The 144,179-nt window shown below is 41.4% G+C and overlaps 1 protein-coding gene across 1 annotated transcript; it reads left to right on the top strand.

Annotated features, from left to right (window-relative positions):
• Positions 1–26,229: 26,229 nt before the first annotated feature.
• On the top strand, positions 26,230–132,858 carry CDH17 (cadherin 17). Its single transcript, XM_049700238.1, has 18 exons — positions 26,230–26,623; positions 45,486–45,556; positions 58,136–58,234; positions 73,956–74,090; positions 75,021–75,159; positions 77,314–77,472; positions 77,580–77,779; positions 81,737–81,868; positions 82,183–82,333; positions 87,536–87,751; positions 91,430–91,506; positions 93,615–93,806; positions 116,316–116,560; positions 119,808–119,938; positions 122,119–122,358; positions 128,587–128,703; positions 128,838–128,951; positions 131,956–132,858. The coding sequence occupies exons 2-18, from the start codon at positions 45,512–45,514 to the stop codon at positions 132,054–132,056; spliced, it is 2,493 nt and encodes an 830-aa protein (XP_049556195.1). The 5' UTR covers positions 26,230–26,623; positions 45,486–45,511; the 3' UTR covers positions 132,057–132,858.
• The last annotated feature ends 11,321 nt before the right edge of the window (positions 132,859–144,179 follow it).

Below are 144,179 nucleotides of genomic sequence, written 5' to 3'. Positions count from 1 at the left end.
CCAGGCAGGGTGCAGACAGAGTGGCTGGACCTGCACACACGCCTTTATTAAGATTCCAGGATGGAGGGCTCTGGGGTTCTTGGGGCAAGGCTGGATGGGTCAATTCAAACAAAAGAGCGGGAGTTTTGGTAAGCTCCGCGGCGGTCTTATCTAATGGCTGCGGGGAGACTGTGCTCACAGGGCTACTGGGAAAGCCACATCAGGGACTTACATTTGCTTATGACTCTGTGGGCTATCTAGGGCATGCACTTGCATGAGGGGGGCCGTGCCAGTTTAAGGCCTCCCACAGGTCACTTGGCCAAATAAAATGGGTGCAGAGGCAGCAATACCCTGGAGTAGAGTAGCTTAGCCAAACTCTGGACACGAATGTTTACTGAGCTCTCTTGGTCCCACGGCAGTACACGCAGACCTTTTGCCTCCAAAAGATGACTCCAGGTTAGAGCTTGAGACGGCCTAGGATGGCAGAGGGCCTCCTTTTTGCACAGAGAGAAAATGAGACCCCGATAAGTGCGATTTTCTCGGTGACCCAGTTGGGCCAGCACTCAGGGTCCCTGATCCCAGTTCAATGCTCTTTCCGCAAGAGTAACTGCCCTGCCACCTTAGTTGAAAGACTTAGATAGAGGTCCTGGCTTTGCTGATTATTAGGGAGCCTCAAAATCCTTACATAAAATAAGAAAAATGATACCAACCTCAGTGTTTTTAAGATGACGGAATGAGATAAGTAAAAGTGCTTTGCAATCTCTAAAAGGTCTTCAAATCTCTACAGGGTTATTAAAGTGCTTTGCACGTATGAGGTGGCCTTAGGGCTTGTTTGCCCATCCATGGCTTCAACAGTGTTTGAGGGAAAATCACTGGTGTCAGTCTGACTGGCACGTGGAGAAGATCTTCCAGAGTAGGTGGGTCTCTCGGTGCCCACCCACAGCGGATTGCCCACCCCCGGTGTAGACACTCACCTACTTTGCTGACATATTGGACTGGCCTTGATCACTGTCCCTTGGAATGTCTAAAGCCAGTTAAAAAACATTAGCAGTTGGGGAAATGCCAATGCTATCTCTTCTGGCAGCAAAAGGAGAGAACTTGTAATTTGATTTTCTTTATTGTGTCTTTGAGAGTCTCTGTACAGACTGGGAAATGAGAAATGCTATTTTAGGTGTGGAAGATGAGGACGATTGACTCGTAAAAACAATCAGATTGATAGTGACCTTGTCCATTTACCCACTTTTAGGTGGAACAGTGTTCCACCCAACAGATAATCGAAACCCTAGGGTTTCATAGGTGCTTCGGGTTCTAACTGTGAGTATAGGGAAGAAGACAGAAGTGGACACATGGAATCCACCCCCTTTATGAGAAGGAAGATGCAGACTGTGCAACCGTGTGAGAGGGTGGCTGAAAAGATGAGATGAACCGGGAGGAAGCTGGGTTCTGAGTCCATCTGCCTGGGTTTGAATCCTGGCTCCACCTGTTCCCAGCTCGGTAACTTGGGCAAGTAACAATCTTTCTCAGGTTCAGTTTTGTCATCTGAAGCAAGAAATTGAGTAAATGAATTAAGATTATCTACTTCTCAGGTTTTTGCAGGGAATAGTGGGAAAGTGCATAAAAAGTGCAGCTCCTGACACATGATGAAAGCTTTTAGTGATGTTTAATTATTTTCTTTATTCAAACAAAAACCAAGAGCCTTCAGAGACTAGTCTTAGGAGGGAAGCCTGGAAGTAGGGAGGGGCTGTCTAACAAGAGACTGTCCTACTCTGTTATTGTAAATTCTCATTTTCCCATTGGGCATTCAATACAATTCTGATGGGTAATCTAGCCTGAATGCCCTGCCCAAAAGATGCCAAAAGAGTTCCCCTTAGCAGCTGAGAACAGGCTAAAAATTTCAAAAAGCCTTTAGTAAGTTCTGACGTTGCTAAGTAGCCTGTGTTCTGCATGTAAACAGAGGCGGAGGGAATTAGCTCGCAGTCCCTGAGGATGTATGTGGGGGGCATATTGTCTCAGCCCTCTTGCCTGGATTTCTTGTTTCCAAGCTTCCGATCCTCCAAAAGAGGATTCCCGAAGTTCCCAGACTCAGGAACTACCGCCTAGATATCTTGACATCAAGCTCCGGAGAAGCAGATACCTCCTCTGCTCCCTGCTGTTTAGTGTTTTCTGTCTTAATCCTAGTTTACTGAGTGAGATACAGGCATCTTCCCTCCCTAGATGCCTGGCCCGATGTGTCTCTTCCTCATGTTAGGTGAGATTCTTGCCCTACTGCAATGCGGGGTTTTATCCTTGAAGGTCCAGCCTCCACGCCACATGCCAGCGTTTCCCATAGTGTGATCTCTGGTCCCTTGCACTCTGTGGTATTCAAGTGAGTTACGGTGAAAAGGGAGAATTCCACGGTCAAATGTATTCAGGGAAAATTAAGCTATAGAAAGTAAAATAGGCTTCTTTTTAAAAAATTGTAGTAAAATATACAGACCATACATTTACCATTCTATCCATTTTTAAGTGTAGATTTCAGTGGCATTAAGCACATTCATATTGTTGTGTAACTATCACTGCTATTCATCTCCAGAACTTTTTTATCTTTCCCAATTATCCATTAAACACTAACATCCATTCCCCTTCCCCCAAGCTCCTGGCAACCACCATTCTGCTTTCTGTCTCTATGAATTTGATTATTCCAGGTGCCTCGGATAAGTGGAATCACATAGTATTCATCCTTTTGTGACTGGCTTGTTCCACTTAGCGTAAGGTTTTCAGGATTCATTCACACTGTAGCATGTGTCAGACTCACATTCGTTTTTAAGGCTGAATAATATTCCATTGAATGTATCCACAAATGTATTCCACATTTTTTTATCCATTCATCTATCAAGACACTTGGATTGCTTGTACCTTTTGATTATAATGAAAAATACCATCGTGAACATGGGTGTACAAATATCTGTTAGAGTCTCTGTTTTCAATTCTTTTGAGAATATACCCAGAAATGGAATTGCTCAATCTTTTAGGATTTCTATTTTTAATTTTTTGAGAAATCTCTATACCATTTTCCACAGCGGCTGCACCATTTTACATTCCCACCAGCAATGAATGTACAAGTGTTCTGATTTCTCCACATTCTTCCCAACACTTCCTCTATTCTGTTTTTTTTTTTTTTTGATAACAGTCATCCTACTGGATATGAAGCAATATATCAATGTGGTTTTGATTTGCATTTCCCTAATGATTAGTGATGTTGAGTGTCTTTTCATATGCTTATTGACCACTTATATACTGTCTTTGGAGGAATGTATATTCAAGTCCTTTGCTGATTCTTTTTTTTTTTTTTTTTTTTTTTGCGGTACGCGGACCTCTCACCGCTGTGGCCTCTCCCGTTGCGGAGCACAGGCTCCGGACGCGCAGGTTCAGCGGCCATGGCTCACGGGCCCAGCCGCTCCGCGGCATATGGGATCCTCCCGGACCGGGGCACGAACCTGTGTCCCCTGCATCGGCAGGCGGACTCTCAACCACTGCGCCACCAGGGAAGCCCCTTTGCTGATTTTTTATTGGGTTTTTTTGTTGTTGTTGAGCTGTGGGAGTTCTTTATATATTCTGGGTATTAATCCCTCGTTAGACATATGATTTGCAAATATTTTCTCCCATTCCATGAGTTGTCTTTTTACTTTGCTTATAGTGTCCTTTGATGCACAAACATTTTAAATTTTGATGAAGTCCAATTTACCTATTTTTTCTTTTGCTGCCTGTGCTTTTGGTGTCATATCCAAGAAATTGTTACCAAGCCAGTTTCATTTGCCTGACATGCAGCCAGCCAAATGCTGAAATAGAGAGGTTTGCAACAGAGAAAGGGTTTATTCACAAGGCAGCCAAGTGAGGAGATGGGAGAACAAGTCTCAAATCCACGTCCCCAAAGGTGAGGGCCTTGGGATATTTATGGTGTAAGGAAGTGAGGTGGTCTGAGGAATGGGGAAAGATGATTGGAGGCAAGAAAAAGGTAAAGTAACTGGTGTTCTGTGGCGTATCTGAGTTACATGCTTCTTCATGGGATGCACGTTCAGGAAATGGCAGCATTAGCATGATCTAAGGGTGGAGTTTGGGGCCCTCTAACATCAAAAGTCATCCATCAAACACTCACGCAGTCCCAGCTGGATGGCTGGTCATCAAAATCGGTTTGATCTGGGCAAGACTAGCTCCATGTTCCTGAAAAACAACTTCAACAGCTGTTACTGTTGAGAACCATACATCAGAGGCGTTATTTATAGGGGACAGTTAAAGGAGTCTTGTGATATATTGTCTAAGCTCCATGAAGCTTGGAGGGTATGCAATTTGCAAGAACAGTTAAGGTGAGCTTGATCAGTGAAGGCAGGTTACAGCATATGATTTATTAAGCAAGTTATGGTTTAAGAGTTCTGACGACTGCCTTTGGTTTCAAAATCCTTGCGGAATCCAATGTTATGAAACTTTTCTTCTATGTTTTCTTCTAAGAGTTTTATAGTTTTAACTCTTATGTTTGGGTCTTTGATCTATTTTGAGTTAAGTTTTGTATGTGGTATAAGGTAAGGGTACAACTTCATATATATATATATTTTTGCATGTGGGAAATAGGTTTCTTGCATCATCTAGAATTCATTGGTTGCAAGCAACTGAAACTGAGATAGGCTGATTATTGGTATAATTCTAGAGAGTTCACAGGAATTAAGGGAAGCTCTGAATGGTAAAATCTCTGGAAGTACAGAATATGGCAATGATTTAGGAATCTTAGTAACAGGAACTCATGGACTGTTTCTAATGATGCTGTGATATGAGAGACTTAGCTCCAAAAATCTTGTGTGTGTCATATTTGGCTGGGAGGCCTGTAAGTGGAAGTGTGTGTGTGTGTGTGTGTGTGTGTGTGTGTATTGAGGATGAGGCAGCATTGTTACTGAATTATCTCAACAAACAAGCCCAGATGAAATGCAGGGTTTGGGTGGGTGGAAGGGAGAGAGGGAGTGATTCCCCAAAGGAAAACCAGAATGCGGTTGCAAAAGGAAGCGGGAAGGGGTACTGGCTAGGCCAAACAATAAATACTTGCTACTTTACCTCACTGAAAACTTTCTTAGAAGTTGACTGGTAATGAATACATTGTGAATCTCAAGTAGGCAGGAATAGAATATGGAATGTTTCCCATATCTATTTGTCTAAGATACTCTTAAGTGCATCTTACAGGATTGATGTTCCATAGAACATGTTTTGGGAAATGCTCTCATATGCTAGTAAAAATAGCTCTGTACTTGTACAATAGCCAGTTCAATCCAGGTTGACTCTTTTCTTCAGTGGGTAAATTAGACACAGCTTACATAAAGAGCAAGGACACATTCATGTCACATACATCCAAGCACTGAGCTGAAGTGGGTCTGGACTTCCCAAGTTCGTGCTGGGAAGCTAGGGGTCAGATTCAAGTAATCCCCTTTCATAAACTCACAGATTTAATGATGACTTCACATAAGCCAAGCAGAAAAACAGTTCACAAATTTTTTTTGGTGTACGTATCATCTATGGGATGGAAATACGTTTCTCTGTGACACTGAGATGTGAGAAATGATACGTTTCTTTATTTTTTTAAATAAAATTAAATCTTAGTTCAGTACTTTCTCAGCAGGGCTGGTCTTTTTTGGGAGACCACCACTCCTTTGGCTTATTCATGATACTATGGGACTTATTCAAGACCCAAACAGCTGGTCTCTAGGGAATGGTTATCTTCATCACTGTTCTGCTTTCTGATACACAGTACCTCCACTACGTGTTGATCCCCCATGTATTGGGCACTGACGCTCTAGGTGGGCTCCTGAGATGCCCCCACCACAGTGCTCTTCACCCCGACCTCATACTCGGCATGGGGCTCTCAGTGTGGCTTCCCAAATCTCTTAGCATTGGCTTTTGCAGGCACCCATGAAGCCAAACCCAAACTCAAGTCCTCTTGTGTGTGGAGTGGCACAGTGGAATGCTGGGGTAGACCTGCAGAAGCCCCCTCCCCTCCCCAGGATCTGGGATTCCAATCCCATTTGACACTGAGTCATTTCTCTTTCTTACTTCAGAGCATGAACACCTCCGTCTCCTCCTCCTCTGGCATTTAGTGATCCAGCCCTTGGGGTAAGGGGAGTGCAGCCCAGTAATCAAATTTCAGTCTCCTGGGACTTTTGAAGATCCCAGGGCTCTGTCCCCAGAGGTTCTGATTCAGTTCCAGAGCGGTGGGACCCAGAATAAACTCCCAGGAGAGTCTGATTCAGCAGGTCTTCTGACCATACTTTATGGGCACTGGCCTAGATCTGGAGACAAAAGCCTGACAAGACTCCTGGCGGTGGAAAAAGCTCAGTCTTTTGAGATGCCATAATTGGTCTCCTAGTTTCCAAAAATGGACAGCATGCTTCTAAAGTAGCAACATACAACCAATATGGTTCAATTTCCATATCCTCATTGAATCTGCCATGACTCACCTCTGTAGAGCTGTATTTGAAATCCCTGTGAACAGAGAGAAGAGAGTCTCGCTATTGTGGCCTGGCAGGACCTTGGCCAGGTGCCTGGTTTGCTAACTCTTGATGTCTGACAGGCTGTGGGCTTGAAGTGATAGGAAGCAGATCAACATGGGGGATGGACAGGGGCCTGTGTTCACAGGCATGGCTTGTCTTCCCCAGGGCACAATTGTGAATCCGCCATTAATCTGGGGATCCTTTGTGACTTTCAGAATGGTCAGAATGGGTGCCTTTTTATTTTGTTGCCAGTGCCTCTTCTTCCTGCTTCTCCAAATTCCATGCAGACATCCGTATATCTATTGTTTCACAAATCGTGGTGTTTGAGAAATGAATGGCTGTCCAGCAGGACTGCAGTAACCCCCTCAGCTCAGGGAAGGAGGGACTGATGTTTTCTTTTGGTGTTGTTTGTTTTTTGCATTAGTAGTTTTGTATTTGTTTTCTTTTTTTAAAAATTAGTTATCTATTTTATACATATTAGAGTATACATGTCAATCCCAATATCCCAATTCATCCCACCACCACCCCCCACTTTCTTCCCTTGGAGTCCATACATTTGTTCTCTACATCTGTGTCTCTATTTCTGCCTTGCAAATCAGTTCATCTGTACCATCTTTGTAGATTCCACATATATATGTTAATATATGATATTTGTTTTTCTCTTTCTGACTTACTTCACTCTGTATGACAGTCTCTAGGTCCATCCACGTCTCTACAAATGACCCATTTTCATTCCTTTTTATGGCTGAGTAATAGTCCATTGTATGTATGTACCACATCTTCTTTATCCATTCAACTGTCAATGGGCATTTAGGTTGCTTCCATGACCGTGCTATTGTAAATAGTGCTGCAATGAACAATGGGGTGCATGTGTCTTTTTGAGTTATGGTTTTCTCAGGGTATATGCCCAGTAGTGGGATTGCTGGGTCATATAGTAATTCTATTTTTAGTTTTTTTTTTGTTTTTGTTTTTTGTTTTTGCAGTATGCAGGCCTCTCTGTTGTGGCCTCTTCCGTCGTGGAGCACAGACTCCGGACACGCAGGCTCAGCGGCCATGGCTCACAGGCCCAGCCGCTCTGCGGCATCCTCCTGGACCGGGGCACGAACCCGTGTCCTCTGCATCGGCAGGTGGACCACTGCACCACCAGGGAAGCCCTATTTTTAGTTTTTTAAGGAACCTCTATACTGTTCTCCATAGTGGCTGTATCAATTTACATTCCCACCAACAGTGCAAAAGGGTTCCCTTTTCTCCACACCCACTCCAGCATTTGTTGTTTGTAGATTTTCTGATGATGCCCATTCTAACTGGTGTGAGGTGATACCTCATTGTAGTTTTGATTTATATTTCTTTAATAATTAGCGATCTTTTCATGTGCGTCTTGGCCATCTGTATGTCTTCTTTGGAGAGATGTCTATTTAGGTCTTCTGTCCATTTTTGGATTGGGTTGTTTGTTTTCTTAATATTGAGCTACATGAGCTGTTTATATATGTTGGAGATTAATCCTTTGTCTGTTGATTCTTTTGCAAATTTTTCTCACATTCTGAGGGTTGTCTTTTCGTCTTGTTTATAGTTTCCTTTGCTGTGCAAAAGGTTTTAAGTTTCATGAGGTCCCATTTGTTTAATTTCATTTTTATTACTCTAGGAGGTGGATCAAAAAAGATCTTGCTGTGATTTATGCCAAAGAGTGTTCTTCCTATGTTTTCCTCTAAGAGGTACATAGTGTCTGGTATTACATTATATCTTTAATCCATTTTGAGTTTATTTTTGTGTATGGTGTTAGGGAGTGTTCTAATTTCATTCTTTTACATGTAATTTCATTCCTTTTACATGACCAGGAATGATGTTTGTTAATTCCAAAACTTAAAGCCAGGTGGCAGGTGATTCAGGGCCCTCTGAAGCTGGGTTTCAGAAGGCAACAATCAGGGCTTTGCTGGGAGCCTCTCAAGGCTTGGATCAGCCTTGCTTCTCAGAGGGTCAGATTTGAGGATGAATGACCCGCATGCCGCGTGCAATAAACTGGGATCAATGAGAATGGACAGTGGGAATATTCCTGGTAATGAGGATGGTGTTTTCTAGAATGTGAATCAGGAGGCAGGACACTGGAGGCCTGGGACAAGCTTCAGCTCTTCCACCAATGTCTCATCACCTCTATGCTTCAGGATATTTTCCTCTAGAAAGTAAGGAGGGTTGGGCTAAATCTATTAATTCAAAAGTAAATGTTTACTGAGCTTTGATGATGCACAAGGCTGTGTGCTAGAGGGATGTGACATTAAATAAAGCCTGATGCATGGTCTTGTGATGATGCTTTCCAAGGTCTCCTGACGCTCCTGCATTCTGTGAGTCTATAAATGATGCCTGCTCATGGCAGCCCTTGAACACTGTGTTTTCACATGCATTATCATGACTGTACTGTGAGATGTGTCATCCTTCCCACTGCATGGGGGTCAAGTGTCTTGTCTAAGGAGACACAGCTATGAAGCAGCAGAACTGGATTTGAATCCTGACTTTCCAGTGTGTCCCATTGTCCCCTCTCCCCTTACTGCCACCCTGTGATTTTCCTGACTTAAGGATTCAAAGTAAGGAGGAGTAAACTGGATGTGAGTGAAGACTGGATGGATCCTTATGGTGGGTGGCTGGTGACTGGAGAACTAATTGCCAATTGATAGCTGACCCTCCAGGCCCTGGATTTTAATTATCATGTAAGCAGCCATGATAAGCTTAGACTCATTCATCAGCAAAAGGAAGTGTGTGGGATGTGCAGAGGCTTCAGAGGGACCTTTAAGGTAACCAACAGCTCAAGTGGAGTAAGCAGAACAGCCTAGAGATGAGTCTGCAAGCTGCAGGGCCCTAGGAGAGGGGGCTCTGACAGCCGGTGAAGTCATCATTGCATGACAGATGCTAAATGGACAAAGGTCATGGCCTCCGTGGAGATGGGCATGAGGCATGCTCTGTGAGTCACTCACAGGCTTGCCCAGAAACCCAGGGACCCGAACCAAGCTGTCACCAGAGCCGCCCTCCTATAAAATACATGATTAATTATGATAAAAGCTTCTTAAAAATGTAAGGCTCCAAGCTGGGTTTGCAATTAGCATGAAGAGATGGTGCTTCACGTTCAATTAATTTTTATCTGACCTGCCTGATCTCCTGCAGCAAAGCTTGGCCACTGCTGTAAGGATTACATTCTCTGCCAGGGCCGGGGGAGCTGCAGGTGGGGGTCCTTCCAGACTGAAGAGTGTATTTGTGAGGTGTGCAAACCGATCAGATGGGGGAATAATGAGATTCACTGTCCTCTCCCCTCCACCCCCCCACCCCCTGGAAACCTGGGGAAGTAAAATCGAGCCTGTTCTTTTGGAATTTGAAAGAGAAATTAGGTGGCACAGTTTTTTCAAGAAAGCATATTTTTTCAATAGATGCAGAAAAAGCTTTTGACAAAATTCAACACCCATTTATGATAAAAACTCTCCAGAAAGTGGGCATACAGGGAACCTTCCTCAACATAATAAAGGCCATATACAACAAACCCACAACAAACATCATTCTCAACGGTGAAAAACTGAAAGCATTTCCTCTAAGATCAGGAATGAGACAAGGATGTCCACTCTCACCACTATTATTCAACATAGTTTTGGAATTCCTAGCCACAGCAATCAGAGAAGAAAAAGAAATAAAAGGAATACAAATTGGAAAAGAAGAAGTAAAACTGTCACTGTTTGCAGATGACATGATACTATACATAGAGAATCCTAAAAATCCCACCAGAAAACTATTAGAGCTAATCAATGAATTTGGTAAAGTTGCAGGATACAAAATTAATGCACAGAAATCTCTTGCATTCCTATACACTAATGATGAAAAATCTGAAAGAGAAATTATGGAAACACTCCCATTTACCATTGCAACACAAAGAATAAACTACCTAGGAATAAACCTACCTAGGGAGACAAAAGACCTGTATGCAAAAAACTATAAGACACTGATGAAAGAAATTAAAGATGATACCAACAGATGGAGAGATATACCATGTTCTTGGAGTAGAAGAATCAATACTGTGAAAATGGCTATACTACCCAAAGCAATCTACAGATTCAATGCAATCCCTATCAAATTACCAATGGCATTTTTTACAGAACTAGAACAAAAAATCTTAAAATTTGTATGGAGACACAAAAGACCGCAAGTAGCCAAAGCAATCTTGAGGGAAAAAAACGGAGCTGGAGGAATCAGACTCCCTGACTTCAGATTATATTACAAAACTACAGTAATCAACAATATGGTTCTGGCACAAAAACAGAAATATAGATCAATGCAACAGGATAGAAAGCCCAGAGATAAACCCACACACCTATGGTCAACTAATCTATGACAAAGGAGGCAAAGATATACAATGGAGAAAAGGCAGTCTCTTCAATAAGTGGTGCTGGGAAAACTGGACAGCTACATGTAAAAGAATGAAATTAGAAAAACTCCCTAACACCATACACAAAAATAAACTCAAAATAGATTAGAGACCTAAATGTAAGACCGGATACTATAAAACTCTTAGAGGAAAACATAGGCAGAACACTCTTTGACATAAATCACAGCAAGATCTTTTTGATCCACTTCCTAGAGTAATGGAAATAAAAACAAAAATAAACAAATGGGACCTAATGAAACTTCAAAGCTTTGGCACAGCAATGGAAACCATAAACAAGATGAAAAGACAGCCCTCAGGATGGGAGAAAATATTTGCAAAAGAATCAACAGACAAAGGATTAATCTCTAAAATATATAAACAGCTCATGCAGTTCAATAGTAAGGAAACAAACACCTCAGTCCAAAAATGGGCAGAAGACCTAAATAGACATTTCTTCAAAGAAGACATATAGATGGCCAAGAAGCACATGAAAAGTTGCTCAACATCACTAATTATTAGAGAAATGCAAATCCAAATTACAATGAGGTATCATCTCACACCAGTTAGAATGGGCATCATCAGAAAATCTACAAACAACAAATGCTGGAGAGGGTGTGGAGAAAAGGGAACCCTCTTGCACTGTTGGTGGGAATGTAAATTGATACAGCCACTATGGAGAGCATTATGGAGGTTCCTTAAAAAACTAAAAATAGAATTACCATATGGTCCAGCAATCCCACTACTGGGCATATACCCTGAGAAAACCATAGTTCAAAAAGACACATGCACCCCAATGTTCATTGTAGCACTATTTATAATAGCAAGGTCATGGAAGCAACCTAAACGCCCATTGACAATGAATGGATAAAGAAGATGTGGTACATACATACAGTGGAATATTACTCAGCCCTAAAAGAAACGTAACTGAGTCATTTGTTGAGATGAGGATGGACCTAGAGACTGTCATACAGAGTGAAGAAAGTCAGAAAGAGAAAAACAAATATCGTATATCAACACATGTACGTGGAACCTAGCATAATGGTACAGATGAACCAGTTTGCAGGGCAGAAGTTGAGACACAGATGTAGAGAACAAATGTAGGGACCCCACCAACGTGGGAAACCGCGGTGGGGTGGGGATGGCGGTGTGCTGAATTGGGCGATTGGGATTGACATGTATACACTGATGTGTATAAAATTGATGACTAATAAGAACCTTCAGGATAAAAAAACAAACAAACAAACAAAACAACTAATACTAAACTTTCTTTGGGTTATTTGTATGGAAATATGTTAATATAAATGTTTCGGAGATTACATGAAATTTCTAAAAATCTTATATGTTCTGGTATAATGTTATAAGTCATAATTCTAGTTATTACTTTAAAATGTATATCTCAGAAATAACTAAATTTCCTTGTCAATTGCATTATTATGAACTTTCATCAAATCTTTAACCGTGGTCATTTTTAAGTCTTTTGTCATTTACAGACAGTTCTGGGTGTACTCCGATGCTTTTGCAAAAATGTTCCTACAAAAGGGTTTCATCTTCAAGGAATTCATGGAAAAGACTCTGACAAGTACAGGTTTCTGGTAACTGACTATACTGCTGAACTGAATGAATAAGCATTTTCAGAACTCTAATGGAAAACTGATGAATTCATAAAAGTGCTAACAAAAGATCAAGATAAAAAAATTAATTACATGGGACTGAGTGAACTGATGAGGATGATTATAATTTTTGTGACTTTCTGTTTGAATTAAAAAAAAATCCCACAAGGACTCAGAGGCAAAAAATATACAAATCAATTTTCACTGCAAAGTAAAGGAGCTGTTACAGTGGAGGATTACTGGACTGAATGTCAATATTATGACATAGTATGAGTGTGTTTCATGTTTGGTAATTGCAATCATTGTTGCTTTTGTTGTGGTCATCCATTTACAATGCTTGGTGTCAGTTTATTTATCTCTTGTAAAAATAAAATACAGTGTGTGTGTGAGAAAAACAAACAAACAACAACAAAACAAACAAACAAGAACGCATATTTTTAGGGGAAAACTTCTAGTATCCAGAGATGATGTTGACCCTGCACTGGCAGAGGGAGAGGGGCAGGAACACAAGCCATGGGTTCCTGATGTTTTCTGTGATGCCCCAGTTTTAACTTGCCCATGTCTTGATTTTCCCCTCCCCTGCGCCGCGCAGAGGGTCGGTGCACACGCTGGAGTGGGTGAGGCTTTCTCCGGGCTGCACAGCCAAGCACAGGCTCTGGCGAGAAGTGCCGCATCTTGGGGCAGAATTGGACCACTGGGTTGAGCAGGGAATGCTAATGTGACCCCCGGGCTGGTCTCCTGATCTGAGGGCCCAGTCCTACCACAGCGGGGAGGACGGGGTGGTCACAGGAACCCAAGCACTGACTCTGGTTGAAAGCCGGGCGGATGGGATGGGGGAAGCCACTGGAATTGTTCACCAGAGAGAAAAGTCCGAGGCGGCTGGTTGGGGTGGCACTTGAATGGGATGGGAGGATTTGGATCTCGGGATTTAGGGTCACTTTATTCAACCTTTACATAAGGCTGGGGTACAGTGGAATGCCACATTCTGGGAAGCCCGGAAGTTTTGAGTTTCAGGAAGAAGTGTTCAGAACTCCTACCTCCTCATCAGATTTGCTCAGAAAGCTTGAGTCAGACGCAGTTCCGCCTCCTCCCTGTTGAGTCATCTTCGGGAGGTTATTTAACTTTCTAATCCTTACCTTTATAACATGAGAGTAATAAATATCTCCCTGTTAGGGCTGATGTGAGGGTCAAATGGAATAATACCAGCATACCCATGGGTCAGCTGCTGGGGTGTCCTGAGCCCTCTAGCATGAGAGACTCACCTTTTCCTTGATACCCTGAAAGTCTTACCTGAGGCCTACTCCACACACTGTGGCTTGTCCCATCTCCCCTCCTTCAGGGCTCTCAGAATACTTGGGGTGATTTTGTTTTCCTCCTGATGGTTTCTCACTCTGATTTCCTGCCTCCAAAGAATTTTCAGGTCCCTTCTGCATCTTTCCTGCTGTAACTGCCCTCCTGTGACTCCCTGACCCCTGTCCCTTTTATTTACTAGGAAAAGCATCATTACCATGGTGGTTGTGTTTACTGAAGATCTGGGTCTAGTTGGGGGTGGTTCAAGAGGGTTTACAGCACAGACCAGACAACAACCTAAAGCTGAGTGTTAGGTATTACCCTTCTAATGTGTCTCAGCCATTCCACGGCTGTCTCACTAGTCATCTGTATCAGTTAGCTATTGCTGCATAACAAACTACCCACAATTTTTGGTCACAATTCTGTGCATTAGCAATTGATGATCAGCAATGTGGTTCTTCTGGTTTCAGCTGGTCTCTCATATGGATCGTCAGTTAGCTGTGGTCAGTTTGCTGATCTTGGCTGAACTCTCACATGTCCGGGGGCTTTGTTGGGACAGGTAAGCTCTATTTCATGTGGTCTCTCAACTTGTAGCAGTTAAGCCCAGGTTTGTTCACATGGCAAGTGAATGGAAGCATGCAAGGTCTCTAAGATGTAGGCCTACAATTGGCACTCTAGTACTTTTACTGTATTCTGTTGGTCAAAGCAACTCATAGAATCAGCCCCGATTCAAGAAGAGACAAAAAGGAATCTCCTTTTGGATACAAGGAGCTGCAAAGCCACATGGCAAAGGTGTGGATACAGGGCAGAGTGAAGTACTGTATCTATGTTTTGTAACCTATGGCTCCATCTTTTCCCCTCAGGGTCTCTCCTATTGTCTTATTGTTGGATCTCCAGTGTCTCCTCCTGGACTGTCTGGATCTCTTTCCAAAGAGATCTCTTCTCCCTCTTCTAGGTTCCCCAACTCTTCTTCCTACTTGAAGAAGACTCCAACTTCTTGTAACTTTATTATGCAAAATGTTTATTTTTCTTTGTTGACAATGTTTTCCTTTCCAATCATGTTCTCACCAAAAATAGTCCTAAGTGTGTTGATGAAAGTATACCAGTGGTTCTCAACCTGGGCGTTGGAGTCACCTGCAAAACTTTAACAAATTACTGATGCCTGGATCCCACCCCCAGATGTGGGGTAGGCTTTGATGTTGGTATTTTAAAAAAAATCTCTCCAGGTGGTTCTGATATGTAGCTAAGGTTGAAAACCAGTGAAATAAACAAAAACACCGTGTATCTCTGAGATGAATTTTGCTCCTTTTTAAAAATGTGGACATCTTAGAAGCTGGATTTTTTTTTTTTTTAATGAGCAAATTCCCTTTTCATACTACACTTGTGTAGTGTCCAGTGCATTGCAGATAGCTCACTAAATATGAGCCATCATCAGTGTTACTGTTGCCATCAAGGATAGGACAGTGTGTTGGTGAGGAACATGGGCTCTGAAGTCAGACCATTTCACCTCTCTCTGCCTCAGTTTCCTCATCTATAAAATGTGGATAATTAAAATTCTTACTTCATAAATATCTACTTACCTCATAGGACTGTTGTGGGGATTGTCTTAATGGTTGAACTTAGACACAGAGTAAGTGTTCAATAAATGGTGGGTACTATGTAATTATTGTTTTATTCTTTCAGCACCCCATTTTTTTTTTTAACTGAGCTCAGTTTCCTTTTTCTTTGGACCAGTTTCCAAATCAAATGTGATGACAATGGATGGGGAGAGGTGGTGGTGCAGTTACACTGGAGCGTGCTGGGGCTGGAGGATGCGGAAGAGAGACATTTCCATTGCTTGGGGGAGCCCTCAGCTCTGCCAAGTCTAGATTAGTCACAGCATTAAGAAAATTCTTTCACAAACTTGGGAATTGTCTTTCTTTTCCAAGTTGAAGTTTTCTTCAGCCCAAACATTCATGTTAATGGAGGGAGCTTCAAACTTGTGCAATTACTTGAGTAGTGCATAGTTGGCACATTTAGCTAATTCAGATGTCCTGAAGATAATACATGTGAACTAGGATACGAAAATCTGCCAGGAGCCTGGGCCGGGTCTGAGTGCCCGCCTGGGTGGTGGGGTACAGTCAGCATACTGAGGGGGTGGGTAGGACAGAGGACATCTTGGAATCACAGAGAGAGTCAGCGGGACCCTTTGATGTCTAGACCCACATATAGGGTAACAGAGTCTTAGAAGAATTAAGCATATCCAAATCATAACTGTGACTGGTAGAGCTCAGACTAGGGGAATCATGCGGATGTTAACTGTCATTGTGTCCTTCTTTGTGCCAGGCTTGTGTTGGGCCTCTATCTTTACTACCTCAGTTACATCTCACAATTCCAGGAAGTAGGGATTATTGGCTACATTTTGTAGCTGAGAAAACTGAGGCTTCAAGTTATGATGCAGCAGCAACTAAATGAAGAGTTAGGTCACCACACAGTAAGCCTGTGACACCACAAAGACTGTTTAAAGCATTGGAATGACTTAAAAAAAAACACAAGCTCCTATAAAAATTCTGTTCACCCAGAAACAAATTGCTCACCTATCTGTAGATGCAGAATGGAATTAGCTCCATGGTATGATTATAGGAAGACCATAAGTTAAAAAAAAATCCTTTCCAAAAACTGAAAATCAGAAAACCCAAATCTCACTTCAATTTCCTCTCACCTTACATATTGATATTGGAAAATAAATTAGAGCTCAACTTAAGGCTTTAATTTCTGATACAATGAAATCATTCTTGAAAGAAGCTAAAACTCAGTGTGACCTGAAAGAGGCAACATGGTATAAGGTAATGAGCAGTGTGATCTCATATTTTAAAGAACCAATTTGGGTTAAAACTTGGTCAGCCCAGAACAAGTCACATATATGGAAAATTCTGGAGGAAAGGGCATGGACAAGATCTTATTTGTTGGGAAAAAAGTCCAAATTATAAAATATTTAGAAAATATACAATTTTATTATTATTATTTATAAACAAATGTATGTGGATAAGATGGGGATAAGGAAAAGATATATCTCAACAGCCCTATTAATATCTCACAGGCATAAAAAAATTACAAAATTAGGATGCCGTATAGTAGAGTGGCTAAGTTTTTAGACTTGGGAGTCACACTTCCTGGTTTCATATCCTGCTTGTATCATGTTTCTAGTTATGTTACTTTGTGTAAGTTTACTTAACTTCTTTGGGGTTGGGGACCCCTGAGTTAATGTATTATTATCTTCTTCCCAGTGCAGGATTCTCTTAATAGAAATCCTCTCTGAATTGTTACCTTGTTGCTAGTAATATGTTTTTTTGATTTTAGGCAACCACTTTCCTGGTTTCTGGTCATTATCTTTGCATCGGAATGTCTGGGATTACCTCTTGTCAACTTTAATTTACCACTTGCCCATGGTTTCCTTGGCTTAGACCAGCTGCTCTTGCATTGTTTTTCACATTAGTCATGATTTGCAGAGCTTTGGCAAATGTACACTGGCCCATTGTTTGCAGCAAGAGGCACTGTGGAGGGGAAGGCAGTTTCTCCTGTGTCAGTCCCACCAGAAGGTGGCCATGGCATATCTGCTTGCTCTGGACGTGTCTGTTGGGTGTGTAACTCATGGATGGGTGTGTTATTTTCATGTCTGCACCCAGTGGCTTTGCCAAGCACTCAGCCTGTTACCTACTCCAGGTCCTCCTGGAGATAAGGCACTGCACTAAGGCAGGAATAGGGTTATCTGGGGGCCATACGGAGAAGAAAGAGATAGACTGCTTTCCTAGCCAAAATACCACCACAGACTTTTTATTAAATTAATTTTTTTTGGAGTAGAGTTGATTTACAATGTTGTGTTAGTTTCTGCTGTACAGCAAAGTGAAATCAATTATACATATACATATATCCACTCTTTTTTAGATTCTTTTCCCATATAGGTCATTATAGAGTATTGAGTAGAGTTCTCTGTGCTATACAGTAGGTCCTTATTAGTTATCTATTTTATTTATAGTAGTGTGTATATGTCAATCCCAATCTCCCAATTTATCTCCCTCCCCAATCCCTCTTGGTCCAACACAAACTTTTAAAAGCAAACAGCACAAATTGTCTATTACCATGTTCTTGGATTGGAAGAATCAATACTGTGAAAATGACTATACTACCCAAAGCAATCTACAGATTCAATGCAATCCCTATCAAATTACCAATGGCATTTTTTACAGAACTAGAACAAAAAATCTTAAAATTTGTATGGAGACACAAAAGACCGCAAGTAGCCAAAGCAATCTTGAGGGAAAAAAACGGAGCTGGAGGAATCAGACTCCCTGACTTCAGATTATATTACAAAACTACAGTAATCAACAATATGGTTCTGGCACAAAAACAGAAATATAGATCAATGCAACAGGATAGAAAGCCCAGAGATAAACCCACACACCTATGGTCAACTAATCTATGACAAAGGGGGCAAAGATATACAATGGAGAAAAGGCAGTCTCTTCAATAAGTGGTGCTGGAAAAACTGGACAGCTACATGTAAAAGAATGAAATTAGAACACTCCCTAACACCACACACAAAAATAAACTCAAAATGGATTAAAGACCTAAATGTAAGATTGGACTCTACAAAACTCCTAGAGGAAAACATAGGAAGAACACTCTTTGACATAAATCACAGCAAGATCTTTTTTGACCCACCTCTTAGAGTAATGGAAATAAAAACAAAAATAAACAAATGGGACCTAATTAAACTTTAAAGCTTTTTCACAGCAAGAAAACTATAAATAAGACAAAAAGACAACCCTCAGAATGGGAGAAAATGTTTGCAAATGGATCAGCAGACAAAGGATTAATCTCCAAAATATATAAACAGCTCATGCAGCTCAATATTAAAAAAATGAAAAACCCAATTAAAAAATAGGCAGAAGACCTAAAAAGACATTTCTGCAAAGAAGACATACAGATGGCCAAGAGGCACATGAAAAGATGCTCAACATCACTAATTATTAGAGAAATGCAAATCAAAACTACAATGAGGTATCACCTAACATGGGTCAGAATGGGCATCATCAAAAAATCTACAAACAGTAAATGCCGGAGAGGGTGTAGAGAAAACGGGACCCTCTTGCACTGTTGGTGGGGATGTAAACTGATACAACCACTATGGAGAGCTGTATGGAGGTTCCTTACAAAACTAAAAATAGAATTACCATATGACCCAGCAATCCCATTACTGGCCATATACCCTGAGAAAACCATAATTCAAAAAGACACATGCGCCCCAATGTTCATTGCAGCACTATTTATAATAGCCAGGTCATGGAAGCAACCTAAATGCCCATTGACAGATGAATGGATAAAGAAGATGTGGTACATATATACAATGGAATATTAGGAATGAAAAGGATTCCTTAAAAAGGAATGAAAAGGATTCCTTAAAAAGGAATGAAAGCCATAAAAAGGAATGAAATCGGGTCATTTGTAGAGACGTGGATGGACCTAAAGACTGTCATACAGAGTGAAGTAAGTCAGAAAGAGAAAAACAAATATCATATATTAATGCATATATGTGGAATCTAGAAAAATGGTACAGATGGACTGGTTTGCAAGGCAGAAATAGAGACACAGATATAGAGAACAAACGTATGAACATCAAAGGGGAAAAGCGGGGCGGGGGGTGATGGTGGTGGGATGAATTGGGAGATTGGGATTGACATATATCCACTAATGTGTATAAAATAGATAACTAATAAGAACCTGCTGTATAAAAAATGAATAAATAAGAAAAACAAGTTATGCAAGTGAAAAAAAAAGAAGAAGAAATAAAATAATAGTACCTTGAAATTGATATGATGATGCTCTCATCAGGCAAGTGACCTCTTTGGAGGGCTCCAGAAGACCCCTGGTGCTTGGCATTATGATGTAGATACTTCCTTCCTCACTTTGTAATGAATCTTGATCAAGTGTGTGTGTATGTGTGTGTGTGTGTGTGTGTGTGTGTGTGTGTGTGTGTGTGTGTGTAAAAGAGAGAGAGTGATAGTTAAGGGACAACTTGGCTGGGCCATGCTACCCAGATATATTGTCAAACATATGTGTTTCTGTGAGAGTGTTTTTGGATGTGATTAAAATTTAAATTGGTGGGCTCAAGTAAAGCAGATTGCTCTCCCTAGTGTGGTGAGCCTTACCCAATAAGTTGAAGGCCTGAACAGAACAAGACTGATTTTCCCCTGGGCAAGGATTCTGTCAGTCGATGGCCTTTGGACTTGAACTGCTCTTCCTGGTTCTCCAGCCTGCTGGCCCACCCTGCAGATTTTGGATTTGCCAGCCTCCATAATTGCATGAGCCAATTCCTTAAAAGAAATCTCTTGCTGTTGGTTCTGCTTCCCTGGAGAACCCTGACTAATTCTGGTGAGACAATAGGAGTATCAGTGTTCTCTGCTGCCTTGTATCAGCTGAGGGACTTCACTTGACAACCCTGCTCATAGCACTTTTTTCACAAAGATTCTGCATTTTAGAAATACTGTAGTCTTTTTCTCTTGTGCTTGCTTTTCAGTATTGCCTTACTTGGGATAAATTAAAAGCATAAAACAGGGAATAATATGGTCATTATTAGATTGTACTATGTTCAATGGAATCTTAATTCAAACTAAGACCAAAGACACACACCCACTCTTCTTCTGATGACAAAATAAAAGACAATATAAGCCAGTTTCCATCAACGTAGTTCTATTATAAGGATCTACAAGGCAAGGATCATTTAAATAATTATAATATGATAGTAATAACAATAGCTGCCACTTAGGAGCCCTTACCAATTATTGGGCATATACAGGACTTTACATATATTATTTCCTTAAACATGATAATAGATTTGAGCAGCCTCCCCAAATGTACCGGGGAATCACTGCAGGCTCCCAAGTTGTAGTGTTTAGTATCTCCCTAGGAATGATACATTTTGAAAGGGCTGTCTCCAGATGATTTTCTACCAGATTCTTTCCAGTTTAGTTTTATGTATCTTCAACTCTTCATGTGGTAGAGTAAATATGTACGGTGGAGGTTTTGTTTACCTAGATCCAATGACAGAAAAGCCAGCATCATCAGAGAATATGTTTATTCTGGGTAATCAAGTATTCTGGTTATATAGATTTCACATAACCATATGCAGCTGAACAGTTGTCAGATAAATTTAATTCAATAAGATATATTTAATGCTCTGCCTCTGGAATGTAATTGCATTTTGATGGGTCATAAACCTCTTTAGGATATCTCACTGCCTTTGGGTCATTTTCACAGTCTTCAATTCTCACTGTATTGTACCACTACTTTTTTTTTTTTTTGCAGGGGTATAAACTTTATTCCTAATATTTTATGTCATAAGCTGGGCAATAGTAACATGGGAGTTTAATATATAACTTACATTCTTCATGTCTAAACTGTTTTAAACAAAAAACAAGAACAAAGATTCATGCAGTCTCTGCTTCCAGAGAGACCTGGTTTTGAATCCTGGGTCTGTTACTTACAAGCTGTGCAACGCTGAGTAAATCACTGAACTCCCCTAAATGTTAGTTTGCTTTTCTGTGATTGGGGATAAAAATAGAAGCTCTCACATAGGAATGCTATAGAATATTGAAATAACAGGATACTTAAAGCTCTTAGCATACTGCCCTGTTCTAGAATAAGTGCCAAAGAAGAATAACCTCTGTTTAAACATGCTTTAAATAGTCTCCTTGATTTTTTTTATGCTCTTTATTTTTTTTGACATCTTTATCGGAGTATAATTGCTTTATAATGTTGTGTTAGTTTCTGCTGTATAACAAAGTGAATCAGCTATATGTACACATATATCCCCATATCTCCTCCCTTTTGTGTCTTCCTCCCACCCTCCCTATCCCACCCCTCTAGGTGGTCACAAAGCACCGAGCTGATCTCCCTGTGCTATGTGGCTGCTTCCCACTAGCTATCTATTTTACATTTGGTAGAGTATATATGTCCATGCTACTCTCTCATTTCGTCCCAGCTTACCCTTCCCCCTCCCCACGTTCTCAAGTCCATTCTCTATGTCTACATCTTTATTCCTGTCCTGTCCCTAGGTTCTTCAGAACCATTTTTTTTAGATTCCATGTATATGTGCTAGCATACGGTATTTGTTTTTCTCTTTCTGACTTACTTCACTCTGTATGACAGACTCTAGGTCCATCCACCTCACTACAAATAACTCAATTTCATTTCTTTTTATGGCTGAGTAATATTCCATTGTATATATGTGCCACATCTTCTTTATCCATTCATCTGTCGATGGACACTTAGGTGGCTTCCATGTCCTGGCGACTGTAAATAGACCTGCAATGAACATTGTCATACATGACTCTTTTTGAATTATGGTTTTCTCAGGGTATGTGCCCAGTAGTGGGTTTGCTGGGTCATATAGTAGTTCTATTCTTAGTTTCTTAAGGGACCTCCATACTGTTCTCCATAGTGGCTGTACCAATTTACATTCCCACCAACAGTGCAAGAGGGTTCCCTTTTCTCCACACCCTCTCCAGCATTTATTGTTTCTAGATTTTTTGATGATGGCCATTCTGCCCAGTGTGAGGTGATACCTCACTGTAGTTTTGATTTGCATTTCTCTAATGTGTATCACTACTTTCTAATCAATAGGATGGTAAATAAATGAGCCTTTATTGCATTACTTGCCACAGGGGAAAAGGGGCTGTGTTTGTCTATAAAAATATCATTTGAGGTCTATTTAAAAGTGTTATAAGGTAATGGGAAAAAGGAGCTGTGAAATATACTTTCTCCTTACTCACTGCCCACCAGCACCTGTCGGGCTTTCTGGATGTTTTTGTCCTGGATTTGCTGCCCGGATAGGCGACAGAGGCATACATTGTCTTCTGAACTCACTTAACTTCTGTAACAGGTATTTATCCTTTCCCTGATGGTGCTGTTGCCCTTATTTCAAGGGGTAGGATTTTCACCCAGGAAATGCTGTGTGCATGGTGCCTGCAGGGACACCAATCACTGGTGTCCACAAAGTGCTGCCCAAGGCCTACCAAACCCAGACAGTGGAGGAAGGGTTTTGCAGGCGGACTTCCCTAGGTTTGAGGACAAATGAAGTCACTTGCTGACCCTGAGAGGATAATTCGACCTCTCTGAACCTCCTTTTTCTTATCTGTAAAATTGGGGTGATAATTCCTGTGCCATGGGGGAGGGGAATGACTGTGAAGATTCAGTGAGGTAATTAATATAAAATGCTTAGTACATGGTCTGGAATGATAATTCATGAACGGCAGTGAGTCTAATTGCTTGTAAACCCGCCATCAGCTCAGATTTCCCTGACCATTGGAGACACAGAATCTCAAATTATGCTGTTAAAGGCTAAAGACATCCCCAAGATGTCTGAAAATTCCTGAGGCTTAATCTGAAGTGGACAGTCCGCCCCTTCCCCCTACACCCCCTTTGATTCCAGGTCTCCAGCTCTTCTGTCTACAAGCACTACTTCTGTTTAGACGCTAACAAAGGAGAACAGTTCTTCTGTTTCAATACTAATATTGTAGTACTTTGACCTCCAAATTTACCTTCCAGTTCAGGAATCTTCATTTACTTTTTCTGAAAGGCCAGATTCAGAATGTGAAATTAGAGGAACAGCACATGGGGTGACGGTGGAACCGTCTCTTCTCCGACAGCTTTCCAATGAGAATGTGCTCATCACTGTCTCTAAAGAAATAAATGTCTTGATTGTTTGAACAAAAAAAATCACCACTCACTCATGATTGACCCAGATCCTTTACTCAAAACATGATCAAGAAGGTAGGGAAAGCCAGTGTGTGTGTGTGTGTGTGTGTGTGTGTGTGTAACAAATTTTTTCGTTTTAAAGTTTTCTAATAGAACATGTCAAAATGAACAAAAGTAGAGAGAATAATGTAATAAACTCCCATGCACCATCATTGCCCAGTTGCTTTGGCAATTATCAGCTCACGCCTAGTCTTGTTTCATTTCTGCTGCCCTCTACTATACTACCCTCCCCAACAGCCGGAATGGATTCTTTTGAAGCAAATACAAGATAGCAAACCACTTCATCCATAACTCTTTTTATGTGTATTGCTAAATGAGAACCTTTTAAGAACTGAAACCACGTAACGATTTTCACACCTCAAAATGGACAACAAAAGAATTTCCCTATATATATATTTTTTTTTTTCAAAAAAGAATTGGTTTGGGGAATTTCCTGGCAGTCCAGTGGTTAGGACTCTGTGCTCTCACTGCCGAGGCCCTGGGTTTGATCCCTGGTTGGTGAACTAAAATCCCACAAGCCTCAGGGTGTGGCCAAAAAAAAAAAAAAAAAAAAAGAAAGAATTGGTTTGTTTCAATCAGGTCCAAATAAGGTCCACACCTTCTTTTAAATTTCTTTTAATCTATAATCTTTTAATCTCTTTTTCCTTTTCAATTTATACATAGAAGAAACAGAGTCATCTGTCCTGTAGTTTCTCACATTTTGTATTTTGCAGCCTTGAGTGTCATTTCATCTGTAACTTGTTTCTCTGACCAACATTTCCTATAGAGTAATTCTTTAGACCTACAGTCTAGAATAGAAGGTTTGATCTGATTTAAGTATAATTTTCCATCAAGAATTCGTCATAAGTGGTATTGCATACTTCTTTCAGGAGGCAAACTGGGCGACCCGTTGTCTGTTGTAGTTTATCATCCTTGATTAGATCCGATTTTTGAGTAGGGATTGCAAAACGGTAATATTCTAATTCTATCATTCCTTCATTTATTCACTGGAAGACTTCTAGAAAGAGAAACTTTTCCTTAAAACTATTTGGTTACCCTGAGATACAGTTTGTATGGCAAAGGCAGGTTAAATCCTTGATTCTTAACATGTGTTCAGAATAATGAATTGGTTCTCAGGCATCCTCCAAAGGTGATCAATGAGTTTTGTTGTCAAGTATAATTACAACCTCATGGATTTTAACATTGATGTGTTTCAGTTCCTTGTAGTCATTATTCTTGTTGGTTTTCAAAAATTTCGCCTTTTGCCTCTGAGAACCTCTTTCTGTTTGCTTCTGAATCCCTTGATACAAGCCCAGTATTTTTTGATAACTTCCTTGCTGTCCGTTATGACAAATGTTCTAGGTACATTTTGTACATTTCCTGCTCCAGACCTAGAATCAGCAGTTTCTCCAAGGAGGCTTAGTTCCTTCTGTGAAAAGCAATATTTAAAGAGCACAAGCTGGCTTTAGGGCTGCTCACTGCTTATGAGTTGGTCATTGTTTCTAGGATGTTTCAGTGGGCAGAATGATAAAAAATATTTAGGAGAAAATACATCATGACTTCCTGCTAATATTTTGAATTTGAACTTAGTACTGCAGGACTTTAACTTCTTTGATTTTGTATTTGTATATTTCCACTCTTCTGCCTAAAATCTTGGTTCCAAACAATATTAACATAATTACTTTTGACTTTACTATCTACGTTTCAGAATGATGATATTAATATAATTGCTAGCAGAATGATTTCTGAAAACAGTTCAAGATTTTTAAAGTGATTTTTGTCCTTAGGTTCTAACCCACTAGGGTTCACAGAAATATTACTGTTTGTTTTTTTCTTCCTTTTTTAAAATTTTATTTCATTTTCATTTATTTTTGGTTGTGTTGGGCTGTGCGCGGGCTTTCTCCTGTTGCAGCAAGCTTGGGCCACTCCTTGCTGCGGTGCGTGGGCTTCTCATTGCGGTGTCCTCTCCTATTGTGGAGCACGGACTCCAGGAGCATGGGATTCAGTAGTGGTGGCTCGCAGGCTTCAGTAGTTGTGGCATGTGGGCTCAGCAGTTGTGGCTTGCAGGCTCTAGAGCCCAGGCTTAATAGTTGTAGTGCATGGGCCTAGCCACTCCACAGCATGGGAGATCCTCCCGGACCAGGGCTTGAACCCATATCCCCTGCATTGGCAGGCGGACTCCTAACCATTTCGCGTTCCCGCGGCTCCCACTAGCAGTGTACGAGAGTAGTTCTTTCTCCATAGCCTCTCCAACAGGACTTGTATTTTAGGTTTTTATTAATCTGATAGTTAAGAAATAGTCTTTAACTTACAATTGTTTTTTATTTTTAGTGAGGTACAGTGATTTTCTCATATGTTTTAGGGCTATTTGCATTTCTTTCCTGTAAACTAGTGTTCATATTGCTTGTCCTTTTTTTTTTTTTTTTTTGCGGTACGCGGGCCTCTCACTGTTGTAGCTTCTCCCGTTGCGGAGCACAGGCTCCGGACGCGCAAGCTCAGCGGCCATGGCTCACGGGCCCAGCCGCTCCGCGGCATGTGGGATCTTCCCGGACCGGGTCACGAATCCGTGTCCCCTGCATCGGCAGGTGGACTCTCAACCACTGCGCCACCAGGGAAGCCTAATTCTTTGAACAATATTGGCTGCTAGGCCTGGTCTGAGCTGAGCTCCAGTAAAGCTAACCACTTCCTCATTAGTCCAGAGAGAGGGTGACCTTCCTCCAGACCAGCTGAGAGACAGACTAGATCCAAGTCAGCCAGGTGATGCTCTTGCTGCATGACAAGGGAGGTCAGGGGGACATCTAAGAGGACACAGCTGGGGAAGAGATCTGGGGAGAAAGCGCTCTATGGGATAAAGTGGTTGATGTTATCAGCGCATGGAAATGACACCCGGGCAGGTTTCACAGCCCGGGCAGGATTCCCAGCGAAGTAACTCTCAGGAAAGGTGGAGTGGACGGACAGCTGGTGAGAATGCTCCTAGGGTGGAAGTGTTGACGTTTTGGCTGTGGCTCTGTGAGCTGATGCATCTGCCTAGCGGACTGAGCTGCGCATCTGATTGTCGTGCCTGGTAGGTAAGTAGAGCTGCGTAGGAGACGCATTCTACAGGAGCTCAGCCCAGGGCAGCTGTGAAGTGCTTTGATTTTTTTTTTTTTTTAATTCACACCTGGATTCAAGCCTTGGAGAGTCCATTTTTATCTTCTTTGTTCCTCAGTTTCCTTATTTGTAAAGTAATAAAAATAATGACCTCCCAGTTTCGTTGTGAGGATTAAATGAGATACTATGCTTAGACCAATTAGGAAAGTGCCCGGCAAAGGCCCGCATTAGATCGGTGGGTCTCAACCTGAGCTGTGCCTTTGGTACCAAGAAGAACCTAGAGATGGTTGCTGTCAGGTCATCAAACACCAATCCTATCAGAATCCCTATGATTCCATGTAGCCAGGGCTAAGAACCTCAGTCCTGAAAATTTATTATTTGTCTTCAGAAAATTCTTTCAGGGGTTAGAAAAGAGTGGTGGGTTTTGGTTAACTTTTAGTCAAGTCCTGTGTTGTTAACTGTTATTAGTTTTCTTTTGTATTTGTAACTTAGAGACGGTACAGCCACCTCTGTCTTGTAAGTCTGTTTGGATATAGTCCTGGTTCTAGGCAATCCCCTTTGTTTCTCATGTTTAGGGAGCAGATTTAAAAATAGTCCCTCTGGAGCCCTGCCTCTGTGACACACTGGTCAAGCTTGTCAGGTTTAAATTAGGGGCATGGGGGTGAGTGGGATTCTAGCAGTTTAATTCAAGATGCTCTGCAGGGCCTCCCCCATGCTTTGTGAGGGAGACCTGGCATTTCCTGAGCGTTCATTGGTGACCCCCGAGAATCTCTCCCCAGTGGCCCCCCTCCTCCCCTCCTCTGCACTGTGAGAAGCTCCTGAGGACTGGCAGAGGCAGGGGAACTAAGTGCATCGTAGATGTGAGATTTCAGTTCCTGGATTTTCTCATGTAGCAACTGGGAAATTTCAGGCTTAAGATAACAGAGGTTTTCCAGAAATTCTCCTGGGTTGTTACTGACACTAGGCTTAGTATTACCCTGAGTGGAAAGAGCAAAGGGAGAAAAAAATTTCTCCTTTTTCTTCCGAGTTGCTAGGTGTGGTCATGTAGAAAGAAAATTTTCTTCCCTTTTGGGTGGGCAATGAGTTTAAAGGGTTTCTCTAGTGTTGAACTGCCTGACCTGAAACACTAGGAGAGAGACCGAAGGGCCGGTGGTCGGTCACACTGTCTTCTCCTTCCTTCTTTGCTCAGGGCAAAGATAATCTTCAAGTACTGAAATATTCTTATTCACATTTTTAAAAGTAAAACATGAAAGAGGAGATCAAATAATAAGTAAAGTAAGTAAAACAAGTATATTTAAGTGAAAATAAAATGATTAAAAACCCTCAAAACATCTATGATAATAGAACACAATGAATTTGTTCTGAAATGCCTGGTCTGAGGTAACTGCAAATGTTTAGCCTGTGTCTTGTATTTCATATCAGGGTGGGTTTGGCTGCAGGACCTACCTCTTCCTTTTTTTGTTAACAGCTTTATTGAGATAAAATTAATGCACATAAAATTCACCCATTTAAAGTATAGAATTCAATAGCTTTTAGTATATTTACAGAATTGTGCAACCATCATTACAATGAATTTTAGAACATTTTCACCAGCACAGAAAGAAACCCCAGATCCTTTAACTATAACCCTCCACCCCATCCCCCTACTCCCTGACCTCAGGCAACCATTAATCTACTTTCTAGCTCTATGAACTTCCCTGTCATGGACATTTCACATGAATAGAATCATGCAGTACTTGGCCTTTTTTTGTCTGGCTACTTTTGCTTTATCCATGTTGTAGCATATGCCAGTGTTTCATTCCTCTTTATGGCTGAAAACTATCCTATTATGTGGATATACCACATTTTGTTTACCCATTTGGCAGATGAATGGACATTTGGTTGTTTTTACTTTTGGTTATTATGAATAATGCTGCCAGGAACATTCAGGTACAAGTTTTTGTTTGAACATACGTTTTCATTTTTCTTAGATACATACCTAAGAATGAAATTGCTAGGTCCAATGGTTTAAGTTTTTGAGGAAACTTCCAGATTTTTTTCCCAAAGTGTCTGTATCATTTTACATTCCCACAAGAAGTGTAGGAGGATTCTGATTTCTCTACATCCTCTCCTATACTTGTTATTATATGTGTCCTTTTTATTATAGCTATCTTAATGGGTACAAAGTAGTATCTTATTGCGGTTTTGATTTACATTTTGCTTACGCCTAATCATGTGGACCATCTTTTCATATGTTTGTTAGCTATTTGTGTACCTTCTTTAATAATGTCTATTCTTACCCTTTGTCTATTTTTATTAGATTTTTATGTATTTATTTTTGAATTGTAAGAGTTTTTTTATGTCTTCTAGCTACAATTCCCGTCTCAGATATGTGATTTGCAATATTTTCTCCCATCCTGTGGGTTGTCTTTTCACTTTTTCAATAGTATTCTTTGAAGCACAGATTCTTAATTTTGATGAAGTCCAATTTGTTTTTTCTATTGTTTGTGCGTTTGCTGTTATATCTAAGAAACCATTCCCAAATCCAAGGACGTACAGATTTACCATTGATTTCTTCTAAGGGTTTTACAGGGTTCTTACACTTAAGTCTTTAATCCATTCTGAGTTAATTTTTCTGGATGGTGTGAGGTAGGAGTTTGACTTCATTCCTTTGCATGTGGATATGCAGTTGTTTCAACACCATTTGTCGAAAAGGCTATTTTTTTCCCCAGGAAATACTTCTTAAGGACAACATTTTCAGAGGCAGTCCCAATGTTTTGTTGTCTAGTGAGAGACTCATAAGCAGAGGAGGGAAACCAATGTTTATTGAGCCCCCAATATCCAAGTCACAGAGTCCTCCTAGACAAGGTTGGTGATTTCCAGGCATATCCATTGCCAGTCTCCTATTTGTACCCATGACAGGAATTACTAATCAATCACAGCACACGTGCTACCAGGGCTAGCATGAAGCAGTGGTGTCCCAGGAGGATCTGTTTGGGAGGAATTAAAACCGTGTGGTTAATTTTGGATACGTTGAGTTCGTTGTGCGTTTGGGAAGTGTAGACGGTGCTCTGGCAAAAATTGGTTGGACTAAAAAGACTGAAGCCCAGACCGAGAGAGAGATCTGGGCGGTGAGAGAGACTTGAGACTTTGGTGTACAGATGGGAACAGATCCAACCTCCTAGAATGAGTGATGAGGCCAGACAACTTGGGATTGACCCCAGGAGTCTGGTGAGGCTACAAATAGGACTACCAGGGACTGGCTCGAGAGGTAGAAGAAAAACCAGGACCGAGTACTGGCAAACAGACCAAGGGTAAAGGGCAATTCAGGGAGAGCTGTGGATAGTGTCAGATGTTTTAAGAGGTCTGGTAAGGTGCAGCCCAGAGAGCATCTCTGATTATCATGAGGAGGTGTTATCACCTTGGCGAGGGCAGTTTCAATGGGGTACAGGAGGTGGAAACAACGTGCAATGGTCTGGGCAGTGAACTGGATGTGAGGAATGACCCATGCTGGTGAAATCTGATAAGAGAGACAGAGATAGGTCTCAGAAAACCAACAAGATTATTGTAATTTCTTGGAATTAAGAAAAAAACTGAGGTCAAATAAAACACTCAGTAGACTGTGAAAAAAAAGGTCTGAGGCAAGATGAGCATCTTTGTGTCTGCCAGATTCGGTCTTCATGTACAACATCAAGTCAACTGCAGTGTTGTATGAGACAGATCCTGCAGAAATGGATCCTAAATGATGGGGGGAAATTACTATCAAGCACAGGCCTTGCTAAAGAATATTTACTGGAGGATAAAGCAGAGAATCCTTAAGCTGTGTTTCTCAGAGAAGGGTCCATGTGATTACCCACATAAGGAATCCAGAGGGCTTTAAAAATGGTGATCCCTGGGATGCACCCCAGACCTACTGAACCAGGATCTCATGATACAAGGCCCAGTTTTAATAAACTCTCCAGATTTAGAAAGCTCTAGAAGGCATTTGTCCAATGTAGGGCTGATGTGGATATTTCCTAACCATTCCAGTCACAGGATTCTCTAGCAGTTTCCTGACATGGGTAACTAGCGCCAGATCAAGGACCTTGTCTAATTGCCTGGAGCAACCATCTATAGATGGAGTAAAAATATTTCTGAAATAAACAACTGCAAACCGGATCTACTTCTGTCAGAATAGAGAGCAGGGGAAAAAACCTCTTGATTAGCCTCAAACTGTCTTTTTTGAATATTTTTAGGTTGAACACAGGTGACTCTTAGCTAAGATTTTGCAACTGCATTATGTATGGTTCGGTGTTTCTTGGCATTAGTGATTTATTTTCTTATCTAACTCTTAAATCATTTAATAATGCCTTAAAGTGTCCTGGTTTGGAAAATTGCCCAAAACAACAAAAGAATCCCAAACTCAAACAAACCCACAGACGAGTATAAGAGCTGTAAAAGTAGGGGGTGTATTGCTTATATTTAAACGCACGCTGTCCTGGCCAGTGAAAGGAATTAGGGAAAATTCTGCTTCAGCCTCACACATTCACTAGCAGAAAATTAGTTTCACCTCATCCCACTAAATAAATATGGAACAAAAGATGTAAAATATTGGTTTGAGGGGGTACAAAATCGTTCACTTGTCTGGGTTCCCATCAGCCTTGGTTAAGCCTGCCTGCAATCCTATTTGGAAATATGGAATTAAACAACTGAAAGGAGTTCAATTCTAAGAAGTATTTACTGAGTGCTAATGGAAGACAAAGTTTCTGCCATCATTAAGTTAACCTTAAGAGACAGATATCGAGTAATTTAAAAATATTATTGTTACGTATGTATGTATTATCCAACTTCTGTCAGGTGAGGCTGTATGTTGATAGGCTCATGATAAAATGTTCTCAAGACACATGATATGTAATGCAAATAGAGTCCATGTTAAAGTGCAAGTGCATGAAAAATGGAAAAATTTAGCATTCGTAGACTTCGTTTACCATGAGTTTTAAGTAATAGGAATATTAAAAATGTAACATACTTTGAATTTTAAGAATCATTCCAAATTTCATAAAGTTTTTATCTGGGAGGCTCTCCAAACTTTATTCATTGCTGACTAGCACTGTCCATAAATTAAATATTACTTACATATTTTCTAGGGCTAATGTTTGAGGAATGGTTAAAACATTATAGACAGAAGTGCTAATATGTTTTAATACCATGAAGCTGTTCGTCAGAAGTATTTGCCCAAATCTTTCCAATTGTTCACTTGTTTCCATCATATACATAATTTATGTCTACTTCGCTCTGATACAGGGAATTAGTAATCTTCATCAATTAGATTTTCCTTATTATTCCTATTATTACTGAGTCAGTATTAAACTACTGAACTAGAAATGCCTCATTTTTGTGTGACAATGGGTTCCTAAAATGCAGTGGTGTTCACTCTGAAACACAGGGCAAAACGTGCATGCTCTTAATCTTTGGATTTAATCTAGAATTATAAAATCCAGATAATTTTATAAATTATAAATGCATAATTTAATACATAAACGATGAAACACACAGCTCTGAGCACCATGCTAACCTGTTATCATGGAGAGCACAGGAAAAGCCTTTATAATCCAGAGATGCAATCACCTGTTAATTTCTCTGATGGCTTTTTTAGAGTTTAATCAATCTGATGTCCTGACTTGGAAGCTACAGCCTAGAGGTAGCATAAAATATATAGGAAAGCCCAGTTCAGGAACTTGGCCATCTCCTGTCAGTAACGGCCTCACACAGAGGGATTTCTTCCTGTAGATTTTTTTATTACTTGGAGCCAGAAGGAAAATAATCTGGCAAGTTCAACACTTGTGGTGAAGAGGTTGGGCTTTGACTCAGACAGACGAGGGCTGGAGTCCTGATTCTGTAATCACAGGCTGTGTGACTTGGGCAAGAGGTAAAACCCCTCTGTGCCTTTGTTTTCTGTTTATAAGATGGAATCCACTTCAGGCCATGTTGTAAAGACTAAACAAGAAAACATCTTTTTTAACATATGCTATGAACATAGCTGTATAATATTGCTAAGAAACAAGGATTAAAAATGATACATATATATACATCCTTTTACAGAAAACTTTATAGATTTAAACGTACTTTTTGCATACCTTATTAAAAAGTACAAAAAATTTGCAAAGAAGAAGCAAACTCCTTTCAGAGCAATGCCATGAGATTCTTGTCATTGATACGGGAAGTGAAACATACAAGAGGAAGCTATTTGATTTTGTGGACCCAGGTCATTTCATTCAGCTCAGGGGAGGGCACAGATGTTAAGAATGTGAGAGCTGCTTAGCCGCACTGACCTCATTTCCCTAAATGTAGTTATCTTGGCTGTGAGACAGAGGAAGAAGGATCTTTCCTGGGCCTGCTGGTCCACTGAGTATGCTAACCACTGGCACGCAACTAGATGGTTTCACGTCACGGTCCCCAAGATAAACGAGGCTTAGAGCAATCACTAAGTCTTCTCGAGGGGATCTGGGAAGCAAGAAGCTCATCTAGACAGTGGGCTGTGCTCTTGTGCTTTCATTGTGCTCGATGCCCATCTAGCAGATGGAAAACACAACACAGCTCAGGAGAAGCCCAGAAATGAATATCAGAATGGATATCAAATTTGACACAAAGGTGACCTTGATTCTCATCTTTAGTGTAGATTCCAAGAGTGACTGAGGGGTGGGAATCGGGAATCTGTCTAAAAGAGCCCTTGCCTTAAGAAATCTGGGGCCATGTTGTTTCATCGGAAACCTCATTCTGAGTGAAAAAAGTAGTAACTTGTTCTCAGGCAAATCCATTCTCAGAGTGGTGAGAAAAAGGACTTGGTTTGTGGTTTGGGTGAAGGCTACTGCTGGTTGTTTCATGCAGACTTTGAAGAGGACCCTTGGGTTTCAGAAGCAGGTGCAGCCCGTTTACATCATTGGCTGTACCTTCTGAGTCATTTCCCATGTCTCTCGTGGCTGGTTATCAATGAACTGAGTCACTGCTCAGACATGGCACCCTGTGCTTGTCTGTGTTTAAGACGGAATCTACACAAATATATGTCAGCTGAGTCTTCTGTGCTACGTGGTGGGGGAGCAAAATATGGATGAAACTCTTGGATGTCATGGACCTCGCACTCTACAGATAGTTGAATACACAGAGAGTTTTTCCACTTTAACTTCTTCTTGTCTTCTAATTTATTAAACCTACATTCCAAAATTCAGAAACCTGTTTTGAGATGTATTAGATGTGAATTAACTTCTTTTGGTACAAACGCATTTCTTTCCTGGAGTACAATACCTTTTATGACATCTGATGGTTCCTGAAAATCAATAAAGCCAGTCGACGGTTAATGTTTGACTGAAGGTGAAGGGAGAGGCTGGGGAAGCAGAGCAGAGCAGGAGAGTGTCCTCTGGGGAAGATACTCAAGTCCCAGCAAGAGTCTCAACAGCTGAATGGAAGAAAATAACTTTTAACAACCATTTTGTTACTTACAGAAAGGTAAGCGTTGACATGTCTTAACTATGTCGATAGCGTATTTCTTTACGAATGACAGAATAGATGGTGGAGGGATTACTTAAGTTGCTGGACAAATTGATTCCTTGAGGGGTGCTATGTTATCATTTGCTGGGAAGGAAAGTTTATTCCTAGTGTGATAAGTTTTGTTTACCGAGCATAATTTCTTTCGTGGTTTCTTTTTATTAGTCTATATCTTTTATAAATTCATTGGATGAAGTGGTTTGGCTTGAATCTAGCTTGGTAGTGACATTAAAGAAAAGAATAAACTTTTGGATGTTTAAATGTGGATTACACCCATTCTTTGTAATTAAAATATAAAAAAAGTTCCTAGCCCTGAGATGCCCTGGGGCTCTTATACTCTACAAATCAGGGCTGGAATCTCATTTTCACAAAGTGTCATATCTCAGATGTGGTCTTCAAAAATTAGAGTGAGATTCAATTCAGAATTCTTTTTTTTTTTTTTTTTTTTTTTGCGGTATGCGGGCCTCTCACTGTTGTGGCCTCTCCCGCCGTGGAGCACAGGCTCCAGACGCGCAGGCTCAGCGACCATGGCTCACGGGTCCAGCCGCTCCGCGGCATGTGGGATGTTCCCGGACCGGGGCACGAACCCGTGTCCCCTGCATCGGCAGGCGGACTCTCAACCACTGCGCCACCAGGGAAGCCCCCAGTTTAGGATTCTTAGGACTGACTGCCCAGGACACAGCAGGGAAGGGGAAAGTCATAGGAGGAAAAACGCCCTTTCTTAAAAGAAGCGGAATAAGATTTGAAAACAGACAGATCTGCCTTCCCAATTGGGAAAGCAAGGCTGGTGTGTATGTTGGTCAGATTCTGGTCCTTCTTTTGGCCACATTGGCAGATGTAACATCAACTAATGTGTGATTATTTTGAGATGTCAAAACGTGTACAGCTTATTGGTGTCTTCAAAGGTCCAGCCCCTGCCTCTGTCTCAGTTTTTTTTTCATTGTGAGTGACTTTCTGGGAACAGATGCCCTCTGTGATGGGGGATACCAAACAGGAGATTGGAAGAGCAATGTATTCTCTAATATTTTCTTGTCTTTGTTTTTCTTCAAAAACTTAGATAGCAAGAGAGGAATAATTTGAAAGAAGAAGAAAGCATATGTTTAGGTGACATGGAAAATGGATGGCATTCAGCTCTCACCAGGAAACAAATGAGTCTTACTGAGTGAGGGTTTATCATGGACTGTTGGGTATATAGTTTATGAGTCTTCAGGGTTGGGCAGATGGGTTAGGCCAGTTTCATCATTTACCAGCCAGCAAGCACTGAACAGATTGCTTAAGCTCACTGTACCTTAATTTTTTCATCTACAAAATGGAGATATTTGCCTAACCAAGTGATTGTGAGAGTAAATTAGATCAGCATGTAAAGAACTCATTACCTTATCTGACACCCAACAGACGTTCAATGAATATTATCTCTTCTTTCCATGAGAAAGTTCAAGCAGGTGATGCAGGTCAAACTGAGAAGTTGCTGTTTCATTCTCTAGGGGAAAAAGCCCAGTAATGCTGCAATAACTACATTGTCCATTGTGCAAGGGAGAAACCAATTCTATGCCAAAGAAGTGGGGTCCAATAATATGAGAGGATGAGAAAACACTTGAGTTTTGCTTTTTTTTTTTAATGAGGCATTTTATTTATTTATTTTTGAGGTTTTTTGTTTTTTTTAACATCTTTATTGGAGTATAATTAAGCAATTATAATGGTGCGTTAGTTTCTGCTTTATAACAAAGTGAATCAACTATACATATACATATGTCCCCATATCTCTTCACTCTTGCGTCTCCCTCCCTCCCACCCTCCCTATCCCACCCCTCTAGGTGGTCACAAAGCACCAAGCTGATCTCCCTGTGCTATGCGGCTGCTTCCCACTAGCTAGCTATTTTATCTATTTTGGTAGTGTATATATGTCCATGGCACTCTCTCATTTTGTCCCAGCTTCCCCTTCCCCTTCCCCGTATCCTCAAGTCCATTCTCTAGTAGGTCTGTGTCTTTATTCCCATCTTGCCCCTAGGTTCTTCATGACCATTTTTTTTTTTTTTAGATTCCATATATATGTGCTAGCCTACGGTATTTGTTTTTCTCTTTCTGACTTACTTCACTCTGTATGACAGACTCTAGGTCCATCCACCTCACTACGAATAACCAATTTCGTTTCTTTTTATGACTGAGTAATATTCCATTGTATATATGTGCCACATCTTCTTTATCCATTCATCTGTCGATGGACATTTAGGTGGCTTCCATGTCCTGGCTATTGTAAATAGAGCTGCAATGAACATTATGGTACATGACTCTTTTTGAATTATGGGTTTCTCAGGGTATATGCCCAGTAGTGGGATTGCTGGGTCATATGGTAGTTCTATTTTTAGTTTTTTAAGGAACCTCCATACTGTTCTCCATAGTGGCTGTATCAATTTACATTCCCACCAACAGTGCAAGAGTGTTCCCTTTTCTCCACACCCTCTCCAATATTGGACCTGCCCACCAGAAAGACAAGATCCAGCCTCAGCCACCAGAACACAGGCACTAGTCCCCTCCACCAGGAAGCCTACACAACCCACTGAACCAACCTTAGCCACTGGGGGCAGACACCAAAAACAACGGGAACTATGAAACCTGCAGCCTACGAAAAGGAGACCCCAAACACAGTTAAGTTAAGCAAAATGAGAAGACAGAGAAACACACAGCAGATGAAGGAGCAAGGTAAAAACACACCAGACCTAACAAATGAAGAGGAAATACCTGAAAAAGAATTCAGAATACTGATAGTAAAGATGATCCAAAATCTTGGAAATAGAATGGAGAAAATACAAGAAACGGTTAACAAGGACCTAGAAGAACTAAAGAGCAAACAAACAATGATGAACAACACAGTAAATGAAATTAAAAATTCTCTAGAAGGGATCAATAGCAGAATAACTGAGGCTGAAGAACAGATAAGTGACCTGGAAGATAAAGTAGCGGAAATAACTACTGAAGAGCAGAATAAAGAAAAAAGAATGAAAAAAATTGAGGACAGTCTCAGAGACCTCTGGGACAACATTAATGAGGCATTTTAAAGCCCCTCTGATGTTTCACTATAAGCCTTCTGGTGAGGTGTGGGCGTGGCATCCTTTGAAACTGGCTAAGATGTCCCCTGGGAAAAGTCACTGTCATTCAAGGTGAAGATTGCATTTCTGGTACCTCCTCCATTCTTTTATGAAAGGCAAAATACATCCTGGCAGCAACTCGACTTCCTATTCCTTTGTCAAAGGAACTCTCTGGTGAGTGTGCTCTCGCTTTTCTTCCAGGTCAAGAGAGATGACTCTGAGAAGGAAAGCTGAGCACCACTGTGTCCCTTTCTCCAAAGGCTGACAAATAAGTGCTTTTATGGCTCTTAGTTTACACAGATAGAAATATACATATTTATTTGTTGGCATACAATTGTATTCCTTCGGAAACCTCTGGTGTTGAATTTAGAAGGAGCTAGTTGTTCTGTGGTCTCCCCAATGATTAAACAAGGAAAGAGTACTGACTTTTGTTAGGGGAATATCTATCTATCTATTTGTTACTTGTGAGAACAAACATGAACGTTTATTTAGGTATAAGAAATATTAACTTAATAAAAGCAGACATTCACCTAGTGGTTGAGGTTTTAACCATACTCAAGATGAGTTTTTCACTTATGCATATATGACAGACAAAGCTATCCTTGGCTATTGTGTATGTGACACAAAGAAAACTTAATTTCTCTTAAAATATTCTGTAAGCCTGACACTGAGTTCTCTCATCCATGATATTCTGAATCAATGATTTCTTACCGTATGTTAATTATTTTAAAACATTAGGACTTGTGTTTCTGAGTAAGAGATAAAGAGAAATCAGAAAAGTAGATTTATGCCCTTAAAGAATATTTAAACTAAGGATGAGCACATCTTCCTCACACAGAGGGTCTGTGCTTGGTCTCTGCAGTCAGACTGACACCCTTTCCTCAACCTCGCTGAGCTGTTTCCTGTCCTGTGGGACGACAACAGGACCTGCCTATAGGATTGTTGTGAAACTTAAATGAAATAAGTCTTGCAAAGTACTTAGCTTAGTAAATGTTCATTAAATGCTAGTTTTTTAAACTTTCAATTATTAAAAAAAACTAGCTAATGAGTGAGATTTCATAGTGGTATGGCATCCTTTATGAAGATAGAACTAAATTTATTTCCACCTTACTCTCTTCCCCATCCCAGTTGTCAATTATGATTTAATTACAGAAATCAGAAGGTTAGCCTACTACACTTGAGCATGACTGTGCATTTTTGTCATTAGAGTCCTTGCCTCAAGGTCACCTCATAAATGAGCTAGTATTATAGCAAGTCTTTTGTTTTGTTTTAAATCTCAGTGTTTAAACCATATGGGATGGGATCTAATTGAGATTTACCTCGTACTGAATTTCTAAGGCCAGAATGTGTAGTTTTATTATCTTGACAAAATACTCATCTGTGCACTTTATAATACACAAAGAAATGTTGTATAATGCATGAAGCAACACTTTGTCAAAAATAATTAAGCCACTTTTTTGAGAAATAGTGATTTCTACCCTCCTTTTTAGGCTAGAAAAGACCCTTGTGATGTTGTTCTGCTAGATATGGAAGAAAGAAAGTCCTCCCTCTGTCTCCCTTGTAGAGTTTCTGGGGTGGAAACCTGTGCACCTCAGAGAACTCAACACTGACATCCTTACTGCCAGCCTGCTTAAGATGTCAGAGAAGCACCACGGGGTGGGGGGGTCGCCATCTGTGTCCCCATGTGGGGGGCCTCCCTTCCCTCTGACCTCCTCACCCCTCCTGCCCCTTCCCTTGCTCATGCTGGGGGAGTGCCGGGTGGGACAATAGCCGGCTGGGAGTAAGAGTGAGCACACTTCCTAAAATATCCCTTAGAACTCATTATTATTTTCTTTAATAATTATGCTTGTAATGTGTATTTAAGTCAATCATAGAAATTTAAAATATTTTAAGAGGAGCCATCTATCCTCTCATAAGACTATTTACCTGATCATGAACCTATTGATTAAGTAAGAAATCATCCTCAATTTTGCATATGTGTAAATCCAGATTTTCATATGCTGAAAGATTGGCATACTTATTACGAAGTTTAGGGAGAGGACAAAGTGCTTACATTTATGTGTATGTTGGGTGGGGAGGGGGCAATCCACCCTTCCTTTTCCTTCCTTGGTCCTTCCTTCCTCCCTCCTAATCAGTCTGAAGTGCAAGGCAGCAGCCCAGATTTTATGCCTGCCTGTCTGTTTCTAGCTTTTTGATGGTCACTTTCATTGGGTCCTTAATTTGCCAAGAGTGCAAATTGGTCAGATCCTCCTGTGATTTTTTTCTAAACCTTAAGTGATGTAATTGGTACCAGAGGTTTGTGAGTGAGAACACAAAAGATGGGCATGATTGATCTGAACATTACTTGATGAACAATGGTGTGAGCAGGCTTTTTATCTGATCTTTATTCATATCTGGCCTTGCTGTATAAGTTATGCTGCTCTTAGCAATATACAGTGCAGAGGTAAAGTAAATGGCACACAGGATTATTTGGTGCTGTTTGGTTCTGGTGATGTTATGAATTCTAGTCACATTCTTTCCTGTCCACATCACCTATGATATTTGAAAACAAATTTTGCAGTCCTCTCCTCTGTACCTTCTTTGTTCTTTGGAAATGTGTGGTTTAGCCTTAGAGCATGGTGAAGTGTTTTAATTCAAAGCCCTTAACTTTTTTTTTTTTAACAAAAGGGATGAGCCATGACTGACTCGATTTAAGGTTTGCCTATCTATCACTTAGCTTTCGTAAGGGGGGGGAAAAACTCAATGCTTATGTATTGATTTACTTGCAGAGTTTGAGAACTGGGACCTAGAAATTTCCTGTCCTTACTCAGATAAATGGCAAAATGACAGGAGTGTCTAAAAATGCCTCTTGGAGTCTCTGGAGCCCAGCAGGAGATTCAATCAAGCTTGGAGTGGACCCCCTGGGATGCCGTGGGCACTGCATGTATAATAACTGGATAAAGCCCCATCCGAGGCCACCCTATCCTGGGACGGCAGTGCCTTTATCAGTCAAAACTAGAGTTCCTTGATATATTCGTTTGCTAGGGCTGCTGTAACAAAGTACCACAGACGGAGTGGCTTAAGCAATAGAAATTTATTGTGTCACAGTTCTGGAGGCTCGAAGTCCAAAATGAAGGTGTCTGCAGGGCTGGTTCCTTCTGAGGACCGTAAGAATTGGTCTGGGGCCTTTCTCCTGGGCTCTCAGACGGCTGTCTTCCCCGTGTGTCTTCATGTTGTCTTTCCTCTGTGTGTGTCTCCACACCCAAGTTTTCCCTTTTGATGCGGACGCCAGTCATATGGGATTAGGGCCCACCCTAACGACTTAGTTCTAACTTCATTACCTCTGTAAAGACCCTGTCTCCAAATAAAATCACATTCCGGGGTACTTGGGGGTTAGGCTCCAACATGAATTTTGAGGCAGGGGACACCATTCGACCCATAACACTCAGCTTGGTTGAAAAATGAGAGACTGCGGAGGTGAAGGTCAGAAGGAAAGGAGGAGAGAGGGTACACATCAGAAATAGATGTGCTGTAGGAGCCAAATCTCCTAGACCGACGGCCCTCTGAGAAGGCAGACTGATGTCAGCGTCTGAAGAAGAAGGGCAGCTATGGAGTGAAAAAAAACCTTCTTGAATTTTTGGAAGGATGTGTAATAGATTCAGTGCCGCTAGATGTCTTCTTTATCAGGATGCTTGTGCTTTCATAGAGAGAATAATATAGGAATAGAGTACAGGTGTGCAACTAGCCAGGCAGTGTGATCTTGGACAAGTCTGGTAACTGTTTTGACCCTCACCTCTTGAGTTTTGATCTCTGAGAGAGAAATTTTAACAGTACCTGCTTCGTAGGGTTCTCATGAAAAACCAATAAGATAATTCGTATAAATCTCTCGCATGTGCTGAGACAAAGGGCTTCTAGTAGATGTTAGCTGCCTTTGTGTTGTTATCCTGGCTGGACACAGATTCAGGATGTGGAGGGTTTCAGTGTTTTCTGGGCTACGGTTAATTAAACGAAGGCTTCAGCCCTAATCTGCAAGTCCAGTAGCCCTGATTCTGCATTTGTGAGTGGTCCAAGAGTAAAGCAAGTGGTGGTGGCTTTTTAAAACTCCCCCTAAACCTTTGACCTCTGTTGCTAAGGATGTACTTGCCATCTCAGATAGTTGCCATAGAAACTGTCTGAATTTAGTCTTTGTACCTGAGGAAACCCTGACAAATAGCAAAAATTCCCAGCAGATGGTTGGATCAACTATTTCAGGTAGTTCAGAAGAAATGTCACTGAATTATCTGGAAATCTACTCCAATCCTTTGCCGGGTAGGGTTTGTGAAATAATCCATCAAGTGTGTATGGCTTGGTGATTTTAGGCCATTTGAGTTATAAACCATGGTTTCCCTCCAGCATCATTATGATCCAGGACGTGGTATTCATTAGTGAAATGATGGCTGTAAAAAGAGGAAATATAGGCAAGACTTGTTTGAGACGCTGAAGTCCTCTTCTGGAATCATCCTAGCAGTGGTGTAGTTTGCCTCGGATCATTCAGATGAAGGCTTTGCCTGGCCACTTCATCTGGCTGTGAGGGTGTTGCTGTGAAGGGTACTTCTTGAGTATCCTTATGGCCAGGGCCGTTGAAAGCTGGAAATTGTGATAGGAGCTGTCCTGTGGGACAATATTTAATTTCTGACTAAGCACACTTGGGTGGCAGAAGGAATTTTTATTTGACAAACACTGTTCAAAGTATTAACTTATTGAGTCCCATAACTCTCAAAAGTAGATACTATTATTATCCTTGCTTTACAGTTGAGTAGACATTAGTCAGTGAAGGAGCCAGGATCCAAACCAGACAAACTAACAACCACATGGTATGATAGATTTGTCCACAAAGAAATCACGAGACCCTAGGCATGGGAGCAGAAAGCAATTACTTCTGTTTCCCACCAGAAACCCTTCCGTGAAGGATGAAACTGAATGTAAATGACAAAAGAAAGGATGAGTGTAATGCTATGTTCACTTTTTAGGTTCCATTAAAACACCCCGGATGGTGGCCTGTTTGAGCATCTGACTAAAATAAGGCATTTAATTTATTTTTATTTGCTTTTTATCATTCAACTTACATGTCTTTGGGAGATTGAAAGTGCTAAAAAAATCATTTCAAGTGGAGATGGTATATATATCAACCAGCTCTTAACCTATTTACTGAACAGAAATCTGTTCATGTATTTAAAAGAGAAATAATCCTCTTTGTCAACAATAAAAATTTATTACTTTGCATCAGAATAAATCTTTAGATTCCAAATTAGTTTCCTTTAACATTTTCTGTTTATTCTGAAAGCTCTTATAGATTGGACAAATTCATAGAATACCAATGTTAGACAATCACAAGTGTTTTAGAAGTTAAGAAACATCTGTTGAGAGCTTAGTATGTGCAAGCCATACTATGAAGAGCCATGAGAGGTTCAAAAAATATAATTTTAAAATGAGGCCTCTGTCTTGAAGGACTTTGTATTCTAGTAGTGGCAGCAACACAGACATGTAAATACGTGATAAAAAATAAAACGCAGGCAGGAGGGGCCTTGAGAGGAAGATGCTTCTGGCTGGAAATCAGGGAGATTTCATGAAGGATGTAGGTTCCAGCTCCATGAAGCAGACCTTGTACCCCTTAGTTTGTCATCCCCGTTCTTAGCACAGTATCTGGCACATAATAGAATTATTAAATTCAGTGATTTTAAAATAAATGAATAAGTTGGTCTTAGATGGTAGGGTATGAGAAGTAAAAGTAGAAGTGAGGAAGGATAATCTCAATCCAGCTTGATTCAGAAAATATCAATTGTCATTTACTCCAGGTGGGGCCCTGTGCCGGGTGGGGAGAACAGCCAGTGACAAATTGTGGAGACAGGGAAGCTCGGTGCAAAGTCCGTGGGGTGCTCAGCATTACTGGGTGTGGTGGGTGTGGGAGATAAGGCCAGACGAGTAAAGTGGAAGCAGCATTTAAAGGATCTTGAGGGACTTCCCTGGTGGCTCAGTGGTTGGGAACCTACCTGCCAATGTAGGGGACACGGGTTCGAGCCCTGGTCCGGGAGGATCCCATGTGCCGCGGAGCAACTAAGCCCTTGCGCCACCACTGCTGAGTCTGCGCTCGAGAGCCCGCGAGCCACAACTGCTGAGGCCTGTGCGCCCGGAGCCCGTGCTCCGCAACGGGGGTGGGGGGCCACAGCAGTGAGAAGCCCGCGCGCCGCAATGAAGAGTAGCCCCCGCTCACCGCAACTAGAGAAGACCCACGTGCCAGCGAAGACCCAACGCAGCCAAAAAAATAAAAGTAAATAAAAGTTCTTGAACGCTGAGGGGTTTGAGGAGAAAGATCCTCCAATGTGTCATTATTGTCTGTATTTTTACTTCTCTTAAGCAAATATTGATTGATAGCTGATCATGTTTATTTGGCTAATATAAAAAAAGACCAATTAGACTTAAGAATACCAATTTATTCATTTAGATACATTTCATATTGCAATATGCTAGAACCTGCGATTCTTATTGGTTTCTGTGTGTTTCCAAACCCCGTGAGCAGTCTAAAGCAGCAGAAAAATGTCTTGTTTGTGTTTGACAAGGAGCCAATTCTAAAATGATGTTTGGACACAGCAACCAGACTAATTCTGTTGCAAAAGCTCATTTCTAAACATTCACAAAATTTACAGCTCTAATTGCACTGAAGGGTTGTAGTCCTAGCTCTTCCTTAACACAGCTGTAGATCCTTGGGACAAGTTGCTTCATTTATATAGCATATACAAGCAATATGTACATTTTATACGTCTCTACATCTCTACACCTACAGCTACGTCTGTCCAGCTATCACACTGTGTAGGGTGTAGCAGAAAGACTCGAAAGGCTCTTTGGACTTTGGCATCTGACAGATCTGGTTGGAAACATGGCAATATCACTTCCTAGCTATGTGTCTTTAGGTGAATGGCTTAACTTTGAACCTCAATTTCCTCATGTACAAAATAAGAGTAACATTTCCTAACTCATTATGTCTGTGAGAAACTCATAAGAGCACTCATTTAGTACTGAGCAATTGCTATGTATTTTCCATTTGAGGAAACTGAGGCACAGAGAGATTAAGTAATACACCCATGGCCACACAGCTAATGAAAGGCCAAGCTGGGTTTCTGGTCCAGGCTGATGCAGAGTTTACCTTCTGTACCTCTGACATCCTGTTTGTAAAGGTCCCTCCACTAATCTACCCTATAGAATGATGCTTAATAAATGCTCATTTCTATCTTTATCTCCCAGGGCATTTGTGAAGCTAAAATGTGATAGTACTTTGACCTCTATAAAGTTCAAATATAAGCTATCCAAGAGTAAGGAATTAAACAATTTCAGGGTCTAAATTTTTAGAGTAGTTAGAATTTTATAACCATTTTCCCATGCTGATTATATTGATGATATAAGTTCAATGCAGAAAACTTTAAAAAATAAAGAAAAAATAAAGAAATAAACCAAGATCATCCACAATCCCTAGAGGCAATAAAATAATTGGAATTTTAGTGAAGTGAGTGCATTCTTCACTTCCCTGGTTTTTTGTTTTGTTTTGTTTTAGCAGTCCAATATTATGATAGGCAGCAACCCTGCTTTACAGGACATGTGGAAAATTTATCTCAGATCTTAAAATCAGTTAGTCATGATGTGTCTTAGGGTGAAAATTATAATTTCTGTGAAATGCAAAGGCACGAGGAAAAAGGAAAAATAACATTGAACAGAATAGAAGAGGGGCAGAGTTTGGATTTTTACTGGGTTGCTTTTGAAGTAATAAGAAGTACATTTTTTCCTTAGATGTATGGCATAGTTAACAGCAAGGTTTAGAAGAGCAAAGAGGCAGCTGGTGAGGTCTTTGAATGAAGGGTTGTGAACATTCTTGGGTTCTTCCTGCTTGAAGAAGCTCATCTATTTGCAGGTTTGAGTCAGCACCACAAACATTTTAGTATCTACTTATTGTGGCATTTGCCAAAACATATATCCCCCACGCATATAATGAGTGAAAATTATACTTATTGCCTATCGTTTAAGACTCTTAAATGAAGAAGACTAATAAAGTGAAGCGGTTAGTAAAGATGGAATTAGCACACGCTTGTTTCCGGATGTTGACCTGTGGTTGCTGTGGAGGACAAGGTATCAGGGATGCCTTCTACTAGGTTTATAAATGAATGTGATCCAATGACCCTTTATGCTTGGAGAAACATGGTTTTAACAGGATTGGCAACTAATCAACTTATCTCCGGTTTATTCACAGGAGTTTGAATAAAGAAAACCGTGACGATGCAAGCCCAACTGCACTGCTTGTGTCTCTTTACACTTTACTTGGTAAGAGAAGAGAATGTTCTTTATTTATTTAGTAGAATATTCCCAGTCATCCTTCTACCCCGTACCAGGGAAGCAACGGCTATCATGATTTAAAAAATAGTCTATCAAAATTAACTCATTGTGAGCAAAGGACACTTTGCCCCGATGGACTATTTTTGTTGAAATAGCTACAAGTCATATGTCCAACCTTTAACCAGAGGTGTGCTTTCTCCTCAGCTCTTAAAAGCCAATGCCACTTCACGGGCAAGGTTTAAGCAAATCCGTCTACTTAGCTTTAGACCATTGCATACAGCTCAGGGAATCTGGAAAGAAAAGTATACTGATACATGTGTTAGTCTATGTCCCTTAATCTTGATTTTTTTTTTTTTTTTAACTTTGACCATGAGAAATTACCACCGAAATTAAGAAAAGCATTTTCTCCATTTTTGACCCTGCTCTGCTCTGTACTTTTCTTCCCGTATATGGCTTGGAGTTTTCTGACCAAATTTGTGCTTAGTCACTTGTTGAGCTAACCCTATCGACTCGGGCTTCTAGAAGTTGGAGCTGGATGGAACCTGGGGAGACAAGACCTTAACCTCGGGTAGAGACAGGGATGCTGTCTTCACTTTCCTTATGAAGCCCATAAAGGTTGTACACTTGCCAAATCTGTTGCATTATGAAGCAAGATTATGGGGAAGCTTTTGCTTTCTCCTTAGAAGGAAGCTACTAGATCCTCATACCTCTAATCTTGGTTCCTTTCTTCTAAAACCCAAATATACCATATTGAATTTCAAGTTCCAGAGAGCCCCTGAGAGCCCACACAGTTCAAAATATTTAGAGTGAAATACAGCCAAACTTGTAAACCTACCAGAGCTCTCCCCTTGGGGGGAAAATCTGCAGTTCAAACCTTACGAGCAAGGTGCATCCTCACAGACCAGGGCTTGAAGCGTGTAGCTAAGACTGCCTAAGGACTGGGTCTAACATCCCCACTTGACTTCTCTCCTCTTCCTACCCTCTCAGATGTCCTTTGCTATCTGTATTATCTCAGAATGGTGGTGAAGTCAGTGCCTAGTTCAAACTCGGCACTGCTATTGATTGGTGATGAGAACTTGGGTGAGTTACGAAGCTCTGAACCTCAGTTTTCTGCCCTGTGAAATGGGTCTAATAATAGTACTTGCCTTATGTGGCAATTAAATGAGATAATGCATTTATCAAGCCCTTGAATCAATGACTCGCACAGTCTAAGGACTTGATAAATATTAGCTATTATTATTACTACCATGTTTTAAATATCCAGCATCTACACTCAGATGGACTCTGACCTCCATGAGGTCATGTGCAGCCTCAGCACATAGCACAGTGCCCGGAACAAGTTAGAACTTAAATACATAACTACGGATTTATATTAGGAAACATTAGGAAACAACAGTGAGACCTAAGAGAGAGAGAAGATTCTGTCATGATAATTTGACATTAGCAGGCTCATCAGCTTCTTGTCTGAGAAGGGGACATGCATTTTTCTTCCTAGATAAAGGATGAAAGTAAGTTTTCCTTTTTCCCTACTCTCACCCCAGTGGGATTTTTACCTGGAGTAAGAAATACTGCCCAAACTACTGCTGGCAGCAAGAGCCTTGCCCAGGAGACAGCCACGTGCACAGCTGTCTCTGGGTGAAGGAGGGAGGCTGAGGCCTGTGTGCTGGGATTTCAGGGGCATTGGGATGGAGCCATTTCTCTTCTGCCTTCACCGACCCCTATGCCCAGACCCTCTCCTGTGAAGGCTGGAAGTTCAGTTGGGGCATCTTTCCTTCAGCATAAGGCTTTATTCAGCAGAGGTAGCCATTGAAAGTGATTGCCAGTCATTTACTCTATACTATGAGTGGCTCTCCTGTTCTTTCCTGAGAACTGGTTCTCATAGGGGGTTAGAAACACTGCACGAATATATTGTAAGGGCACTGATGAGAGGGTTTGGGAAAGAGTGCTGAGTAGGGAGGCAGGGAAATCAAGGAGAAGCCAACTGTTTTGGAGTTTTGCCTGGGACTATGCTTCTTCTGGAAGGAAGAAGAGCTGACATACATACTATATAAACAGAGAACTCTTGCTGGAAAGTACAATGACGGTGGCTACTAGGCAGGCAGATCTGATAACAGCATGCGTCCTTTGCTGACCCAGAAGGCAGTGGAGCAACGTGGTGCAGAGTTGGGGCTTGGTGGTCCAACAGAGCTGGTACCATCCCACAGCGGCACCAGTTATATGTGCCTCTGCTGTGGGACTCCTCCAGAGCTTTCCTGATATTGTTGAGGATCAGAAGAAATGACATGTGTGGAGGTTCTAGTTCCATAGCTGCCACACAGGAAACACTCAAAAATATCAGTTCCATTCTCTTCCTACTTTTCACCTCTTTATGCAGGATGGTGGGTTTTATGCTTCCAACTCTTTTCACAAATTTCCACCTTAGCATTCTTCCCAGTTATGGATGTATGGCTTGATGACTCATGACGTGCCCATGCATTTTGAAATCTTTATAGCTCAGATAGCCAGGTTAATGGGCAGGAAGAGAGATTTGTTGCCCTGATACGAGAACCCAACCCAACTTTGAACATTGCAACTGAGACTTATCCTTTATTTCTCATAGGTGAGCCGGCTCGTCTACCTGGGAAAAATGCAGGCTTATTTGTGAGGTTTGCCTGACTAATGTAGTTTTCCTATAGATGCCGTCACTGGTGTGATCAGCTGAAAGATGGGCTGCTTGCTGATGCGAGCAGAAAGTTGATGAAGACATTTGCTGTTAAGCAGTAGCCCCACAAAAAGCACTGCCCTCGTCCTGTACCAACCATGGCACCTACTTCTTGTGTCCTGCCTTGCAGAGGAACTGCTGGAGCTGGAGAAGATGTGGAAAGGAGTGGAAGGGAGGAAGAGCCCCCAGAGGAAAATACACTTTGAGAGGAACTGATGAGCTAGAAGTCTGTATAGTTATTGTGTCAGTTAAGAATGCTTTTAGCTACAAGCAACTTTAGAGTCTTTCCAGTCAATAGGGATTTATTTTTCTCAGACAACGAGAAGCCTGTCGTGGGCAGTCCCGGGCAGGTTTAGCAGTTCTGTGATGTTATCAGAGATTTGGGCTTCTTTCTCTTTGCTCCACCGTTGTTTGAGCTGGTTTATCCCCTTGTGGTTTCATGATGGCGGCCACAGCTACAGACATGAGGTCCATTGCTTGAGCAAGACGAACAGGGCAGAGGCCAGCCACATCTGTCTTTCTTAATCAGGAATACAAAATCTTGACCAGAACCATTCCCTCACCTCCACCCAGGCACAGCAGACTCCACCTTTTGTTTAACAAACCAGAACTGGGTCACTTGGTCACCCTCCTAGCTGCAAGGGAGTCTGGGAAAGAGACCACTTGTCTTCCCAAGGGAGAGAGGCTGGCAATGGCTGGGGACAGCTAACCCAAGGGCCTGACACAACTCTGAGGGAGAGGAGACCAAATTCCAAAGTCCTCAGTGTTCTTTTTGTTTGTTTGTTTGTTTTTTACATCTTTATTGGAGTATAATTGCTTTACAATGGTGTGTTAGTTTCTGCTTTATAACAAAGTGAATCAGTTATACATACACATATGTTCCCATATCTCTTCACTCTTGTGTCTCCCTCCCTCCCACCCTCCCTATCCTAACCCTCTAGGTGGTCACAAAGCACCGAGCTGATCTCCCTGTGCTATGCAGCTGCTTCCCACTAGCTATCTATTTTACGTTTGGTAGTGTATATATGTCCATGCCACTCTCTCACTTTGTCACAGCTTATCCTTCCCCCTCCCCGTATCCTCAAGTCCATTCTCTAGTAGGTCTGTGTCTTTATTCCTGTCTTATCCCTAGGTTCTTCATGACATTTTTTTTCTTAAATTCCATATATATGTGTTAGCATACGCTATATGTCTTTCTCTTTCTGACTTACTTCACTCTGTATGACAGACTCTAGGTCCATCCACCTCATTACAAATAGCTTAATTTCATTTCTTTATATGGCTGAGTAATATTCCATTGTATATATGTGCCACATCTTCTTTATCCATTCAACCGATGATGAACACTTAGGTCCGGGCTATTGTAAATAGAGCTGCAATGAACATTTTGGTACATGACTCTTTTTGAATTATGGGTTTCTCAGGGTATATGCCCAGTAGTGGGATTGCTGGGTCGTATGGCAATTCTATTTTTAGTTTTTTAAGGAACCTCCATACTGTTCTCCATAGTGGCTGTGCCAGTTCACATTCCCACCAGCAGTGCAGGAGTGTTCCCTTTTATCCATACCCTCTCCAGCATTTATTGTTTCTAGATTTTTTGATAATGGCCATTCTGACTGGTGTGAGATGATATCTCATTGTAGTTTTGATTTGCATTTCTCTAATGATTTTTTATGTTGAGCATTCTTTCATGTGTTTGTTGGCAGTCTGTATATCTTCTTTGGGGAAATGTCTATTTAGGTCTTCTGCCCATTTTTGGATTGAGTTGTTTGCTTTTTTGTTATTGAGCCGCATGAGCTGCTTATAAATTTTGGAGATTAATCCTTTGTCATTTGCTTCATTTGCAAATATTTTCTCCCATTCTGAGGGTTGTCTTCTGGTCTTGTTTATGGTTTCCTTTGCTGTGCAAAAGCTTTGAAGTTTCATTAGGTTCCATTTGTTTATTTTTGTTTTTATTTCCATTTCTCTAGGAGGTGGGTCAAAAAGGACCTTGCTGTGATTTATGTCATAGAGTGTTCTGCCTATGTTTTCCTCTAAGAGTTTCATAGTTTCTGGCCTTACATTTAGGTCTTTAATCCATTTTGAGCTTATTTTTGTGTATGGTGTTAGAGAGTGATCTAATCTCATACTTTCACATGTACCTGTCCAGTTTTCCCAGCAGCACTTATTGAAGAGGCCTTCCTTTCTCCACTGTACATTCCTGCCTCCTTTAGCAAAGATAAGGCGACCATAGGTGTGTGGGTTTATCTCTGGGATTTCTACAGCCTTCCATTGATCTATATTTCTGTTTTTGTGCCAGTACCATACTGTCTAGATTACTATAGCTTTGTAGTATAGTATGAAGTCAGGGAGCCTGATTCCTCCAGCTCTATTTTTCGTTCTCAAGATTGCTTTGGCTATTTGGGGTCGTTTGTGTTTTGATACAAATTGTGAATTTTTTCATTCTAGTTCTGTGAAAAAGGCCAGTGGTAGTTTGATAGGGATTGCATTGAATCTGTAGATTGCTTTGGGTAGTAGAGTCATTTTCACAATGTTGATTCTTCCAATCCAAGAACATGGTATATCTCTCCATCTATTTGTATCATCTTTAATTTCTTTCATCAGTGTCTTATAATTTTCTGCACACAGGCCTTTTGTCTCCTTAGGTAGGTTTATTCCTAGATATTTTAGTCTTTTTGTTGCAGTGGTAAATGGGAGTGTTTTCTTGATTTCACTTTCAGATTTTTCATCCTTAGTGTGTAGGAATGCCACAGATTTCTGTGCATTAATTTTGTATCCTGCTACTTTACCAAATTCATTGATTAGCTCTAGTAGTTTTCTGGTAGCATCTTTAGGATTCTCTACGTATAGTATCATGTCATCTGCAAAGAGTGACAGCTTTACTTCTTCTTTTCCAATTTGGATTCCTTTTATTTCCTTTTCTTCTCTGATTGCTGTGGCTAAAACTTCCAAAACTATGTTGAATAATAGTGGTGAGAGTGGGCAACCTCGTCTTTTTCCTGATCTTAGTGGAAATGCTTTCAGTTTTTCACCATTGAGGACGATGTTGGCTGTGGGTTTGTCATATATGGCCTTTATTATGTTGAGGAAGTTCCCTCTATGCCTACTTTCTGCAGGGTTTTTATTATAAATGGGTGTTGAATTTTGTCAAAAGCTTTCTCTGCATCTATTGAGATGATCATATGGTTTTTCTCCTTCAGTTGGGTAATATGGTTTATCACATTGATTGATTTGCATATATTGAAGAATCCTTGCATTCCTGGGATAAACCCCAGTGATCATGGTGTATGATCCTTTTAATGTGCTGTTGGATTCTGTTTGCTAGTATTTTGTTGAGGATATTTGCATCTATGTTCATCAGTGATATTGGCCTGTAATTTTCTTTCTTTGTGACATCCTTGTCTGGTTTTGGAATCAGGTTGATGGTGGCCTCGTAGAATGAGTTTGGGAGTGTTCCTACCTCTGCTATATTTTGGAAGAGTTTGAGAAGGATAGGTGTTAGCTCTTCTCTAAATGTTTGATAGAATTCGCCTGTGAAGCCATCTGGTCCTGGGCTTTTGTTTGTTGGAAGATTTTTAATCACGGTTTCAATTTCAGTGCTTGTGATTGGTCTGTTCATATTTTCTATTTCTTCCTGTTTCAGTCTTGGCAGGTTGTGCCTTTCTAAGAATTTGTCTGTTTCTTCCAGGTTGACCATTTTATTGGCATAGAGTTGCTTGTAGTAATCTCTCATGATCTTTTGTATTTCTGCAGTGTCAGTTGTTACTTCTCCTTTTTCATTTCTAATTCTATGGATTTGAGTCTTCTCCCTTTTTTTGTTGATGAGCCTGGCTAGTGGTTTATCAATTTTGTTTATCTTCTCAAAGAACTTTTAGTTTTAGTTTAAAACTAAACTTTTAGTTTTAGCTTTTAGTTTTATTGATCTTTGCTATCATTTCCTTCATTTCTTTTTCATTTATTTCTGATCTGATCTTTATGATTTCTTTCCTTCTGCTAACTTTGGGTTTTTTTGTTCTTCTTTCTCTAATTGCTTGAGGTGCAAGGTTAGGTTGTTTATTCGAGATGTTTCCTGTTTCTTAAGGTGGGATTGTATTGCTATAAACTTCCCTCTTAGAACTGCTTTTGCTGCATCCCATAGGTTTTGGGTCATTGTGTCTCCATTGTAATTTGTTTCTAGGTATTTTTTGATTTCCTCTTTGATTTCTTCAGTGATCACTTCGTTATTAAGTAGTGTATTGTTTAGCCTCCATGTGTTTGTATTTTTTACAGATCTTTTCCTGTAATTGATATCTAGTCTCATAGTGTTGTGGTTGGAAAAGATACTTGATACAATTTCAATTTTCTAAAATTTACCAAGGCTTGATTTGTGACCCAGGATATGATCTATCCTGGAGAATGTTCCATGAGCACTTGAGAAAAATGTGTATTCTGTTGTTTTTGGATGGAATGTCCTATAAATATCAATTAAGTCCATCTTGTTTAATGTATCATTTAAAGCTTGTGTTTCCTTATTAATTTTCATTTTGGATGATCTGTCCATTGGTGAAAGTGGGGTGTTAAAGTCTCCTACTATGAATATGTTACTGTTGATTTCCCCTTTTATGGCTGTTAGTATTTGCCTTTTGTATTGAGGTGCTCCTATGTTGGGTGCATAAATATTTACAATTGTTATATCTTCTTCTTGGATTGATCCCCTGATCATTATGCAGTGTCCTTCTTTGTCTCTTGTAATAGTCTTTATTTTAAAGTCTATTTTGTCTGATATGAGAATTGCTACTCCAGCTTTCTTTTGGTTTCCATTTGCATGGAATATCTTTTTCTATCCCCTTACTTTCAGTCTGTATGTGTCTCTATGTCTGAAGTGGGTCTTTTGTAGACAGTATATATATGGGTCTTGTTTTTGTATCCATTCATCCAATCTGTGTCTTTTGGTGGGAGCATTTAGTCCTTTTACATTTAAGGTAATTATCGATATGTATGTTCCTATTCCCATTTTCTTAATTGTTTTGTGTTTGTTATTGTAGGTCTTTTCCTTCTCTTGTGTTTCTTGCCTAGAGAAGTTCATTTAGCATTTGTTGTAAAGCTGGTTTGGTGGTGCTGAACTCTCTCAGCTTTTGCTTCTCTGTAAAGGTTTTAATTGCTCCATCAAATCTGAATGAGATCCTTGCTGGGTAGAGTAATCTTGGTTGCAGGTTTTTCTCCTTCATCACTTTAAATATGTCCTGCCAGTCCCTTCTGGCTTGCAGAGTTTCTGCTGAAAGATCAGCTGTTAACCTTATGGGGATTCCCTTGTGTGCTATTTGTTCTGTTTCGCTTGCTGCTTTTAATATGTTTTCTTTGTATTTAATTTTTAACAGTTTGATTAATATGTGTCCTTGCATGTTTCTCCTTGGATTTATCCTGTATGGGACTCTCTGTGCTTCCTGGACTTGATTAACTATGTCCTTTCCCACATTAGGGAAGTTTTCAACTCTAACCACTTCAAATATTTTCTCAGTCCCTTTCTTTTTCTCTTCTTCTTCTGGAACCCCTATAATTCGAATGTTGGTGCATTTCATGTTGTCCCAGAGGTCTCTGAGAATGTCCTCAGTTCTTTTCATTCTTTTATCTTTATTCTGCTCTGCAGTAGTTATTTCCACTATTTTATCTTCCAGGTCACTTATCCATTCTTCTGCCTCAGTTATTTTGCTATTGATCCCATCTAGAGTATTTTTAATTTCATTTTTTGTGTTATTCATCACTGCTTGTTTCATCTTTAGTTCTTCTAGGTCCTTGTTAAATGTTTCTTGCATTTTGTCTATTCTATTTCCAAGATTTTGGATCATCTTTAGTATCATTATTCTGAATTCTTTTTCAGGTAGACTGCCTATTTCCTCTTCATTTGTTAGGTCTGGTGGGTTTTTACCTTGCTCCTTCAACTGCTGTGTGTTTTTCTGTCTTCTCATTTTGCTTATCTTACTGTGTTTGGAGTCTCCTTTTTTGCAGGCTGCAGGTTCGTAGTTCCCGTTGTTTTTGGTGTCTGTCCCCAGTGGCTAAGGTTGGTTCAGTGGGTTGTGTAGGTTTCCTGGTGGAGGGGACTGTTGCCCGTGTTCTGGTGGATGAGACTGGATCTTGTCTTTCTGGTGGGCAGGTCCACGTCTGGTGGTGTGTTTTGGGGAGTCTGTGGATTTATTATGATTTCAGGCAGCCTCTCTACTAGTGGGTGGGGTTGTGTTCCTGTCTTGCTAGTTGTTTGGCATAGGGTGTCCAGCACTGTAGCTTGCTGGTCGTTGAGTGAAGCTGGGTGCTGGTGTTGAGATGGAGCTCTCTGGGAGATTTTCGCCATTTGATAATATGTGGAGCTGGGAGGTCTCTTGTGGACCAGTGTCCTGAAGTTGGCTCTCCCACCTCAGAGGCACAGCACTGACTTCTGGCTGCAGCACCAAGAGCCTTTCATCCACATGGATTCGAATAAAAGCAAGAAAAAGTAGAAAGAAAGAAAGAAAGAAAGAAAGAAAGAAAGAAAGAAAGAAAGAAAGAAAGAAAGAAAGAAAGAAAGAAAGAAAGAAAGAAAGAAAGGAAGGAAGGAAGGAAGGAAGAAAGAAGGAAAGAAGGAAAGAAAGAAAGGAGGGAGGAGGGAGGGAGGGAGGGAGGAAGGAAGGAAGGAGGGAAGGAAGGAAAGGAAGAAAGAAAGAAGATAAAATAAAATAAAGATAAAATAAAATAAAGTTATTAAAATAATTATTATGAAAAAAAATTTTTTTAAAGAAAAAAAAAAGACCAAAAGCAAAAAACCAAGCAAAACCAAAACCAAACCAAAACAAAACAAAAGGACGGATAGAACCCTAGGACAAATGGTGGAAGCAAAGCTATACAGACAAAATCTCACACAGAAGCATAAACTTACACACTCACAAAAGGAGGAAAAGGGGAAAAAATAATAAATCTTCCTCTCAAAGTCCACCTCCTCAAATTGGGATGATTCGTTGTCTATTCATGTATTCCACAGATGCAGGGTACATCAAGTTGATTGTGGAGCTTTAATCCGCTGCTTCTGAGGCTGCTGGGAGAGATTTCCCTTTCTCTTCTTTGTTCTCACAGCTCCCGGGGCTCAGCTTTGGATTTGGCCCCACCTCTGCGTGTAGGTTGCCGGTGGGCGTCTGTTCTCCGCTCAGACAGGACGGGGTTAAAGGAGCAGCTGATTCAGGGGCTCTGGCTCACTCAGGTCGGGGGGAGGCAGGGGCACGGAGTGCGGGGCGAGGCTGTGGTGGCAGAGGCCGGTGTGACTTTGCACCAGCCTGAGGCTCGCCGTGCGTTCTCCCGGGGAAGTTGTCCCTGGATCCCGGGACCCTGGCAGTGGTGGGTTGCACAGGCTCCCCGGAAGTGGGGTGTGGATAGTGACCTGTGCTCGCACACGGGCTTCTTGGTGGCTGCAGCAGCAGCCTTAGCGTCTCATGCCCCTCTCTGGGGTCAGCGCTTTTAGCCATGGCTCGCGCCCATCTCTGGAGTTCCTTTAAGCAGTGCTGTTAATCCCCTCTCCTCGCGCACCAGGAAACAAAGAGGCAAGAAAAAGTCTCTTGCCTCTTCGGGAGGTCCAGACTTTTCCCCGGACTCCCTCCCGGCCAGCCGTGGTGCACTAACCCCTTCAGGCTATGTTCACGCCGCCAACCCCAGTCCTCTCCCTGCGCTCCGACCAAAGCCCGAGCCTCAGCTCGCAGCCCCCGCCCGCCCCGGCGGGTGAGCAGACAAGCCTCTCGGGCTGGTGAGTGCCAGTCGGCACCGATCCTCTGTGCGGGAATCTCTCTGCTTTGCCCTCTGCACCCCTGTGGCTGTGCTCTCCTCCGCGGCTCCGAAGCTCCCCCCTCCGCCACCCGCAGTCTCTGCCCGCGAAGGGGCTTCCTAGTGTGTGGAAACGTTTCCTCCTTCACAGCTCCCTCCCACTGGCGCAGGTCCTGTCCCTATCCTTTTGTCTCTGTTTATTCTTTTTTCTTTTGCCCTACCCAGGTACGTGGGGAGTTTCTTGCCTTTTGGGAGGTCTGAGGTCTTCTGCCAGCGTTCAGTAGGTGTTCTGTACGAGTTGTTCCACGTGTAGATCGTCCTCTGTGTTCTTGTTTGTTACTATTTTTTTGTTGGACAACCCAGATCAACTTAATCAAGATTCAATTAACCAAGGGATATAGTACAAGACCTTTTCCCCCATGATTTCATCCTAATTGTTTTTGGGTTATTCCCAGTGTTTCTATACGATAAGAGCGTACTAGCTCCTCATAAAGAAATGGAAAATAAATTCTCTTCTCACTAGTTCTTCTTTCTTTTTTGGTTTTACCTGTCCAGTTCCCCAAACCATTAACTTTCCATATCGTACTTCTAATTCTAACCTATCCCAGCCCTGATTCCCATAACAAGTAGGAGACCTGAAGAACCACTCGGGAAGGAGGGGGCACTGGCATCGGTGTGGGTGCCAGATCCTTCGTTCCAGAGGGTGCTCTCTGTGGTGGGTTTATGGCTGGCTGCCCCTTCCTGCGTTCCGCCTGCTCTGCTCTGCCTCACGACTCCCGTTAGTGACCATTCCTGGTGGGAGACGAAGGGATGGCAGGAACTACTGCTGAATACACCCTCCTGCACATCCCCAAGCTGCCAGCTTCCCACCCCCTCCCCCCCCCCACCCCAGGCTGTCTCGGCTGCTTCTGCTGTTGTGTAGTGGGGGTAGTGGCTAAGAGGGCCGGGTCTGGAGTTGCAGGTTCGAATCCTGCTTCCTGCACTACCTGGGCAAATTATTTAACCTCTCTGCATCTCAGTCTAATCACCAGTGAAACAGAGCTGGCAATAATAATCTACCCTGTAGGGTTGTTGTCGGGATTCAATGTGTTTAGGACAAAGCTCAGCATATACTAATTTAGCAAGTGTGAGGTCTTCTTGTTGGGTGCCAGGCAAGCATTGTACTCAACACGTCTACATATTTTTTCCCCTTAAAAATTCAATTGTCTTTGAGGTGCCTGAACTCTAGCATGCTGGGAATCTGCCATGGATTTCCTTATAAACTAACAGGAGTGGAATAGAGGGGTTTTAAGAAGCTGGTGTAGGGGCTTCCCTGGTGGTGCAGTGGTTAAGAATCCACCGGCCAATGCAGGGGATAGGGGTTCGAGCCCTGGTCCGGGAAGATCCCACATGTTGCGGAGCAGCTAAGCCCGTGCGCCACAACTACTGAGCCTGCGCTCTAGAGCCCGCAAGCCACAACTACTGAGCCCATGTGCTGCAACTACTGAAGCCCATTTGCCTAGAGCCTGTGCTCTGCAACAAGAGAGCCACTGCAGTGAGAAGCCCTGGCACCACAATGAAGAATAGCCCCTGCTCACTGCAACTAGAGAAAGCCTGTGTGTAGCAACGAAGACTCAATGCAGCCAAAAATAAAAAAGTTAAAAAAAAAAAAAGAAGCTTATGTAAAACCATGTAGAATTTAACAGCATAGTGGCATTGTGGGAAGATCATGAACTTTCCTTCAGTTAGAACCCAGTGTGTGTGCCATGTCCAGTGCTTATGGGTTTTACTCTGGGCAAGTAGCTAACCTGTGTGAGCCTCATGTATAAAACGGGAGTGTTAATTTCTCCCCACAGGGTGATTGCTTGAATGGTTAAATGAGAAAAGCCGTGTTAGGCTCTAAGCAAACCATTTTGACATAGTAGAGCCTCAGCAAATATTAGACCCCTTCCTGCCTGTTTTGACTAGATTTCACATTGTTTTGAGCCAGGTTAGAATCTTAGGTTTCATATATCAGTCCTGGAACCATAAGAAAATCAGCAAGTGACGCATATACATGCATAGTAGATGGTGATGCTAATTCTTTTTTTTGTTTTTGCTAATTTTCTTTTTCTTTCTTTTTTTAACAGACAACTGGATATGGCCAAGAGGGAAAGTTTAGTGGACCCCTGGAGCCCATGACCTTTTCTATTTTTGAAGGCCAAGGACCGAGTCAAATCATATTCCAGGTAACGGCTACTCTTGATCACTGTCATCTTGATTTTGCAGGCTCTCTCTTTTACTCCTTTATCTACTGTACACCCAGAAATAAAATATAGGCATAGTAGATCTCATTATCAAGAATGATTTCAGAAGCTAAGTTAAACACAGAGATGAGTGGCTTCAGTGTTATAAGACGTTGTACCTAACTTCCTCATTCGGACTTCCTCAGTGGTGTCTGGGGCAAGTACTCCCATCTCTGGGGCGGGGATCTTGGTGCCCGTAGACTCTGCCTCTTCCCCCAGGTGGGAAGGGAACCTGTCTCTGGAGTGACATGGCCATCTGAGTATCTGTCTGTTCAATGAGCTGGCTGCTTGAAGCATTTGAAGATGCGGGTTCTCTGGGTTACTGCTGGAATGGCCTGCTTTCCTCACCGCCTCCTCTGAGCCCATCCCTGGGCCCTCACCCATGGGTTAGACAAGGCACAGTGGGAGGCAGTCATCTCATTTAGTTAGTTAACTGAGAAAGCATCGGGTTGAGGAGTGGACTGCAAGAGACTTCAGCTTTAAGGGCCCTGAGATAATCCCGGAAATGTAATGGAGAGAGGGAGAAAAACATACTACTGCATGGACCAGAAATCCCCTGGGGAAGCCTGCTTGGCCTTGGAGTGGCTGAGGGTGCTTTGATGAGCCTCTGGGTGGGCCCATGATCTCCCATCCCATGCACTGGGGGAGCGACAGAGGGTTGCTAAACTACCATCTAAGGTGGATGCCTTCTGTTAACTGTCCAAGCATTTGTTTCGGCAGTTCCCGTCCACAGAGGAGAGACTGAAAGCTGCCTCATGCCACCTTCTGTCATTTGGTACCAAAGTAGTGCAAAGGGGCTCCATAGTACAAGCTGTTGGGGGTGCACGTGTATCTCTGTGCCCCGCTGTGGGTATTTTAGAGGCTTTGACCTCTCCAGTCAGGGAAGCCGGCACTGAGCGACGAGCAAATGCTTTGAGAGCTGGAGGCTAATAAGAGAAGAGTGTTCCAGCAAAGGCACAGCTTGGACACCTGCCCTGTGCTGGGAGAGGGCAGGGCATGCCCCGAGTTTCGGCAGAAGGCCAGCAGAGAGCCTAAAGAAGAAGGTAGGAGAGGAGGCTGCAGGGACAGGAAGGGCCCTGACGTCTAAGGCTCTTAGATTTTCTCCTCAAAGCAGCGGGCCTGAATCAAGTTTCCATTCAGGGCTACAAACTGGAGGGGGGCGGGAAACGGAAGAGGTTGCAAAGGAACTGGTTGGGAGTCTATGGCAGGGCTCACACAAGAGGTGATCTCGTTAACTAACTTTCCCTCCCTTGCCAGGGAGCACTTAGTTATAGATATCTTGTTTATATTTAAAAAATTCTGTTCAAGATGTAGAGAACAAACATATGGGCACCAAGGTGGGAAAGGGGGGATGGGATGAATTGAGAGATTGGGATTGACATATATACACAGATATGTATAAAATAGATAACTGATGAGAACCTACTGTATAGCATAGGGAACTCCACTTCGCTGTACAGTAGAAACTAACACAACATTGTAGAACAACTATACTCCAATAAAAAAACATTCTGTTCATTTGTGTGTTTTTATGCTTCATAAGCTGGTAAGAATGCTGTGGGATAGGCACACGTTCATCTCTTTTTTGGAATTTGATATATTTGTATTTATTTATTTATTTTTATTGGGGTATATTTGCTTTACAATATTGCATTAATTTCTGCTGTACAACAGAGTGAATCAGCTATACGTATACATATATCCCCTCCCTCTTGGACCTCCCCCTCCCATCCCACCCATCTAGGTCACAACAGAGCACCGGGCTGAGCTCCCTGCGCTATATAGCAGGCTCCCCACTAGCTATCTGTTTTACACATGGTAGTGTATATATGTCATTCCCAATCTCCCAATTCATCCCACCCCCTACGCCCCCGCCCCGTGTCCACACGTCAGTTCTCTATGTCTGTGTCTCTATTCCTGTGTTGCGAATAGGTTCATCTGTACCGTTTTTCTAAATTCCACATATATGCGTTAAGATACAATCTTAATTTTTCTCTTTCTGATTTACTTCACTCTGTATAACAGACTCTAGGTCCATCCACGTCTCTACAAATGACCCAATTTCGTTCCTGATGGTGCCTATTGTTATAAGGCACTATGCTGGGTACTGAGGATACAAGATGACCCCAACACCATCCCTGCCCCCGCTGAGCTCATAGGGTAGTAGAAGGAGGCTAACAAGTAAGCAAACAATGTAGTGAAGGGTTCTGATTGGAGTCTGGTGGGCTGCAGAGGGAACCAAGCGAAGATGGAGAAAGAGTGCTCGATTTTAAGTGTGGGCGGTAGTGGTTGAACAGAAAAGGTTTCACTGACCCCTCAGCTGAGTATTTAAAGTTGAACAGGCACTCACACACAGAAAGCAGGCCCTGGATACAGTATGGGAAAAAGCACGGGGGTGTGCAAATCAACAAGAGAATGAAAGATAACAGGTGGTTTAGGGTGTGCAAAGGCGAGGCTGCTGAGGTCGGGTGGTGGGGATGGGTGTCCAGACCGGCCCTTTAACCTGTGGTAGGCTGCAGGGCACCTGTGGAGGGTTAAAGAAGGTGTGACAGAATTAGACTGTGCTTGCACAGACCTACTCTGTGATCACTGTAAGTGTGGGATGAAGGGGGTGAGCCTAGAGGTGGGAAGGCTCTTGGGACAGTTTGCCATAGACCAGTGGCAAGCGGTGGAGGCCTGGTTTAAGTAAGTATAAAGGGGGAATGGAGGGAAGGAGAGGGGTGGGAGCAATGCAAGGAAGTCACACCTTCTGGGGTTGGTGACTGAATGAGTGCAGTGGGAGAGAGGAGGTGTTTAGGGTAACTCTGAGGCCTCTGGCTTGCTTCACTGGCTGGTTAGTGGTGTCATTCAGAGAGAGAGAGAGAGAGAGAGAGAGAGGAAAGGAGAGAGAGAAGGAGGGGAGGGGAGGGAAGATTTATGGGAAAGTCAGTAAATAAGTGTTAGGCCTATTGAATTTAAGGTAATATGTGGGGTTAGCTAGGTGGAGATGTTGAGGAGACAGTGGCCATGTGGGTCTGGAGATACAGACTGGGGAGCCTTCCTCACACAGGTGCTAACCCAGTGCTTGGGTGTGAAAGTCCATCTGTAGTAAGTATCTCAACAGCCCACAAGGGCCAGATAAGTGATGAATGATGCTATCTTGGGATAAGACAGGCAGTGGCAAAAAACAGATGTAGAAAAACCCCCAACTGTGCAAATGTGAAATTAACAGTCTTCTGATACTTGGCTCCAGCATGTGGGACACAGGGAATAGTGGGGACTGTGACAAACTGAGGGTACCTCAAAAAGTATAGCCTTAATTCAATTCCAAATGATTTCACAAGTCAGAATTTGTGTACAGTATTACTGGATTCTATAGTTTTTCCACAAAAGTCAGAAATTTTTATATTTATGTAAAATTTCCCGATCTAAGAATATTGGCACAGTAAAAAAAGTCATCTTATAATCTAAGCAAAATGTACTTGTGGGCCAGAGAGTCTGTGGTTACTTCTGCAACCTCTGTTTGAGGAGACTCTTGAGCAGAAGGGAGTAGATGTTCTGTGAGTACAGGTCCACGTGCCACTGAACAGAATCAGAACTGTACCTAGAGGCAATGTCCAGCTAACAAACGTCACACACCTGGAAACTGCTTCATAGGATCCTTCTGCAGTCTCTCAGGAGCCCAGCCAGTAAAATCATTCCTTGGGTTACTCCACTTCTTTTTCTGTTCTTTTTCCATTAGCCACACTACAAAGCTTGTCTCTTCTTAACAGAAAATGATAGCCCAACTGCCATGGCTGAATGCTTCTTGTTTATCGGTGTGTGTGTTGGAGTGGAGGAGTGTAGGCAACGAAGGGGATTTCCTTCTAGAATCTCAGAGTCTTTGTTCTAGAAAAGACCTTAGAGACTTTTTGTACCAACTGCTTGTTTTACAGATAGGGAAACTGAGGCTTAAATAAGTTAATGGCATAACTGATATTAGAACACTGATATTCTCATTTTCTAGTCAAGCATATCATGCTACTTAACACCATATACAAAAATTAACTCAAGGGCTTCCCTGGTGGCACAGTGGTTGAGAGTCCACCTGCCGATGCAGGGGACACGGGTTCGTGCCCCAGTCCGGGAGGATCCCACATGCCGCGGAGCGGCTGTGCCCGTGAGCCATGGCTGCTGAGCCCGCGCGTCCGGAGCCTGTGCTCCGCAACGGGAGAGGCCACAACAGTGAGAGGCCCGTGTACCGCAAAAAAAAAAAAGAAAAAAGGTAGAAGACCTGAATAGACATTTTTCCAAAGAGGACATGTAAAAGGCCAACGGGCACATGAAAAGATGTTCAACATTGTTAATCATCAGAGAAATGCAAGTTAAAACCACAATGAGATGTCACCTCACACCTGTCAAATGGCTATCACTAAAAAGAACACAAATAATAAACGTTGGTGAGGAGAAAAGGGAACCTTCATGCACTGTTGGTGGGAGTGTAAATTGGTGTAGCCAAGGAAAACAGTGTGGAGCTTTCTCAAAAAACTAGAAATAGAACTACCATATGACCCAGCAATTCCACTCCTGGGGTATATATCTGAAAAAAATGAAAATACTAATTTGAAAAGATACATTCACCCCAATATTCATAGTAGTAGTATTTACAGTTGCCAAGATATGGAAGCAACCTAAGTGTCCATCGGATAAAGAAGATGTAATCTGTCTATCTATCTATCTGTGTATCTATGTGCACACACACACACACACAATGAAATACTACTCAGCATAAAAAAGAGTGAAGTTGTGCCATTTGCAACAACATAGATAGACCTGGAGGGTATTACGCTTAGTGAAATAAGTCAGACAGAGAAAGACAGATACTGCATGACGTCACTTACATGTGGAATCTAAAATAAAACTAACTAGTGAATATAACAAAAAAGAAAAGACAGCTACAGAAAACAAACTGGTTGTTACCAGTGGGGGGAGTGCAGGCGAGAGGGGCAAGTTAGGAGTAGGGGATTAAGAGGTAGAAACCATTATGTATAAAATAAATAAGCTACAAGGACGTCTTGTACAACACAGGGAATACAGCCAGTATTTTGTAGTAACTATTCGTGGAATATAACCTTTAAACATTGTGAATCACTATGTTGTACACCTATAATTTATGTAGTATTGTACATCAACTATATTTCAATTTAAAAAAAGGCCAAAATAAAAGGTAGGTTACATAGCAAAAAAATAAAGTAAAACCTGGCATATACAAAAAAAAAAAAAAAAAAATAGAATACTGTGCTCTCTCCATCTTCTTATGTGGAAATGATGTGGAAAACCCAGCCTTGGTAAGAAGTACTTTGAGTTCTTTATTACAGTGGTGGGAAGGAGTTGTCCCAGTTCCCTCATCTGTATTCCTTGAAATATTCTTACCTGAAGTCAGGGAGGAACAAAGCAAGCTTTCTGCCCCATGAGGTTGATCCTTGGGTTATTAACATGTCCTCCAAAAAAAAAAGAAAGAAAGAAAGAAAGAAAAAAGAACTAAACACCTATAGACCTGTCTCACTGAGGATTTTCAACTATCCCCAGCTCTGTACTCTCAGGGGCTTCTAGATCTAAGGATAGTATGATACATATCTCAGATAGGTAATTACTTTTCTTCTTCTTTTTTTTTTTTTGCTTCAAAGGAGTAATGTTATTTTATAATTCTCCCCATTTATTAGTTGCTTAGTACTTGATTTTTAAAAGTGCACATTAAAAAAAATGAGAGTTGAATGACTTCGGAATAAAGAGGTCAGGAATACCAAATAAATTGAGTCCGTTTTTAGTTTTGTTCATGATAATTAAAGATGATTCAGCAACGATGGCCATTTTACGCAGCTCATTCAGGAGGGCTTCTAGTACATGCAAGTGCATGCACTTGATACAGAGGAGGATTTCATGAAGTTTCAGTGACGACTAGAAATATCATAAGGTGACTATGGACAATCTATAAACACCTGTTGTTGTCACTGGACAGAGAAGGCGTCCAGTTTTCCAATTCACAGCTGGAACCAAGCTCTCGGATCTTCCACTCGTCTTCACTGGCCAAAAGAAAACTTTGTAATGGCTGATATTTTTTCCTTACAATTTCAATGAAGCCTTAGATTGGATCACATGAAAATGCCTCCGCGTATCTTCCAGAACTCCCCAATACCTTCCTTAATAGCATATTCAACACAGTTCTTGCACTCTTGGGGTGTAAATCCAATTAATGCTCTCCCTGTAGTACCAATTCCCTGATCACTTGTCAATGTTTTAATTTGAGCTTCTATGTAATAAGGAGATACATAATAAAAATGGTCCCCAAGGACACTGTAAGCCATGTATTGAGAGCCTTCTGAGGTTTCTGTAACTTCTTGATCTTCAAAACTCTCTACATTGCAAGCTATCTCCATTTTCCTTTCGTGAGGAAAAGCCATCGTTTGGACGCCCTTCAGTCCATTCACATTTGAGCCCCGAATGGCACTAGCGATCTCTTTTCCCAGAGCCAAGTCTTGAGATCATCTTTGGTAACATTGCAGTTCATCACATACGGGCTAGAAAGTTTGCTTCTCAGTTTGCGGTTTCGCTCAGCTCCTGCCTCCCGCAGATTGGCTCTCGTCTGCTCTAGCGGCAGCATGAATCTCCTCACTGCAAAGCTGAAATTCCAATTTTGTTCCAACGCAACTGTCACAACACCCTGAAGCAAGCTGTTAAACCACATCTTCGGGCAGGTGCAGCTCCCAGGTTAGGTTTAAGAACACTGAAATCCCTCCTTGTGAACCAGCCCAGTTGCTTCCTTCTCTGGACAAGAGTGTGCTTCTCAGGCAGGTCAGCCTCACCAAAGAGAAACACACTGCAGCCAGGAACACGTTGGACCAGATTCTCAGCAAGGCTTCTAGCCACAGCTCCACACTCTTCCACTCCAACACCAGAGAGAGGGTAAATGGGAATCGAGTCCATTGCTCCCAGGCAAGGATGGATCCCCTCTTGCACCTTCATATCAATTGACTGGAAGGCCTCCAGGCAGGCAGCCAGAATGGAATTGCGTAACTCAGCAAGAGAAGCTGCTATTGTAATGTCTTATGTATTGCACTTTTTTTTTTTTTTTTTTTTTTTGCGGTACGCGGGCCTCTCACTGTTGTGGCCTCTCCCATTGCGGAGCACAGGCTCCGGACGCGCAGGCTCAGCGGCCATGGCTCACGGGCCCAGCCGCTCCGCGGCATGTGGGATCCTCCCGGACCAGGGCATGAACCCGTGTCCCCTGCATCGGCAGGTGGACTCTCAACCACTGCGCCACCAGGGAAGCCCTGTTGCACTCTTGATCAGAAAATATATTGAGCACTGATACCTCAGGATGTTTCTGTCCATCTTTTTTCAAGAAAAGCTGCTTTCGCTGCGTTCTCAACAATGTATTTTCTTCTGGCTTCTGAAATGTTTCATAAACAGGCAGCCAAACGGAGCCCCAGTCTGTGTCCTGCGCACACACCACCGTTAGCACTTTTAGGGCGGCAGAGGCTCTCCGGGGAGGTCGTAGTGCGAGGTCTGGACAGACACCGGCGCTGGGACCCCCTGCGCGGTCCCGCCCAGGTTCTGGTGTGGAGTGGCCCAGACCCACGTGGGCCGAAGGGTAACCAGAGGGACTCGCTGAGGGCCCCGGGAGACTCCAGCAGGGGGATCAGCGTCCGCGGGCGGCGGGGCCCGAAGCGAGGGGCGGCCGGCGGCGGCGCTGCCCCAGGCCCGCCTCCAGCCTGCGACCACGCCGGCCGCTCCGCGGTTTGGGGGGACGCGCCTGCGGAGGCGGAGGACGTCGCTGTAGAATGGCCTCTGTTTTCTTTGTAATGTGTGAGATATAGCTTATATATCATAAGATCTACCCTTTTGTTTTTGTGTTTTTGTTTGTTTTTGTTTTTGCGTACGCGGGCCTCTCACTGTTGTGGCCTCTCCCATTGCGGAGCACAGGCTCCGGACGCGCAGGCTCAGCGGCCATGGCTCACGGGCCCAGCCGCTCCGCGGCACGTGGGATCTTCCCGCACCGGGGCACGAACCCGTGTCCCCTGCATCGGCAGGCGGACTCTCAACCACTGCGCCACCAGGGAAGCCCTACCCTTTTAAAATGTCCAATTCAGTGGTTTTTAATATGTCACAAAAATGTACAACCACCACCACTATCTGATCCCAGAACACTTTCACCAGCCTCAAAGAAACCCTGTACCAACTAGCAGTCACCCCCTATTCTCCTCTCCTCCCAGCCCCTGGCAAACACTAATCGACTTGCAGTCTCTAGAGATTTCCTTTATAGACATAAATGGAATCATGTAACATGTGACCTTTTGTGTATAATTTCTTTTACTTAGCATAATGTTTTCAAGGTTCATCCATATTGTAGCAGGTATTAGTACTTTTTTCCTTTTTTATGGCTGATTAATATCCCATTGTATGAATATAATACATTTTGAATATCCAGTTATCATTTAATGGACATTTATGGCTATTATAAATAATGCTATTATGGACATTCATGTACAATTTTTGTGAGGATATGTGTTTTCCATTCTCTTGGATATATACCTAGGAGTAAAATTTCTGGGACATAGTTAATTCACTTTTTAACTTTTTAAATAACTGCAAATCTGTTCTGCAAAACAACTGAACCATTTTACATTCCCACCAGCATTGTATAAGTGTTCTGATTTCTCCACATCCTTGCCAACACTTGTTACTTATCTGTTTCTTTATTGTATTGATAGCTATCCTAGTGGAGTAAAGTGATATTTCTCTGTGGTTTGGGTTTGCATTTCCCTAATGACTAATGTTAATATCTTTTAATGTACTTATTGGCTATTTGTATATCTTCTTTGGAGAACTGTCTGTTCAAATCCTTTACCTCTTTTTAAATTGAATTATTTGTCTTTTTATTGTTGTAAGAGCTCTTTATATATTCTGCATAAAGTTCCTTATCATACACATGATTTGCATATATTTTCTCTCATTCTATAGGTTACTTTTCACTTTCTTGATAGTTCATTTGAAGCACAAAAGCTTTTAATTTTGATGAAGTTCAATTTATTTTCTTTTTTGTTTGTGCTTTTGCTATAGCATCTAAAAAACTCTTGCCTCAGCCAGAGTCACAAAGATTTATCTTCTCAGTTTTATAGTATTAACTCTTAACATTTATGCCTTTGGTCTATTTTTAGTTAATTTTTGTGCATGATAGGAGAGGTAGGGATCTAACTTCATTCTTTTGCATGTGGATATCCAGTTGTTCCAGCACCATTTGTTGAAAACACTATTTTTTCCCCATTGAATTATCTTAGCACCTTTGTCAGAAATTAATTTGACCATAAATACAAAAGTTTATTTCTGTACTCCTGATTTTGAATCCATTGATCTATATGTCTCTCCTTATGCCAGTGCCACACTCTCTAGAATACTGTAGCTTTGTAGAAAATTTTGAAATCAGGCAGTGTTAAGTCTCCCACCTTTGTTCTTCTTTTTCAAGATTGTTTTGGTTATTCTGGGCCTTATACATTTTTATATAAACTTTAGGATCATCGTGTCAATTCTACAAACAAGACAAAATAATTTTGATAGGGATTGTGTTGAATTAGTATCTCAACTTGGAGAATAGTACTATCTTAACAATATTAAGTTTTTCAAGTTTTGAGCACGTGATGTTTTTTCCATTTATTTAGATCTTCTTTAATTTCTTTCAACAATGTTTCATAGTTTTCAGTTTACAAATCTTGTATCTCTTTGGTTAAATTTATTCTGAAGTATGTTATTCCTTTTAATCCTACTGTAAATGGAATTGTTTTCTTAACATCATTTTCAGATTTCTTTTTGCTAGTGTATAGAAATACAGTTGATTTTTTTTTTTGTATATTGATCTTTTATCTTGCAACCTTACTGGACTTGTTTATTTGCTGAAAAACTTTTTTATATTCCTTAGGATTTTCCATATGTAAGATCATGTCATCTGTGAATAGAGATACTTTTACTCATTTCTTTCCAATCTGGATGACTTTTATTTCTTTCTCTTGCCTAGGATCTCAAGTACAATGTTATATAGAAGTGACAAGATTGGGCATCATTATCTTGTTCCTGATCACATAGGGAAAGCTTTCAGTCTTTCACCATTATGTATAATATTAGCTGTGGGTTTTCCTTAGATGCCCTTTATTAGGTTGAGGAAGTTACCTTCTATTCCTACTTTGTTGTGTATTCTTTTATCATGAAAGGATGCTGGATTTTGTCAAATGATTTTCTGCCTCTCTAGAGATACTCATCTGGTTTCGTCCTTTATTCTGTTAATATGGGGTATTAAATTAATTGATTTTCATATGTTGAACCAGCCTTGTATTCTAAGATAAATTCCACTTGGTCATGATATATAATTCTTTTTATATGTTGCTGGATTCAGTTTGCTAGTATTCTATTGAAAACTTTTGCATCTATATTTATGAGATATTGCTCTGTAGTTTTATTTTGTTATTTTTTTTTCTGTTTTGCATATAAGGATGACACTAGCCTCATAGAATAAGTTGGGAAGTATTCCATACTCTTCTACTTTTTGGAAGCATTTGTGAAGGTTTGATGTTAATTCTCCCATACTTGTTAGGTAGAATTCACCAGTGAAGTTACCTGGTCCTGGGCTTTACTTTGTGGGAATTTTTTTGATTACTAACTCAAGCTCTTTAGTTGTTATAGTTCTATTCAGACTTTCTACTTATTCTTTGGTCAGTTTTGGTAGTTTTTAATCTAAGAATTCATCCATTTCACTTAGGTTGTCTGATTTGTGGGAAAACAATTGCTTATAGTATTCTATTTCATCCTTTTTATCTCTGTAAGTTTGGTAGTACTGTCCCCTCTTACATTCCTGATTTTAGTTGTTTGATTCTTGTGTTTTTTAAAAAAATATTTATTTGTTTATTTTGGCTGTGCTGGGTCTTAGTTTTGGCATGCGGGATCTTTTTATTTAGTTGCGGTGCGCAGGCTTCTTAGTTGCGGCATGTGGACTTCTTAGTAGTGGTATGCATGCGAGATCTAGTTCCCTGACCAGGGATCAAATCCAGGCCCTCTGCATTGGGAGCAGGGAGTCTTACCCACTGGACCACCAGGGAAGTCCCTCTTGTGTCTATTTTTTTCTTGGTAAATCCAATTGAAGATTTGTCCATTTTGTTGATCTTTTCAAAAGACCAACTTTTGGTTTTGCTGATTTTCTCCTTTGCTTTTGTATTCTCCATTTTATTAATTTCCACTCTAATTTTTATTTCCTTCTGCTTGCTTTGGGTTAGTTTATTCATCTTCTTCTAGTCTCTTAAGGTAGAAGATTATTGATTTGACATTTTCTTCTTTTATAGGCATTTACAGCTATAGATTTGCCTCCATGTACTGCTTAATCTGTATCCCATAAAGTTTGGTATGCTGCGTTTTCATTTTCATTCATCTAAAAGTATGTTCTAATTTCCCTTTTAATTTCCTCTTTGACCTATTGGTTATTAGAGTGTATTGTTATTTCCATATATTTGTGATTTTCCCACATTTCCTGTTATTTGGTTTTAGTTTCTCCATTGTGGTTAGAGAACATATTTTGTATGACTTCAATGATTTAAATTTATTGAAACTTGTTTTGTGATCTATCATATGATCTAGCCTGGAGAATGTTTAATGTATATTTAAGAAGAATGTGTGTTAGGATTTTGTTGGATGGAGTGTTCCATAGATGTCTGTTAGCTTCTGGTTGGTTTACAGTGTTGTTCAAGTCTTCTATTTTCTTGTTGATCGTCTGTCTATTTGTTATATTCATTATTGAAAGTGAAGTTTTCAAGTCACCAACTATTATTGTTGAATTGTATATTTTATCTTCAATTCTGTCAGTTTTTGCTTCATGTATTTTGGGGTCTGTTGGTAGGTGCATATATGTTTATAATTGTTATAGAATCTTGAGGGATTGACCCTTGTATCAGTATAGAATATCCTTCTTTTCTCTAGTAATAATTTTTATCTTAAAGTTTGTTTGTTCTAATAGTAGTATAGCTTAATTTCACCCTCATTTTGAAGGATAGTTTTGTTGCATATACAGTTCTTAGTTGGCAGTCTTTTTCTTTCAGCACTTTGAGTATGTCATTTCACTGTCTTCTGGCCTCCATTAGAAATCAGCTGTTCAGTTTATTGAGGATCCTTTGTATGTGATGAGTCTCTGCACTTCCAAATTCTCTTTTTTTTTTTTTGTGGTACGCGGGCCTCTCACTGTTGTGGCCTCTCCCATTGCAGAGCACAGGCTCGGGTTTTGCAGGTTCAGTGGCCATGGCTCACAGGCCTAGCCGCTCCACGGCTTGTGGGATCTTCCCGGACTGGGACATGAACCCGTGTCCCCTGCATCGGCAGGTGGGCTCTCAACCACTGCACCACCAGGGAAGCCCTTTTTGTTTTTTTTTAATAAATTTATATATTTTTATTTATTTATTTTTGGTTGCATTGGGTCTCCATTGCTGCATGCAGGCTTCCTCTGGTTGCGGCGAGTGGGGGCTACTCTTCGTTGCAGTGTGCAGGCTTCTCATTGCAGTGGCTTCTCTTGTTGTGGAGCATGGGCTCTAGGTGCATGGGCTTCAGTAATTGTGTCACGCAGCTCAGTAGTTGTGGCTCACAGGTTCTAGAGCACAGGCTCAGTAGTTGTGGCACATGGGCTCCACTGCACATGGGATCTTCCTGGACCAAGGATCGAACCCATGTTCCCTGCATTAGCAGGTGGATTCTTAACCACTGCACCACCAGAAAAGTCCCTGTTTGTTTGTTTTGTGTTTTATTATGATGAGTCTAAGTTTGAGTCTCTTTGAATTTATTGTATTTCAAGTTCAGTGAACTTCTTGGAAGCATAGATTAATGTTTTTCTCAAATTTGAGAAGTTTTTGATTAGTATTTCTTCAAATAATCTTTCTGCCCCTTTCACTCTTTCCTTTTCTTCTATGACTCTCATTATGCATGTTTGCTTGATGATGTTCCGTTTGTCTCTAGGGTTCTGTTAATATTTCTTCTTTCTTTCTGTCAGGGTGGATAACCTCAATTGATCTATTATCAAATTCACAAATTCTTCTCCTGCTAGCTAAGACTTACCGTTGGGCCTTTTCTAATGAATTTTTCATTTCAGTTATTATGCTTTTCAACTCTAGAATTCTTATTTGTTTTTTTAAAAAATAATTTCCATGTCTTTATTTATATTCTCTATTTGGTGAGACATTGTTATCATACTTTAGTTCTTTAGAGATAGTTTCCTTTTGTTTTTGAACCTGTTTAAAATAGTTAATTTAAAATCCTATTTAGTAAGTCTAACATCTAGACTTCCTTGGGGACAGTTTCTGTTGACTGCTATTTTCCTTTATATGGGCCTTACTTTTCTTTTATTTGCATGTCTCACAATCATTTGTTGAAAACTGGACTTTATAAATAATATGATGTGGCAACACCAGAAATCATATCCCATTGTCTTCCCAGGATTTGTTGTTGTTGCTGTTTGTTTGTTTAATGACTTTCCTGAATTAATTCTGTAAAGTCTGTATTCTTTGCCATATGTAGCCACTGAAGTCTGTTTGGTTAGCTTAGTGTTCAGCTAATGATTGAATTAAGATTTCCTTACGAGCCTAGAATCAATAAGTCTTCCAACCTTTGCCAGTAGGCTCTGTGTACTTGTTGGGTACATCTTCAAAGATGTGGCAAACAGTTTACAACTCTGCATTAGCCTTTACTTCCTGCTTGCACAGTGCCTCAAGGTCAGTCAGAGGTGAGAGATTAGGGCCTTTTAAGGTTTTTCCTGGGCATGTGCACAGCTCTACTTATGAATGTGGCCTTTTAGACTCCCAGGAATCTATTGGAGATTTTTGATGTTCCCCTGGCCCCTGCAAGGGACATCTCATTCTCAAGCTTTACCTTTTAAGTGTTTTAGTTAAAGTCTTATTTGCATCAACTGCTATCACTGTCTCAGGCAGCTGCAGTGTTAAGCAACTGCTGATGATTATTTTCAACAAATTCCCCAGGAAGAAAATTGTTTGCAGTGAGTGAGCTCTGAGTTGGGTCAAATAAAGACAAGCTGCATGAATAGGTATTTCCAGGGAGCTTCCAGATAGGTTAGATAATATCAGTTCTTTGGGGACAGGACTTCTGGGAAACTCCAAACTCGAAACTCCTTCTACCCCTACATAGTACCATGGTTGTGAGGCTGTTGGTTTTCAAGGCCACTGCATATCCTGAGAAAGGATGATGGAATTAGGGCAAGTCAAAGCAACTACAAAGCTTGCTTCTAACTGATAGTAATTTTCTTAAATAAACAATCCTTGGATTTTGCAAGCCACAGTTCTACCCATGTAACACATCAGCTGTTTGTTTTTTTTTTTAAATTCCATTTCTTGCCAACCGACATGAATACACTTGGTACTGTTACAATCATTATCTAGACTTACTCATGTTCTCCTTTTGTTACTTTACACCATATCATTGTTCTTTTGCTGATTCATAATTTATAGAATGAACATTTTAATGCTTAAAATTCATTAAGTTTATGTGTTATATAATTTTATACCTTTCTTTTTTTGACCATTTAGGAGTTTTCAACTTTACCAGTATTGTAGGCTACTATACTACAAGCATGCAGTTTATTGTTTAAAAAATATTTCCTTAGAATAAATTCTATTTAGTAATATTTGCTATCAAAGGCTACAAACATTTTATGCCTCAAGTTATTTCCAAAAGGATTATACTAATTTATATTTTCATCAATAATATGTGTGTTTATTTACATCCTTTACAACATTGACTATTAGTTTTTATTTTTTAAATATATAAAAATATATTAGGGGCTTCCCTGGTGGCGCAGTGGTTGAGAGTCCGCCTGCCAATGCAGGGGACACGGGTTCGTGCCCCGGTCTGGGAATATCCCACATGCCGTTGAGCGGCTAGGCCCGTGAGCCATGGCCACTGAGCCTGCGTGTCCGGAGCCTGTGCTCCGCAACAGGAGAGGCCACAACAGTGAGAGGCTCGCGTACCGCAAAAAAAAAAAAAAAAAAAAAAATATATATATATATATATATAAAATTATTAATGAGGTTGAACAACTTTTACATCTGCTTTATTTTATGTGAATTTTCTATTCTTGTGGTCTTAAAAGTATTATAGCTATCCAGCTATCCCATGAATAATCATTGGTATTTTCTTTACTTCTGAAAAAGTGAGATTGTCATATAGAACTTTATCAATTAAAGCCACTTTTAAGTTGTTTTCCTTAATATTAAAATGTCTTTTAATCTTTGTCACAATTTGTAGAAGTACTAAATGACATCTTTTTTATCCTAGCAATGAAGCTACCCTTTTTAATGTTACTTAAAAGCTAGTAGTATTATAGCTTTCCGATATTCCCAGAAAAACCTCATCTAACTTTAGCTACAATTTAAAGCATCTATTGGCTTTCGTCAATGTACTGAATTATGTCACATATTGTTTCTTGAGGAAAATGTATTTTGAATGTACATAGCTAACGTTCAAGCAGACTTTTAGAATGTATCACTTTAAAAGCTTAGAATTTCTTATTTTAGTGATTGTACAAATGAAAACGTTACCTGAAATTGGTGACTTACTACAAATTCTACAACATTGTTTTTCCTTACAACCTAATCTAATGTTTGCTTTTCCCCAGTTTAAGGCCAGTCCTCTTGCTGTGACTTTCAAACTAACTGGGGAGACAGATGACATATTTCAGATACAACCAGATGGACTTCTGTATTACAGCAAAGCCCTGGACAGGGAAACAAGAGCTGTTCACAAACTCCAGGTGAACTGAGACCAGACAAAGGACACTAACTCTAATCTCTCTGAGCACTCTTTGTCCTGGAAATATTGCTGGCACCTTCTTTCCTAGCACAGAATCCTGTTTTAGCTCTCCTGACACTAATGACATGCTTTGCAAATCTCATTTGTCTTTTTAAATTTTATTTTATTTTTTAACAACTAGAGAGGCGTGTGGCAAAGGTATCCTCTTTTTTAGGCTTTACGACCAGAGTAACCCAATTTATATTGCTAAGGCTCTTAGATGGCATTACTCATTAAAATGAGTGGAAACCTGGATGGCACATGGATCAAAACTAGCCAGTACTTCTCTGCTATTACACTGGTGTCTGCCTATGGCTGTTGGGTGGTCTCTGGACCCACAAAGAAGGTGGCAGTGGTACTAGATGGAGCTCCTTTGGGCCTTGCAAGAAGCAGAAGTAATCAATGACCAAAGTCAGAGGCTGCCTAGAGAGACTCTTCTCTCTCTCTCTTTCCCCCTTAGTTTTCATGGTTTGTATCTCTATCTGAATGATAGAGAGCTAATTGTGGGGAAAAGAGCAAGCCAAAAGCTTTCTGTTTAAATTTTACTACTGGCTCTGCAGATCAACCACTAAAATGCCTCTGTAACAGGACATATTTTCATACCCTCAAGGGTCAAAGTGTTCTTATTTTACTGATTCCAGCTATTTAGAAAAAAAGCATGTCCAGTGTCCAGCCAACCTCACTGCTGGAAAAACACAGTCATGATTAGATTGATTTAACTGATAGGGCCTCTATTTTAGCAGCTCCCAATCTGGGCTCTTATGGGTGTCTTTCTCCCCTGTAGTGACCAGGTTATTGGTTATTTGGGCTCTAATTTCTTTCAAGTGACTTTTGAGTGTGTGATATGAGGTCCAGACTCACCAAGGAGGTTTCCTTTTCCTGTCAACATCAGGTCTCAGCCCTGGATGCTCACGGCAATACAGTGGAGGGCCCGGTCCCCATCACCATAGAAGTGAAGGACATCAACGACAATCGACCTGTGTTTCTCCAGTCAAAGTATGAAGGCTCAGTAAGGCAGAATTCTCGCCCAGGTAATAGGCAGGAGCCTGGAGATATCTGTGGAAAGATGCAAGTGTAACAGGCAGAGGGGCAGATTTGTGTGGCTAACATGTGTAACTAGCATTCATTAAGGACTTACCATCTTATTTAAATTTTATTTATCTTATTTAAACTTCACAGCAATCCTCTGGGAGTTGTTTTATTATCCCCACTGCTCTAGGACACAACATCTCAACGTTGGCACTATGGACATCTTGGGCCTGATAATTCTTTTTTTGTTAGGGGCTGTTCTGTGCATTATAGGATGTTAGCAGCATCCCTGACATCTATCAATGCAGATGCCAGGAGCAACACTTCCCTTCCAAATTGTGACAGCAAAGATGTCTTCAGACATCGCCAAATGTCCCCTGGGGGGCAAAATCACCCCTAGTTAAGAATCACCATTTTAGGGTGAGAATTTAGAATACCTTACAGCTTTAGAACACTCTAGAACACTCTGGAAAGGTAAGCTTACTCTCCCACATCCTCCCAGAAATCCACATTCTCATGGTCACTGCTGGCTTCCAGTTCTTTTTCTTCTCTGACTTCAGCTCCTAGCTATGACTCATCCCTTCACTCTTTTACTTTTCATTTCTACAAAAGCCCCTCATCAAAGCATAGGTGTGTGTGGCAGGCTTTACTGAAGATTTAGAGGAATGAAGGAGCATCATGTCATAACAGTACACAAAATAAACATGAATATTAGACTGTGAGTTCTCAGAAAGACTTTTGGCCATTTCCATCAACTCACTGTCAAACTTCCCTCTGTGTCACTTAATCACTATCTCTCACTCTTCAATGCCCACTTCCAATAACTCAGGAAGAATATTCCTTCCACTTTATTATGTGGAGCAATTTCACGTGTCTCTGTCCCTGAGGTTACATACCAAAGGCTCACCACTAAACTCTGCCAAGTAATAATCTTCCAGGTCTTATTCTTTACCAATAGGGTTTTCCAATTCAGTGATTCTCAAACTTTTTGGTCTCAGGCCCCTTGTATTCTCATAAAAACTATTGTGGACTCCAAGAAACTTTTGGTTATATCCAGTGGTGTGCTAGTAAATTTTAATAGCTGTCTCTCTGGGGAGAAAAAACCCTGATTTGTAGAATTTGTCAATTTCTGTGGTATAAGTACTCTCACCATAACCTATTTTAAACTACCACTGGTGTTAATAATTGGCTCACAAAATTTCTGAAAATTCAACTAGGTCTCACGAGTTGACTCCAATACGTCACTGGTTATATCTATCAATATTTATCATATTTGAAATTAAAACTGAGAAATTAAAAAATATTTATTTAGTGATTGATTTAAAGTAATAAGCATATTTTAATAAAAATAACTATTTTCAAAGACAAAAGGAATGTTAAGAAGAATGGCATTGTTTTAATCTTTGCACCTCTCTTTAATGTCTGGATTAATTGAGAACAGTTGGATTCTCATTTCTGTTTCTGCATTCATTTTGTTGCCATATGCTGTTTTGGTTGAAACATTTAAAGAAAAACTCTCCTTACACAGTGTTAATAGTGTAATAACGCTTCAGATAATTGTGGATATTCTTTGATACTAGACCAAAACTCAACAAGTGGTGGTTTCTTAAATGTTATTTTCAATGTAGAATCCGAAACCATATTAATGCCTTTTTTGGGATACTTCTTTATGCTAAAATCCATCAAATTATGTTTTTTTTTTTTTTGCGGTGCGCGGGCCTCTCACCGCTGTGGCCTCTCCCGTTGCGGAGCACGGGCTCCGGACGCGCAGGCTCAGCGGCCATGGCTCACGGGCCCAGCCGCTCCACGGCATGTGGGATCTTCCCGGACAGGGGCATGAACCCGCGTCCCCCGCATCGGCAGGCGGACTCTCAACCACTGCACCACCGTGGAAGCCCTTATGTTGTGATTTGAATGGGTCTTTCACACATGTATGACCCTAAAAACAGTCTCAAAGACCTCTAGAAGTCCCTGGACCATACTTTAAGAAACCTCATCCTAGAGGAAAGGGGCAGAATAAAGAATTATTTCACCGCTGATATGAATTATGGCACCTTCCTCCATTCTACTTCTGCCTCTTAGAAGGCAAATGTGTCTGTGGTTGGTTTGGGTTTCAATTAATATCTTTTTTTTTCTGGGTACATTTTGTTAAACAGGAAAGCCCTTTATGTATGTAAATGCTACAGACTTGGATGATCCAACCACACCCAACGGCCAGCTTATTTATAAAATTATCATGCAGCTTCCCAAGGTCAACAATGTCATGTACTTTCAGATCAACAACAAAACGGGGGCAATTTCACTTACTCTAGCAGGTAAGTTAAGTGATGTCCTCATATGACTCTCTGAGGCAGTTAAAAGGACCTAGATCTGTATCACCTTCAGGGACATTTGCTTTTCTTTTCTCTCCTACTTCCCATAGGATCCCAGGACCTGGATCCTTTGAAGAATCCTTCCTACAAGCTGGTGGTCTCAGTGGAGGACATGGGAGGCCAGAATGAGCATTCCTTTAGTGACACCACATCTGTGGATATTATGGTGAAGGAGAATATTTGGAAAACACCAGAACCAGTGGAGATTGAAGAAAATTCAACTAATCCTTACCCCATTAAAATCACTCAGGTAGTGCCCAAGGAATGCCTAGAGCCTACCCAGTCAATCAGCACTCACATTGTAGGGGCCCACCTCATGGTCTTCACTGACATTTCTGCATAGCGTCATTATGAAGCAAACTAAATAGCCAAGGTCTCTGGCCCCAAGTCTCTGGAGTTTGCCATCATGGGTAAACTCTGGACTTTACAACTTGGATTCAGATATTATATATATGAGTTTTAAAAGAGAACTTCACTCACCTTCACCTTCCAAGTAGATAATACTGTTGTTCCCTGTCAAGAGTGTAGGATATGGATGCCCTAGAGTGGGCTGTATGTGGTACATGTACGTGATTCAAATTTGGGGCTGCTAATTATTTTTGAAAGGCTGTTTCTTATTCCTTTGGGAAAAATCTCTATGCGAAAGACTCAACCCATCACAGGCTGAGGAACAGAGATAAGACTGGTCAAGTGTAAAAACTGAGTAGATGACCTTTACCTTTGGAGCCCACCCCTGCCAACTCCATCTCCTGTGGGTACCTCTCCCCTGCATTCAAACCCTCCCCCGGTCCCACCTCTATGGCTGGTGTTCATCCTGAACCCCCTCCTCTTTCTTTAGCTCCTGGAAATCCACTCTGGGGTTCACCCAGATCTGATCTTTTCTGGAAGATCAGGAAGTTTCTTGATGCAAAAGCTGTGAGTTAAGTGGGAGAGCACTGGATTTGGAAGCAGATAAACTCTTATGAGCCCCAACTTCTCACCAATAAAATGGGGATAATAACAGATCTTTGGGTTGTTGTGGAAATTAATTAGTATCTGTGGAAGTGAATAAAAGGTACTAACGTTATGAAGGAGTTGTAGTCTGTAGTAGCCCTAATTGTTTTTAGATGACACTGTTGTTGTTAAGGGGTCCTGGAATGGCCTATCCCACCATATCTATTGTCTAACTTAAAAGGATTTTTATTTATTAAACATTGAATTAATGAATTTCACCTCCAGAGGAAAAAACAAAAAGAATGAATGCAAGAAATATTCTGCTTTACCAGCTAAGAAACTATGTCAGGACTCTTTACCGTGAGAATTTCAGATTGGGTTCCTTTACTAAAGTCTTCCCATTTATTGTTTAGGTTACCTTCATAAGGATTTGTAAATGCTAAAAAGAACACATACACTTGTTTTCACTTAGGGCTGTCAAAGAAAAGAAAATCTAAAGAGCCACACCCAATACCTAGGCCTGGGGAAGGTACTTTGTGTGGCTTGAAACTGAATAAGAGTGGAGGGGGACAGCTCAAGAGAGAACTTAGGCTGAATTTTTAGGACATCAAAGGAGCTCGCTTACAACTAAGAACATGGTTTTTGTCTTGGACAGAGGGTGTGCTTAAATAACTAGAAAGGGATACCCTTCCCAAGCTGGTTTGAGAGAATAGTTTAGTGTGGAAATTTCAAATGGCTGTAAGACTAGAGGCAAGTCACTTAATTTTTGTGCCCTAGTTTCCCCATTTATAAGGTGGGGATAACAATAGTCTCTACCTCATGGGGCTGTTTGAGGATTTAATGAGATAACATATAAAAGTGTTTAGAATTATGTCTGGAATGGGGTAAAACCCTCAGTACGTGTTGTTATTAGTACTAGACTATCAGATAGGCCAGGCTCTGTCTGTAGCAAGTAGACAGGTCTTAGTATTGAGTTTACTGATTTTTTTTTCAAACACCTTTATTGGAGTATAATTGCTTTACAATGTCGTGTTAGTTTCTGCTGTATAACAAAGTGAATCAGCTATATTCACTTATATCCCCATATCCCCTCCCTCTTACACCTCCCTCCCACCCTCCCTATCCCACCCTTCCACAGTGGTCACAGAGCACCGAGCTGATCTCCCTGTGCTATGCGGCTGCTTCCAACTAGCTATCTATTTTACATTTGGTAGTGTATATATGTCCATGCCACTCTCTCACTTCGTCCCAGCTTACCCTTCCCCCTCTCCGTGTCCTCAAGTCCATTCTCTATGTCTGTGTCTTTATTCCTGTCCTGCCCCTAGGTTCATCAGAACCATTTTTTTTCTTAGATTCCATATACATGTGTTAGCGTATGGAATTTGTTTTTCTCTTTCTGACTTACATCATTCTGTATGACAGTCTCTAGGTCTATCCACCTCGCTACAAATAACTCAATTTCATTTCTTTTTATGGCTGAGTAATATTCCATTGTATATATGTGCCACATCTTCTTTATCCATTCATCTATCAATGGACACTTTGGTTGCTTCCATGTCCTGGCTATTGTAAATAGTGCTTCAATGAATATTGTGGTACATGTCTCTTTTTGAATTATGGTTTTCTAAGGGTATATGCCCAGTAGTGGGATTGCTGGGTTATATGGTAGTTCTATTTTTAGTTTTTTAAGGAACCTCCATACTGTTCTCCATAGTGGCTGTATCAATTTACATTCCCACCAACAATGCAGGAGGGTTCCCTTTTCACCACACCCTTTCCAGCATTTATTGTTTCTAGATATTTTGATGATGGCCATTCCGACCGGTGTGATGTGATACCTCATTGTGGTTTTGATTTGCATTTCTCTAATTATTAGTGATGTTGAGCATTCTTTCACGTGTTTGTTGGCAATCTGTATGTCTTCTTTGGAGAAATGTCTATTTAGGTCTTCTGCCCATTTTCAGATTGGGTTGTTTATTGTTTTGATATTGAGCTGCATGAGCTGCTTGTATGTTTTGGAGATTAATCCTTTGTCAGTTGCTTGGTTTGCAATATTTTCTCCCATTCTGAGGGTTGTCTTTTCATCTTGTTTGTGGTTTCCTTTCCCATTTGTTTATTTTTGTTTTTATTTCCATTTCTCTAGGAGGTGGGTCAAAAAGGATCTTGCTGTGATTTATGTCATAGAGTATTCTGCCTATGTTTTCCTCTAAGAGTTTTATAGTGTCTGGCCTTACATTTAGGTCTTTAATCCACTTTGAGTTTATTTTTGTGTATGGTGTTAGGAAGTGTTCTAATTTAATTCTTTTACGTGTAGTAGTCCAGTTTTCCCAGCACCACTTTATTGATTTTTTTTGCCAAGTTGTTTACAAAACAACTCTAGGAGTTGGTAAATATTCTTTGTTTTGAAAAAGTAATTAATGAGTTAATTTATTTCTTTTTGGCTGCATTGGGTCTTCGTTGCTGCACGTGGGCTTTTCTCTAGTTGTGGTGAGTAGGGGCTGCTCTTCGTTGCGGTGCGCGGGCTTCACATTGAGGAGGCTTCTTTTTTTGTGGAGCATGGGCTCTAGGTGCGTGGGCTTCAGTAGTTGTGGCTTGTGGGCTGTAGAGTGCAGGCTCAGTAGTTGTGGTGCGTGGGCTTCGTTGCTCCACAGCATGTGGGATCTTCCCTCATCAGGGATCGAACCCGTGTCACCTGCATTGGCAGGCGGATTCTTAACCACTGTGCACCCAGGGAAGTCTGTTGGCAAATATTCTTATCCCTGAAGTCTTTAAGACTAAAGACTTAAGGGAGGAATGTTCTTTATTTATGTGTCATTTGTCTTGCTTAAATAATAGCATGGTGAAGAACTGAAAGTGTCTCATCATCTTCACTGGTGAGTTCTGGGAGCTTGTTGTCCATCATGGCTTAGTGCTCAGATAACGCCGCTACTAAATACATTTTGTTTCTTAAATTGGTGTTTCATGACATGAAATCTTCACATTCAGACTTCCAAAAGAACAACCCACAAACTCTTTAGAGGGTTCACAAAGAATTGCTTTAGAGAAGAAAAATACCCCTATATGCTTATTTGGAGCAATATAACTTAGTACAAAGGAGAAAAAGGCGGAGGGATTATTTTAAGCTGAAAATGTAATTTAGTAGTTATAAGAAACCACAGACATCTAAACAAGGTTGTCAGAAATTTCAAATCGAGAACCAGAAAATTGTTTATTTCCTTTCCAGTTCTCTCTGTCCGGATGTATCTTTCCTGACAATTCACTTTGGGCCCTGTAGGTGCGGTGGAACGAACCAGGTGCACTATATTCATTAGTGGAAGAGGAGAAGCCATCAAAATTCCCATTTTTAATTGACCCGGAAGGAGATATCTATGTGACTCAGCCCTTGGACCGAGAAGAAAAGGATGCGGTGAGTAAAATTAGTAGGAGTTTCACAGGTGATGAGATCCTGGGCTCATGGATATCTGAGAGCAGAAACAATTTTACTTAACACCCAGCCCCCCACCAATATCCCCCAAACTGTGTTCTGAAGCTCAGTGCATTATTGCTCTCGGAGACATGATAATAGCCTCACAAATTCAGCCCATTTTATATTTTCTCATTTCCCAATGCTAAGCGAATTGATGATAAGGGGATAAATGAAATAGCATTGAAATCGTTGTTTTCTCTGCCTTTTAAAGGGGATGATGAAGGACTCATGTCTTAACTCTGATCTCGTTGTAGTATGTTTTTTATGCGGTTGCAAGGGATGAGCATAGCAAACCACTCGCATTGCCACTGAAAATTCAAGTGAAAGTTAAAGACATAAATGATAATCCACCTATATGTCCATCTACAGTGACTGTACTTGAGGTCCAGGAGAATGAACAAATAGGTAAGAAACTGTGTATCTGTCCTCCCTATGTTAACTCTGTAATCCCTTTCTCCTCTTTGTCTAGTAAACGGTGGGCAGGTAAACCTGATTGAGGATCAGTGGTCCATGCCCGGCACAGCATAGAGGTAGACTAGACTTTGGGACTCACATAGGTACAGTATTTAATTTCAAGCAATATCTGGGAAGAGTTTTTCAAAATTGGACATTTTATAACTACTACTCATACTCCTAGCACCGTTACTGCCACTACTATTACTACTACTACTACCACCCTTACCACTACCACTAGCACTGTAACCATTTACACCAGTATCCTGTATACATGTATAAGGTTATCTCTTTGCAAGGTTTTTTTTTAGATTTTATTTATTTATTTATTTATTTATTTATTGGCTGCGTTGGGTCTTCCATTGCTGTGCGCCGGCTTCCTCTAGTTACAGCGAGCGGCGGCTGGTCTTGGTTGTGGTGTGAGGGCTTTTCATTGCAGTGGCTTTTCTTGTTGTGGAGCACAGGCTCTAGGCACACAGGCTCCAGTAGTTGTGGCACACGGACCTTAGTAGTTGTGACTCATGGGCTCAAGAGCACAGGCTCAGTAGTTGTGGCGCACGGGCTTAGTTGCTCGGCGGCATGTAGGATCTTCCTGGACCAGGGATCGAACCCGTGTCCCCTGCATTGGCAGGCAGATTCTATTTTTTTTTTTTTATAATTCATCTATTTTATTTATTTTTGGCTGCAATGGGTCTCCGTTGGTGCGCGCGGGCCCTCTCCAGTTGTGGAGAGCATGGGCCACTCTTCATTGCGGTGCACATGCCTATTGTGGTGGCTTCTCTTGTTGCGGAGCACAGGCTCCAGGCTCACGGGCTTCAGTAGTTGTGGCACGCGGGCTCAGCAGTCGTGGCACACAGGCTCAGTAGCTCCGCGGCACATGGGATCCTCCCAGACCAGGGCCCGAACCTGCGTCTCCCGCATTGGCGGGCGGATTCTTAACCACTGCGCCACCCGGGAAGCCCCTGCAAGGTTTCTCCATAGATTCTTATTTGCCTTCAACAAACTCAGTGACAGGTAAAATCCCATCAAACTTGCTAAATAATTTAAATAAACATTCACACCCAATGTCAGATATCCTGCAATTGACCCTTGATTGTCCCTCTCTAGGAAGCTGATAATAGCTCATGAGGCTGGAAGATGAAGTTCAAATCCTATCTGTTTTTGACCTTTTGTTCTTGACCTGTTTTGTTTCCTTGTACTGTGCCAGGATAGCTTTAGTTTTGTACAGGGACGACTACTATTACAGCACTGTGATTTCTGGGAGTTTTATGACTTTGCTGGATTTGGGACACCTATTGTCTATTACGCCTTGGTGTTGAGCCCATTGGCTGAGCGGGCTGGCATTGCTTGAAGTGTTTTTGTCTGTTTCGTGTACGTTTCAAGGCTTACAGGGTTAGCAGGCTCTCATGACTACCATTCCCAGGGCTTGGCTGCCCTTGTAGGCAGATCCTCACCTGCCTTATGGGCATTCTCATCATTTTCTTTTGATCTCTTTACTCTTCTTACCACACACTTTTCACACAGTGGGTGCTGTCTTGGTGGACACTGCTCACATGGCCTGCTTGCTCAATGCTCACTTTTTTTCCTTCTTGCTGTCAAGAGTCATATGTAGGCTATCTATTGTCACTGTGTTCTGCTTAGTTCTTCTGTTTTTCATTTATTCCAGTTATTCTTACAATGGGAAGTATTAAACGACAGTTTGAAGGATTTCAGTTAATTTTAAGGAAGAATCTTCTGAAGTGACAGTGGAGTAACAATGAAATGTGTGACAATAGCCAAGAAACACCTATGGCATCACTCTTTTTGAAAATATGGGATGGTCTGTGATGCTGGATGAAGGCAGAAGATCTTTGAAGACCTTTGTAGATGATACCTCAAGTCTCTTTGCACAGGGCCTAACATTTAGTGTATCAGTCACCCATGTTGCATAACAAATTGTCCCAAAATTTAGCAGCTTAAAACAGCAAACATTTATTATCTCACAGTTTCTGGAAGTCAGGAATCTGGATATGGGGTGCATGCCTTTGATTCAGAATCTGGATGTGAGGTGAGTGCCTTTGATTCAGAGACAGAGAGAAAGAGAAAGGGAGAGAGCTCAAAAAATGGCAAGTAAGATGGAAGTCAGGGGCTTCCCTGGTGGCGCAGTGGTTGAGAGTCCACCTGCTGATGCAGGGGACATGGGTTTGTGCCCCAGTCTGGGAGGATCCCACATGCCACGGAGCAGCTGGGCCCGTGAGCCATGGCCGCTGAGCCTGCACGTCCGGAGCCTGTGCTCCACAATGGGAGAGGACACAGTGAGAGGCCCACGTACCTCAAAAAAAAAAAAAAAAAAAAGATGGAAGTCAGTCTTCTTATAACTAATCTTGGAAGTAACATCCCATAACTTTTGCTATATTCATTAGAAATGAGTCACTAGGCCCAGTTCGCGCTCAAAAGGAGGAGGTTACACCAAGGCATCAATATCAGGGCTGGGGGGATTGCTGGGAGCCACCGTAGAGGCTGCCTACCTTATTTGGGAGGAGGACAGTACTAGTTTTCTGAAGCTGCTGAGGATGTCATTGTTGGTAAAACAAATTGTTCAGGGATGCTGCATGCTCTTTGCATCTCCAAAAGTGAGAATTTATTTTGTAACAATATTTCACAAAGTCTTGAATTACGGACTTAATGGACCAGGAATTCTTATAAATCAACACAGATTGAGTCTATTCTCTATATGTAGCCCAAAGGAGTACAAAAAATGTCCCTGCCTTTTGGGGTCTTACTGTCTAGCTCAATAAAATACTCAATTATTCCTTAGTATATTTATATTCTCCTGTTTGGTGTCTTATATTGGCCAGAATCTTGTGGGACTCATGTCCCCAAGTTTCAACAATAACAACATTAATTCTGAAATCCCACCTGCTACCAAGACCTTTGTGTTCATACAGGAACTTCATCCTCTCGTAAAAGCCCCACCTCCCTATTTCTGAGTGCCCCAAGAGTTGCTGTATGTACCTCTGAATCAGTTCGGGCTGCCACTTGTTCCTGGCCTTTGTCACTCAGGGACACTTCTTTGACTCCTGGCTCATTCATAAGTTCTCTGCTCCCACTGAGTGGTGTCTCCTACTGGAATTTCCCTGTCACTGACGTCAACAGTCTTCACGGTGCCTCTGACAGCTGGAGGTTTCCTCCGTGGTGAGAGAAGGACGGTGTCCTCTGTGTTATGCTCACTTGCTGGGGGGAAAGGTCCAGAGCAGGGCTGCTCAGACACCAAACAATCACAGAAGTTAGCAAGACACTCTTTCATTCCAACACACAGATGCTTTTCTCACAAGGGCAGATGCATGTTCCAAAGGTGACTCGGTTGTGTGTGAAAGCGGAAATGGCAGCAGCTGCAACACTAGATACGCGTTCTCTTCTGCTACCCATGTTGCCCCGCCTCCCCAGCCCATGAGACACGTCTGCACGTGCCAGCTCCATTATAGACATAACATAGGTACTTCCATTCCTCCCCTCACAAACGCTCTAAATCTCCCTGTAAATCAGTAGATGCAAAGTAACATGGGGAAGGGGATGAAACCGACCTCCGCAAGTGGGGAATACATATTCAAGTTTTAGCCCTCACATGGGATTCTGGCTGTGTGTAGAGAAACCCACAATTCCCATTTCACAGAGCAAGATGACCCAGCACCTATCAGAACTCAGCCAGACCTGGGTGGAGCACTGAGTCAGAGCCGGACTTCTGGAACTCCCTGGACTGAGACGTCAACAGAAATAAAACTCAGGACCATAAACTGCAGCAAGGCAGAGACGATCCCTGCTCTCCGTCCCGTGCCCGTCTTTATCTTTGGGGTGGAGTCAGTCTCTGCCATTTTTCCAGGAAGTTACTTAGAAGTAACCACGGTTGGCTTGTCCTTGTTAAGTTTTACCATTTGCCTTGTGTATTAGTGTCTGAGGGTGGCCGTAACAAATTACCACAGACTTGGTGACTTAAAACAACAGAAATTTATTTGCTAGGAGTTCTGGAGACTAGAAGTCTGAAATCAAGGTGCCAGCTAGGGGAGAATTCTTCCTTGCCTCTTCTGGCTCCTTGTGGCTCCTTGGCTGCTTGTGGCAGCATCGCTGCGGTCTCTGCGCTCTCTTCACATGGCCTCCTCCTCCGCGGGCATCTCTGTGTCTTCTCTTCCTCTTACAAGAACGCCCATCACTGGATTTAAGGCCCACTCCAAATCCAGGATGAGGGACTTCCCTGGTGGTGTAGTGGTTAAGAATCCGCCTGCCAATGCAGGGGACATAGGTTCGATCCCTGGTCCGGGGAGATCCCACATGTTGCGGAGCCATTAAGCCATGTGCCACAACTACTGAGCTTGTGCTCTAGAGCCCGCGAACCACAACTACTGAGCCTATGTGCCATAATTATTGAAGCCCGTGTGCCTAGAACCTGTGCTCTGCAACAAGAGAAGCCACTGCAATGAGAAGCCCACACACTGCAATGAAGAGTAGCCCCCTCTTGCCACAACTAGAGAAAGCCCGTGCACAGCAAGAAGACCTAACATAGCCAAAAGTAAATTAAAAAGAAAAAAGCAAATCCAGGATGATTTCATCTCAAGATCCTGAACTGTGTCCTCCCAAAATTCATATGGTGAAGTCCTAACCTCCAGCAACTTAAAGGGTGACTATTATTTAGAGATAGGGTCTTTAAAGAGGTAATTAAGTTAAAATGATGTCATTAGTGTGGGTCTTAAGCCAATATGACTGGTGTCCTTCTAAGAAGAAAAAATCTGGATAGATACAAGTACGGGGGAAGACCATGTGAAAACACATGCACCAGACAGCTATCTACAAGCCAAGGAGAAAGGTCTCAGAAGAAATCAACCCTGCTGACACCTTGATCTCAGACCTCTAGTGTCCAGAAACTGTGAGAAAATAAGTTTCTGTTGTTAAAGCCATCCAGTTTTTGGTACTTAGTTATGGTGCCCCTAGCAGACAAAGACACTTCTCCACACACTGTACTACTGAAAGGGTTAGAAGAACCAACATCGATCTAAGAACTTTAGTCTGCTACTCAAAGTTACTTCCAGTGCTTTCTAGGAACCTGATTCTTTGGTGAAATCATTTTTTAACAGAGTAAAAAGAGCCTATAATGGATGGGTTTCCTTCTTTTCTTCTCTACAGGGAACAGTATTGGAACACTTATTGCTCATGACATGGATGAAGAAAACACTATCAACAGTGTTTTAGGATACAGAATTGTGGATCAAACCCCCAAAGTTCCTAGAGATGGACTCTTCCTGGTCCAAGCCTACTCAGGAATGTTCCAGTTAGCCTTGCAGTCCTTGCGGAAGCGAGACACTCCGCAGTACAACTTGACAGTAGAGGTGTCTGACAAAGGTTAGTATCACCTTCCCTGTGTCAAGAGTGATAACACTTGTTTTCTTTCTAGTTGTGATTTGCTAGGCTGCTCTGATGCCTGGGTGTATTACAGAAGGATGCTGTTTAAGGGTTCTTGCTTCCTATGTAAAACACAGCACAGAGGCAGCAGGTCCAAGATGGTAATGGCCAGAGTGGCAGCTTAGGCAACATTATTACGTTGGTTCCCTGAGAAGAAGATGCCCAAGAGGGGATTAAATATATAAGGATTTTATTAGGGGAATTGCCTATGAGAAAAAACGGGGAGGGATACAGAGAAGGCTGGGAGAGCCATCAGACCTCAATACAAGCCGGACGCTGAGTGAAGGAGAGAAGGAAGGACAGTGGTGGGAGCACCATAGACCACTAAGCAGTCAAAGGGAAGCTCAGCAAGGTCATTAGGGGTCCAAAGTTGGCCGTGGAAGGAGTCTGTGATCTCCAAAACAGGCCTACCTTAACCTGCCGGCCTTGCTCTGTCACTGGCTTGGGCCAGCCAATGGGAAGCAAGGCCTTGGTGCAAATGTGGTGATGGGTTTCAGAGCAAGGTGGCATGTTGTCAATTAAGTTGTCAACAACCCCTGGTGTTAGGGGTTGGCAAGGCACGTTGTCATGGCCACCATGGTCACAAACAATAAAATTAGTTGTATTTCCCAAGTCTCCCTTTCAGACTCAAAGGATTCTACTGTATGACAGTGAAGGAAAAATGTATCGTTTGGAAAGTTTTGTCTTCTTATATTAGCTTCTAGGTGGCCATTTGACGATATCTGGAGACATTCTTCCTTAACGCCTTATACAATTTCAAAACAAGTGGTTTTTAATCTTTGTTAAGTCATGAGACCCTTTGAGAATCTGATGGAAACTATGAATTCCTCAACAAATGTACACATTATCAACAAATTGCACAGACACACAAACTTACATGAACTCAGGGACAGGCTTATTTTAAGATCATTAATACTCCTAGGCTAAGAATCGTTCTTTAACTGGCACTGAATCTTAGATTACCAAATAGTTCAGTAATTGTTATGCTACGAGAGAGAGATTATACAGGTGTGCTGAAGTAAAGAGCACCATCTCATACTGTGCTTCACATTTTTTTTTTCATTCCACAGTTGCTTAGATACTGAAGAGAGCTGGGGTTTAGCAGGCCCCCGAAGCAGAATGTTTGAGACGTAGTGATTAGGCAAATATTGAGGGCCTAACATAATGTCTAGCATTATGTTAAGAGGTACAACAGAAGTGGGTATAATAAATCATCCCTGCCCATGATGAGCTGACAACCTCACACCATTAGCCAGCCATTCTTTCAGCAGTTATTGAGCAGTTACCGTGATTGAGGCACCATTCAAGGTACTGGGGATACACAAATGAATAAGACCCCGTGTCTGTCCTCAAGGAGCATTTGTGGTAGGGGAGATGGACATGGGAATAAATAAATTGTAAGAAATATGTACAAGGTAGCCCATGAAGGCAATGAGGGACTCATTGGAGAGGTAGAGAGCTGATAAAGCTTTCTGGAAGAGGTGTCATTGCTCTGAACTTTGATGGATGAATGTGACAAGTTACAAAATAGTGTAAAGGCTTACGGAGGAGAAGAAAGCCCATGTGAAAATGCACGGGGACCTGAAGCAGTTTGAGGCTGCAAGAGCATCAGATTACAAATTGTCTATGTACCTGAGTACATCTATAGACTATATGGACCAGATTATACAGTATATTTATATATAACTATATATGTGTATTGATGGAGTTAAACATCCAGTTGCGTACTGTAGAAAATTAGACTGGTAGGCGGTAATTAACATAGTTTTACCTAAAATCAGGGAAGGTCTGTTAGCCAGGAGGTCCACTGCTGGCCCAAATAAGGTTTGTGCAGAGCAGGGAGCCAGTGAGTTCAGGCCCTGGGACCTCCTGAAATCTTCAGCCATTCTTGCTGTCTACAAATGTTCTGGGGACTGGACCCAACTTGAGTTAACATCCACTTATTTGTAATACTGTTATTATTAGATTACATGCCTGGCTTTGTATCCAGTGCGTCAAGCACAAGCTTTAGAGCTAGGCTGTGTGAGTATATTTGTCAGGATCCCAGCAGGAAACAGACAGCCCCCTCAAAAGAAGTAACCAAAAAGTGTTTAGAGAGGGGATTATTTGTAAAGGCTGGGGGTAGGGGTTATGGGAAACCAACAGGGGGTGTGAAGCACAATGGCAGCCTTCCTTACCTGAAGGTGAGAAGGGATGAGGGAAGGTAACATCCCCCTGAAGGAACAAAGCCTGTTCCTGTGACTATAGAAGAGGCTGCTGGCAGTGGGGAACTAGACCCTGACCCTGTTCCTCCTGCCCTTCCTTAGATCTCCTGCCAGTGCTACCACTGGTGGAACCCAACTTCTACCCAGAGGGCCAGGATGCCCACTGATGCAGTTCCTAAGGTCAGCCTCCAGGGCACAAAGCAGGGTGAAGGGTGGAGAGTGGACAGAGAGGGAAAAGGAACGCATGGATTTGAATTCTGGCTTGAACACTAGTTAGCTGTATGACCTTGGTCAGGTCACCAACTTCTCTGTCCTTTGGCTTCCTCATTTGTGAACTCAAATGATGTGTGTGAACTCATCATGTGTGTGAACTCATTTGAGTGTGAACTCAAACTCAAATGAGAATGATAATTGTACCTACATCACGGAGTTAGAATGAAGATGAAATTAGTCATGGAAGCAAAGCACTTAATATGGTGCCTGGTACATAGAGAGTGCTAACAATGTCAGTTAGGACGAGAACCTTGGCTCTGTTGCAATCTACATTTTCTAGATAAACTGACTACTGCACAGAGATTTTGAGTGACATTCCCAAGCTCTCACATGTCTGATAAGTAGCAGAGAAAGAATTTGAACAGTGAGGTTCCAAAGCCCAGAGTCTTAGCCTTTGTATAATATACTACTTCATAGATAGAACAATGGAAACCCCAACAAAAAACCTATCATGTTGGCTCTCACTGTGGATATTTCCCTGGGGATCCCATCCCCACCTGTACTCCCTGCTCATCATGGACCTAGGTTGAACCTGCTGTCTCTGACTAGGTCTCTGAATTGTCAAACCCACCCCTCAAAGCCTATGCCATCTCCTAGAGTTCTATGAGCTACCTCTGCCTCTGTAGGCTGGGCAGCCAGGCCTTTTGAAGGGGGCTAATTATACCTTTCCTCCCTCACTTGGGTCTTCCCTTTAGGGGGGGTTCAGAAGGGATACAGGACAGTAAGTGCTGGAAGTGTTCAGAGTAGGAAAGACAACCCTCTGGGATGCTCAAAGAAGTCTTTCTAGAAGGATAGTTTTGTACTGGGCTTTGAAGGCTACATAAGTTTCACTAGCCAGAAAAGAGAGGCTGCTTCACAGAAAAGAAGGCATCTTGCTTGGGGACAAGCCTTACTGAGGAGGGGGCAGGTAGAGGGAGTGGGAAACCCAGGGGAGCCTCTCGTGGGGTTTTCTTCAGCCCTTGGTGACCTGCTCATGGGTGCAGGTGGGGAGCAGAGAATCCTCTCACCACACAAATCGCATGTCAATTGTAAAATTGTGGCTACGGCTGTCACTTTACTTGCCAACTGTTTTTCTTGCAGATTTCTGATTCTTATGCATGATTTTCAGTGAAAATTTCTGTGATGTGACTTTGATTTTCAGATTTCAAGACCCTCTGCTTTGTGCAGATCAACGTTATTGATATCAATGATCAGATCCCCATCTTTGAAAAATCAGATGTGAGTAGTTATCACCTTGCTTTTTCTTTACTTTGTTCATATTTACCTGACCCCCTACTTCTGGAATAAAGACACAAACAGTAGTTCGGGAAAATGCCAGACTTAATATCTTAGTCGATGCACTGGTACCAAACTCAAACACCATCTTCAGTGGAACTCTTCAGGGAACAGTAACGTTCACGGTTATAGTATCTGGAAGCATCTGGGTTTTCTACTAAAAACTTTTGCCAACAGCTCATTTATTTCAAGGACTGCTTGGAAGCTACAACCAGTGTGTAGCAGGACAATAAATAGATTACTGCTAGGTCTCAAACAAGCATGTGTAGTCAGAGTTTAAAATTTTGAATATTGCCAATTTAAACTCATTTTGTAATTATTGGATAAGAGAAAAGGGGAAGAAAAAAATGAATCTCTGGTTTATGCCAAAAAATGTGCCCAAGACATTTGCAGGAATTAGAATTGGGAAAAAGGAGCAGGAGAAAAATGATCAGTTGAGTATATCAAGAAGAATTCAAGTTAACTTATTATTAATGTGGGGGTAGTTTGATCGATGCTTCCCTTAAAATGGACACCTCTATTTATTTATTCTGGAGAAGAGAGAAGCCCTTTTGGCTAGATTGTTACGTTTGAAGTCAGTTTATGAGGCGGGCCAGAGCCTTGTGACGATGTTCATAAAACACAATAGGGATAAGGCAGTGACAAAGAACGGGAATTGATTTATGGGAGGGTTTGAGGAGGTAAAAAGTGTGACAATATAACTTGTATAGTAGGCACTGAGGTTAAGCAAGCGTGAGAGTAAGAGCCTGTTTCTACTCTGCCTCCATTCTCTTGGGCATTTGATCCTTTCTGTGTGTTGTAGTTTCCTTGCATTACATCTAGACAGTGTTTTTAGATTGAGGGTAAGAGTCCTGCATTGGGAATCTCAGAGCTTGGAAAGGCAAACTGGGCCTTAGAAAGGTGAGTCCACTTCTTTCATTGCCGTGGTCCTTTCCTGGACCCTGCCTGTTACCATCTTCATGATCATCATGTCAAGAGACATGATCTGGGGGATTTTCAGCGGAGGAGTGGAAGATGGTCTAGGTCAGTGTTAATTAAGAGCACCTGCTTTGGAGTTGGACAGACATTGGTTTGAATCCCAATTCTGTGACCAGCGAGCTGTGTGGTCTTGGGTGGGTTCTACCTCTCCAGTCTTTTGCTCCTCTGTCAAATGGAGATGATAATATAGCTACTCAGTAGGGTGCTTTTTTTTGCGGTACGCGGGCCTCTCACTGTTGTGGCCTCTCCCGTTGCGGAGCACAGGCTCCGGATGCGCAGGCTCAGCGGCCATGGCCCACGGACCCAGCTGCTCCGTGGCATGTGGGACCCTCCCGGACCGGGGCACGAACCCGCGTCCCCTGCATCGGCAGGCGGACTCTCAACCACTGCGCCACCAGGGAAGCCCGGGTGCTTTGTTTTGTTGCTTATCTTTATTGACCACTTATTATGTGCCAGGCATTCAGGGGTTTTATATGCATCGTCTCTGTAAATCACCACAGCACACATGAAGTAGGTTCTGTTATTATTATTATCATCATTATCATCTCCAAAGACAGATGATGAACCTGAGACTTTAAAAAATTAGATAACTTATTTCAGTTCACCCAGGTCATAAGTGACAAGCCTAGGATTCATACCCAGGCCATTTAACTCTGAAGTTCAGGCTCTTAACCACTATTCCCTGATTGATTTAAGAATTAATTAAAATAATGTAAAGTGCCTGACACATTGTAGGTACGCAATACATAGTAGCTATCTATTTGTCTCAACTATAATGATAATTACAGTTATTAAACATATTGGATGTGAGTGGAGGGATATGTTTTAGAATCCTATCAGTAGATCTCTGAGACGTTGTGTTTCCTGCTACAATGGATATCAGTCTACAAGTATGACTGATGTCAAAATCAACTGTAACCCACTCGTTAATAGAAAAAAACATGCTTGGTAAGTATTGATGCAAACTGTGACTTGTGTCCATTCTGAAACCAAGGAGACAAGTTTGCCCTTTGACAATTTCACTCGATGACAATGGACATTCTCATTGTTTCCTTCCCCTGTTTCCTTCCTAGTATGGAAACCTAACTCTCCCTGAAGATACAGCCATTGGAACTGTCATCTTAACCATCCAGGCCACCGACGCTGATGAACCGTATACGGGAAGTTCTAAAATCCTGTACCGAATTACACAGGGAGACAGTGAGGGACATTTGGAGATTGAAACAGATCCCGAAACCAATACTGGATATGTCAAGGTTAAAAAGGTAAATAGCACGTGGAATGGAATTTGTCTTTTTCAAAGGTTAATTTACTTAGGACCATTCAAGGACCTATAAGCAGAGGTGACATATTAGCAGTGACCTCTCAGGTGTGTGATGGACTCCTGGAACACTCTCAGTCATTCCTGTCCTCCCAAAAGACAGAAGGCAGGATTCTTGTTCTGGGTCTGTCACTAACTGACCAAGTAGCCTTTGCAGAGTGAGGTAGGATTGACAACTAAAATATATAAACTACAAGATAGAAAATTTTTTAGTATAAGTATGTCCCATGAAATACTTGACATACTTATACTAAAAAACTGCTTGTTGTTTACCTGCAATTCCAATATAACCAGTTGTTCTATATTTTTATTTGCTAAATCTTGGGCAAGGTGGTGCTCCGGGCTTTATTTCTCTCTTTGCAAATGTGGGGTATTAGACTAGATGAACCCTGTGAGCCCTTTAGGCTGTTAGACTCTTTATTCTAATGGGCCAGCCATTGGCTCCTCTTTAATAATGACTGGAAATTGGTAGGTCTCCTTTAATAGACAAGTTTTAATAAACAACTTTATTCTTTCACGGCTTCTTCCCTGCCTACCCCTTACTTTCATCTTTTATGGTATTGCTGCGTCCACTGGATCTTGCTTCGTCTCTCCCTTTGTAAGGACTGGGTAGTCTAGAGCCAAAATCTTGATTACCATGATACTTGCTTTTTAATAGAGGGTCTTCCCATCCTTCCCTCAGTCTAATCCCATCCCCTACTGTGTACAGCTGAAGTTTGACCCTTTCCTCCATGGCTGCCTCATTTATGCTTTAGAGCATGTAAACCGTTTACCAGATGACTCAATAGGAAGCAGCGCTTGTCATCCAATGTAGTTAGAATTAAAAGGGGTCAGAGTTACAGCAATTGAGACTTTGCAGACATGGTTGGATGCTGAAGGTTTGTAGGGCAGTGTGTTGGAGGCTGCAAAAGAAAGCTCTGGAGGAAAGTTTTGACCCAGAATAAAGGAAAGCTGAAGTAGAGGCTAAAAATGAAGACAGAATAATTTCACAGAAAATAGATAGAAGCACAGGGAGAAAAGTGCTAATGCTGAAGGAAGCCCTGGGGCAGAATCTCAGAATTCTGATACCTTTATGACTATATAACCTACTTCTGACAAAGGGCCTCGCTGAGTTGTAGCTGCGAGGTTTTTGTGTGGACCTACTCAAGACATTAGTATTTTGTGTGAGTCTGACATTTGGAAAAGGTGCCGTAACATCTTCCCCCTCTATTCATGGCTGCCTACATGGAGACAAAGAACCCAGAAGGAAAGGCCAATCTTCAGAGTTTGCAGTGGGTGGTCCAGGCAACATACGTGATCTTTTTGCAGGAGGTAGGGGCAGAGAGCTTCTATTCTCCCACAGGCCCAGAGCTCTCTAGGCATCTAAGAGAAGATAAAGCCCTGTCCATCTCAGTATGAATGAGTCCCACATGTCAGTAATTTCTCATGGTGGCTTGTTGTGAGTCAAGTTAATTGGACCATTTGTGGCTAAAGGGCACCTATAGGGAAAAATTGGTAACCTTGATGGTTAGCGGTAGGTAAGTGCTGTAAGTATCCTCCCACGTGCTCTTGACACGAGGAGGTATGTTACAGTACAGCAGGCCTCTGGCCAAAATCTTTGTCACATCCTTATTTTGTTTGTGGTTATATTCCAAGTGTCCAGAATATCGCCTGGCACATGGTAGAGGTTCAATAAACATTGGTTGAGTTGAATAGATAATTGAATTCTGTGCCATGTACAATGAATAACAAGCTGGGACAAAAAACATCATCCAACTTGTGCTTTCGGCTTGTGACGTCCCAGCTCTCTGTCCCTCAGGCACTGTGGGCACAGTACTCTATTGAGAGGATTCATCTGACTGTCCACAGAAAAGGTGTTGATACACACAACAGAACTGGCGTCCTGGAACTATGAAGGCTATAAGCTGCTGGACTAGCCAGATGCCACACTCTTGTTCATTTAATGACCAAGAGATATACTATATTGTTAACCAAGCTGCATGTCTTGAATACCACTAATATCACAAAACCTCTTTGTAGGATCACTTTGCTAATTAACAAACCTTCTAGTGCAGCTTGAGATAGTGTGAGCTCAAAAACTGTAGAAGCTGCCTCTGGAGTGTGGATCTCTGATTAGGATCTGTCAAATGCTAAGTGACAGCCAGCCCAGAGGTGTGGATTCTTGATGAGGATACACTAGATGTTAGCCAACTGCCCCTAGGCTGTGTGTACTCACACTGACAGATGTATGTATTCATAGAGTTTTCAGTATTTTAAATAAATTAGACTCTATTATGTGGTTTTTCGCGTGTAACTTAGCCTTACTTCTAATTCCCGCCCCATTAAGCTATCCATTGCTTCAGGACCATTGTGTTGATCATTTTTAAAAAATTTAAAATCCCAATGTAGACTACTTTTTTTTTTTTTTTTGCCGTACGCGGGCCCCTCACTGTTGTGGCCTCTCCCGTTGTGGAGCACAGGCTCCGGACGCGCAGGCTCAGCGGCCATGGCACACGGGCCCAGCCGCTCCACAGCATGTGGAAACTTCCCGGACCAGGGCACGAACTCATGTCCCCTGCATCAGTAGGTGGACTCTCAACCACTGCGCCACCAGGGAAGCCCCAGACTACTTTTATTTCCTAATATTTTCTTCATTTTTTTTAACGTCTTTATTGGAGTATAATTGCTTTACATTGTTGTATTATTTGCTGCTGTATAACAAAGTGAATCAGCTCTACATATACATACATCCCCATATTTCCTCCCTCTTGCGACTCCCTCCCACCCTCCCTATCCCACCCCTCTAGGTGGTCACAGGGCACCAAACTGATCTCCCTGTGCTATGTGGTTGCTTCCCACTAGCTATCTATTTTACAATTGGTAGTGTATATATGTCCATGCCACTCTCTCACTTTGTCCCAGCTTACCCTACCGCTCCCCATGTCCTCAAGCCCATTCTCTACTTCTGCGTCTTTATTCCTGTCCTGCCCCTAGGTTCTTCAGAACTACTGGATTTTTTTCTTTAGATTCCATATATATGTGTTAGCATATGGTATTTGTTTTTCTCTTTCTGACTTACTTCACTCTGTATGACAGACTCTAGGTCCATCCACCTCACTACAAATAACTCAATTTTGTTTCTTTTCATGGCTGAGTAATATTCCATTGTATATATGTGCCACATCTTCTTTATCCATTCATCTGCTGATGGACACTTAGGTGGCTTCCATGTCCTGGCTATTGTAAATAATGCTGCAATGAATATTGTGGTACATGTCTCTTTTAGAATTACGGTTTTCTCAGGGTATATGCCCAGTAGTGGGATTGCTGGGTCGTATGGTAGTTCTATTTTTAGTTTTTTAAGGAACCTCCATACTGTTCTCCATAGTGGTTATATCAATTTACATTCCCACCAACAGTGCAAGAGGGTTCTCTTTTCTCCACACCCTCTCCAGCATTTGTTGTTTGTAGATTTTTTGATGATGGCCATTCTGAACAGGGTGAGGTGATACCTCATTATAGTTTTGATTTGCATTTGTCTAATGATTAGTGATGTTGAGCATCTTTTCATGTGTTTGTTGGCAATCTGTATATCTTCTTTGGAGAAATGTCTATTTAGATCTTCTGCTCATTTTGGGATTGGGTTGTTTGTTTTTTTGATATTGAGCTGCATGAACTGCTTGTATATTTTGGAGATTAATCCTTTGTCTGTTGATTCATTTGCAAATACATTCTCCCATTCTGAGGGTTGTCTTTTTGTCTTGTTTATGGTTTCCTTTGCTGTGCAAAAGCTTTTAAGTTTCATTAGGTCCCATTTCTTTCTTTAGTTTTTAAATTTCCATTTCTCTAGGAGGTGGGTCAGAAAGGATCTTACTGTGATTTATGTCATAGAGTGTTCTGCCTATGTTTTTCTATAAGAGTTTTATAGTGTCTGGCCTTACATTTAGGTCTTTAATCCATTTTGAGTTTATTTTTGTGTATGGTGTTAGGGAGTGTTTTAATTTCATTCTTTTACATGTACCTGTGCAGTTTTCCCAGCACCACTTATTGAAGAGGCTCTCTTTTCTCCATTGTATATTCTTGCATCCTTTATCAAAATAAGGAGACCATATGTGCGTGGGTTTATCTCTGGGCTTTCTATCCTGTTTCATTGATCTATATTTCTGTTTTTGTGCCAGTACCATATTGTCTAGATTACTGTAGCTTTGTAGTATAGTCTGTAGTTGGGGAACCTGGTTCCTCCAGCTCCATTTTTCTTTCTTAAGATTGCTTTTGCTACTTGGGGTCTTTTGTGTTTCCATACAAATTGTGAAATTTTTTGTTCTAGTTCTGTGAAAAATGCCATTGGTGTTTTGGTAGGGATTGCATTGAATCTGTAGATTGCTTTGGGTAGTAGAGTCATTTTCACAATGTTGATTCTTCCAATCCAAGAACATGGTATATCTCTCCACCTGTTTGTGTTGTCTTTAATTTCTTTCATCAGTGTCTTATAGCTTTCTGCATACAGGTCTTTTGACTCCTTAGGTAGGTTTATTCCTAGATATTTTATTCTTTTTGCTGAAATGGTAAATGGAAGTGTTTCCTTCATTTCTCTTTCAGATTTTTCATCATTAGTGTATAAGAATGCCAGAGATTTCTGTGTATTAATTTTGTACCTGCTACTTTACCAAATTCATTGATTAGCTCTAGTAGTTTTCTGGTAGCATCTTTTGGATTCTCTATGTATAGTATCATGTCATCTGCAAACAGTGACAGTCTTATTCCTTCTTTTACAGTTTGGATTCCTTTTATTTCTTTTTCTTCTCTGATTGCTGTGGCTAAAACTTCCAAAACTATGTTGAATAATAATGGTGAGAGTGGGCAACCTTGTCTTGTTTCTGATCTTAGTGGAAATGGTTTCAGTTTTTCACCATTGAGAATGATGTTGGCTGTGGGTTTGTCATATATGGCCTTTATTATGTGGAGGAAAGTTCCCTCTATGCCTACTTTCTGGAGGGTTTTTATCATAAATGGGTGTTGAATTTTGTCAAAAGCTTTTTCTCTATGCATTGAGATGATCATATGTTTTTCATCCTTCAATTTGTTACTATGGTGTATCATATTGATTGATTTGCATATATTGAAGAATCCTTGAATTCCTGGGATAAACCTCTCTTGATCATGGTGTATGATCCTTTTAATGTGCTGTTGGATTCTGTTTGCTAGTATTTTGTTGAGGATATTTGCATCTATGTTCATCAGTGATATTGACCTGTAGTTTTCTTTTTTTGGTAACATCTTTGTCTTGTTTCGGTATCATGATGATGGTGGCCTCGTAGAATGAGTTTGGGAGTATTCCTCCCTTTGCTATATTTTGGAAGAGTTTGAGAAGGATAGATGTTAGCTCTGCTCTAAATGTTTGTGAATGTTCTAAATGTTTCACCTGTGAATCATTCGGGTCCCGGGATTTTGTTTGATGAAGATTTTTAATCACAGTTTCAATTTCAGTGCTTGTGATGTGTCTGTTTGTATTTTTAATTTCTTCCAGTCTCAGTCTTGGAAGGTTGTACTTTTCTAAGAATTTTTCCATTTTATTGGCATATAGTTGCTTGTAGTAATCTCTCATGATCCTTTGTATTTCTGCAGTATCAGTTATTACTTCTCCTTTTTCATTTCTAAGTCTGTTGATTTGAGTCTTCTCCCTTTTCTTCTTGATGAGTCTGGCTAATAGTTTATCAATTTTGTTTATCTTCTCAAAGAACCAGCTTTTAATTTTATTGATCTTTACTATCATTTCCTTCATTTCTTTTTCATGTATTTTTGATCTGATCGTTATGATTTATTTCTTTCTGCTAACTTAGGGTTTTTTGGTTATTCTTTCTCTAATTGCTATAGATGTAAGGATACATGGTTTTTTGAGATTTTTCTTGTTTCTTGAGGTAGAATTGTAGTGCTATAAACTTCCCTCTTAGAAATGCTTTTGCTATATCCCACAGGTTTTGGGCCATCGAGTATTCATTGTCATTTGTTTGTAGGTATTTTTTAATTTCCTCTTTGATTTCTTGAGTGATCTCTTGGTTATTTAGTAGCGTGTTGTTGAGCTTCCTTGTGTTTGTATTTTTTACAGTTTTTTTTTCCTGTAATTGATATCTAGTCTCATAGCATTGTGGTCAGAAAAGATAATTGATATGATTTCAATTTTCTTAAATTTACCAAGGCTTGATTTGTGACCCAAGATGTGATCTATCCTGGAGAATGTTCCATGAGTACTTGAGAAGAAAGTGTATTCTGTTGTTTTTGGATGGAATATCCTATAAATATCAATTAAGTCCATCTTGTTTAATGTATCATTTAAAGCTTGTGTTTCCTTATTTATTTTCATTTTGGATTATCTGTCCATTGGTGAAAGTGTGGTGTTAAATTCTCCTACTATTATTGTGTTACTGTCACTTTCCCCTTTTATGGCTGTTAGCATTTGCCTTATGTATTGATGTGCTCCTATGTTGGGTGCATAAATATTTACAATTGTTATATCTTCTTCTTGGATTGATCCCTTGATCATTATGTAGTGTTCTTCTTTGTCTCTTGTAATAGTCTTTATTTTAAAGTCTGTTTTGTCTGATATGAGAATTGCTACTCCAGCTTTCTTTTGATTTCCATTTGCATGGAATATCTTTTTCCATCCTCTCACTTTCAGTCTGTATGTGTCCCTAGGTCTGAAGTGAGTCTCCTGTAGACAGCATATATATGGGTATTTTTTCATATCCACTCAGCCAGTCTACGTCTTTTGGTTGGAGCTTTTAATCCATATACATTTAAGGTAATTATTGATATGTATGTTCCTATTACCATTTTCTTAATTGTTTTGTGTTTGTTATTGTAGGTCTTTTCCTTCTCTTGTGTTTCCTGCCTAGAGAAGTTTCTTTAGCATTTGTTGTAAGGCTGGTTTGGTGGTGCTGAATTCTCTTAGCTTTTGCTTGTCTGTAAATGTTTTAATTTCTCAGTGAATCTGAATGAGATTCTTGCTGGGTAGAGTAATCTTGGTTGTAGGTTTTTCCCTCTCATCACTTTAAATATGTCCTGTCACTCCCTTCTGGCTGCAGAGTTTCTGCTGAAAGATCAGGTATTAACCTTATGGGGATTCCCTTGTATGTTATTTGTTGCTTTACCCTTGCTGCTTTTAATATTTTTTCTTTGTATTTAATTGTTGATAGTTTGATTAATATGTCTCTTGGCCTGTTTCTCCTTGGATTTATCCTGTATGGGACTCTTTGTGCTTCCTGGACTTGATTAACTATTTCCTTTCCCATATTAGGGAACTTTTCAACTATAATCTCTTTAAATATTTTCTCACTCCCTTTCTTTTTCTCTTCTTCTTTGGGTCCCCTATAATTCGAATGTTGGTGCATTTAATGTTGTCCCAGTGGTCTCTGCGATTGTCCTCCACTCTTTTCATTCTTTTTTCTTTATTCTGCTCTGCAGTAGTTATTTCCACTATTTTATCTTCCAGGTCACTTATCCATTCTTCTGCCTCACTTATTCTGCTATTTTTTCCTTCTAGAGAATTTTTAACTTCATTTATTGTGGTGTTTACCATTGTTTGCTCTTTAGTTCTTCTAGGTCCTTGTTAAAGGTTTCTTTATTTTCTCCATTCTGTTTCCATGGTTTTGGATCATCTTTGCTATCATTACTCTGAATTCTTTTTCAGGTAGACTGCCTATTTCCTATTCATTTGTTTGGTCTGGTGGGTTTTTACCTTGCTCCATCATTTGCTGCATATATCTCTGTCTTCTCATTTTGCTTAACTTACTGTGTTTGGGGTCTCCTTTTCACAGCCCGCAGGTTTGTAGTTCCTGTTGTTTTTGGTGTCTGCCCCCAGTGGGTAAGATTAGTTCAGTGGGCTGTGTAAGCTTCCTGGTGGAGGGGACTGGTGCCTGTGTTCTGGTGAATGAGGCTGGATCTTGTCTTTCTGTTGGGCAGGACCACGTCCAGTGGTGTATTTTGGGGTGTCTGTGGACTTATTATGATTTTAGGCAAACTCTCTGGTAATGGGTGGAGTTGTGTTCCTGTCTTGCTAGTTGTTCTGCATGAGGTATCCAGCACTGGGGCTTGCTGGTCATTGAGTGGAGCTGGGTCTTAGCGTTGAGATGGAGATTTCTGGGAGAGCTCTTGCTGATTGATATTATGTGGGGCCAGGAGGTCTCTGGTGGCCCAATGTCCTGAACTCAGCTCTCCCACCTCAGAGGCTCAGGCCTGGCACCTGGTTAGAGCACCAAGACCCTGTCAGCCACACAGCTCAGAAGAAAAGGGAGAAAAAATTGAAAGAAAGAAAAATAAATAAAATTAATAAACTAAAAAAAAATTTTAGTTATTAAAATAAAAAAATTTAAAAAAGAAGAGAGCAGCCAAACCAATAAACAAATCCACCCATGATAACAAGTGCTAAAAACTGAACTAAGATAACCATATAAATCAGAAACTAGTCAGTCGCATACAACAAACCCAAAGTCTACAGTTGCTCCCAAAGGCCACCACCTCAATTTTGGGATGATTCATTGTCTATTCAGGTATTCCACAGATGCAGCGTACATCAAGTTGATTGTGGAGATTTAATCTGCTGCTCCTGAGGCTGCACAGAGAAATTTCCCTTTCTCTTCTTTGTTTGCACAGCTCCTGGGGTTCAGCTTTGAATTTAGACCCGCCTCTGCATGTAGGTCATCCTCTGGTGTCTGTTCTTCGCCCAGACAGGAGGGGGTTAAAGGAGCTGCTGAATAGGGGGCTGTGGCTCACTCAGGCCGGGGGGAGGGAGAGGTATGAAATGCAGGGAGAGCCTGTGGCGGCAGAGGCCAGTGTGACGTAGCAACAGCCCAAGGCACGCCGTGTGTTCTACCGGGGAAGTTGTCCCTGGATCACAGGACCCCGGCAGTGGCGGGCTGCATAGGGTCCTGGTAGGGGAGGTGTGGATAGGAACCTGTGCTTGCACACAGGCTTCTTGGTGGCGGCAGCAGCAACCTTAGCGTCTCATGCCGGTCTCTGGGGTCCGCACTGATAGCCGTGGCTCGCACCCTTCTCTGAAGCTTGTTTAGACGGTGCTGTGAATCCCCTCTCCTCGTGCACCCCGAAACAATGGTCTCTTGCCTCTTAGGCAGGCCCAGATTTTTTCCTGAACTCCCTCCCGGCTAGGCATGGCGCACTAACCCCTTCAGGTTGTGTTCACGTCACCAACCCCAGTCCTCTCCCTGGGATCTGACCTCCAAAGCCCGAGCCTCAGCTCCCAGCCCCGCCCGCCCCGGCGGGTGAGCAGACAAGCCTCTCGGGCTGGTCGGCATGGATCCTCTGTGCGGGAATCTCTCCACTTTGCCCTCTGCACCCCCGTTGCTGTGCTCTCCTCCGTGGCTCTGAAGCTTCCCCCCTCCGCCAACCGCAGTCTCCCCCCGCGAAGTGGCTTCCTAGTGTGTGGAAACTTTTCCCCTTTCACAGCTCCCTCCCAGAGGTGCGGGTCCCGTCCCTATTCTTTTGTCTCTGTTTTTTCTTTTTTTTTTTTTTTTGCCCTACCCAGGTACGTGGGGAGTTTCTTGCCTTTTGGGAAGTCTGGGGTCTTCTGCCAGTGTTCAGTAGGTGTTCTGTAGGAGTTGTTCCACATGTAGATGTATTTCTGATGTATCTGTGGGGAGGAAGGTGATCTCCACGTCTTACTCCTCTGCCATCTTGAAGCTCCTCTCCCTGATATTTTCTTAATCACAATTCTATCAGCACCTGTTCATAGGAATTACAAATGTGCTAACGCAGGTAAAATTCACCAAGGAGCACACACTCCACAACTGAAGCCCCTTGTGCTTCATGAAGCACTTCTGCACAGGCTCCTTTTCTTCTCACGCTGACTCTGAGGGAGGCGGAAATAGCCCCGCTGTACAGATGAGGTTCAGGCCCACAGCAAGATACAGTCAGTCCCCCAGGGATGGCAGAGTTGGGAACTTGACCCCAGGCTTCTGACTCCCTTCAGGAAATGATTTCTGTTGGGGCCTGGCATTGCCATTTACTAGCTCTGCGACCTTGACCGAATGTTGTAACCTCAGACCTCAGTTTTCTGATCTGAAACATTGGTGAAATGGCAGCACCTTCTTGATAAGGACATTGGAGGATTCAGTGTGAAAATACATATATAGCTCTTAACACAGCCCCCAGCAGGTAGCAGTCAATTTAATGAATGTCCAGCATTATCTTAATTCTAATTAATTAGAGTGAGGGCAGAAGCCAGGATTCTGCCTGTGGATAGATGTGTTTTCGCTTCTTGCCAAGGGGACCAAACTTGTCTAATCCAAGAGTCAAATGGTGCCCACTGGGGACTGCTGACTCAGCCTCTCTATGGGAGGACCTGGAAATCAGTAATTTTAGTGCCTGCAAAGTGTTTCTCCTTTACTCTTGCATTACTACCACACTTCACTTTTGACACCAGGTTTGTGGGTTTTCCACACATCCAGCCATTATCCAACACCAGGCTGATGTCCTACAATTTAACTCAGTTCTGACACTGTCTACCTGGAGATAGCATCAGACCCCACAGGTTAAGGGCTCAGTCCCACAAGACTCCCCCGCACCCCACTTCAAAAGTCAATTGCAAGTCCTAGGTTTTCACCTGTACTTCTGACTGACTGGCTATAAATCAGAGGTTCCCATGACTCTCTCCTTGGGTTGGATCATTTGCTAGAACAGCTCACAGAGCTCAGGGAAACATATTTACCAATTTTTATTTAATAAAAGATATGATAAGGGATATAGATGAGCAGCCAGATGAGGAGATACATAGGGCGAGGTCTGGGAGGGCCCCAAGAGTAGGAGCTTCTGTCCCATGGAGTTAGGGTGTGTATCCACTTTCCCAGCACATGGATGTGTTCACTAACCCACAAGCTCTCTGAAGGCCTTACTTTGGGGATTTTTACTGAGGCTTCATCATGTAGACATGATTGATCATTAACTCAATCTCCAGCCCCTCTCCCCTTCCGGGGGGGGTGGGGTGGGGTGGGTGTGGGGCTGAAAGTTCCAAGCTTCTAATCATGGCTTGGTCTTTCTTGTAACCAGCCCCCATCCTGAAACCATCCAAGGAGCCACCAAGAGTCACCTCATTAGAATAAAAGGCACTCCTATCATCCGGGAAGTTCCAAGGGATTTAGGAGCTCAGTGTCAGGAGCCAGGGGCAGAGACCAATATATACATTTTTTATTGTTTCAGTTGCCCCAAGTGATGCTTAGGATTAAGCAAGTTTTAGAAGTGCTGTCCTCTCTCTGTTTACTGCTGCCCCAAGCTCTCGCCTGTTGTGTGGTAGATCATCATACCCTTGGGACCAAGCAGGTGTCAGGAGCCAGGAAGCCTATTTCTTTGAGCCCTGCCTGGCTCATCAATAACTCTCCTGGCACCCCCTTTCTTGAAATTCAGGGATTTGTTTTGGCTTTAATTTTCTTTTTTTATACAAATTTTGTCACTTCTTCATTATGGCTGATTCTTTTTCATTCTTAGTACGTGACTTATTTTTGACCAGCAAGGGTATCATCTGGAAAACTAATGTGCACTTTTTCCTCATCACTGATGATTGGTGTAAATGTTAAATATCCCCCGTCTCAATTCCTTTCCTTCGGCACTTTATCTCTGCTTCCAGGTTGAATCTAAATCATGGGGTTTGACCTTTTGAGCAGTTGTATGCAGAAAAGCGATGGTGGCATGAGCATGTGTTTTCAGCTTACCTGAGGAGTAAGTTGCCCAGATGGGCCCGAGGTAATCCCAAGAGGCCGTGAGGGTCTCTTGACCTGGCTTTGCAGACCTGCCATGTCATGAAAGACAGTATACGTGGTTTGACAAGGCTCGTCCTTGATTCAACTCTGCTGATTATCATTTGCAAATTTAGCACCTTCCATTTCTAATTTTATCCCTGGAAAACTTGGTTCAGTGTTTTTCCTGGTGTGAAAGTTAAGCAGACTGATTGATGGCAGACTGATTCTTCCATTCAGTAAGTGTTTCAGGAGCACTGACACCCTCTCCTAGGAGGGTGACTCCCAAGAGACTGACACTGGTCTCCCTGCCCAGGTCAGATGAATTCAAATCCACCCCTCCCATGGCTGCTCCCAGAGTTAACTTTCTACAACACAAATCCCCGCCCCTTGTCAGTCTTGTGCTCACCACCTCTCTCTGCCCATCAAGGATAAAGTCCCAACTTCTTAGCTTGATGTGTATCTTCTCTGTCATCTCTCTCTTCTCTCAGCTTCACATGTTCTGTTCTGGTAACACAGGCTGCTCCACCTCTGCAGATATACCATCTCATTTCTTTACCCCTCACCTCTGGTGACCACATGAAGGGATGGAAAAGCCAGGGAGGGGACTTAGGACCTGATGGTAAGAATGGGGGGTGTGCATCCTCTGCCTGAGCACATAGAACGCTGTGCTGCCTGTCTGAGCTTGGGTGTGGCCGGACCCACAAGGAACAGAGTGCTGTGTCCTTTATCCACACGGCAGGCTTGCTCTGGGGGCCGCTGCCTTCCTGCTCCATCAACCAGACCTTCTCAGTTTGACACCCCTGCCCTTATCCCCTGAGATGATGAATGGGTCCCTGGGAGTCAGATGCTCCAGCTTGCACACACTTCCTCACAAACCCCCAGGTGAGCGGCCCTTTCAGACCATGTGGTAGTGATCAAGAGGTCATCATGGGGTTGTGCCCTGCGGGCAATGGGTGCTTATGTCTATGAAAAACCTCATTTCTACATCGTAGCTAGCTTACAAAATTTTATATCCTGTATTTTAACAAAGGTCAATTGATTCTTATTTTCTATCTCAAATGACCTTGAGTCTTCATACTTAATTCTTTCTCTTCCATATGGGCAAACTTTCTATTATACTTTCTTTTGAACTAGAAGTTGGGTTGTGATGTTGTGTGTGTTTGTGTGTACGTGGAGGAGAGGGTTTCTAGAGAGTGGGGATTTTCTCCAGAATCTCTTTCCCACTGGAGTCTGCGAGGGCTTGAGAAGGACCAAGGCCTTCTCATTTTTATCTATCCTAATGGATATACTATGGGCACTGCATGTCAGGGAAGTGATGAGAAGCAAAGAAGAATATAACACAACTCCTCTTCTCAGAGAGCTCATGGTCAATAAGGATCTAGAATATATAACCAAACAATTAGAATCCTGAGTTAAGTATGATGAGATTACAGATGACATGGAGCTCACCCATTTGGGGATAGAGAGGAAGGTCCAGGGAAGCCAATATGGTGAGGACAGCATTGAGACAATTTTTGACTGAGGGGGAGAATTTTTTCAGATGTTGGGGAAGGGCAGGCCAAGCTAATGCAATCATGTGTCAATTTTTCTCTTCATGAAAGGATACTACCATTTTTGTTTAACTGATGAGCAACTGATATAAACTCAAGTTAAAGAGCTGACAGCTCACCAGGAGATCCTGGGTCCTCCAGGCCTGGAAGAGTGAATAAAACAGTGCAGTTCCCATAATCTATAATGTGCCTTTTGGGCTTTACTTTGGTTCCTTCATCTTTTTGAGGTCATGGGTACCTTTGAGACTCTGACAAAAGCTACATATCCTCCCCCTACCAAAAGATTCACATATGAACATATGTATTGTTAAACAACAAAAATTCAATTGAGTAAACTTAAGGATCAAATTGGCTTTATTAAATACTTCATAAATCAAGTGTCATCCCATTTAGCAATTAGAAAGAAGCTCCACCAAGCTGTAGAAAAGAAAAGATTTTTTAAAGGTAGAAAGGGGGCGGACAAAGGAAATTATTAGCGAAGAATGCATTGCTTCAGACAAGGCTGCCCCCCTAAGGGGAAAAAAAGGGCCTATGGGGTGGATTACCTCACTAGTGCTGACCAGATAATTCAAGACTGACTGGTTAAAGGTTGCATTCCTGGAGCAGGGATTGAAACTGCAATAGGTTAGTTATTAAGTTTTGATTTGCTTACGTGGGGTTTAGCACAAGTGACTCCATTTTGGGCCTGCTGTTTCTTTTTAACAATTTTCCCCTTTTGATCAGACTCTCAGCTTATCTGAGAGATGTGATCAAAATGTAAGGCATTAAATGCCACTATCACATACCTCTCTGTAGTTCTCTCAGCTTCTGTTGATCCTCTGTGTGGTACTCACAAGTCATAATGTTTTTTCACTTAATCTCTGTGATAGTCACAGGCATCAGCTTCTGGTTCACAATTTTTAAGTTGGTCATTCTCTTTGTCTCTTTTCTGATGCTCTAGTCTTAGGGAGACTTGGTAGTTAGCAGTTGTGAGCATGCATTTAATGCTTTTTTTTTTTTTTTTGCGGTACGTGGGTCTCTCACTGTTATGGCCTCTCCCGTTGTGGAGCACAGGCTCCGGACACGCAGGCTCAGCAGCCATGGCTCACGGGTCCAGCCGCTATGCGGCATGTGGAATCTTCCCGGACCGGGGGCACGAATCCGTGTCCCCTGCACCGGCAGGCGAACTCTCAACCACTGCGCCACCAGGGAAGCCCTGCATTTAATGCTTTTGAGAGAATACAGCACATGAGGGCGAGTACTCTGATTCTAACAAGCAGGATAATTCCCAATGTTTGGAGAGCACTTTGGAGCCATGGTCCCCAAGACCCAAACCAATCAAATCAAATAAGTCAAAGAAAGACTCCATGGCAGAAGTAACCCTTTTAAGCCAAGAGAAGTGGCTTGCTCAGTGATCTTATGGAACTGAATTTCAGCTTCCCCAGAAGTGTTACTCCAGGTGCAGCAGGTGGTGTTGGCCACAGTGCAGACAGCTCCTTGCTCAGCTAAAAGAGAATCAAGGGCTCTATTATTATCAAGAACAACTTGGGCCAGAAAGTCTAAAGATTTTTTTGTTGGACAGCTATTGCTCTAACAGAGGATTTTTCAATATGTTTCAATATTTTCAAGAGTTAAGGAAAGGTTCCTGATCTAGTCTCATTTACATATACTCTTTTTTTTTTTCTCTCATTTACATATACTCTTAACTGGGGAAGTATGGCCCTGCTAAAGGAAGTGAATCCTGAGTCATGAATACCTCTTGATAATTCCTTTCTAACTCAATGATGTAAATCCAGGGGAGTCAACCAATGAGGTGTCTCAGTTTGTTTGTGAACATTTAGGGAAGCAGTTAGATAACCTAAGAGACATTGCCTGATATGTACCAGCCGTCTAGGTACATAAAAAGAATGACAACCACCACAGACAAAGATAAATCCTGTCGGGACACAAATCACTTCCACCAAGGTGGCACTGTTAATAGATTCACTTGCAGGGATAGTTGCATTTGCCTGTTCAAGCTAGATGTCAGTTAGGTTTTCTCCTAGCCTGAAATAGTAGTTGTTTTAAACTTCAGAGGTTACCTCCCTTAGCAATGGCCTGGAAGATACAGATGATGGTGTTACCTTTCCAGGCCAATGCCAGAGTAAAAGAAAGGGAAAGAAAAAAAAGTTTCTTTTTCAGTTGAAGTGTGAAGTCTTGATGTGGTGTCTTGGAAGGAAGCATCTACCTCAGGGTCAGCTACTTCTCTTCCCAGTCAATTTGATTTGGAGATTTCCAGCATTTGTATAAGACCAGATGTCAGGTGGAGTCCTCTTCAGCTGTGAGATGTGTATCCAAGGTTTAAGACCCTGAAGTTTGGCTGCCATCAGGGTAGTGAGGAGGACCTGTTATAGTCCCTTCCAAGGAGATTCAAGGGCAGTCTTTGTTCTTAGTGATTCCAATTCGGAAGGGTGGGAGAAAACTGGAAACATTAGTTTGGAAAGTTGTAGCCAGATATTTGAGGCAAGTAGAAAAATTCAGGATCCAATCCAGTTTTCATGTATATAACAAATCCTTAAAGATAATTAGCAGGATTAGAATCTAATATAGATAAAGGTGCAAACATAATTTATTAAGCAGTTAATAAATTTAAGAAGTTATTCCTGCATTTTAAAAAAATTCTTTTTTAGGATAATCCTACTAAAACTTAATTTGTTTGCATTAAATTTGCCTTGATTATTTACATAAGTGCAACAAGAATAGTGATTGACTATATAAGCTCTTTTTAAGATTGCTTTGCTGGAAACTTGGAAGCAAGGTACTCTCTGAGTCTATGTACATCTCTCTCAAATGTGACAATTCAGTCCAAGCCTTGGTAATATGGTCAATGTTTCCAGTTGTGTTCCATTACAGGAGAACAGATTCTTATTGAACTTATGTGAATGACTACCTATATTGCCATGAAAAGAATACATTAAGAGTTTCTAAATTCTGGAGAGATCATGTAGAAAAAAAATGTCATTTTTGTTTACAAAGGTATAGTGTATCAATTGCTGTAAGTCATAGATCGCTTAAGTGAAAAGATTTCTTTAAATCTGGAAAACCAAAGCATTAAGGAACCAGCAGTGTTTTAAAAGTCATACAAATTATAATCAGTCATCCTCCTCATTTTATTTAATCCAATGTAATTAATACTTGCTCTGTTTGAATCAAGTTTTTCCACTAGTTCTGGAAATTCTTACTCAGTTTAGTTTTATGATCTTAAAATGATCAGAGGGCTTCCCTGGTGGCGCAGTGGTTGGGAGTCCGCCTGCCGATGCAGGGGACGCGGGTTCGTGCCCCGGTCTGGGACGATCCCACATGTCACGGAGTGGCTGGGCCCGTGAGCCATGGCCGCTGAGCCTGCGCGTCTGGAGCCTGTGCTCCGCAATGGAAGAGGCCACAACAGTGAAAGGCCCGCGTACCGCAAAAAAAAAACAACAAAATGATCAGAAACCTGTATTCTAGAATACCTGTCAGAGTCCTTTTTATGGATTTCTCTGAAGATGAAGCAATTTTGTAGGAACGTTTTTGCAAAAGCATTAGAATAAAAATTTAACTATCTGTAAATGACAAAATCCTTAAAATGCCCATTATTAAAGATCTGATGAGAATTCATTATAATGGAATTGACAAGGAAATTTGGTTATTTTTGTAATATGTAATGTTTAAGATAATAATTACAATTATGACTGATAACATCATACCAGGATATAATAGATTTCCAGGAATTTTATCCCATTTCTGTAACACTTATAACATGTATCTATACAAATATAACATAAAGAAGGCTCAGTATTACTTGTTTGACGATTTTTCCCATGTAATTTAACATATCAAATAAGCCTAATTAGTGTCACATCTCTCTTTTCATAAGGAGAAAGAAGAAATCTTTTCTGATTTTTCCAAAGGCCCTATGGAAAATCCCAAAGTTATTTCCAGGTCAAAAAGACTTCACTTAGAATTTGATTTGGGGAAGTTTGCCAAAAAATTCAAAAGGTTTTGGACACTTGGCTAAAAAGGATCACAGATCATTATGAAACAATACTTAATTATCCACTTAATTATCCAAAGTGACAATAAAAGATTTCAAGAGCAAATGCAATAAGTTACATATTTCTGAGCCAAACTTTGCTCTTTTAATATTGAGAAGACTCAGTTTACTTAAGTAATCAAAGACCTGATAATAAAGATATAAAACACAAAAAATTATTTTGATAAAACACAAAATCTTTGCTTTCCAGGCAGGTTATTTTAAAGATAAAGAAAAAACTTTGTTTAAATTTCTTATTAAGAGTAGATCTCATTTATTAGTAAATCTAATAAAACTTTGTCCTTTTAACAGAGGAAAGAAAATTAAGTTTTAGTTTTACATAAGTATACTACTGGTGTTAAAGCTTATTTTAAAACCCTTATAATAACAATTTAATTTTTAGCCAACTTGACCACACAAGATTTCCTCATTTTCCCTCTCTTTTTCTGTTTCTCTCTTTCATTCTTCTTAACTTCCTATATCCATAGTTTGTCCTTTTTTTTCCTTCCCATTTTGAAATAACTAGTTTTACTTTAGAGCAAAATCACTTTTATTTCCCTCAACAAAATGTATCTCCATACTTCATACCCTTTTAACCAAAAAAAAAAAAACAAAACTCCAAAACAAAAAACATATCCAATTTTCCTTGCATACAGAGTCGTTTCTTATTATTTTTACATATTGCATATTATATTATATATAATATATATTATATATTGCATATATTAGAATTCTTAACCCTTAGAAACCTTAATTTATAGTGAAAACTTAGTAAGCAGTTGTGAACTATTCCACTAGCATTCTTTAGATTAGCAAATTTGTGAATACATTTCATAATTTTTAGAAATACATGCTTCTTCATAGTAAAATTTTTAATGTGGCAAAAACCATATATACTAATAGAGCCAAATGTCTTTAGTTCCTCTGCAAAAGGAAACCAAAAGTAGGTAAAAATCTACGTTCAGTAATTAATGTTTTAGTATTTTATATTATTTAGAAGTGATCTAGATATTCAATGAACTTCTATCATTTAATTTAGCAAAATGCTAAGGGTGTAAGTTATTAAAGAGAGACTAAGTACACATACCATAAAATATAATTATTGCAGAAAAAAGTTTACCTAAAAACTCTTATCCCACTTACATCTATCTAAATCACTTGCTCCCAACTATTATGTTTAGATTACCCATGAAAACTTCATGAGACATTAGACAAAGTCAGCCATCACCACAAGCTTTTTTTTTTTTAAATTTTTTGCTGACAAACTTTGTAACAGAGATAACATGGACTTATTTGACTAATAAACCCATGTAGAATAAAATTTGTGTGCCTGTATTATATTCAGTGTAATTCTAGACACATTCTATTTTAATTAAACCAGCAACTTTAAATTAACTTTGATATAAAATATTTTCCCAGGATATATAAAACTGAAAAACATTTGGATTAGCCTCTATTATATTTTTGAGACTTTCTATGAAGACTACATTTATATAAATGCTTGTTTGTTTAAGCCAGCTAAATAGAACTCTTTTGTAAATGAGTCTTAGCAATACCATACATCTGCAACACACGTATATGTAGACACACATGAACATACAGACGGATGCAGAGACCTTATCACATCTGTTTTACTAGTTATTAGAAGAGTTGAATTTAAGTTGTTTTTTTTGGTCCTAAATTTCTAATGACCTTTCCCCTTTTTGTTTTTCTTCTGATAAAACTTACCTCCCTAAAGTTTGTACTTTAACATTTACATCTCAGAGGCGCAGGGAAAGAATGCAAGTTATAAGCCTTTTAAGATAAAATAGGGGCGGTTTGGAGATTGGTAAAAGGAATAGGTGAACTTTGAATCGCCTCTAGAGCTGCATATCTAGTTTTGCAAAGATTTGTAAGATGAAAAGAATTGCTCTTGATTCCTCAAGGGATTGGTTTGAAACCTAAATGACATCATCAATAGCTTGTCAGTTTTCAGCCTGTTTAAATGGTAAATGTTTCTGGCAGTATTAAAGAACTCCATGGACCCAAGAGGTATCCTCAAAGAGGGTGCAAAGGTTACTACCTTTCTAGGATCCAGAGTTACTCCCAAAGATAGCGAAAGGAAAAAACTGACAGCCTGCTTGCCCTAGGTAGGCAGAAAGCCAAGCTAAGCTCTTATTTTATTAATAAAAGGTAACTAATTAATAGTTTCTTCAGAGTGGAGAGGCAATTCAGACAGAAGATTACCAGAATGAATATTCAAATAAAGGAGGACGGAGGGGAGCAGTAGGAATTATGTCAGTCCTATAGTCTTTTTTGGGCACCTTTTATATCTCTAATTTTTTATTAGCCTTTTGCAACGAAATTTTCAATGACACTATTTTGGAAATTATAAGTCTTTTGGAGGCTTCTGCATGCCCATTAAAATAGATATTCCTTGATTTTAAGTGCAATTCTTTTTTTTTTTTTTTTTTCCGGTACGCGGGCCTCTCACTGTTGTGACCTCTCCCGTTGCGGGCACAGGCTCCGGACGTGCAGGCTCAGCGGCCATGGCTCACGTGCCCAGCCGCTCTGCGGCACGTGGGATCTGCCCGGACCAGGGCATGAACCCGTGTCCCCTGCATCGGCAGGCGGACTCTCAACCACTGTGCCACCAGGGAAGCCCTAAGTGCAATTCTTAAATGCTTTTATCTCATTGCAACGTTTGCTAGGACCCTTAGCAGCAAATGGAGTTCAACTTCCATTACTTTCTATTCAGCCATATTTGGGACCTCAGTCTGATGGTTACCAAGCCAAGTTCTTATGCACAAAATTCTAGGTTGTCTTTAGTAAAATTTTGGCCATTTTTTTGTAGGTATTTATAGCTCCTGAGACATAGTTTTTAGACATAAAATAAGCAGGTATGCTGGAAGGTGGCGCACTTAACTCTTTAGCGTTTATGGATCCCATTAGCTATGCTGAACTAATACCTAAAAGGGCTGTGCCACTGACTTGGGGATTGTGCATTGTTTTACCATGTATTGTACCTTGTTGCACAGAAATTTTCTTTAGGTTGGCAGGTGGTCTGTATCAATCTAACCTGTTCTATGACCAACTTATCCTAATACAGGAGTCTTTGAGTTAGGTGGTGAGCATTCTAATAGCCCTTAAATGCTCCATCTGTACCCACCAAATTTTGCAGCTTTTTTTTTTTTTTTTGGCTTCTGAGATCTCTGCTAGCAATAGCCCTTATCTACACAAAATAAGACAAACAAACATGTACACCTTAACACACCAGAGGTAATCAAGGGATGTTACTGCAGACTGACCAATAGAAGGTTGTGCACACCATCAGCAATTCCCAGCATGGATTAAGTCAACAGATTCCAGTAAATGGGGACTGTGGACTGGAACTAGGGAAAGGGATGCTATACAACCGAGGGGAACTTCAGACAGAACCAAGACCTAGGGACTCAGATTCTGCATGGAACCATCAGCCAGCTCAAGCTGACCCACTGAGCCCTGGACTGGAAAGCCAAGTGGATCAGGATCTAAACACAAAGAGAGTGGAGCTCAGAGGGGTTTACCCCCAGCTCTTGGAAATGGCAAGAAGGACAGTGAACTTAGAGTTTTTGAGGGGTACCACACCTGTGTTTCTCGTTGTCCTCAAAGCTGTTGTAAGTCTCCTCCAATCCCACCACTGCCACCAAATTTGTTAACAAAAATTCAACTGAGGAAATTTAAGGATCCAATTGACTTTAAATGGATTGGGCATTAGGAATCTAGCACATAGACGGAACCTCCGCCAAGCTGTAGAAAAGGAGAGGTTATTAAAGCAGAAAGCAGGCGGAAAAAGGAAATTATTAGCAAAGAATGCATTGTTTCAGGCAAGGTTGCCCTCCTAAAGGGAACAAAAGGGCCTATTGGGCAGATTACCTCACTAGTCCTGATGAGGTAATTCCAGGTTGATTGGTTAAAGGTTGCATTTCTGGGCAGGGGTTGAGACTGTAATTAGGTTAGGTATTAAGATTGGGTTTGTTGACATGGGGTTTAGCACAAGTGACCCCATTTTGGGCCTCCTGTTTCTTTTTAACAATGCAATATTTAGATTTTGGTTTCTAGGAGTTCATGGATCCCAGGAAACCCTTTCTTCCCCCTTTAGAAGCCCTACTTTAGGGTCTGTCTCACTCCTCAGCAGGTCTCTAGGATTAGGACTTTTTCCCCATAGAATTATGGATTCTGCCTTGAGAGGAACCTTAAAAGAATGTAAACCAATTGTTTGGGTGATATTTAAAAAAAAAACAATTGCTTAAATGATACTTAAGTCCTTTTATGCTAGCCTGATGTATTGTTTAAGCCTATTCTTTTTTTTTTTTTTTGCGGTACACGGGCCTCTCACTGCTGTGGCCTCCCCCGTCGCGGAGCACAGGCTCCGGACGCGCAGGCTCAGCGGCCATGGCTCACGGGCCCAGCCGCTCCGCGGCATGTGGGATCTTCGCAGACCGGGGCACGAACCCGTGTCCTCTGCATCGGCAGGTGGACTCTCAACCACTGCGCCACCAGGGAAGCCCTGTTTAAGCCTATTCTTGAAAGCTTCCAGAGTTAGGAACTTGCTTTTTGAAGCAGCTCTTTCTATCTTGGGTAGCCCTGTTAAATTCTTCCTCAAACTAAACCAAAATTAGTTTCTTGATTTTCATTCCTGGTCCTGTCCGACATGGCTTGAACCAGAACAGACCATCGATCTCTTGATTGTGTCTGCTAAACTCTCCCACCCTCCATGAGTTTAAAGTCTTTTATTTTGAGGTTTAAGTCCTGAGGTTTCTGGGAAATCATCCTCCACCAATGTGAAAATCTCTGCATAAGCACTTCCCAATGACTTCTGAGAACCATCTTGAGAGAATCAGTAAGTTTCTGCTGAATGAATGAATTACTCAAGGGTTAATAAATTTGAGGAGTGCTGCATTGATTTCCTCTTCTAGGAGAGTCCGAACACACATTAGCATATTAAAAGTCCTGAGAAGTCCTGCAGCAAAAACTTTTCCATGGCTCTATTATCCTGAAAAGTAAGTTTTTGCTGACACTAGATTAAGAACTGCTGCTCTGTACGAGTTTTTTCAAGGAACATAGGGAATGAATCTTAAGAGAGCTAAGTATCCCCCAATTAATTTTCCTTCTTTTTTTTCCCTACACAGCCTCTTGATTTTGAAGCAGCATATGTTTACAATATTGTGTTCCAAGCAGAAAACCCAGAGCCTCTGGTGTTTGGTGTACAGTACAATGCCAGCTCTTCTGCTACATTCAGACTTACTGTGACAGATGTGAATGAGGCACCGCAATTTTCCCAACAACTATACCAAGCAAAAGTCAGAGAGGATGTGGCTAAAGGCACCAAAGTGGGCAACGTGACTGCCAAGGATCCGGAAGGTCTGGACATAAGGTAGAGGAGAGCAGTGCTGGGCAGGCCTAGCCGTGCGCTGTGACCACAGATGGTGGGGAGGAGGAAGGGCTGGGAAGGGCAGAGAAGCTGGCCTGACTCCAGGACTCTCCCCTAAGGGAGCAGCCAGCAATCTGAGGCCATGTCCCAGTGCACTTGGTGAATCTGCCCTTGGCTCTGGCAGGTGCCAGTACCCTGGGGGGCATCAGTGAGAATCCAGGCTCGGGCAAGCGGGAAGCGGGTCAGATTCCACCCCAACCTGCCTACTGCAGGTCCCAGCTGAGAGCTGGTGAGTTCAGGAGGTGGGGTCTAGAGACTGGGCTGTCCAAAGCTAGGCCCTCTGTCTGGACCAGTCGTGGGACCAGGGTCTGGGGAAGAGTTCCAGCCCCTAAGGCGGACTGGAGTTCTAAACAGAAGAATAAAGCAAAAACCTGACTCGGCAGACTCAGCCACCTGATAGGGTGAAGGGAATCTTCTCAAAGGGGGTCGTATAGGATCCTCAGCTTTGCAGAGAGCAAGTCTGGGGCAACAAGACTCATTCCAGAACTCAGCCCTGGAGAGATAAGTGCATGGGATGAGAAGGTTAAACAAGATGTGTAACTCTTTCTACCTTAGCAATTCTCAATCTTTTTTTTTTTTTTCAGTGCAATAGAACCCACACAGATTTGCCTTAAATATGTGCAATGATAATTAATTTTTCTAAGATAACATATGTATGTGTATGTATCCATATCTGTATCAATATCTGTAACCTTTTTAAGATCATCTAGTTAATAAGCACACAGATAGGACTTGAACCCGGATCTTTTGCTTCTATTGTAGAACATCAGTCCTACTGTCCATGGCATGACAGATATTTTAGCATGACTTAAAACCCATGCATGTGGTTATGAATGACAATTCCTTAAGTGCCTCTAAACATTTAAGGGGAGTTTTGCCTCCCACTGAGCGATCATTTAGGCAATTGGAATCAGTTCCAAGACCTTTTTCTTATTGTCTGTCTAAGATCCCACCTACTGTTTTGCTCTGCAAGCACTTGTCAACTTTCATAAAGACAAATATGAGGGCTTCCCTGGTAGCGCAGTGGTTGAGAGTCCGCCTGCCGATGCAGGGCACACGGGTTCGTGCCCCGGTCCGGGAAGATCCCACATGCAGCAGAGCGGCTGGGCCTGTGAGCCATGGCCGCTGAGCCTGCGCCTCCGGAGCCTGTGCCCCGCAGCGGGAGAGGCCACAACAGTGAGAGGCCCGCATACCGCAAAAAAAAAAAAAAAAAAGAAAGACAAATATGAGAAAGGAAAGAAGACTTGGGTTGTACTGTATGGATAGTGTAGATACTGCTCCGTACATCAGTCACTAATTATGATGGGGCACAAAATGTTCCTAATTTAACAACCATTTATTGTTTAACAAATGCTTCTATCTCCCTTATGAGAATGCTATGAAAGTTATTAGTCAGAGACAAGTGAGTAAAAATTTGAGTTTATGAGTGGAGAAAACAAAGGCATTTAAGATCATTCCTCAGATGGGTCCAGGAAAAGATATAACGTATGTACTATTAAGTTATAATCAGGAAGATGAGAAAGAAGACTGAGAAAGGGAGTGTCCTGTAAGAGACACATGAAAAAAGTACTTCATGAATGAGGAATAATCAATAGTTCGAATGCTAGTAACGAGTCAGTTAAGAATTAAGGATGACTCAAAAGCTGCCAAAGCCTGAGCAATTTAATTCTTTTCTTTCTTTCAGGTCCACAAACTTAGAATCCATTAGCACCCAATGGCTCCTAATCCAATGTATCAGTAAATATTAGAGATTCTTTCACCTGATTCTCACCACTTCTGCAATGGTCCAGGTCACCATAATCATCTCCTCCACCCCTCCCTGAGTCCATTCACTGCAATCAGAGTGTGGGTCTTTAAAAAAGTAAATCAGATCATGTGACTCCTCTGAAAACCTTCCAACGGGTGTCTGTCTCACTCAGAAATCCCGACTACATAGGAATTTTTAATTCACCGACCATACACATAACCTAACACAGTGCTTGGCATATAGAATATTCTAACACTGGGGAAAAATTAATTTGAACTAACACATTATAACTTCTTAATCATTCTCCTACTACTGGACATGTAGGTTGCTTCCAGTATTTTTTTTAAATTCTAGAAAAGTTTTGAATGTATGTATATAATTCTTTTTCTTAACTTCTATTCAATTGTTTTTTATTTGGAGAACATTTCCAGAGGTGGGATTCTTTGACATAAAGATATAGACATCCTTATGGCTCTGAAGTGTTGTTCCCAAAAGGCTATAGAAATTGGTTTTCCCGTGGTTCAAATTCACCTTTCATACACCTACCAATGAGTTCCATTGAAGACACAAACATGACTAGGTCACCATCCTGCTTACCACCATTCCCTGGCTGCCCACTGCTTCTCATGTTTCAGCTCTTTCCAATCCCTCTGGCTTCATTTTTGCCATCCACTGCGTCCTGTTGATATGTTATCCCACCACTGCTGGAACGTCTGATGCCTCCACACCCTAAGCTACTCCTTGGCCTCTCAGCCTTAGTTCATACAATTCCTTCTGCTTAAAGCATCCTTCTTTGTCTTGCTTTAGTTAACATCTACTCTTTCAGAAAGACTTCTCTGATTCCCTTTAATTTATTTGGGATTCCACATGGCCTCTTTGTATTCACCACATTTTACTGGAATTATCTGTCTCTGTGTCTGTCTCCTCCACCGGCCTAGAACCCCTTTGCGTAATCTCCTCTCTTGGTCCACAGCATGATATTTGCTAAGCCCTCAATAGATGTCTGCTGAATGAGGAATTCACTGCGCCACCCACCAGTAGCCTCTGAGTATCCACCCATTCACACATTTCCACCAATGAGTGTTCAAGTTTTCTAAGAGGGGGCGGTTTGCTAATCAATTTTAAAAGATAATTCCAGGTTGTTTTAATTGAAATTCTTTGATTGCCAGAAAAGTTTAACTTTTTTTCTGCTAGAGTTTGTGACGATACCTTTTGTTTTAAAACAAGTACAAAAACCACTTTGTAAGGATGAACAAATCCTCCCTTTGAAGGCAGATGGTTTGCAAATAAAGCAGTAATAATATTAGATCATGTTTCTTTAAATATGTTGTCAGTAATATGCAAGGGATAGTGCTGATATAATAGCATAGTGTTGCATAAACTATCTTTACATTTTCCTGCAGAGTAATGTGGGCTTCCTTTTGCTCTTTTCTCTTACTAAAGTTATTCACTAAGAGGTGACAAGAGAGGTTGGCTAAAAATTGACCCCGTCACCGGCGAGATCTTTAGTGTGGCTCCGCTGGACAGGGAAGCTGAAAGTCTGTATCGGGTACAAGTGGTGGCAACAGAAGTAGGTGAGCCGAAATAGATAAATAAATTAAAAAATAATAATAAATAAAAGGTAACACAAATGATTAGGGGCTACATCAGTAGAAATGGGAAGGAGGGTGAGGTGGGTGGGAAACTGGGTCAAATTGTCAGAGTATCTTACAGTGGAAAAATGAGAAGGGTACAAAAGTGGAGAGGAGTGTTCACACCTTCTTGGCTTTGTTCAAGATGAGAACCCCTGTGCCCGGTAGCAGGGCTCTTTCAGGCAGGGATGCACCTGGAGGCTGGCTAGGCTTCAGGGCTGCTGCTCACTCTGTGGTGTCCTGAAGGGACCACAGCTTCTAGGAAGGTTCCTGTGTCCCCACTGAGCTACCTCCCTTCCTCCAAAGTGGCTGTGGGTTTCTCCAGGGAGCAGGGTCAAACCACTGACCTGCCTACCTAGACTATTACTTGCTCCTTCAGGCTTAAATTGCAGTGACCGAGGTCTCATCCTTTTGAAGCATAAAATGTTTTGTTCAATGTTCTCAACTTTATATATGCCAGAATCACCCGGGAGCTTGTTCAATACAGATAGGAATTCACCTTGCAGATTCTGATTTGATAGATTTGGGTGGCCCTGGATATCTGTTTTGATGAAACCAGGTGAACTTTTGAAAGGAAAGATTTATTATAAAGATAAGCCAAAGATGTTTGAATCTTATATAGCTATAAAAATAAACTCACAGGAATATTATGCTTACCAGTGATAAGGCTCGTGATTAAAACACTGAGTTTCTTTACGTTTAAATGGAATTTTCCAACTTGGAGTCGGGATTCTGTTGATCTTATGCTGGTCAGAGCCTCGAATTAGACAATAAATATATCTGCCTGGCTTACCAAAAAATTAGAATTGAACAGATTATGACTAAATAAATATAGTTTTATACCAGAGAAGGAAACTTTCAAAACGTGAAGCCCAGGGTTGGGAGCTGGAATGCGGAACATTCCAATAGGTGGGAATCATGAAAATGGTCCCTGTGTGTGAAAAGATGAAGAAAAACAAAAGTACTGCAGGCACGTTAAACCAGTGAGGGTAGACACGCAGAAGCGCGTGTCGAACTTGGAATGGTGGTGTGTGAGTGGACGGGCCTCGCTGAGGCAGGTCGGGGACTGGCTCTCTCTCTTACTTCTAGTTGATGTGCTTCTTTCTAGCACATACCACTATCACACTCCATAAATTTAACTCTCAATTTAAGAGTTCCTGATTTAATCAGCAGGAAGTTTCTGGCTAAGCCTTTGTGCTGTGCCTTCCGCTAAAATGTACTGTGGGGTCAGCACTTCGCTTTGGATGTGTCCTAAAGGCCTCTCACATTTTAGAAGTTTCATGAATCGAAACCAGGGTTCAAAACCCTGCTCTGTTTGCAGTTGTTGGCCCTGAAATGACACACATTGATGAAATGACTTCCTCCTTTGGTTAAGGAGACAGCCGACAAGAAAAGCAGGCAAGTAGTGTTTACTGGAATTGAAGCAGGTCTGAGTCAGAAATTGTAGAAACATCAGGGAGAATGAGAACAGTAAGTGTTTACGTTGTACTGACCATCCTGTTCTAAGCACTTACCCCTCATACAACACTATGGGGTAGGTCCTATTATTGACCGTATTTGATGTATGAAGAAACCAAGGTACTGAGAAGTAACTTGCCCATGATCACACAGTTACCAATTGTTCAGGCTACAGAGGTCAAAATTTTCTCCAGGACACCACAGCAAATAACATTTGTACAGCTCTGTACAATTTTCTAAGAATACATGTCAGATCCTCATAAAGTCACGTTTTACAGCTGAAGAAATGAGCCTTAGAAAACTTAACGAACATGCCTTTAGAAAACTTAACAAACATGCCTAAGTCAGTGTTGAGCGATTAAAGGTGTGGGCTCTAGAGTCAGATCCCCTGGGTTGGAAGCCTCTCTACCGCTATGTGACCTTGGGCAAGTCACACAACTTCTCTGAACCTCAGTCTTCTCATCTGTAAATGTACACCAGTGTTGTTTTGAAGTAATGTATATAAAATGTTAGCACATAGTTCTTATTATTATCAAGACTTTCTAAGCAGAAAATGAAACTAGGTCTGAATTGTAAATTTTTTTTTTAAAGAAAAGGAAATATCCTTTCTTATTGAGAGGAGAATGAGAAAGCAGACACCATATTTCAATGATTCAATTCCTTAGGTGGATCCTCCTTGAGCTCCATGGCGCAATTCCACCTGACCCTCATGGACGTGAACGACAACCCCCCGCGGCTGGTCAAGGAGTACACAGGCTTGTTCTTCTGCTATCCCCCGAAAGCACCCGGAAGTCTCATTTTCGAGGCCACCGATGATGATCAGCAGTTATTTCGGGGTCGACACTTTACATTTTCCCTTGGCAGTGAAAACTTACAAAAAGACTGGGAAGTTTCCAAAATCAATGGTGAGTTGTCAAAAGAACATCGAGAAAAACACTGATGGGCGATGGAATGAGTTTTTATTTGCCTTGGTATGCATGCAGCACTCAACACAGAGCTTTCTTCCACGCTCCAGGAAGGAAGTTCATGCTGTGGAAACTTGCACAGGCAAGCTCTCCAGAGGGTTGAAAGCCCCCGGGGTTTGGAGGAAAGAAAGATTGTTAATACACAACATCTCTCTTAGTGTACATGAATAGTTGGACAATCAGAGCAACATTGCAAAATTTCCAATGGCAGCTGAGAAACAGGTTTCATCATGATTATTTTTAAAATAAATTTATTTATTTTATTTATTTTAATTTTTGGCTGTGTTGGGTCTTCCTTGCTGCGCGGGCTTTCTCTAGTTGCGGCGAGGGGGGGCTACTCTTGGGTACGGTGCGTTGGCTTCTCATTGCGGTGGCTTCTCTTGTTGCTGAGCATGGGCTCTAGGCACGAGGGCTTCCGTAGTTGTGGCGCACGGGCTCAGTAGTTGTGGCACGCGGGCTCTAGAGTGCAGGCTTAGTAGTGTGGCACATGGGCTTAGTTGCTCCACGGCATGTGGGATATTCCTGGACCAGGGCTTGAACCCGTGTCCCCTGCATTGGCAGGTGGATTCTTAACCACTGCGCGCTAAGGAAACCCTCTCATCATGATTTTTAAAAAGAGCTTTATTGAAATATAATTGACTTACAATTAACAGCACATATTTAAAGCATACAATTTTATAAAAATCAATATATGTATATACCATTGAAGCCATCAGCACAATCAGATAAGAAGAGTTCCACACCCCCCCCCCCAAAGTTTTATTCATGCTCTGTTGCAATCCCTATTTTCCACCCCACACTGTCCATCCCTCACTCCAGGTAATCACTGATCTGCTTCCCGTCACTATAGATTCATTTGCATTTTCAAGAATTTTATCTAAATTAAATAACAGCATGTACTCTTTTTTTGTTTGGTGAATATCACTTAGTATACATATTTGGGGATTTCACCATGTTGTTGCATATATCAACACTTCACTCCTTTATACTGTAGAATAGTATTCCATTGTATGACTATATCATGATTTATTATTCATTAACATATTGATTATTACTTAAATTGCTTCCAATTTTTGCTATTTCAAATAAAATTGCTATGAACATTTGTGAACAAGTGCTTTGTAGGAGCTATGCTTTCATTTTTCTTGGTTAAATACCTACAAGTCATCATATGGTAGCTATACAGTCAAATTTTTAAGAGAATATCAAATTGCTTCCCGAATAGTCTGTAACATTTTACATTCCCACCAGTGAATGAGAATTCTAGTTGCTTAATATTCTTCCCAATGCTTGCTATGCTCAGTCTTTTTAATTTTAGCCACTGTAGTGGGAGTGTAGTATTTCATTGTTTTTTTTAATATGGTTATATGAGTTGTTAACATATTTATTAACTTGTTTTTTTTTAACATCTTTATTGGAGTATAATTGCTTTACAATGGTGTGTTAGGTTCTGCTTTATAACAAAGTGAATCAGTTATACATATACATATGTCCCCATATCTCTTCCCTCTTGGGTCTCCCTCCCTCCCACCCTCCCTATCTCACCCCTCCAGGCGGTCACAAAGCACCGAGCTGATCTCCCTGTGCTATGTGGCTGCTTCCCACTAGCTATCTATTTTACGTTTGGTAGTGTATATATGTCCATGCCACTCTCTCACTTTGTCCCAGCTTCCCCTTCCCCTTCCCCGTATCCTCAAGTCCATTCTCTAGTAGGTCTGTGTCTTTATTCCTGTCTTACCCCTAGGTTCTTCATGACCTTTTTTTTTCCTTAGATTCCATATATATGTGTTAGCATACGGTATTTGTTTTTCTCTTTCTGACTTACTTCACTCTGTATGACAGACTCTAGGTCCATCCACCTCACTACAAATAACTCAATTTCGTTTCTTTTAATGGCTGAGTAGTATTCCATTGTATATATGTGCCACATCTTCTTTACCCATTCATCTATCGATGGACACTTAGGTTGATTCCATGTCCTGGCTATTGTAAATAGTGCTGCAAGGAACATTGTGGTACATGACTCTTTTTGAATTATGGTTTTCTCAGGGTATATATGCCCAGGAGTGGGATTGCTGGGTCGTTATGGTTTTAATTTATATTTTCTTAATGACTAATGGTGTTGAACATCTTTTCATATGCTTATTTGCCATCCGTATATCTTCACTGGTGTAGTGTCTGGTCAAATATTGTGCCTGCTTAAAATTTTTAGCAGTTTGGCTTCTGTTGTTGAGTCATAAACATTCTTTATATAGTCTAGATTCAAGTTCTTTGTCAATATTTTGACAAAATATTGTCAAAAAATAAATATTTTTTCCCAGGCCATGGCTTACATTTTTATTTTGTAACAGTGCCTTTTGAAGAGCAAATTAAATTTCTTTCTTTTTTTTTTTTTTGTGGTACGCAGGCCTCTCACTGTTGTGGCCTCTCCCGTTGCGGAGCACAGGCTCCGGACGCGCAGGCTCAGGGGCCATGGCTCACGGGCCCAGCCTCTCCGCGGCATGTGGGATCTTCCCGGACCAGGGCATGAACCCGTGTCCCCTGCATCGGCAGGCGGACTCTCAACCACTGCGCCACCAGGGAAGCCCACCCCTAAATTTTTTTGATGACATCTGATTTACTGACTTTTTTCTTCTATAATTTGTGACTATTTTGTGTATTGTTTAAGAAAGTTTTGCCAAGGTCACTAAATTTTTCTATTTTTTTTTCTCCCAGAGGTCTTATAATTTTAGCTTTTACAGTTATGGCTATCTAATTGTTTAAACACTCTTTATTGAAAATATCATTTTCACATTGAATTGTCTTGGCATCTTTGTCAAAAATCAAGTGACCACATACATATGAGTCTATTTCTGGACTTTCTTTTCTGTTTCATTGATCTCTTTGTCTTTATAGCAATACTCTAATGTTTTGATTACCACAGCTCAATAATAAGACTTGAAATCAGGTAGTGTAAATGTCCTTGCTTTGTTCTTTTTCAAAACATTTATTTTGCATTTCTACATAAATTTTAGAATTGAACTTGTCTATTTCTACCCAAAAAACCTATGCAGATTGTGATTGAGATTGTGTGAATCTATAGCTGAATTTGGGGGAGAATTTACATCTTAACAAAGTTGAATTTTCCAATCCATGAATATGATTATGTCTCCACTTATTTAGGTCTTCTTTCCTTTCTCTGAGCAATGTGTTTTAATTTTCAATGTATAGTTCTTATAGAATTTCCCCTAAGCATTTCATATGTTTGTGCTATTTTAGATGTTTAAAATTTTTAAGTAATTCCAGGATATGGAGATATAATTGATGATTTTTGTATATTGATCTTGTAGCCTTGTAACATTGCTGACCTCACTTGTAAGTTCTCTCTCCCTCTTTTTCTTACGTTTTCATAGATTTTCTACATAGACAGTCATGTTGTCTGTGAATTATAGGTTTTATTTCCTTTCCAGTCTGGATGGCTTTTATATATTTAGCTTGCTTTCTTAGCGGCTAAAATCTTCAGGACAATGTTGAATGAAGGTAGTGAGAGCAGAAACAACTTGGCTTGTTCCTAATCTTAGGGAGATGGCATTCATAGTCTTTCACCATTAAGTATAAAGTTAGCTATAGGTTTTTTGTAGATACCCTTTATCAGACTAAGGACTCTATCTTCTATTCTTAACTTGCTGAGAGGTGTTTTTGGGTTTTTTTAAATTAGGAATGGGTGCTAAAAATTTCAGGTGTATTTTTCTGCATCTATTGAGATGATGGTATGGTTGATTTGGGGTTATGGTTGTTGTTGTTGTTGTCGTTGTTTTGGGGGGGTACGTGGGCCTCTCACTGTTGTGGCCTCTCCCGTTGCGGAGCACAGGCTCCGGACGCACAGGCTCAGCGGCCATGGCTCATGGGCCCAGCCGCTCTGCGGCATGTGGGATCTTCCCGGCCCGGGGCACAATCCCATGTCCCCTGCATTGGCAGGCGGACTCTCAACCACTGCGCCACCAGGGAAGCCCTGGTTGTTGTTGTTTTTGTCTGTTAATTGGAGAAGTATATCAATCAACTTTTGGATGTTAATTCAGTCTTCTCTTCCTGGGATAAAGCTTACTTGGTGGTGAAATATTAGCATTTTTATATGCGGTTGGATTTGATCTGCTAAAATTTTAAGGTTATTTCTATCTATATTCCTAAGGGATATTGGTCTGTATTTTTCTCTTCTTGTAGTGTCTTCGTCTGATTTTGGTATCAGAGTAATGCTGGCTTCATAGAATGAGTTAGGAAGGGTTCTACCTCTTCAATTACCTGGAAGTTTGTGTAAAATTGTTTTTTATTTCTTCCTTAATGTTTGATAGAATTCACCAGTGAAGGCTTCTGGCCCAAAGTTTTCTACAGTAGGACTCAGTGCCTACTGTAGTCCTTACCCTCTTTCAACTGGTGTCCTTACCATGAGTTAACTACAAATTCAATTTCTTTAATAGATATAGGGCTATTCAAGTTATAGATTTATTTTTGGTTGAGCTTGTTAGTTTGTATCTTTCAAATAATTTCTCTATTTCATTTGATTTGTCTAATTTATTGGCACAAAGTTATTCATAACATTATTTTATTATTCTTTTAATATCTGCAGAATATGTAGTGATATCACCTCATTCTGATATTGGAAAAATTTGCCTCTATTTTGGTCCTGATCAAGCTGGCTAGAGGTTATTAATTTTGTTGAGATATTCTCAATGAACCAGCTTTTGGTTTCATTGATTTTGCTCTATTTTTTTGTTTTGTATTTCATTGTTCAGATCTTTGTTATTTCCTTTATTCTTCTTATGCTGTATTTAGCTTGTTCTTCTTTTTCTATTTTTATTTAGATGGAAGCTGAGGCAATTGAGAACTTTTTCTTTGTTAACATAGGCATTTGGTGCTATAAATTTATCTCTTAGTGTCATGTTAGCTGTATTCTATAAAGTTTGATATGTTTTCATTTTCATTCAGTTCAAAATACTTTCTAATTTCCCTTTAGATTTCTCCTGTGACACATGGGTTATTTAGAAGTGGGCTATTTAGTTCTCATATATGTGGGGATTTCCCACATATTCCTGGTTACTGATTTCTAATTTAATTCTGGGGCTTCCCTGGTGGTGCAGTGGTTGAGAGTCCGCCTGCCGATGCAGGGGACACGGGTTTGTGCCCCAGTCTGGGAGGATCCCACATGCCACGGAGCGGCTGGGCCCGTGAGCCATGGCTGCTGGGCCTGCATATCTGGAGGCTGTGCTCCACAACAGGAGAGGCCACAACAGTGAGAGGCCCGCCTACCGTAAAAAATTTAAAAAATACTTTAATTCTGTAGTGACCAGAGAACATTTGACTGGAATACTTTTTTTTTTTTTTCCCTGTATGCGGGCCTCTCACTGTTGTGGCCTCTCCCGTTGCGGAGCACAGGCTCCGGACGTGTAGGCTCAGTGGCCATGGCTCACGGGCCCAGCCACTCTGCAGCATGTGGGATCCTCCCGGACTGGGGCACGAACCCGTGTCCCCTGCATCGGCAGGCGGACTCTCAACCACTGCACCACCAGGGAAGCCCTGACTGGAATACTTTTAAACTTATTGAGACTTTTTTCTTTCAGTACTTTAAAGATATTTCTCCTTTGTGTTCTGGATTGTATTGTTTCTTCTTCGTTTCTTTGAATGTCATGTGTCTTTTTTCTCTGGATGTCTTTACGATTTTTTTTTCCACTAGTTTTAAGTAATCTGAGTATTATGTGCCTTGGTGTAATTTTGTTCGTTTTTCTTTTTCCTAAGATTTGTTTGTCTTCTTGGATCTGAGGATTTAGACTTTTCATCAAATTTGGAAAAAAGTTAGCAGTTATTTCTTCAAATATGTTTTCTCTTTCTAATTCAGTGTTTGCGGCCACTATATGGAACATAACTACCACAAGTAATGACAACCTGCTATGTTTAGTATTCATTTCTAAAGAGAAGTCATGAATTGAGAACTTGAAGGATGTTTTAGCATCCTTTTTGACATTTTGGAGGGTACCTGTGGAGTGGTAATACTTTTGGTAGTTTAACTCATACTTATATCTAACCATTTCCTAGTCAACTTTAGTATTATATGATACAGAGATGAACTTTATTCCTGCTCATCCAGGGGCCTGCAGTTGTGTTCTCACATCAGTCATTTTTTCCATATTCTGACAGGAACTCATGCCAGGCTCTCCACCAAGCACACGGGCTTTGAGGAGAGAGTTTACCACATCCCAGTCCGCATCAATGATGGTGGTCGGCCACCCTTGGAAGGAATTGTCTCTTTACCAGGTAGATATTTTGCTGCAGGCAACTTGGGATAATGTCTGTCAATATGGTAGTTTGTAGGAATTCTTGTCTTTGAGATGGGATTCTGCAATTGTTCGCTCAAAAATTTATCTACAAAATATGGTTCTGTTTTTCAGTTACTTTCTGCAAGTGTGTGGAAGATAGGTGTTTCCAGCCAGCAGATCACATGCCTGGGATACCTACTGTGGGCATGACAGTTGGTATACTCCTTACCACCTTTTTGGTCATCGGTGAGTATAATTTCTCAGATTCAAGGATTTCTGTTCTGGGCCTTGGAAACATAAGCTCACATCAGGATCTGACTTCATGGACTGGTGTGGGGCTGCTCAAATGGCAATCTAGGCAATAACCAAGAATATAGATCACCAGTAAACCATGTCCAACTTTCCTGATTGGGAGCTACTGCTTTAGTACCACCCTCTACCTATCACTGCCTTGCTGGTTAGATTGGGAAATACAACATAAGAGGCTTTAAAGAATAAATTATTGTATTTTATGCTTAGTTACCAAGCTTTCATGATGAAGGAGAAAGAAATGCAGTAGCTGTGCCTCTGCTATGTGTCAGGCACAGTGCTTGGTGGGGAACACAGTGACAGATATACACAGATCCATCACTCACAGAGCTTATGGTCTAGTCTGCCATTGTTGGAATAGGTAGAAGCTAGCCTTCCAGTGGAGATGCTGGCATACCTGAAATGTTGCAGAACTCCCCTTTTTATGTTTTGTGACTGTGGGCCTTGATTCTTTATTATTTCAGAATAATTCCACTGCATCACAGGGCTCACTCTGCCATGGCCCCTGGCCTGGCTAGATAGCAGAGTTCCCTGTCTTCTTTTTTGTAAACAGCTCAGTACCTACTGTAGTCCTTACCCTCTTTCAACTGGTGTCTTCACCACAAGTTAAGTATTAGAAGTAGATACGTCTGCCCATTTTTTAATTGAGTTGTTTGTTTTTTTGCTGTTGAGCTCCATAAGCTACTTGTATTTCACCAAAGAAGACATATAGGTGGCCAAGAGGCACATGAAAAGATGCTCAAAATCACTAATTATTAGAGAAATGCAAATCAAAACTACAATGAGGTATCACCTCACACGGGTCAAAATGGCCATCATCAAAAAATCTAGAAACAATAAATGCTGGAGAGGGTGTGGAGAAAAGGGAACCCTCTTGCACTGTTGGTGGAAATGTAAATTGATACAACCACTATGGAGAACAGTATGGAGGTTCCTTAAAAAACTAAAAGTAGAACTACCATATGACCCAGCAATCCCACTGCTGGGCATATACCCTGAAAAAATCATAATTCAAAAAGAGACATGTACCACAATGTTCATTGCAGCACTATTTACAATAGCCAGGACATGGAAGCAACCTAAGTGTCCATCAACAGATGAATGGATAAAGAAGATGTGGCACATATATATAGTGGAATATTACTCAGCCATTAAAAGAAACGAAATTGAGTTATTTGTAGTGAGGTAGATGGACCTAGAGTCTGTTATACAGATTGAAGTAAGTCAGAAAGAGAAAAACAAATACTGTATGCTAACGTATATATATATGGAATCTAAAAAAAAAAAAATGGTACCAATGAACCTAGTGGCAGGGCAGGAATAAAGACGTAGACACAGAAGATGGACTTGAGGACACAGGGTGGGGAGGGGGAAGCTGGGGTGAAGTGAGGGTAGCATCGACATATGTACACTACCAAATGTAAAATAGATAGCTAGTGGGATGCAGCAGCATAGCACAGGGAGATCAGCTCGGTGCTTTGCGATGACCTAGAGGGATGGGATAGGGAGGGTGGGAGGGAGGCTCAAGAGGGAGGGGATATGGGGATATATGTATGCATATGGCTGATTCATTTTGTTGTACAACAGAAACTAACACAGCATTGAGAAGCAATTATACTCCAAAAAAGATGTACTAAAAATAAAAAGTAGATACTTCATCAATTCACCTGTGTAAAGGGGTTTATACAGTTCCACATCCTTTCTCTTTTAAAGGAAGAGCTGGGATTATTCTAAGTCTTCTTAATTGCTCTCTTGGCATCTGGTCTTTTCTGCCACCATCCAGTCTACCACATTGGACTCTGATTCACAGCTCTAAAAGGGATCTCATTTCCTTATACCCTTCCATTCGAATTCCTCATTATTATGGCATAGAAGGGCCTTTGTGACATGACCATTACGCATCCTAATATTGCATGGTGACCATCATTTCTCTTTGAGAACCACAGTTTGGTGCACACCTTTTATACTAATTGAGCTGGCTTTTGAGGTTTACTCACTTATCAAACTCCCCTCTACTTCTATGCCTTTTCTTATTTTATTTGTCCTCTCATCTTGAAAGGATTTTTGAGTTTTTATGCCATGGTTTTCTAACATGACCATTTACTGTCATAATTTTACAACAAGTTAAAGATTGGATGAGTTTGGTGATCTAAAGATAGAAGTAATAGGATCTTGTAGTTTCATATCCTTACTTTTTTCAAAATAGGAGGGTTGGGATTATTGCAAGATTCTTAATGGGCTTCTGAGTATCCAGTCTTTTTTGCCATGATTCCTCTTGTAAACTTACTGCCAGGTTAATTTCTTAAAAACAACTTACTTTTCCAGATAAGTCTCTGATTTATAGTATACATAGTGCTAAAATGCACAATGTAATTTTGTAGTAGGTCAGAGATGGGGGAAACCAGAGAGGTTAGGTAGTCTACTCAAGCTGGAGCGACAAGGAAGACGGCAAAGAAAATGTAATACTTGATGTGGACATGGTGAAAGTAGGCTTTAGGTAGGTGAATTGGTCTAAGAACAGCTTTCTGGTTTTTCTCATTGGACTACTTCCTCTAGGGAAGAGGAAGAAGAACTGGAATCAACATTTATTGACTGTGTCTGAAGTTCAGGAATTCTGTCTAATGCTCACGCACTTAGTCTTCAGGGTAGTGTAGGCATTAAGTCCTATATTCCTTGATAGAGACCCAGCGATAGCCACCAGCTTCGATCTGACTTGGGACTTGTTACATATTTACTGACAACAAGATAAGTGGTAAGCTTACTTATCCAAGAAAGCCCATGCCTAGAATCTCTTAATCACCAGGACAATGAAACTTTGTTGAACCACAAACAAAAATGAAATTATATGAGTCATTTTTTCCTATGCAGGTGCTACTTTATAAATGAATGTGACAGTACATTTTAAGACTCCATCTCTTTGACTCTGAATTTTCTCTTTTAGGTATAATTTTAGCTGTCGTGTTTTTCCAGATAAAGAAGAATAAAGGCCAACATAATGTTGAAAGTGCTCAGGCATCTGAAGTCAAGCCTCTGAGAAACTGAATGTGAAAAGGAATGTTTGAGTCTATGTACCAAGTGCTATTTCAGTAACACAACCATTTAATCCCATAATTTTGCTTTTCATCCAACATGTGCACTATAATTTTTTACGATATACCTTCTTGCCTTTTACTATTTTATTACTCTTAGATATTTCATGTGCTGTAGACATTAGAGATATTTTCCATTTTCTCATGACACTTTTCCACTCTGCAAAAGCCTTAGCTATTCATCCAAACACAAAAATGTATGTGCTTTTCCCTTTTAGGGAAAGAGGGGCTGATGAAATACTCTGTGCATTTTTTCTTCATTAAGAGATCGATCAGTCATCCATCACAGCACATCCTGGATTCCATTTATGCTTTTGCTAATTCCATCCCGTGTCTCCTTCCTCCATATCTCCTTTGGTATTTCACTAATTTTAAAACATTTATTGGAGGAAAGAACAAAGCTAAGTCTCAGGAAACAAAATTAAAGCGCAGACCTGTCCCTTAGTTTGAACAGAAACTTTTTGTTGTTATTTGCCTCCTTTAGCCCCACGTGGCTTATGTTGCTTTTCGTTGGAGGATTTTGAACTTGGGAACAGCATGAGATCACTGCAGACCATGCAGAGGCCTGCTTCATAAACCCTGGTGCCAACACCGGCCACTACCTACCACGCTCACATGCTGCGCATGTTTTCTTTATGTGTATATTAATAAAGTTCCGGTTATTATATATTTAACAGTAGAGGAAGATAAGGAAGCACAAAAGATGTAGTGACAAAAATCAAGAATAAACATTGGCTTTGGTTTTGTTTCTTGGATCTCTTTGTCTCTGCTTCCTGGTTCTCTGCATTTGTTGAGGGAAGGACTAGATAACAATGGTTATCTATCATTTATCAAAATTGCCTCCCATGTAGAATTAACCCATAAAGAGTGGGTCCACAATGAAATAAAAATTCCCTGTGCTCACGACTGTGGAGTGGGGTGTTCGAGGCAGATACACTAGGAATTTTAAAATCTTAAATAAGAAAACCTTAGAGATTTGGAAGCATTTCGAGGCCCTGGAGCTGTTTTCTGGCTTCTGATTTGAGGCTTGAAAGCATTCAACATTACACAGCCTGTCAGAATTTTCAAGAATGTTTGGGAAAACAACTTGTATCTGAAAAGGTGCTCCTACAATGATGGCTGAAGCAGGCCATGGAGTTCTGTTTTTCATAAATAATCCTCTTTGAGGGCTTTTATTATCTTTTTTTAAGGCAAAAAAGTAAAACAAAAGAAAATATCCGAACTCTATTTCTAAGACCTCAATATTACTTTCTTGTATTGATAGAATGTTATCCTGTGCTTCAGGATAATATTGAGCTCTCTTACCTGTTTTTTTTTTCCACACAAGGCTCATTGGAAAACTCATAACGGGCGAGGTTCTCTCTTGTCTTACCATACGCTGAAAGACAAAACAAGAAAACAAAAATCTAAGAGCACCAACAGCAAATTATATCCCAACCTAAGGAATGGTTTAACTTTCTCAGCAACTTCTGTAGGTATTTTCTTGTGTGTTTTTGACCAAGAGTGACTGTGATATGACATTTAGTTCACTTAAAATTGCATCATTGCTAGCCCTGCTTATTTTCCGGAAAGCACTTTATCATTTCTGAAAGACTGAGGCAGTCCCAAAGCAGGTCTGCTCAGAGGGCTTAGGGATGCCTCCTGCCTCAGTTCAGGGTTGTTCTCTCTGGACCAACTTGTATCATCGAATAATAGACTGATTACACATAACCTCGTCTAAAATCACTGATTAGTATTCACATTTCTTGTGCTGCTCTTCCTCTGGGTGGGCCTTCCCTCTAAACCTTCTCTTCCTTCCATGACCAGATCCCACCCATTCCTAAAGGCTTAAAGACCAATTTATATACTGGTCCCTTTGGGAAGCCTTCTCTTAGGAAACTACAGGGTACCAGGCCACTACCTCATCTAAACTACTATACTGTGGTGAGGAAAATTCTAGGATCTATTCCCTCTTCTGGTAAAGATGGTTCCATTTCCACTGGAAAACATCTTCCCCTCCCCTTCACCTGGCTCTTCTACACCTAGTCTGTATAGTTTGTGTAGAGTCAACTTCCGGTTTTCCCCCATCTCCCCATCTCTCACTTCTAGAATTGTGTTGAAGCTCTTAGAAAATAGCTCTCTTTAAGTGGAATTTGCTAAACTAGTAGAAAATAAACTCAGAGCATTCTAGTTACCACAAAAGGTAAGCCTACCCCAGAACAAGGACCACACAGAGTTGAGAGAAGATTCTGAAGATGTTGAGTGCCTGAATCCAGCTGTGCCTGAAGGCAAACTTGCCCTGGACTTTCCTATCCTGTGAGCCAGTACATTCCTTATTACTTAAAGCTCAATATATTTCTGCCCTTGCAACCAAGAGTGCATATTTGTGCCTTGCTTATGGACCTTATGTTCTACAGTTAGGGCCCATTTGATCTCCTTAACTAGTCTGGGACTTCTTGGAATCCTCTCAATGTCTCTATGACAAGTCTTGGCTCATAGTAGCTCCTCTATAAGTTTTTGAAGAATGAATACATGAAATAGCTGATTCATGTAGGCCACTTATGCTACTGTCATCTTAGAGCCACCCACCTGACAAAATTGAAACTAATCCACTCTCTGTTTTTAGTTACAGTATCCTCAAAGAGGCGTTAAACTCCCACTTCACTACATTCCGTTTCCCTACATACAAACTCTGACGCTCCGTTCAAACATCCTCAGAGCTGAATGCAATGGTGAATGAGGCTGTGAGTGACAAAGCCCTCAAGAATTTCTGGATGGTTAAGAAATAGCAGGGAGAGTGAGGGGGTCTCAGGGTGGGGGTGGGAAGTATAGGGGCAACTCCTGTGAGTAGCTACGTAGAAAGTCTCAGGGGTTTCTGGAGAGCAGTAAATTAAGAGTAGAGATCTCAGGGTGCTGGTCCATGGTCTAGACAACTCACAAGCAGGAAGCTGAGATTACCTCTGAAGCATCTAGGGCAAGAAGGAAATAATTTGTTTCCAAGATCTGTATAATGCTATATGCATCATGGGAACTTGTTAAACTTGGAACCTTAAAAGTTACCTGAAAAGGTACAATATCTTACAATTTGATTTTAAAAACTCATTTAAACTGTCTTGAAATGTACAGTTCAGTTGCATTAAGTCCATTCACGTTGTTGGGCAATCACCACCATCATCCACCTCCAGAACCTTTTCATCTTCCTAAATGAAACTCTACTTATTAAATAAGAACTCCCCCGGGCTTCCCTGGTGGCGCAGTGGTTGAGAGTCCGCCTGCCGATGCAGGGGACGCGGGTTCGTGTCCCGGTCCGGGAAGATCCCACATGCCGCGGAGCGGCTGGGCCCGTGAGCCATGGCCGCTGAGCCTGCGCATCCGGAGCCTGTGCTCCGCAACGGGAGAGACCATAACAGTGAGAGGCCCGCGTACCACAAAAAAAAAAAAAAAAAAGAACTCCCCATTCCTTCCTACCTCCAGTCCCTGGTAACCACTATTCTAACTTTCTGTCTCCATGAATTTGAGTGTGCTAGGTATAAATGGAATCATACAATATTTGTTCATAATATCAATGTTTTAAAACAGGTTTTACAATAGTAAGAGAGAAAAAAATAGCATTCAAACCTAAAAGTTATCTTATGAGGAGACTCTCTCAAGACTAATGCTATTTTTGATTTTGTTGCATTCAAATGTGTCACACATTGTATATACTTAAATATACATTTTGCACACCTGTGAAGATATCCATACAATGTATACACCATGCAGGTGTGTTCTCCAAACACCACTCATTGCTCCTAAATTTCTTCTCACCAAAGCCTGTCTCATTCTGACTGAGTCCCAAGACTGTGGTCAGGTGTCGGATGCCCAGCTCTCTACCACAGGAGTGCTCAATGGGTGCAGGTTAAAAACACCTGGGGGAGTTTTTCAAAAATACTCATTCCAGAGCCTTACCCCCAACTGAGTCAGCATCTCTGGGCAGGGGGCCCTAGCTTTAATATTCTGAAAAAATATCCCCATGTGAGTCCAATGTGCAACCACAGCTGAGCTCCCTTATTCCAGACAATCCCTAGAGGGGTTAGTACCAGTCTGGTGTGGAATATGATCTTTTGTAGGGTCTGAATCAGCGTCTTTCTTCAGAACATCACCTTCCCAATCCTCTCAACTTTCTGGGCACCTTTAATCCTAACCAGGCCTGCTTAGACCCTTTCCCAGATGCAAACATGGGCTATGCCCCAGAGTTCAGGGAAGGTAGGAAGGGCTGCTGTCAAGAGAGCCATTGCTTGGCCCATAGAGATCCTTCAGCTAAGAGCAGCCTGGTGGGTCCAGCCCCAGGTCACTCTTGCCAGCACATCGGAGCCTATGAACTCCAGCCACGAAGCTGAGAAGAAAGAAGCTGGTTTCACCTGCAGGAGAGTAGCCCCTTTGTAGACCAGAGCAAAAATTACTGTGAAAACACACATTTCTGTAAAGTGATCTTCTTGTGCTTGTGCTTGGAGAGCTGGCTATTTAAAGGGAAATTCCTGACAGTGTTAACAAAAATAAATAACATTTTTTATAACACAATTATTTCCCATTTTATTGGTTTTCCACTTTTACCTCCTAGCATAGTTCAGGCTCCATTCGACATTTCAGAGTGACTATACGCTATGTGTTAGTCGTGTGTCAGCCATCCGGGCCCTTAAGACAAGGAGGACGGCCTCCTGAGATGGTAGATAATTCTAAAGGGTAAGGGGCTGCCCTGGAATCCAGGGCTAAGAATGTCGATGGCTCAAGCACAAGTCCCACTTTAGGCCTCCACAAGTTACTCGCCACGAACAGTCATTGGTTTCTTTGGACGGAAATCAAAACTCCCCTTTTTTTCATGTGATCCTTATCCTGGAAGGGCCGACTGAGTGCACAGTGGGACAGGAAGGGGTGTGACGAATGGCCAGTTATGGAAACAAGTGTTCATCTGATTGAGAGAAAGAGTTCTCATTTTTTCCATTGCAGCACTTGGGCTGAGGAGAAGTCCAGGATTTGGAGGGCTGCATTTGGAAGGGGAGGAGGGTATGCAGAAGGAGGTGGGAATAAAAATAGGCCCCTTGTGTACCCAGCATTTCAGTTAGCCTCTTGAATTAAGCACAGGACAGGGGGAAACAGAATATATTTTTAGTAACAGAAGTTAAACTGAGCCTCTTTGGCTCCTGGCCAAGAAGAGATCCCGGAGGCAGAGTTTCTGGGGGCTCTGCTCTGGGACAACCAGAGTCAGCCGTGGCCTCGGTTGGCGGTGGACGCAAAGAACCAGGGAAAGGTCCACTGTGGGGCAGGAGGGGAGAGGCCCCAGCTGAAGTTCCCTGCTGAGTTTTGCCTTTTGTGGTGGGGTCTCAGACAGCCTTCCCGGGGCCTACGAGGGGGAGGGATTCCCCTGAGTAAGCAAACGGGGCTTGGTGTGTGCTCGCAGAAATCCCAGCACAGGGATTTTGACCCTGAGCCGCGATGGAAGGTTGATGGGTGTTAAAGAAGAGAAGGGACTCAGGCCCATTATACAGCTCTGAGCGAGCCTGGGCCAGGCGGGAGCCGAGCCCCGAAGCAGAGACTGATGGAGGAGCCCCTGTTCGGCAGAAACCACTGATCTTAGAGCCCCTACTCTGCCAGGTCGCTGACTAGGGGTGTGATCCTGAAGGTGAAGATGGCCATCAGCCAGCGGGGGCCTCTTGAGGGAAGGTCTGAGCTTGCCGCCCCATGGCTGTCATAGTTAGTTTGCTGTTTTAGTCTTTTGCTTATTTGTCAGATCTTTATCGAACCCCCATCATGGCCAGATACTGAGTTGGTCACTAGGAACACAAACAGCAGTAGCTAATAATTTTACATGTATACTGTGCCCTGAACTATTCTAAATGCCTTACAAAATGTTGTCATTGAATCCTTACAACAACTGTACGAGTGAGATACAATTATTATGTCTATTGTACAGATCAGAAACTGTGATAGAGAAAGCTTAAGCATGTAACTCGCTCAAGGTCACGAATAAACTATCTCAGAAGTCTTACTCTGAAGGTCATGCCCAAAGCTACCGTATTTCATCTAATCTATGGAACCGAATATTGTACGATGTGTTATTTTATGTGACACTAAGAAAGAAAAGAGCACTATCAGTTAGCTTTGCCGTACCATTATAGGATTGCATCCTCAACTTCAGAGATGTTAAAATGTGAAAAAATGTGAGTCTTGAATTGACAGCTGTTACACAGAGGCACTGTCTCTCTTCTCATGGGCTGCACAATTGCACAGGAGAGACCACCTAAACAGTCATCATGCAATGAGGTGAGCATCAGGTATCACCAAGGTGGAGCACACAGATTGCTGCGGTGATGAGAGAAGAGATGCACCTTCACTTTTTTTTTTTTTTTGCGGTACGCGGGCCTCCCACTGTTGTGGCCTCTCCCGTTGCGGAGCACAGGCTCCGGACGCGCAGGCTCAGCGACCATGGCTCACGGGGCCAGCCGCTCCGCATCATGTGGGATCTTCCAGGACCGGGACATGAACCTGTGTCCCCTGCATCGGCAGGCGGACTCTCAACCACTGCGCCACCAGGGAAGCCCTAGAGAGACCTTCACTTTTGCCTGAGGGTCTTGGGAACCCATCACAGAAGTGACACCCAGCTGTGCCTTAGCGTTTCTCCAAATACAGAAGGGGAGGATGAAATGGGAAATCTGGGGCATTTTAAGGGCCATGGTTGATAATGCTAATGCTAATAATATAGCAATAGCTAACAATAGCTAATCATTAATAGCTAATCACTGTGTGCCAGGAACTGCCTGAGGGCTTTCTATGCATCATCCCATTTAATCCCCACGGAAACTCTGTGAGAAAGCACTCTTGTCAGCCAGAAACCTGAGGCTAAGGAGGTGAAGCAATTCATCCCGCAGGGCACAGCTAGAGGGAAATATACCAGGATAAGGATCTCCGGAAGCCTGACTCCCAAGTTTCAGACTTTAACCACACTGCTGGACCACCTCTCAGAAAATAACACTGTACTGTATAACTGAAATTTGGAAGACAGTAGAACTTCAATGTTCTCACACACACACACAAAAGGTAAATATGTGAGGTGATGATTGTGTTAATTTAAATAGTTCAATGGGAGGAATCCTTTCATAATGTGTATGTAACTCAAATCATCACGATGTACACTTTTGAGTACTGGATTGGCCAAAAAGTTCATTTGTAACATCTTACAGAAAAACTCAAACGAAATTTTTGGCCAACCAAATTTTATTTGGCAATTACTATACATCTCAATAAAACTGAAAAAAAGAAAAAGAAGAGAGTTAGTGATGAGACATGTTCACCAAAGTCATTCTCATCCACTGAGCTCTCCATTTCCTGGGATAAGCACGAGTGAGGGCTGGACATTGTCAAACACAAGGATTGAAGAGAGACCTCTGGGAGACCTGACTCTGAAGTTGGGCAGAGAATGACTGATGGGCGGGAGGTTCTGGAAGGGTTGCTCAAGACGGGGACCTCAGTCATTTCAACTATCAAGTATCTGCTGAAATCTCATCCTGAGCAAAGGTCTGTGCCAGGCATTAAGGGGACTGTTGAAGGAAGTCGTGGCCTGAGGGCCAATGCTGAATGAAAGAAGTACAGCGTTGAATCCCTTCTCAGGCCTGCCTGGTGTGGCACTCTCACCTGGTCTCCTGCCTCCTTCCTCTTGCTCACCATGCTTTAGCCACACTGACCATCCGGCAGTTCCTTGAGGAGGCTGAATGCCTTCCATTTCGTTCCTTTATGCGTGCCTTGCCTGGAACATCCTCCCAGCTCCAGCCTCTTTTGTATGGTTTGCCTTTTCTCTTGCTTTAGGTCTCTGTAAAGTTGGTCTCCTCCGAGCTGTCCTGCCAGTTATTTTCTACCTGTTAATTTTCTTCCTAGCACTTTTCAGAGTGTAGAATATGTCCTTTATTAGTTTGCATCTTTGGCGGCAGAAATTTTGTTCACTGTTGTGTCCCAGCACTGAGCATGGTGCTGGCATAGGGTAGACACTCCCTATCTGAATGGATGAATGGCTTAGCTTAGAATCTAATCATGGAGCCAAGAGGTACATCTATGATACAGAAAATGGCTGCTGAACTTCTCAAGGAATGGAGAGATTGATGTGGGTGGAAACGGTCAAGGAGATGCATTGAACAGGGTGGGCAGAATTCAGAGACTTAGGGATGACCTTGGAGAAAAACCAGCTGGGGGAGATAATGCAGTCTGTGGGAGAACAAAAAATAGTTTTCTCTTTCCTGCAGGCTTGAAGCACCTTTATTTTCAGTATCTGGAATCACCCTAGCTTTCCTTACCTCCTGAGCTCTCCTTCAACTTACTGTAACGTGGGTGAAAACCATGGCGGCCAGTTGTCCAGCCTTCTCTCCCAGAATGCTTTGGTGGACTCCCTTCGGGGACCAAACACAGCATTGAGACTGAGCTCTCATATGGCTCCTCAGCCTAGGAATAGGGATATTTGGGGGAAACCTTTACAGATGCTGTTCTCACTTCCAGCATCATGAACAAAGTGATTCCCAATGTCCAGAAAGGACCTCAGATGGCCATATTTTAGAATCCTTTCAAGGATTTTAGAAGCAGAGATATAGCTCAATAATTATAGTGTCTTCAGTCAGCTATTCCTGTCCCCTCGCCACCCACTCACACAAATCTAATAGAGCACATCATGTGATTCACTCTCTTAATAGTTGTACAACTTTGAATTTCATGGATTTCCACACCATAAATTTTGAAGGTCAAGATTTGTTACCATTTCATACATGTTTTGCCTTATTTATCTTACATGTCTAGAAGGATGTCTGTCTACAGAGTATTAAGTCTTATTTTTATTATTTATTCATGTGTTTACCTCTCCTCACCCCACCTCCTGAGGGCAGGAGACCATGTCTTATTATCATTGTAGCTCTGCTGCCAGCAAAGCATCTTTAACAAACGTTTCTTGGTAAACTTGAATTAAATTGAAGAGTTCCAAGACCTTCCAGAAGTTCAGTTCTCTTTTTAGCGGAGCAAGTTGCCTCAATTCACCTGAGCCCAAGGTTGTTGCCTGTTAACCATATAAACCAAATTCGTGTCCTCCTTGTCAAAGACTATTAAAGAGCAGAAATCTCATTTTAGCTTTGATTGATCTGTGACTTAATTTGGGAAGCCTTGCCTTACCCAACATTAGACGTTATTGAACAAGAAAACAGAGAACGAACTAAAATAACTTTCTGCTATAATGGAACAACAATTTAAAAATTTAAGCAAAACTCTTTGCCATCAACCCTTTAAAAAGCATCTAGTTATTTCAGAATTTGTAGGGCATATTAATCGCCACTTTTCAGCCAAGGACAACACCATGCAATGGAGCTAGGAATGAAGTCATTTTGGTACGTGTTTTCTGGAATGGTGCCCTGAATAGTTTTCTTCTTGACATATGTCCAGCTCTTTAATACAGCTTAACATTAGTAATGCTCATAGTTTGTTTATAAAAATCATGTTTAGAATATAAAGGAAGCATGGAAAAATTCTCAGAGTGAGGGAAAGGAGAGAAAAGTAAGGAAAAAAGCAGTTGTTGAGGATGAGTGAGCACTTACCCCGAGAGTGCGCGATGAGACTGCTCTGTCAATGAGAGCCTTATCCAAAGAGTCATCCCAATGATTGACATGACATTTGCTCCCTGAATTAGGACACTCTGAATTTAGCTAAGGATTATCTTCTTCAGATTCATGCATTATTCACTTAATCCACAAATGACTATTTATTACATTTTTATTCCTACGAAGCAGGCAGAAGCAGTGGTAACAACCCCTATAGCTTTTTTTGTTCATGCATTTTCCTCTCCATTAATCTTCTCATTCAACAGAACCCTGTCAAGTCTTCAGAAGGAACTGTGGATGTTCCCAGACTCCAGGTTCAAGGACTCTTCCACCAAGTGATTATTAAGTAAATGTTTGCAGTAATATTTACCCACTTTGGACTGTTCCTATCTCTGGTATTTCACCACAATCAGAGCCTGATTCCAAGATCAACTGGGAAACATTTTAAGGAAATAAAAGGTAAAATCCCTTTGTGAGGGCGGAACTATGGAATTACAGAGAGACTTGGTAAATTCTCCCCAGCAGCTGGGAACAGTCAGCCAGAGAGTGAGGCAGAATTCATAAACCATGTTAAAAGTTTTGGTGCCCTGGAAAAAGCTCTGAAATGTTCCAATCATTAAATTACTCAACTGAAATCACTTTCAGATGAGCCAATTCAGAGCAAACATTACCAAGCTTTTAAACTACATCATATGTTCCAAAAGTAAAATGGAAAACAATAAAGCAGAAAGGTCTGTTCCCCCACTGGCTTGTGCAGGTGATTTCAGATTTAATACAAAGAAATCTCCAGTATGTCTGCCCTCAGCACCAATAACGTGAATAAGCTTGGACCACTGATTCCAAGGAGTTTAATCTTTAAATGGTTCTGCCAATTAGAGTGGTTAACGTCAGGACACTTCATACGTGGTAGATGTTCAGTAATGTTCATTTCACTGATACGTAAACACATGGATAAATAACATCTGATGAAGAGAATAAGGTGAAAACTCCTAAAGTTTGGCAGAGTAAGATAGCCCTATGAAAGAGGATAAAAACAGAGGTCAAAAAAGTAAGACAAAAACTTGCGGACTAAAGCGCTGACAAAAATCAGAGAAGAGAATTATAAAAAGGAGTAAGTGGTTGACAAGATCAAATGTAGTGAGATGCCTTGGACTGATAAGTGTCAAGTGGATTTAATAACAAAGTGGTAATCTGGATGATGATAGTTGCAATTTGCATATAAGACCAATTAAGTAGGCAGCCTTTACCACTACCTCCAACTTCCTGCGTTCACACCCTTGTATAATCCCCTACCAGGAGTGTGGGCTGGATTTAATGACAGGATCCTAGTGAATAGAATCGGGCAGAAGTTATGGATGTTACTTCTTGTGTTAGGTAGCAGAAAGACTGTGGCTTCTCTCTTGGGCTGCCCTCTCATTCTCACTCTCTGATTCGCTTTTTCTGCCACGTTGTGAGCTGTCCTAAGCAGAGAGTTACATGACAAAACCCCTAATCATTCTGGCCAGTAGCCAGGGTGAACCTGAGGCCTGCCAGCAGCCATATGTACCCAAGCACATTTCTGCAGTCACTTACTCTGTTAGGAATATGTATTAATAAACATGGATTCTTTTCATTGGTCTCAAGAAGTACTGCTATGCTATTGCTGAAGATCACAGGGTAGCCATTCTCTCACCTAACAGCAAAGAGTGGTGGCCCTTATGGGCTTAAGGATAACTATGGAAGACATCCCTCCTAAATGACTGAGCTAAGAAGATGTATGTCTTCTCACATTCAACTTACTCTTTAGTCTCCCAATTCATGGTTTCATCTATTGCTTCAATGTCCATTTAGAAAATTCCAAACTGTTTTGACTAAATAGGCAAAATAGATAACTAAGAGCCAAAACAAAATACTTCAGAAATTGTGATCTTTTAAAATGGGATGTGTTTTAAAGTCACTTTCTCTTTTGAAAAAAAATACCTGAAGAAAAACATTTTAACAGGATTGATTAACACAGCCATTTGGTTGTGGTTATTTTGATATAGGAAGTATTTTGATGTAACTGTTTTGATCACAGTATTCTGTTGCTTCATCAGAATGAAAAATTACAGTTTATTTTTTAAAATTATCAATTGATATACCCAATAAATTAGTGAATATTTATACTCTGATCCTCCCCCATCCTAGATCACTTTGATCTTAATTTCCAGGTACAAGTTGACGATGGGATGAAACTTGGGGATTGGGTAAGGATGACAACTTCACAGTATTGCAGAATGATATTTAAAATGTAAAATTTTACATTACAAGGAACTAGCAGACAAGGATGGTAAAACAGCTGTATTTGAGTATTTAAAGACAAAATATTGAGATCAGTAGAGCTATAAATAAGAACTCAAATGGAAATTCTAGAGATAAAACCCACAATATCTGAAATTTTAAAAAGTTCACAGGATGATATTAAGAGCCAATGAGCCACTACAGAAGAAAAGATTAGTGAATTTGAAGACATAACA

Source organism: Orcinus orca, chromosome 17 (assembly GCF_937001465.1).
Source record: "Orcinus orca chromosome 17, mOrcOrc1.1, whole genome shotgun sequence".
Taxonomy (NCBI): domain Eukaryota; kingdom Metazoa; phylum Chordata; class Mammalia; order Artiodactyla; family Delphinidae; genus Orcinus; species Orcinus orca.
The sequence above is the reverse complement of the archived record's forward strand: the minus strand, read 5'-3'. Positions and strand labels throughout refer to the sequence as shown.

What these genes read in the sequence shown, in the direction of transcription:
- CDH17 (XM_049700238.1), top strand. Translation starts at nt 45,512, where the DNA reads ATGCAAGCCCAACTGCACTGCTTGTGTCTCTTTACACTTTACTTG. An exon ending in ACCCCATTAAAATCACTCAG is followed by an intron (nt 77,780 to 81,736) that starts GTAGTGCCCAAG and finishes TGGGCCCTGTAG; the next exon opens with GTGCGGTGGAACGAACCAGG. An exon ending in GGAAGTTTCCAAAATCAATG is followed by an intron (nt 122,359 to 128,586) that starts GTGAGTTGTCAA and finishes ATATTCTGACAG; the next exon opens with GAACTCATGCCAGGCTCTCC.